This window comes from Podarcis muralis, chromosome 17, assembly GCF_964188315.1.
Source record: "Podarcis muralis chromosome 17, rPodMur119.hap1.1, whole genome shotgun sequence".
In the NCBI taxonomy this organism is placed as follows: Eukaryota; Metazoa; Chordata; class Lepidosauria; order Squamata; family Lacertidae; genus Podarcis; species Podarcis muralis.
This window is the reverse complement of record NC_135671.1, coordinates 36992087-37132519: the sequence shown is the minus strand read 5'-3', so window position 1 is coordinate 37132519 and position 140433 is coordinate 36992087. Positions and strand designations below refer to the sequence as shown.

The window sequence follows — 140433 nt, the reverse complement described above, 5'->3', positions numbered from 1 at the left end:
CAAGCACTGTGCTGGATTGTGACCACACCAGTTCTAGCCTGTTCTAAGCAGTCAATAATGGATGCCTGCTGTAATTCCCTTTTTTGCACAAATCTTGGAGCCCCTTGGCCTCTCATTGGAATCTACAAAACTTTAGGTTCTAGGGGTGTGCCAAAACGACCAGTTTGTGTGTGTTTTGACTCATTGGCTAATTGACAATTTCCTTCATATTTCTTCATCCTGTCTTCTGTATATTCCTAATTCATCTTGCCAGGTGTCTTCAAAGAGTCCATAAAAGTTATATTCCTACGCATCTGAAAGTCAGGCAAGCTTTGCCTTCTTTACCTCAGGGAATCCACTGAACTGCCTGCTTCCTTTCAGGTCATGCCATCCCCACCACAGGTGACATTTCCAGTTCTACCAACTTTGTTTTGCATTGCTCAGCCAGCCATTTCTTTCCAAACATGCAACTACGTTCCCCTTTGAAGACTGCAAGCTCAGGAAAAAGTGTTATGATCTGTGCCTACTTAAAACAAATAGCCGTTTATTCTGAGTGGAGATTCAGCTAGCATAGGCCTTGGGTTCCAGAATAAATCATGCATTTTCACGAGTAAATATTTTGTTCTAATTTAAATTATTGTGACTCTTAATGGGACTCACACCCCATTTTAGCATCAACAATGTCTCCAGCTCACTTGCTCAGCCCACCTCCCCAAATATCAAGGAAACAAAAGCTGGCCACCTTGAAGGCAGGGCCTGTGGTTCTCCTGGGCTCAAGTTTGGCTCACCATCTCCAATTACAAGACAACTGTTGAAGTGCTAACAGTGGAGGCATGGCAGATGCAGATGATGGACTTTTTGGAGCTAGCCGACCTGACCTGAAGAGTCCGCGACCAGAAGGAGGAGGAGTACCAGGAAGAATGGATGAAATTCAAAGACTATTTAGTTAAATATGCTAAGATAATTTAAATAGAAATACTTGCAAATACCAGATAGGCTTAGGATTTAAATATGTGATGTTATAGAATAATATGTTTAAAGTTAAAATGAAAAGAAAGAAAGACGTTAATTGATTAAGTAAATTTTATGAGAAAATTGTTTTGGAAAACTGTTACAATGATATACATTGAAATTCAGCCAGGGGGATTCGAGGAAGTCACATAACAATGTTATTAAGAGTAGAATAATTACAGTTAGGATTTATGTTTGTTTGTTTATAAATTTTGGAAAATCAATAATTTTTTGGGGGGGAAAGTAAAAATAAACGACAACTGTTAAGTTGTGGGTGAACATATCAGACGTCACAGCGATTCTTCAAACAGCTCTTGTTTATTCACAGGCCAGAACAGAACTGAGCTGAAGGGTTCAGCCAACCTGCTTATATAGAGCTCAGCTGCAACGCAACAGTAACAACTTTCTGTAACTATCCAATCACTGAATGTCACTTTCAATTCCTTATTTGCATATGTGGACCTGAGTGAAAACTATCTACAGTATCCCCCTGCTGGCCCAGGGTGAGAACTCCAGTTGTTGTTGTTGTTTAGTCGTTTAGTCGTGTCCGACTCTTCGTGACCCCATGGACCAGAGCACGCCAGGCACCTCTGTCCTCCACTACCTCCCGCAGTTTGGTCAAACTCATGCTGGTAACCTCAAAAACGCTATCCAACCATCTCGTCCTCTGTCGCCCCCTTCTCCTTGTGCCCTCCATCTTTCCCAGCATCAGTGTCTTCTCCAGGGAGTCTTCTCTTCTCATGAGGTGGCCAAAGTACTGGAGCCTCAGCTTCACGATCTGTCCTTCCAGTGAGCACTCAGGTCTGATTTCCTTAAGAATGGATGCATTTGATCTTCTTGCCGTCCATGGGACTCTCAAGAGTCTTCTCCAGCACCATAATTCAAAAGCATCAATTCTTCGGCGATCAGCCTTCTTTATGGTCCAGCTCTCACTTCCATACATCACTACTGGGAAGACCATGGCTTTAACTATACGGACCTTTGTTGGCAAGGTGACATCTCTACTTCTCAAGATGCTGTCTAGGCCTGTCATTGCCCTTCTCCCAAGAAGCAGGCGTCTTTTAATTTCGTGGCTGCTGTCACCATCTGCAGTGATCATGGCGCCCAAGAAAGTAAAATCTCTCACTGCCTCCATTTCTTCCCCTTCTATTTGCCAGGAGGTGATGGGACCAGTGGCCATGATCTTCGTTTTTTTGATGTTGAGCTTCAGACCATATTTTGCGCTCTCCTCTTTCACCCTCATTAAAAGGTTCTTTAATTCCTCCTCACTTTCTGCCATCAAGGTTGTGTCATCTGCATATCTGAGGTTGTTGATATTTCTTCCGGCAATCTTAATTCCAGCTTGGGATTCATCCAGCCCAGCCTTTCGCATGATGTATTCTGCATATAAATTAAATAAGCAGGGAGACAAAATACAGCCTTGTCGTACTCCTTTCCCAATTTTGAACCAATCAGTTGTTCCATATCCAGTTCTAACTGTAGCTTCTTGTCCCACATAGAGATTTCTCAGGAGACAGATGAGGTGATCAGGCACTCCCATTTCTTTAAGAACTTGCCATAGTTTGCTGTGGTCGACACAGTCAAAGGCTTTTGCATAGTCAATGAAGCAGAAGTAGATGTCTTTCTGGAACTCTCTAGCTTTCTCCATAATCCAGCGCATGTTTGCAATTTGGTCTCTGGTTCCTCTGCCTCTTCTAAATCCAGCTTGCACTTCTGGGAGTTCTCGATCCACATACTGCTTGAGCCTTCCTTGTAGAATTTTAAGCATAACCTTGCTAGCGTGTGAAATGAGTGCAATTGTGCGGTAGTTGGAGCATTCTTTGGCACTGCCCTTCTTTGGGATTGGGATGTAGACTGATCTTCTCCAATCTTCTGGCCACTGCTGAGTTTTCCAAATTTGCTGGCATATTGAGTGTAGCACCTTAACAGCATCATCTTTTAAAATTTTAAATAGTTCAGCTGGAATACCATCACTTCCACTGGCCTTGTTATTTGCAGTGCTTTCTAAGGCCCATTTGACTTCACTTTCCAGGATGTCTGGCTCAAGGTCAGCAACCACACTACCTAGGGTGTACGAGGCATCCATTTCTTTCTGGTATAATTCCTCTGTGTATTCTTGCCACCTCTTCTTGATGTCTTCTGCTTCTGTTAGGTCCTTTCCACTTTTGTCTTTTATTATGGTAATCTTTGTACGAAATGTTCCTTTCATATCTCCAATTTTCTTGAACAGATCTCTGGTTCTTCCCATTCTGTTGTTTTCCTCTATTTGTTTGCATTGCTCGTTTAAGAAGGCCTTCTTGTCTCTCCTTGCTGTTCTTTGGAAATCTGCATTCAATTTCCTGTATCTTTCACAATCTCCCTCGCATTTTGCTTGCCTTCTCTCCTCTGCTATTTGTAAGGCCTCGTTGGACAGCCACTTTGCTTTCTTGCATTTCCTTTTCATTGGGATGGTTTTCGTTGCTGCCTCCTGTACAATGTTACGAGCCTCCATCCATAGTTCTTCAGGCACTCTGTCCACCAAATCTAAATCCTTAAACCTGTTCGTCACTTCCACTGTGTATTCATAAGGGATTTGACTTAGATTGTATCTTACCGGCCCAGTGGTTTTTCCTACTTTCTTCAGTTTAAGCTTGAATTTTGCTATAAGAAGCTGATGATCTGAGCCACAGTCAGCTCCAGGTCTTGTTTTTGCTGACTGTATAGAGCTTCTCCATCTTTGGCTGCAGAGAATATAATCAATCTGATTTCGATGCTGCCCATCTGGTGATGTCCATGTGTAGAGTCGTCTCTTGTGTTGTTGGAAAAGCGTGTTTGTGATGACCAGCTTGTTCTCTTGACAGAACTCTATTAGCCTTTGCCCTGCTTCGTTTTGATCTCCAAGGCCAAACTTGCCAGTTGTTCCTTTTATCTCTTGATTCCCTACTTTAGCATTCCAGTCCCCTATAATGAGAAGAACATCCTTCTTTGGTGTCACTTCTATAAGGTGTTGTAAGTCTTCATAGAATTGGTCAATTTCAGATTCTTCAGCACCAGTAGTTGGTGCATAAACTTGGATTACTGTGATGTTAAAAGGTCTGCCTTGGATTCGTATCGAGATCATTCTATCATTTTTGAGATTGCATCCCAGTACAGCTTTCGCCACTCTTTTGTTGACTATGAGGGCCACTCCATTTCTTTTACGGGTTTCTTGCCCACAGTAGTAGATGTGATGGTCATCCGAACTGAATTCGCCCATTCCCGTCCATTTTAGTTCACTGATGCCCAGGATGTCAATATTTATTCTTGCCATCTCATTTTTGACCACCTCCAACTTACCCAGGTTCATGGTTCTTACATTCCAGGTTCCTATGCAATATTTTTCTTTACAGCATTGGACTTTCCTTTCGCTTCCAGGCATATCCGCAACTGAGCGTCCTTTCGGCTTTGGCCCAGCCGCTTCATCAGCTCTGGATCTACTTGTACTTGTCCTCCGCTCTTCCCCAGTAGCATGTTGGACGCCTTCCGACCTGAGGGGCTCATCTTCCAGCGTCATAACTTTTATATGCCTGTTGTCTTTGTCCATGGAGTTTTCTTGGCAAGGATACTGGAGTGGCTTGCCGGTTCCTCCTCCAGGTGGATCACGTTTGCTCAAAACTCTCCACTATGACCTGTTCATCTTGTGTGCCCTGCTCGGCGTAGTTCATAGCTTCTCTGAGTTCTTCAAGCCCCTTCGCCACGGCAAGGCAGTGATCCATGAAGGGGGAGAACTCCAGTACATAACAACAACCATGTAGCGCAGTTGGATAAAAGCTCAGCCAGGGGCCTTGAAGAGCTGCTGCTGAGAGTAGCTGAGATTGTAAGCCTGAAGGTAGGGACTGCTTTTCTCTTTGTTGACTTGTACGTAGTTCTGGGAATGTTTTCAGCTGAAGAGTGGGGCACAAATGCCTGAAGAGTGGGGCACAAATGCTTAAAATAACTTATCGATAGCCAATGTATTGTGACTATATTAAGCCATAAGCCATAATCCATGACGAGCAAACCCTCCAAGTATCTCGATTTTCCAGGCACAGTCCAGGAATTACAAAAGCCATCCTGGCTTCTGATTTGATCCTGGAATGTCCCTTTCCCCCCTGCCAGGGCTGCCACTGCCAAGCTCAGGGAGGAGGATGAGCCAGCGCTTGTCTCAAGCAGCGACAACCTCTCCATGGCCTCTCCATCGCTGCTGCTGCTGCTGCTGGCCTCCTCCCTTGGGCAGCTTGTGACAGCTGCTGGAGAATGGGCAAAGAGGAGGAGGGGCTGCCACCACCGAGGCCCCAATCCCACATGACATGCTGGCTAATGAGAATGGGAGGAGGAGGAAGAAGAAGAAGAAGAAGAAGAAGAAGAAGAAGAGGAGGAGTTTGGATTTGATATCCCGCTTTATCACTACCCTGCAAGAAGATCAAACCTATCCATTCTTAAGAAAATCAGCCCTGAGTGCTCACTGGAAGGACAGATCCTGAAGCTGAGGCTCCAATACTTTGGCCACCTCATGAGAAGAGAAGACTCCCTGGAAAAGACCCTGATGTTGAGAAAGAAGGAGGGCACAAGGGGAAGGGGACGACAGAGGACAAGATGGTTGGACAGTGTTCTCGAAGCTACCAGCATGAGTTTGACCAAACTGGGAGGCAGTGGAAGACAGGAGTGCCTGGTGTGCTCTGGTCCAGGGGGTCACGAAGAGGCGGACACGACTAAACGACAATAAAGGAGTCTCAAAGCAGCTAACATTCTCCTTTCCCTTCCTCCCCCACAAGAAACACTGTGAGGTGAGTGGGGCTGAGAGACTTCAAAGAAGTGTGAGTAGCCCAAGGTCACCGGGCAGCTGCATGTGGAGGAGCAGGGAAGCGAACCCAGTTCACCAGATTACAAGACTACCGCTCTTAACCACTACACCACACTGGCTCTCCACACTGGAAGGACATCAGGCAGGGATGAAACTCCTTAGTATTCTGATTTTTCATTTAGCTACAAATCAAGTTATTTTTTAAAAACATGGGGTGGGGGTATCATAAAATAAATTGAGACTTATTCACTAATCATAAATTATATTGACCTGATGTGTTTGTTTTGATGGAAACTTTATAGGTTGGTTATCTGTGTGAACATCCTGTCATCTGATTTTTTTAAAAACATTCAGCCACAGAGAAGATCTTCACAAGTTTCTTGTGCCAGAAATATTGTTTCCTGCTCTGTTTAGAACACAAAGCCTTTTCCATATCTTCCTTGATTTTATGAAATAGGGTAAATCGCATCATTCTAGGGCAGCACTGCCAAATCTACATTGATCTGAAATATATATATATATATTTAGTAACGTTTTATTTTTTCAAACAGTTTCTCTGTAGTTAGAAAGAGCTGAGGTGAGAAGCATTAAAATTAACGTTGGAGTCCAGTTAATCTAACCATGATTTTAAGAAGCAAAAAACAGCAGAAGATGTGAGATTAGAGGAGGCAACTTTCCCTAATTTGTTTCATTGCAGGCACTGCTTCACGTGGTAAAAAATGTTCTAGGACACTAACCACTTTTTAATGCTTGTTCTCAAATCTTGCCATTCATGGACTGCACCTGCTGTGGCTTTTGGTCTATCAAAGTTTGGATGGAAATAAGTCGCAGCTGCCATGGACTGGATTTGGACCAAGATATCGCACTGATGTTGACTGCCTGGAATTATGTAGCAAACAAGGACTCTGATTCCTCTCAGCTACAACAACGAAGGTCCAGTACTACAGGGCATGAGAAATACTTCAGCCAGCACGTAGCTTCCCCCTTCTACAGCTGGTCAGAGTTAATGAGTTAATTTCTTAGCCTGAATAAACTGAAAACTAATATTCCTGGGTGGGAGGAAGAGATGGAAAATCAAGGCATCTCTGTATTGATGTCAAGATGGTACCGTTTTTGGTCCCATTAGATAAGGAACACAAAATACCAGGGAGGGAATACCAGACTCTGTTGGAAGAAGAATATGCAAGGTTTTGAGTCATTCAGAACTCTTCACCTAGCAGAATGGAAATATGTGTTACCCAGCTTTGCAGTCTGTCTGTAGAGAAAGAGAGAGAGAGTGGACTCTTTATTCTGCCCAATAAGGAGTTCTGCGTAACCCTAATGTTTGCATCCTGCTTCACCTACTACTTCCAACACAGATACACCCACTTGTCTATTCTGCATTGCACAATCCTAGGCAATTTGATCCAAAAAGAGTACACTTCACTAGTGTTCCCTCCCCTCCCTTCTCCACCTTTTGGAAGCCATTGATTTTTCAAAGGCAGAAGAAGAACTCGGGAATATTTCTATTCAACCTTTCTGCTGCTCTTGAACTATTTGGCACTGCTGCCTCCAGCTGACCTGACCGTTCAGTAGTCCTCTTAAAACAAACAAACAAACAAAAAACAACAACAGCCAAGCATCATTTCACCTTTACATTTGTCTGTCTCCCAGCAGGACTTACCTCGTGAGAAGGTATGTGGATTTGAATAGGGTGCCCTGTGCTACATAAAGGTGACAGGATCAGGAAGAGACAGAAAGAATATCCCAGGAGCTGCTCCATGGTGGTGGTGACTGGCATGAAAGTTCTGCCTCGTCTTTGCGGAAGGCTTTGTGGATGAGAACGCCTCCTTGGCATCCCTTTCGTTCGTGCTTTTAAAACTTAGGTTTCTTTTTTCTTTCTTTTTTTCATAAAAAGGACCTATAAATGTAGCATTCATCCTGATACAAGCCTTGATTGTCCATGCATCCAAGACTGGAGGGTGGCCAGTTTCACTCGCTACTCCATAAGATGAAATGAAAACAAAATATTCTGAAGAGCCCGTGTCCTGTTTTCAGCACTTGATGAGGGCTCTGGAAAAAAAATAAACAGACCACAAATATGCTGCGTAAATAGACGATGGGTCCAGATCGCCAAGGGGACAGAAGAAGGTCACTGCAAAATGACTAGCATTGCTACTTGTACCTGCTGCAGTGTTCCTTGGCAGAGAAGAAACCAAAAATAGGTCAAAGCTTCCTAAACAGAGGAACAGAAAACTCCCCAGTTCATTGGATGTGTGGAAGGAAGGGAAATATTTCCTCAATGCATGATTCTTAGCGAATTTACACAGTTCCTTTTGGTCCTCATCTAATCCTCTGATTTTTGAAAGAAGCAAACCTCCCTCCTTGCAATGAAGCAAACAAACCCAAAATGCAAGAATGTCCCTTATTGCCTTTACCATTTATCTTAGTGTTGGAAGTCCTGGCACGAAATATACATGAAAATACAGAAATTAGAGGAATTTGAGTAAGACAACGGAATTATAAACTAAGAGCTTTTGCTGTTGATGTGGTCCTAACCTTAGAAAATCCACTGGGAGAGTGTACCCAAAGCCCTGGAAACTATAACAAATTTTGAAAGCTTGGCAGGTTTCTATATCAACAAAGGAAAAATGAAGATGTTGACGAAAAATTTAGATCCCCAAACCAAAGAAACAATAGAAGCCATATCGGAGATTTAAATAGTGAAGAAGGTAAAATACTTGGGAATATGGATTTCGACTACAAACTTAAATCTTTTTCAGGATAACCATACCAAAACCTGGAATGAAATTTAAAAAGATATGGAGAGATGGGGAATAATGAACTTATGAACTTATCATTGTCGGGAAGAATATCAACAATCAAAATGAATGTCCTAGCTAAAATGATGTTACTCTTTCAAACACTACCAGTGATTAGCAACTATGCTTGCTTTAAAAAATGAAAAACAAATATGCTGAAATTCATATGGCAAGGGAAAAGGCCACATATTAAATTCAAAATTTTAACAGATACAAGAGAAGGGGGCGGGGGATTCAGCCTTCCTGATCTAAAAATTTATTACGAGGCAGTATAACTAAGTTGGGTAAAAGACTGTATGGAATTTAAAAAATACTAGCTTACTGGACTTGGAGGGATTTGACCTACAGTACTGCTGGCATGTGTATCTATATTATGACAAGGCTAGAGTACACAGATGGTTCTTAAACCATATAATTAGAAGAAGTCTATCTTTGGTTTGGATTGGGTATAAGGACCAAACTGGCTATCACCCATGGAAGCAGTGTCAGTGAAAAAGATAAATATGAAAGGAAATTGAGGTACTTATAAAGATATTATAGAATTCAAAGAAGGCCAACCAATACCAAAAAAGAGAGAAGACATACAAGATTGGATCAATGACTGATTTCAGTACCATCAAAGAAATGAGATATTTAAAAAGGATAAAGAAAAAGGATTTTGTAAGAAAAGCTCAGATAAGAAACCAGGATGAATACACCATAAGAAAGGAGTGGGGAAACTTTGGAGAATATTTAAAGAATTAAATCTCCAAGTAGGACCAGAGTTATGAAGAGCAGCTAAATCAGTTAGAAGGTGTGGAAGGAGCACAACTAAGAGTAAGAAGGAATCCATGGAGAGACGTGTGGGGAAGTTGAACAATGTAGAAGGATAATGAAGAATATTGTGAAATGGATGTACTAATTTATTGTAAAAGCATAAATATATATTTTTTTTAAACAACAACACCAAAATGCCTAAATTTCTACTGCCCAATGTGTGGGATAAACAATCATGTTGACTTGTACTGGTTAGATTATGGAATGAGGGCAGGGAGAAATAGAGGGAAATCCAGAACCTCCCACTTCTCTTGGTTCTTCATGAGCACTTCTGATTTCATACAGGTAACTCCTATTTTATACTCATGTCCTAACATCCTTCTTTTGTTGGCACTTGCAAATTTCACATAATTTGCCCACAAATACCTCTCTCTGTCTATCTCACATGCACATTTGCTGGATCAGAAGACGGCTGTCACCTATTGTTTTTATTCAAAGATGCAGCACCCTATCATGGGGAGTAGTCATGGCCTCCATTATATTTATTTCCTTAATCCATTTAAAAAGCCACCTACGCACTGGTTGCAATCAGAATATCTGTGGCTGTTCTTGCAGAACTCTGGATATTTAAATGTCTCTGCACAGGCGAACATGATCTCTGCTGCTCTATCGCTAAGTTTGGAAAGAGCCGTCTTGCTCTGTGACCAGCTGAACATGAGGCAAGTTGTGTTGGTTGCTTTAAATGCAGAACATGTTGCCCTTTAAATATTGTTGGACTCCTGTTCCCATCAGCCCTGGCCAGAAGGCACAATGGTCCAAGATTATTTATGTTAGGAGTCAAATAACATCTGGAAAGCTGCAACTTCTCCATCCCTGCTTTAGATAGATTGTGTGGACACTTTTAAGAGTCACAGACAGCCAACCTGACTGGAAGAGTCCGAGACCAGAAGGAGGAGGTGTACCAGGAAGAATGGATGAAATTTAAAGACTGCTTAGCTAAATATGTTAAGATAACATAAGTGGAAAAGCTTGCAAATATTAGATAGGCTTAGGATTTAAATATGTAAGGGTATGATTTAAGATGTTTAAAGCTAAATTAGAAAGAACGAAAGATGTTAAGTGATTAAGTTAATTTTTTTTGGAGAAAATTGATTTTGGAAAACCGTTAAAATGATATATAATGAAATTCAACCAGGGGGATTCGAGGAAGTCACTTAACAATGTTATTAAGATTGTTTTAATTACAATTAGGATGTTTGTTTGTTTGTCTTAATTTTTTTTTGAAAATTAATAAAAAAATTTGGGGGGGGGGGAGAGTCGCAGACAGGCAGATCTGATGATTGATAATAATTTGCTAGGATGCTTTCCAGTTTGAGGGCCATTGATATGAATGGCAGCTGCACAAGAACACAGTAGAGCACTTGTTGGGAGGAACAACTATAGAAAGCTGCTTTAGACCAAGTCAGAGCACTGGCACTTCCAGATGAGTATTGTCTAAACTGACTGGCAAAGGCTCTCTGGGCTTTCAGATAGGGCTTTTCCCCAGCCCTGCTTGGAGATGCCAGGAACTGAATCTGGGACCTTCTGCATGCAAAACAGATGCTCTGCTACTGAGCTACAGCCATTCCTCAGTTTCAACAAGGCTTGCACAAGAGAAATCCCTGGTAGGTTGTTCATCATTTTAATTGGTGAGATGGGGTGCCATTTGCATTTTTCGGCTTAGGAATTGCAATACTTGGGCCACCCCTGGCCAAACTGCAAACAATTTAAGAGGTTCACAAGCAACATGAGAAGTGCCTTCGTCATATCAAAAGTCCCCAGGTAATTATCTATACTAAAGTTTACTAAGCATAAATGGATGGAAAAAGGTTCTACTAATATATTTCTGCTGCACTTCCTTCTTCAGGCAACCCAACAAAGTCATATTTTAAACAATGGACTCCATGAACAAGCTCAATTTAAATGAACGGAGATGGTGCAAAAGCATGAGGTGGTCTAGATGCCCTGTGGGTAACTTTTATCCAACTGCCCTGCATAAAAAATTATGACATGGAATAACTCGATAAAAATAGACCTGTAAAAAAGACTGACAGATCTCTTTGATCTTGCAAGGCTAAAGGGAAATATATTATTGCCATCATAATCAACAGAATAATCTTTAAGATTTGCAGTTCCAAAAGCAACAGTGTGGGCAAAGTACTGGAAAGGTACGTCCAAGTGGTTGTTTTTTTAATTAGAATATGCTGGCAAAGTGTTGGTGTTTGCTGCTTGGACGGAGGAGAATAAACCTGCACTGTGTCCACTGGGAACCCTGGCTTGATTCCATGGGCCAGCCTATTTCTATCCCATCACAGTTCCTAGAGGTGCTAACTACTGAACAGGAACAGCACAGAAGAAATGCTGTGTTTTGCAGAGCTGGTGTAGCATAACATTAGTGACTAAGGGCAGAACCAGATGTCATAAGAAACACTGCATGTCTCTTTGTCCCTGTCTTTCTCAGAACTGTTGCTTCCTTACTAGGGCAATTTAATGAATTTAGCGTTACTGATTTAGTGTTACCTGAAAGCAGAGTTTAAACGGTGATTCCACACAGAATATAGCATTGTATAATGGTCGGCCAATTGGTGCTAAAGAAGGATAGAACTTTCTTTATGTATGCCACAACAGCAGCAAGAATACTTATCGCAAAGTATTGGAAGACACAAGATCTACCCACCCTGGAAGAGTGGCAGATGAAGGTGATGGACTATATGGAACTGGCGGAAATGACCGGCAGAATCCAAGACCAGGGAGAAGAGTCGGTGGAAGAAGATTGGAAGAAATTTAAAGACTATTTACAGAAATACTGCAAAATTAATGAATGTTAGAATGATGTTGGATTGAAGTTAAGTGGTTTTCAGCAGTAATGTTATAAAGATGTGCAAAAATGGATTGTTAACAGGTGATAATTTAAAGTTATAATATATTAAGATTAAAGACTAGGATAAAAACAAAGAGGGAAAGGATTTGCTGAACCAACTAATTGAACTGGATACAAAAAAGGGAGGTGTGAGGAGGTCCGGGGAACAAGCAAATGAAAGATAAGATACGGAAAGATTGAATTGTTTTTAACTGTTTTTACTTTGTATTTTTTCTTTTTCTTTTTTCCTTTTGTAATATTTTGAAAACTTTAATAAAAATCTTTAAAAACAAAACAAAACAGAATATAGCATTGTATTAACTGGAAGTCCCCGTCCCCATTTTGAAAACTTGCTTTGAGGTGCAGGCTTAGTGATATCACATGAAGTAGCCAAACAGTTCTGTTCCATAGCAGGCATCTCCAAGAAAGTACCAGAACTAGTCTTATCAGGACCTTGACCCTGGTGCAGTTTCACAGCAGATTAACCTAGTGCTGCTTTGCTCCTCTCTAGTGATGTCATAGGCAATATTTTGTCTTGCAAAACGTTATCTATTTGCTCAACATGGTTGTTTTCCTGTTCATGAAATCGGTTGGATACCTGTTTCATTTCTGTGAGCTCTCTATTGACAGATCTCCCTAAAACAACAAGGTTAGGGAATAGAAGTGTTTTCGGAATAGACAAGAGCAACACTGTCTTTCTCACGATGCAGTCTAAAAGGATAGGCAGTGTGTTAATTTTGGAGGTGGGCAATCAAAGGGAAAATTCCAGATTCAGGGTTTGCTTGGTAGCCTGTGGGAAAGCATTATCTCTCAGTCTGAGATTTTAAAGAGATTGGAATTTTAGAGCACTTTGTTTGCTGGAAAGTGGAATGTAAATGATAAAGAACGGTTCGTTATACAAGTAACAGCATATCCAGATAAGACTGAGGAGTTTTGACTCCTGCAGATCCTGATCAACATTGGTGGCTGGTGTCCCTTGGGACTGGAAGGGAGGAAGGCAGGGAGCCTACCACTTAGTGGAAGCAGTGCCCATGACAGGCAGAACCAACTATGGTAATTCTAGTTTTTGCCCCCATCCTCATCTCCATTGAGTTTTATAAGGGCTACTTTTATTTATGATCCAGATAAAAGAAACCCACTTTGGAAATCAACTCTTTAACTCTGACAATCCTTTATTTATGTATGCTCCTTGCTTCATAGCACAATTGATCATTACCAGGTTGAAAACAAGAGTTTCTTAGTCCTATAGTTTTCTTGCCTCTGTCTTAATGACAAAGTGAGCTTGTTGACTTCAGTCTTCTGATTTAGGTGGTTATCTCTCAGCCCCCTGGCTGTTGTGCTGTGAGGTGCCACAAGATACCATCTTGTCCCCAGTGACATTTAACCTGTGTCTGAAACTATTGGGAGCAGTCATTAGGAAAACGGGGGCAAGGTATAATCAGTATACTGAGGATACCCAGGTCTATTTACAGTAAATGAATCAGGAAAGGCAATTCAAGCCTGGACTCACTGGTGATCTGCATGAGGGCCAATGAACTGAATCATGGCAAGATGGAGACAGCGGTTGAGAAATAGGAACTGGGGATAAATTCAGTTCAGTTCACATTTTAAAGAGAACCCAGTTAATTTACGCTTTCTGAACAACATGCAAACTAAAACAAAGCCAGTCTTAAAATTCCAAATTCTCTAAATTTTGCAATGTAATGTGTTAAAAATGCTTATGCTTAGGAAGTGTGCATATTATAGCTGCATACACACAGAGAGAAAATGCAAAAATGTGTACTTAGATAAAGTTGCCACAAAATGTGTATACTGGAAGAAGTTTGCACTAAAATTAGAGAAAGTGAAATTTTCAGATTAATTCAATGGTCTCAGAGTCTCAATAATTGGTCAGTTGCTTGCTTTGGATGGGGTTGTATACCCCTGAAGCTGTAAGTTCATAGTATGAGGTGGAGTGGAGGCTCTTGGGTTCTATTGCAGGTTCTGTGTTGGGATAACCTGACCTCTGTTTTCCATGTGCTAATAACCTAAAGCTTGCACTACTGCAGTGCGCTGCATGTGGGGCTGACTCTGAAGTTGGCCCAGAAGTTGCAGCTAGTGTAAAATGTAACAGCTAAACTGCTCACTGGGACAGATTATGCACTGCTGTTGAAAGAATTACAGTGGCTGCCCATTAATTACTTGGCTTAATTTAAGGTGTTGGTACGACAAAGCCCTATACAGCTTAGGACCAGAATCATTTCATCCTTCATGTATCTAACTGATCACTGCACTTTGCAGGAAAGGGTCTCTTGCAGATCATTAGGAGGTGTGTTCTGTACAATGTAGGAATCAAGCCGTTAGTGTGGCAGCAGCTGCCCTTTGGAACACCTTCCCATTACGTATCAGACAGGCATAATTTCTGTTCGGGGCTTTAAAGTGAACAAACAACTTGTCCATTGGTTTGCAAACTTGAAAGGGATAATCTTACTGTTTTATCCTTTTTGTTAACAACGTAGAAGTTTTCTATAATCAAGCATCATATGAATTTTAGGAAATAAATAATATTGAATGGTCCCACTTCAAATGAAAACACGGGGCTAATTTGCATGTAACGCTAATCCCTGGTTTAATGCACAAGGGCAAATGTGAGGGTTCCCAGAGTGATGGTGTGGTCTCCCAGTCTGACTGCCGTGCTACATGTTCAGATGGTTACATCTGAATCTGGGCTCGTGAGCAGTAAACATTAACAAAACTTGATTACGATTTGTGACTTGTTTGGAGCAAGATAAACCGTTAGTCTGGGTTCAGACACAATGCTAAGCCAAACTATGACAGCAGCAGGATCAGAGAAGTACAGTGGCCCGGATCTTTGCTTCTGCTCAATTGCACTAAGTCAGGGGTTGTCTTAGTGTTAATATGTGAACTGAGTCACTGTCTGCCACTTTTATGTACTGAGTTGAATAGGATTCAGAATGCAGCAGTATGATTGGTCCGTAGGAGCCACCCAATCCAGCTCCAGGTGGAAGTGAATCCGCAACCTGATTGGCCTACAGGAGAATCCCGGAATTAGCCAATCATGTGCGGCCCATTGTGTAAATAATGTACAGTGGTACCTCGGGTTAAGTACTTAATTTGTTCTGGAAGTCCCTACTTAACCTGAAACTGTTCTTAATCTGAAGCACCACTTTAGCTAATGGGGCCTCCTGCTGCCGCCAGAGCACAATTTCTGTTCTCATCCTGAAGCAAAGTTCTTAACCTGAAGCACTATTTCTGGGTTAGCGAAGTCTGTAACCTGAAGCGTATGTAACCTGAAGCGTATGTAACCCGAGGTACCACTGTATATAAAGCAGATATTGGGGGGGGGGGCTTTCATTCCTCACTAGTATGAGCTGAATAAAGAGCATGAAATCCACACTCGACTCTGGGTATATTTCAGCCACATTTGGCAAAAACTAAGCACTAATTTAAATTTGCTTAACGAGGTGCTATAAGACCTTATGCAGGGATTGCAATGCCTCAAGTTTTTTGTGGAGAGAGGTGCTAATTTGAAAGAGCCCCCACTCAAAAGGAGCCTCCATTGCCAACAATTTTATATCAGACAAGCTGATAAAAATGAGGAAAAAATATTGCAACTAATTATTTATTAAGTGAAAAAGTGACAAAATGTATAAAAGTAGTGGGACTGCGAATGAAAGAATATAATAAAGCAATGGATTTTGCCTTCTCTATATTGGGAATGAATGGCAGTGACCCTTCTGAAGTTGTGTTAAAGCACCGTTCTGCTACCCCAAAATGTATTTTGCTTTCCACATCTGGAACAGTGACTCCTTCTTCCAGAGCCACTACCTTCTGATCTTTCTGCCAAAGGCCATATCCTTCTCTGGCCTGAGCCTGTTGAAGCTGATGTGGCTGGAAAGGGAATAGGCTTCGGCTGCCAGTGACAGACCTAACACAGAAAGTCAAAACACAATTCCCTTGGGCTGACTCCAACCATTATTGTGTTTCTTTTAAAAAAACAACAACACCCTTACAAAAAAATTTAATTGTATCCTTTAGCAGTAATACTACCCTACTAGAATAAGTTGCACACGAATCCTACAGTTGTTCAGATCCAGTAGTGTCAGGAATAAATGATTTGTACCTCTGCTAAGGAATGCCAAAGCCTATTTAACTGGGAGGTTTCCACTTTGGTGTGTATAACCTGGATCCTGCCATAGAGAGACTGGGGAGGCAAATTACTCACTGGAAAAAGTTTTATATAGAATGGAAGAGTTTACATCTGTTTGAATTTTAGTAACCTTTTTAGTGCCAGTCAGGGTTCACTACCTATTTCATACAGAGACACTAAAAAAAACACGTTTTTTGTGGGGTTTTAAAAATAGATATAATCAATAACAACAAAGAGTCATGTGCATTTTAAAGATTGATAACACATTTATTATGGCCTAAGGTTTCATGGATTAACACAGCTACTTCTCTGGAAATTTTAATAGCTGTAGTCTGTAATGTATAACAGCATAATAATGAAAACTTCTCGAAAGAACCTACAAACAGCATACGTTTTCTTTTCTTTTTTTCCTTTTTTCAAAAAAAATTTTTATTGGTTTTCACAACATTATAGACAAACACATAAAACAAACAAACATAAATCATAACCTTATTAAAAATTACACTTATTAACATTGTTAAGTGACTTCCTTGCTTCCCCTTGGTTGAATTTCATTGCATGTCCTTTTAACGGTTTTCCAAATCATAGTTCTTAAAATAATTTAACTTAAACATTAACATCCTTAGATCTTCAAATTATGAAATTAAACATATTAATTCATCACTTAACTTAAATAAAATCCTAAGCCAATTAAGTATCTGCAAGCTGTTTTCAGCAAACAGCATACGTTTTCTGTTCTGCTGCACACAGGGCCAGCCCGAGACCTTTTGGCACCTGAGGCAAGACGTGCCACCCGACGCATCCCTCCAACGCCACAGATCTGGGCCCACAGCCCAGTGGGATGAGATGCCTCAGGTCTCCTCATTGGTGCACCAGCCATACTAGAGTAGCAAACTAGCTTAGGGGCTCAAATTTCTGTGGCACCAGTGGTGTGCAGTCAGTGGACTCGGCTAGCCCCTAAATGTTCCCCTGGTTCCCTCCTTCTCAAAGCCTGAGAAGCTTCTGCCTGGCTTAGGGAAGGAGGCATGATGCTCATGCGCACGCTCTCTGCTCCCTGCATCGCCCTCGCAAGCTGGTGCCTCTGGCCCTAAAGGTTTCCCTACAAAACATTTCACTGCACACTACCGAGTGGCGCCCTGTGTGACGCCAAAGTTTGGCGCCTCCCGCCTCCCATCCTACATCAGTTGTGGCGCCCCCAACTTTTCCATTTTCTAGCGAGGAATCCTATTCGGAATAAGGGAATTTCCTTTAAAAAAGGGAAATGTTGACAGCTATGCCCCAAGGGTCTGCGCCCAGTGCAACCAAACTGGCCATGCTCCCCTAAATCTGCAGAGCAGAGCACATGGCACACATTTCTAGCCACTTTCCACCCGTCAGAATTTGCCGCCTGAGGCAGCATGCTTACTCTGCCTCATGGTAGGGCTGGCCTTGGTTGCCTTTACAGAGGCTGTGTATAAATTCCTGTTTACTCTGCATCCAGTGCACTCCCACCGCTGGTTTGGGAAGTGGTGCACACGTCAGCCACAGTTCCTATGTATCCTGTATCTATGCTGCCATTTATTAAGAAATGTTGAGTTTTGATGAATCCCCGCCCTCCCAACCAGCTTTGATGCAAACTGAGGAAAAAATGACCTAGTTGCATTTTAAGCAGGGTGATTTGTATCCATCCGTAAAGAACTGCTGTGGGGACAGGAAAAAGAGTGCCCCTTTTCCCCACCTCCAAGCCAGTGCCGTCCTTTCAGATTATGAAGTTAAATGAAAGGAAATCTTCAGTTCCTTCCTATATTGTGATTGCGGCCTGACTGCCCCCCTCGCCCTGCTTCTCCCCCTTTACTTAAATGCAGTTCTTGGGACAATTTTGTTCAGGTAACAGTAGTGTGGAAAGAGAGAATGTTTAATGCACACAGCCCACCTGTTATGTACTGAGTTGAATAGGATCCAAAATGCAGCAGTCTGATTGGTCCTAGAACAATAGGATCCAAAATGCAGCAGTCTGATTGGTCCTAGAACAATAGGATTCAGAATGCAGCAGTCTGATTGGTCCTAGAACAATGCAGCAGTATGATTGGTCCGCAGGAGCCACCCAATCCAGGAAGTGAATCTGCAACCTGATTGGCCTACAGGAGAATCCCGGAATTAGCCAATCAGATGCAGGCCATTGTGTAAATAATGTATATAAAGCAGATATTGTGGGGAAACTTCCATTCCTCCTCACCACTATGAGCTGAATGAAGAGCATAAAATCCACTCTCTACTCCCAAGTATATTTCACCACCCAAGCTGCAGCTGGGAGAAATATGCACTTGCTGCATTTGAGTTAAATGGATGGGCTGGGGAAGAAGCAGTACGTGGTACACAAAGCATGGCACCAACAGCCCTCCTTACAGAAGAAAACTCAAGTTTATTTACTCCCAAGTATACAAGCACAGGCTCAAGCTGCTAACGTGCAAATTGTAGAGTTGGAAGGGACCCCGAGGGTCATCGAGTCTGACCCCATGCAATGCAGGAATCTCAGCTAAAGCAACCATGCCAGAGGGCCACCCAATCTCTTCAGCTGCAAAGAAGCGGCCCATTCACTCTTTCGCCAGCAAATACAAGTGAGTCTTGCGGCTGCTAACGAATTTATTATGGCAGACATTGTCGACTGAACCGGCCTCCCCCCCCCCCCCCCCAAGGCCGCCTTCGTGGCTCTTTTCCTCCCCGCCAGCCAGAGGCCCCGCTTCGACGCCTGCCTGCCTCAGAAACAAACTGAGGCGAAAATGGCGGGAAAGAATCGGCCGCCGAAACCGAGGCGACGACCAGGAGGCCAAGGCCGCGGAGGAGGGAAGCGTTGCTAAGCAACAGCCGACCGAACGCGGGAGTAGACGGAGGCGCCTGCGCACTGGGAAGCCGGGGGGGGGTCGGCAAGCGGCTCGGCGCGCGCATGCTCAGAAGTGCCGAGAGGGCGGGCCTCGCGCGGTGCCGCGCAGTTGCAGGCGAGCCGCGGAGGAGGTGAGTCGTGGTGGTTGGTGCTCCGGCGGCGTGAGGGGTTTCCTCAGCGAGAGGACCCGGCTTGGGCTCCGCCCCCCGCCCGTCTTCTACGCCGGCCTGAGTTGTACCTGTTGGGTTGCTGCCTGTTGGGTTGCTGACTCTTTTGCGGGGGGGGGGCGGAGGATGCTGGCAGTCTTAGATATGGCTTTCCAGAGCAGGCGGGTTGCTTTTCTTATTATTTCCAGAAATGTCATAGTCGCCGCTTTTCCTAAGAAGCCTAACCTGTTGAGCTTCTGCCTGTTGCATGATTTCTATTTTTTTTTTATAATATTTTTTATTGCGTTTCTTTTCATAGTTTTGTACATTCCAAACCATACAGAATAAATCAAATACAAGAAACAATTTTTTGATTTTTTTTACAAAAGAAAACATTGTACTTCCCCACACCTTCCAGATCTGCATTCTTTGTAATAACAATATCAGCAATTTGTTACCTTATTTCAAACCTTGGAAGAATGGCAGACGCAGTTGATGGACTACATGGAATTAGCTGAAATGACCGGCAGAATCCGAGATTTGGAGGAAGAATCGGTTGAGGTGGACTGGAAAAAATTTAAAGACTATTTGCAAAAATATTATAAGTTGTATGAATCCTAAGATAGTGCATGTTATTGGAAATGTTATGCTTTAGCAAATATGATTAAGTAAATGGCAAAATAAGTGATAAAAGAGAAAAGAAGACAAAGTGAATCAACCATATTATGTTTATTTTAAAGGTATCAAATTTGAGATATAATTTATTGAATAACGGTTACATAATAATTGAAACTGTTGCATGATTTCTAAAGGCTCAAGGAGCCCTGCTTTGCTCTGGGGAGTTGGCAGCGTGTGTTTTGGGGGAGTGGCAGTTTCTGAAGTGGGGAACTGGCAGATGTAGCCCTGGACCCCGAGTTTCCACAGGAGTCGGTAGGGGACATGTGCTGGCTTCGTTCTTGAGTGACAAAGGTAAGGGAGACAAGAATACACCTGCCATAGCTTTCTCTTCCTCTTTCCCACAAGCTCTTGTCGGAGAGATGTCCCACAGCAAACGTAGCAGCAAGGGAGCCGGCCCTTCTCAGGTACTGCACATGGACTGACTTCTGGATTTATTAATATGTTGTAATGTATAGCTTATACTGCCAAACAAAACTAGATGCAGCCCCCCCCCTTCCCTCAAACTAAACAGTAGCTTGTAAAAACACCAATCTCCATAAAAATTCAATCAAAAGGTCACAAAGATAAGAATGAAAAGAAGATAATTCACCAGCTGCAACCCATAAGTAGTAAAAGATAGCCCTAAGCCACCAACATCACCTGCATTTGGGTAGGTAGCAGAGTCCAGATTTCATACCTGGCTGGTAGCAAATCTCCATATGGTAGAGACAAGTGTCTAAGACATGTATACAGTAATATCTCCGTGAACGTCCGCCTTGTCTAGCGTCTTTTCTGGTGAACGTCCATGGCAAACCCGGAAGTACTGGAACGGGTTACTTCCGGGTTTGCTGCTTCACGCATGTACAGAAGCACAAGCCGCTCCACGCGTGTGCGGACGCGGCACTTTGCCCTGCATCCTTTTTGGCTAGCGGCTGGGGCTCCAGTACATTTATGCAGTTCAGATACGATGGGTGGCATTTGCATGTTGCACTTGAGTTTTACAGAACTTGCTGAAACCTTAAATGTTCAGCTATAATATATGAAAGGTTGTAGCTTTTCAACAGAGAAATGTAATCCAATTAATAGTACACTCCAAAGCACGTTTACTTAGAAATAAATTCCATTGGGTTCAGAGGGTCTTACAGTCAAATGTGCATAGGATTGTAGTCTTGGTAAGAAATTGCTCAGAAAATGTCAAGCATGTTTATCTCTACATGTGGCTAGCACGAGATCAGAGCTGACATCTCCAGAGATGACAGGCCTGTGTGAATCCCACAGCTGGATCCCAAAGCCTTTTTTTTAAAAAATGAATCCTCTTTCCTTACCCAGGCACAGCACACGGGTTCAGATGATGAAGGCGGCACACTGAGTCTAACGATGACACCCAGCCAGCTGCGGAATACCTTGGAGCGACGCCCACGGAGTCAAGTGGAACTCAAAGTAAAGGAGCCTCTGCTGCAATTGTTTATGCTTCTTTGGGGCCTCACAGTCATGATTGGCTATAGCCAGAGCTATGTCCATTCAGTTGAAAAAAAGTGCTAGTAAAAATAGAGTTTTGTGACTTGTGTAAACTATGTACAGATTGGCATGGTCTTCCTAGTTTTGTTAGCTGTCGCAGATGTAAGACACTGAAACCCTCCCTGGCAACCATTGAAAATCTTATTCAGCCACGGTTCTGGGTTCTGAGATTGTCTACACACTTTTCAACTAGATTTGCAGTCATAATTCTAGATTTTTTTTAAAAAATGAAGGCTGAAATTCTCAGGTAACTGAATTCTGTGCCCACAGCATTGCAGCATAGACATAGACCCACCAACTGCCTATGTTGTATTCTCCCTGCAGGCACAAGAGCTCGTGCAGTTTATTCTGTTCAAAGACCAAAAGAAGATCCCAGTTAAAAGGGCAGGTAAGAACAGGACCAAATTGCTTTTGTGCCAGAGATACCCAAATTCTGTTTTCAGGGTGAGATTAAGCAAATTTATATTGGCACTTCTGCGCTTCTAGAACTACCAGACGTCCTGCCTAGGTCTCCTTGGTTTCCAACCCCTTATGAGTTATTGTGCACATAATTCCAAGTTCTGAAAGCTTTGCTTCAGCCAAGTATATATCTTTCTAGTTGCTTTTCATATTTTTTTTTTTAGTTCAGATTTTTTTCCAATGGGATTTTGCTTTGTATGTTTGTGTGTGTTTTTTTAAATACAATGTAAGAAGACCTGGTCAACAAACCTATCTGTCTCCTTTATAGATGTTCTGAAACATGTTATCAAAGACTATAAAGATGTCTTTCCTGTGATCATCAGACGTGCCAGTGGGATCTTTCAGCTGGTGAGGGAGGAATCCATTATTGGTTTGGGCAGAAGTGTGCGACTCCATCCATTTTGCTTTATTTGTGGATTCTCATAAGGCCCAGCCTCTGAAAGCAGGACTGCAGAGAAGATTTCTGCAGTGTCTAGTGAGGCCAAAGCGGTGGCTCTGAAGCTGAAATCGTTTGATAGACCATTAAAAAGCTAGGAGCATAGCAGAGTTTTTTGTCCTTGAGGTCAGTTTGACTGATGTGCTATGGCTTGGCATGAATATAGGGAGAGAAAAAATGGCAATTTTTGCATAAATTGTAGAGATTGCTTGAATGTGTTTATCTACTCTTAGGCCTTTAGTATAGTGTGGAAAATCCAGACCCACAATGAAGGATGCTTCAAGTCAGATATCCTTACCTAGCGATTCAAATTCTGAGCAATACAATTTATGCCAGGGATAGAACTGATTCGTTTCTCAATATCTAGTTGTGATTTCTATCTTCTTTAAATGGGATTGTAATAGTGGAAAATTGGCCTTTTACACTCTGGTCTGAATGTATTTATCTTTTTCTGCTTTGTCAGGTATTTGGACTGGAGTTGGTGGAACTTGACTCCAGAAATCCCACATACATCTTGACCAATAGATTGCCACCACTGGAACAGAGCTTGGAAGAGTAAGCAGAAGAGGGAAGAGTGTGTGTTCTGGTTCTCTTTTGGCAGTCCCAGCTGGAACGGAAATGAAATGAAACCCTCTCTCTCTCTCTCTTTCCCCCGCTTTGGCCTTGGTGCTTATCATCCTGTTCTTTTATTATTCAGAGAGACGTTAAGGTTCTACCAGAAGGAAGCACAAGACCAACTCTACCAACTACCATATGATCCCTGACCTAGAATGTTAACTTCCTCTTCTTTTTTAAAAAGAGCTAGTTCAAGTTCACCCTGCCCAACAAGGAACTAATTCCAGTTAATGTTAGCCCCTTTGCAAACAATTTTTTTCAGCATTCAGAATGTTAAAGGCTGCTGTGCTGATGTGTAAAATATACCTAAGACTAAGAAAACATGAAAGCGCGCACGCACACACACACACAGAGAGAGAGAGAGAGAGAGAGAGAGAGAGAGAGAGAGAGAGAGTGGAATATGAAATGTTTATTTTTCCCAACTGTGACAATTAGGCTTACAGGTCCCCCAAAGTTTAAAGAGTAAGAAACACATGTAGGAGGATCAACTGTGAATATGACCTAGAAATTGTGTGAAGTTCTACCCCAAAATGAACTTAATTTACATTCAGTTCACCTGGCAATTAAGGTACTATGCTTTCAGATATAATTCAGATATTTTTTAAAAACAACTTATTCAGTGATCTTTGTTAAGCTATTACAAGCGCTGCATTTGACTAAGGCGAGATGAAGTGGTTCTGAACACACAAAAAGGAAGTGTTGGTGTGTGATTCTTTGATCCCAGGCCAGCACTATTTCTTCCTCGCAGCTTGCATTTTAGCCAAGGCATCAGAACTATCAATTCCTGAAGTTAAAAGCATTTGGTTGAGTTTGTTTGTTTCTTGCTTTACAACCCAAGCTTCAGTTAAAACCCCAAATCCCGTGTTGGGAGACTGAATCTCTTTCTCCTTTTTTTGCAGCGATGACATCATCTGCAAGATGGGGCTCCTCCTTGCCATTCTCAGCCTGATCTTCATGAAGGGCAATGTGGCTAAAGAATGTGAGTTGCGCTCCATTCGGTTCATCTGACTTCTTTGGTAGCCTCAGTTGCAAACTCTCATCTCTTGCTTTCTCTCCATCCAGCTGCGGTTTGGGAGCTGCTGAAGAGGCTGCGAATTGACAGCCTTAGGTATGATTGTCTAGGGGTAGCCATCTGAATCATAGACCCAACCCCTTCAGTGGGTGGAATTATGTTCGGGAATTGGGGAAGCAAATAACTCCTTGCTCCTCTGATACTATGTACCCTGACAAAATCCCACTCTCTAACCGTTCCAGGGGAAGGTGCAAGGCATTTGGTGATGTGAAGAAGCTCGTGACAGAGGAATTTGTCAAGCAAAAGTGAGTCAGGAATTGCAAATCTTTCTACATTTTTAGTAGAGAAGAGAAATGTGTTGTGCTGGTTTAAAAGTGTTAGGAGACTAGAATCCAGAACTCATTGTTTTGTTTCTAGTGCCTAAAATGGGGTGGGAGACCAAGACCAGATATGTCCTTTAGAGAAACAAAACACGATCTGTGCTCTGAAGTAGTGATGTACGGCTAAATTCCTTGAATCGGCACAGGGTTGTAACAGTGGTTCATTGCATTTGTTCCTTGTACGCAAATGTGTGGGATTGAAATCTTGTGTGCACAGAGCACATTCATGGCAGAAATTGTAGCTTGACTGTTTATAATGTCCAGCTGAGTTTACATGCCCTGGGAGACGTCAGACAACTCTCAACTGGAGTACAGATACTTCAGCTTTTAGCCTTTCTATTCTCCTGTGTCTTTGTCCATGGAGTTTTCTTGGCAGGGATACTGGAGTGGCTTGCCGGTTCCTGCTCCAGGTGGATCATGTTTGGTCAAAACTCTCCACTATGACCTGTCCATCTTGGGTGGCCCTGCACGGCATAGCTCATAGCTTCCCTGAGTTGTTCAAGCCCCTTTGCCACGGCAAGGCAGTGATCCATAAAGGGGTACAAACATGAGTCTGACCAAACTGAGGGAGGCAGTGGAAGACAGGAGTGCCTGGCGTGCTCTGGTCCATGGGGTCACGAAGAGTCGGACACGACTAAACGACTAAACAACAATTCTCCTGTGTGTGGGATGGCTTTTTCCTACAAAGGATTTTAGCAGTGATCATGCAATTCTCACTTTCTAGGTACCTGGAATATACTCGCCTCCCACACACTGATCCACCTGAGTTTGAGTTCAGATGGGGACCACGGGCTGTTAGAGAAACTTCCAAGAAGGAGGTGTTACAGTTTGTTGCTAAGGTACTAGTCACCTGCTATAAGGCATGACCAGTCGAATTTTTCCATTGAGAGACTCTGTGGCCTGCAGAGTTTGCCCATGTGGCTGTACCAAAAGATCTCAGCCAAATCTGTACTTGCAGTAAAAGTCTACCCAGCATTAAGAATAAATGGCCCAGACTCTGGGACTGGAATAAATGAAAGAAATGTTCCCCTGTTTGTACATCCTGCACGTTTTATCCTAGACCATCCTTTTCTGAATTTTTAAAATTTAAATATTTATGAAGCAGAGAAATGGAGAAAAGGGGGGGAAAGTAAAGGTTGTGAATACTATATGTGGATTATGAGGGTATAGGGGCAAACACTTAACTGCAGGGGACTGGCCATTGTTAGCTTTCCTCAGTTGATCACTCTCAACTTCTGAGCTTTTCCTAGACATCTTCCAAATGTATTCAGGATCTTCTCTGCAGCCATAGGGGAGAACAACTTGCTTGCAAAACATGATACTGGAATGTTAGCTGTTGTGCAGTTTCACAGATCCCATACTGTTTTTTTAAGAGGTGCAGCCCGATTCTGGTTTTTGTGCATAGAATTCCTCCTTTCTCTCCGCACCCCCAAATTGTGTTGGCAGCATCTGAGCAGGCAGCAAAGGTTCTGATTCCTTGTATAGCTTTCTATTCTGTTGTTAGAATGTGGCTTATATTGGTTATATGTAATTGAAAATTAATAAAAAATATTTGCAAAAAATAATAATTCTGTTTTTTCCTGACTGTGTCCATCTGATTCCCTCCCCCAATCAGATACAGAAAAGGGACCCAAAATCCTGGATGAGCCATTACCAGGAGGCTGAAATAGAGGCTAATGCTGCAAGAAGAAAATAGCTGTTACCGCGTTGGATTACAGGGAGTCATTGGAACCCCCAACTGGAAGTGGGTCTGCAGCCTTCTATGAGTACTTTGAGGGGAGAAGTGCTTTGAGGTTCATTTTATAGGGCTTGGCTCCATATAAAGCCCTCTGCAGCTTGGTAGGTTTCCTCCAAATGGAGGAAAGATTCCATAATACACTTGGGTCACTTAATCCTTCAGTCTGATAAGATTTATCCATAAAGAACATGTCTGATTGATGATTAAGTTCAACGTCTTTGTGATAATTTTTTTTAAATTTTTTTGTATGGTTTTATATTGGTCAGGAGAATATGGATCAGAGATAAAAGTTATACTCAGGTATAGAATGTTTCTTTATTTAACTGCCTCTGTAATATGAATAACACACATTGTAAAGAGTGTTTTTTTCATTAAAACAAAATAAAAATTTGGGCACATCCAGTCGGAGCAAATGTTTTTATATCCTATTGAAAATGTAAGCATGTGCTAAACTGTCTCAAAATGAAAACAACAAGGCTTAAAATCCAGGCCTGTTTGCATCCCCTCCCCACCCACCCCATTGTTTGTTTACAGCCTTTTTCTTTCTTAGTGAACGGTCTCTGCCAGGGCCTCACACATCCTGCGGCAGGCAATCCTAGACCACAAATTGCTATTCAAATTGCTCACTCATAAGGCAGTGTGCAGGCAAAATGGTCCAGAACTCCTGCACCCACCACTATTTCTCTGGGTGGCACTGTGCGGCCTGGATGAGTGCCAGCAGAATGGAAGGTAGGATTCTCTTAATAAGCAGCACGGTTAATAATGATCTGGCACTGTGTCTAGTGCTTCCTCAGGATTTCTTGCTACATCCACATTCTGCAGAAAGAAAAAGGAAAAGAAGTGCAAGATGGTTGAACGGAGGCTTAAATTAGAAAACAAACTTAGGGGGGAACTGAACACCCCATCCGCACCCAATTAAACTAGCGTGGTGAAATGGTTCCATTAGAATTGGAGCTGGAATGTCTGCACTGCACTCCTCTGTTCTGCCACCTCTATTTTATCATTTCTTCTAATGTGGACCAATATTTGGCAAGACCATTGCACCGCTCCACCTTGCAAATATGATTTTCTTGTGTAATGTGAATTGACCAGCACAATGCAGCCTTGTCTTTAAGGTATTGCCATAATAATCTGCTTCCATCTCCCAGTATAGGCTTGCCATACGTTGGGAAAATTCCTGACATGTCCTGGTTTTCGGGTGTAAATAGCCAGATGAGGGTAGGTAGTGGCAGAGCAAGCCGATGGGGCGGTGTGCGTGCCCTGTGCCCAGGGCCAGGGGCTTTGAGGAGTCTGCCTGCCTCCTCCCACTCAGCTGCCCTACAGCTGAGAGGGAGGCGGTGGACGGACCATTTGGGGCAGCGCAGAGCCTGCGGGCACCCAAGCCACCGTGTCACTCCCAAGAGAAACACATGGCTCGGGCGCACTGCAGGCCCCGTGGTGAGTGCCGCCCAGCGTTTTGTCACCCCCCTCAGTGGTGACACAAAGGGCAGCCCGCCCCCACCGCACCCCCCTTCCTCCGCCCCTGAGGGTAGGGGAGTCTTTACCTGAGGGCCAAACAGGCAAGGGGTAGGGGACCGCCCCAGATCACTCCAGCAGGGTTGTTTGGTTGGCTGAGGGCTGGCCATTGGCACATTGTGGTGGTGCCGGTACAAGGGGGCCTGGCTAGCTTTGTAGGAAAGACGCTGGGAGTGGGGGTGGGAAGATAAGAGGAAAATATTACAGAGGGACAAATATGAGTATGAACAAGGTGGTCTTTCCTGTTGGATGATCCCCATGGAGTGATGTCAGCAGGTAGGACCAAGTGGTGCAGCTGGCGAGCAAAGCCCTTGGTTCTCAACAGCATCACCTGGAGACAAGCTTTATAGCAAGCCACTGCTATCTGGAACTCATCACAGCTAAGGTCTTTCAACAGACCCTTTCCAGAAGATCCAACTAGATCCTGGTTAGGGATATTTCTCAACGTGGCATGGTTCCCGCTTACCTGTGGCCGTTCCCGGTGTGTATTCACAGCCTCAATGTTGAGGAAAATCGATTCCACCTCGCAACCTGTCCCAAATAACAACCCTACAATTACTGAACATTGATGGATGTACCCAACACTTACCAGGCCACCTGTGCCTTTTCTCAGCTCATGTGCATTTTGCAGTTAAAGGTTGGGCTGGGACAAGCTTCTTGTCTGAAGGAATAGTTAAATTGTCCTGGTTGGAAACTGGGAGACTGACTTAGGCAGGACTAAAGGGAAGACCTTGGCAGCTCAAAGAGCATTCTGAGCTGGCGAACAGCACGGCAGAGAAGCTGTCTTGGACTCCCATCATGGCAGTTGTTGGCGGAGCTCTTGATAGGTTTTTTTGTTTTACCCCTCTTTTTTTATCTGGCCTAGGCTGCTACCCTAGGAGAATATAGCTGGGAGAGGGTCATCTTAAAAAAAACCACCCCACTTCATTATTTTTAATAGTGCCTGCAAAACTAAGAAGCCTTTCCTGAAGATTTAGATTAAAGTAACAAGAGACAAATAGTGAAGGGGAGCAATAGGGCGTTCATGGTTTAAAGTTGGCTTGCAAATTCTGGCTTCTTTGTAAGGCCATTGGCCTCATCCAGCAGCCTCTTCTTAGGTTCTTATAAGAAATGTCAAGCTGTGGTTAACTGGCTTTATTGTCACATGGAGGGATGAGTTCAAGCAGCAGCAAAGGAGCTCATATGCATCTGGGCTTATTAGGCAAGAATTTGATTACTTGAAAACAGCCAGTATGTTTGCTTTTAATCTCCCATGGCCACAGCGAGAGAGGGAACATACTGGAAGTAAGGTAAAGGGACCCCGACCATTAGGTCCAGTCGTGACCGACTCTGGGGTTGCAGCACTCACCTCGCTTTATTGGCCAAGGGAGCCAGCGTTTGTCCGCAGACAGCTTCCAGGTCATGTGGCCAGCATGACTAAGCCGCTTCTGGCGAACCAGAGCAGCGCACGGAAACGCCGTTTACCTTCCCGCCGGAGCGGTACCTATTTATCTACTTGCACTTTGACGTGCTTTCGAACTGCTAGGTTGGCAGGAGCAGGGACCGAGCAACGGGAGCTCACCCCGTCACGGGGATTCGAACCACCGACCTTCTGATCGACAAGTCCTAGGCTCTGGTTTAACCCACAGCGCCACCCGCATCCCTATACTGGAAGTGGGGCTAAGTAAATTCTTGGCAGTTTTGGAATGACATGCTTTAAAGGGGATAGGGAGGAAGACTTCCAAAGCACAAAGGATTTTGACAGGTGGATGGGATTTGGCTTGCAACATAGATCCTAATAGGGATCTTGCCCATGGAGCCAAAAAAGTTCTTCAGCCCCAAATGTTTTTGGGGGTAAGGTATCTCCCAGCTCTTTCTTAAAGCAAATAACCAGGACTTCTGAAATCCACCAGCAGGCCTCCTGCTTGAGGAAGGGGGTGTTGAGTTCTCCTGGATTCAGACACTCACCATAGGCCACGGGTGTGAGCTTGAGAACGGTGTGCAGCGGGCACTTGAGGTAAGGCAGCTCTTCTGAGTGGAGAGAGAACAGCAAATGAGACAAAGAGGAGCACTGAGCAAGGATCCAGCCCCTTACTCAGTCTGTGGAGGGTGGTGTATTGGTGGGGAGAGGGAAACAACAGTCAGCCTCACTAGTGAATACTCCAGATATCAGATTGCAAGGGAGCAGCTCCATCATTTGCTGGCAGTGGGTGCTATGAGGAGGAAGGAGTGCTCTGATGGTGTTTCCTGCTTGGCAGGGGGTTGGACTCGATGGCCCTTGTGGTCTATTCCAACTCTATGATTCTATGATTCTAAATGCTATTTATGGGAGAATGCCCCCCCCCCCCTTGCAGGAGACCGTAGGGACTTGGGCTCAAATGGGGAGCCTGCAAATGCAGAACAGGGTACTCTGGTACCTGCACTCTTGTCCAAGAAGTAGGCAAGCAGGCAGCGCATGACCGCTTGATGGCAGATAACCAGCACATTCTCTTGTCTCTCCAACTCCATTATGACAGGCTCCAAGCGCTGCACCAGATCCTCGTAAGACTGGGTGGATGTAAGTATTAGGTTATCCAGAGATGCCCTTGGTCCTGGCTTTGGTCCTAAGGCCCTCCCTCCCTCGAGGAGTTTCGTAACTCTCTTCTCTAGTATGCTGCATGCTTCCTCTTCCCAACCAGCTCTTCCCATTGGGAGCCTGAGGTTCCACAGGTCAGTTCCCATGCGTGTGACGTGCTAAGTATGCTCAGCCCCCAGATGCCCCACTGGGCATTCCTTACCTCTCCCTTAGGATAGCGGTACCGATATTTGTCCTGGTCTCGTAGGGCAAACTCTTCTGGGAAGTGGTCCTGGATCTCTTCGTAGGTCATCTCCTCACAGACACCCTGGGGGGGAAATGAAGCTGGGATATCTGAATTCAGCCTACATTCTTGGCAAAAAACAGGAAGTAGCATATATGTTGAAGGAAGGAGCTGGGATGTCTAGACACCCTAGTTTTCTGGGGAGAAAGTGTGGTGTAGTGGTTAAGAGCAGTGGACTCGTAATCTGGTGAACTGGGTTCACTTCCCCGCTCCTCCACATGCAGCTGCTGGGTGACCTTGGGCTAGTCACACTTCTCTGAAGTCTCTTAGCCTCACTCACCTCACAGAGTGTTTGTTGTGGGGGAGGAAGGGAAAGGAGATTGTTGGCCGCTTTGAGACTCCTCAGGGTAGTGATAAAGCAGGATATCAAATCCGAACACTTCTTCTAATAAGGGATTTTGGAACAGGAAGCCATGCCTCCTAGTAGCAGGCAGGGCTGGTGGATTAGGAACAGAGAAGTGCAAGACCCTAGTTCCTAGTTCCCCCACTGTGGGAAGAAGGGATTGTGCTCATTTCCTGTTGGTCCTCACCGCGTCGATCTCGTTCAGGGCTTTCCACTGCTCGTAGGGCACATGCAGTGCTTCTGCCGTCTGGATTGTGCGCTTCATGTGGCTCGTCCATACTTTGAGGTCACGGATGCACTGGGAGCGGATGAAGCCAGCCAAGGCACAGGCATACTGGCAGGCAGAGAGACAGAACAAGACAGGAGGTGAGGAGAAGCACTGAGGGACAGAGGTTTGCTGGGAGGCAAGAGATTCTCAGACCTCTTTGGTGTGTGAATTTGCCCAAAGTTGAGGGCGTTTTTTGCGTTTTGATTGGCGGGTAGGGTTCTGCTGTACCTGTGTGCCGCGCTCAGACAGTCCAGAGTCGCCCCCAATGCGGCCCCGCAGGTTGAGCTCGCTCTCCCCATGCCGACTAAGGTAGATGGAGCGGGGCGTCACGTGGATATTCATCAGGTAATAGACTGTGCGGCTCTGTACATGGTCCTGAACCCGGTTCACCAGGTACCGACTGCCAACATTGAAGATTTTGATGTAGGACAGGGACCTGTGGATATTGAGTGGGAGAGGGTGAGATTAGAAGCCCTTGCAGTCCGTGTGAGAGCCTGCTCCTTGGGGAATTCTGCACTGCTCATTCATTGCATAATAAACTTATGGAATTTTATACTACAGAATAATACTGAGTAGCTTACACAACACAAATGGCTATTAGCCATGATAGTAATAATAGTAATAACAATAATAATAATAAAAATAATATTTAATTTATATCCTGTCCTCCCCAGCCAAAGCTGGGCTAAGAGTGGCTAACAACAATAAAAGTAACACAGCATTCTAAAATCAATTAATTCTAAAATCAATTCAGAATCAAATTAATGGCAACCATTGGGCTAGAGTTCTATGAGGATTACCAAAGGAGGGGGTCAGACTGTGCCTTGGCCAAAGGCCTGTCTTGCAGTCCCTGCGGAAAGAGGTCAAGTCCCGCAGGGCCCTAGTCTCTTGTGACAAAGCGTTCCACCAGATCGGAGCCAGTACTGAAAAGGCCCTGGCTCTGGTTGAGGCCAGCCTAACCTCCCTGTGCCCTGGGATCTCCAAGATGTTTTTATTTGAAGACCATAAGGTCCTCAGTGGGACAAACCAGGAGAGGCGGTCCCGTAGGTACGAGGGTCCTAGAGCCAAAGATCGGCTCTGTGTACAGCAGCAGATCTGTGAATACAAAGTGCTGGGAACAGCAAAAGGCAACTGATGCCATGCTCTGTCTATGAATTCCCTGAGGAATCTTGGGGAGCAAATACAGTACTAAACTTTGGTGTATGAGATAGTCAAGAACCAGTAAGAAAGCAGGGTGATGGTTGCACGCTTCCCTGCAGTCTGGTATGAGGAAAGGTAGTATAAACATGTTTTAAAACAGAGTAAATGGGTCCATAAATGGCTATAATCATGGCAGCTTAGTAGAGCCTCCATGGGCCAGGCAGTGCACTTCTTGAGAACCAAATGCTGTGAGGAAACAGGGGAAGTCCATCTGAACCCAGCAAGGCAGTTCTCATATTACATTTTTACTTTTAATGGAAGGCCCAGAGTTATTTTCAACCTTTTGTACACCCCCAGGAGTGGCTTGCTGCTGATGCTGTTTATAGATGGTTGAAATCCTCTTTGCTGCAGATTCAGACTCCCAGCAAATTTGGTACAGTGGTACCTCGGGTTAAGAACTTAATTCATTCTGGAGGTCCATTCTTAACCTGAAACTGTTCTTAACCTGAGGTACCACTTTAGCTAATGGGGCCTCCTGCTGCCTCTGAGCCGCTGCCACGCAATTTCTGGTGGCAAGAGCCAGTGTAGTGTAGTGGTTAAGAGCAGTAGATTTGTAATCTGGTGAACCGGGTTCGCGTCTCTGCTCCTCCACATGCAGCTGCTGGGTGACCTCGGTCCACTTCTCTGAAGTCTCTCAGCCCCACTCACCTCACAGAGTGTTTGTTGTGGGGGAGGAAGGGAAAGGAGAATGTTAGCCGCTTTGAGACTCCTTCGGGTAGTGATAAAGCGGGATATCAAATCCAAACTCTTCTTCTTCTTCTTTCTGTTCTTATCCTGAAGCAAAATTCTTAACCGAGGTACTATTTCTGGGTTAGTGGAGTCTGTAACCTGAAGCATATGTAACCTGAAGCATCTGTAACCCGAGGTACCAGTATATATGGAATACACACAGCGTTCCCACCCCTTTGCAAGGCAGGCCTTGCAAGCAGTGGCAGAACTGCCTTCTCACCTGTCCAAGTCGTCATCGAGTGGCTGGTAGGTTTTCTGGTAGCACTCAATCCGCTTGAGAAAATCCTCCACCACTTCATCTCGGTTGCAGTCCTTATAGTCAGGGCTGGTCAGCTTCACTTGCTGTGGGTGATGTGAGGAGGCAAAACAACAAGGCAAGGCAAGGGTGGAGAAAGGGACATGGACACACACACACACACACACACACACACAACCAGTCAGGCTGAATCCATATTGGTGTAAGCTTAAGAAAAATGATGGTGTTGATCCTCTCTTGCCAGCAGGATAGCTGGAAAAGGATGCTCGGTTTGGGATGCTATGCTTCATTGAAGGCAGGGCTCACAAGCACTTTCAGTGCCAGAGAAATTCATTTCAGCTCACATTTTCATGTGAACCTATCTAGTCACCATTCCACAGCCCATGCTTCCACTGGAACATAGGTGCCCTTGGGACATTCACACTTCTCTAAGCATTGCCACAAAGGCTGATCTGGTGCAAAAGAGGTCTTACCTTGATATTCTCCTGGATGATATCAGGGTCATCGCAGATAGATTCAATGAAGAAGACCTGTAGTGACAAGAGCGATATGTCATGGCAGGCAAGCAGCTGCCATCAGAACAGTTTTCTTTTGGTGGCTGGAGCCAGATGGTTGCTTCCCCCCTCCCCAGAGAATATGAAGGAGTACAAAGTGGCAGGGTTGCTACTGGTGAGCAAATTTTACAGGCTTTTGTGGTGCTTTTAAAAAGTCTTCAAAATCTATTTGACCAGAGATGACAGTGCAAAATAAGAAAGCACAAATATACCCAGGAAACAAAATCTCTATCGTATTTATTTCAAATATTGGGGGGTGGAGACCATGTCTCCCATTTTCATTAACACATGCTGAGATTTCAACACAAATGTTGGTTTGGGTGCAGAGTTGTATTTATAAGGATCTCGGGTTTTGACTTTTATGTTTGCAGATGTCTCATTGTGGTTGTAGCAATATGCTCTTCATTGTGCAAATAGCATCGTAATTTTGGGGGGATACCTGTTATCTCTTCCTTTTCCCCATACTGCTCTCTAACCAAGGGCATTGCTTGGTACTTAAGGGTACTTATGTTATGTTACTGGCATAACATAAATTCACATGTGCTAATTTATATGAATAGATGTCTCCAGGAAAGTAAGTGTGTGCCTGGGGTCTCACCAGAACCGCACTTTCTAATTTTCCCAGCTGCCGTGTGTGTGTGTGTGTGTGTGTGTGTGTGTGTGTGTGTGTGTGTAAAATGTGGCAGGAGATCTGGAGCCCACTGAAAAAGACCCCTGTCGTCCGCTAACAGGGAGTGAGCAAAGGTATGCCCATCAAGCAAACCCTTAGTTTTCATAATTCATTTTGTATAAATTCATTCTGATAAAAAATACAATTAAAAAAACATGTTTAGAACTGTTTAAAAACCTCTAAAACAATTAAAGCCCAATAAAACATCCAAAATAAATTTAAGAACAGATGTAACCAAATTATGTATCCAGATAGACCTGCTGAAACAGAAAAGCTTTCAGCAGGTGTCTGAAATGGAACAGCCATGGCGTCTGCCTGATATCAACAGGCAGGGAGTTCCAAAGTGCTGCTGCCACCACCTTAAAGCAGGGGTCAGCAAACTTTTTCAGCAGGGGGCCGGTCCACTGTCCCTCAGACCTTGTGGGGGCCGGACTATATTTTGGGGAAAAAATAAAAAAAATGAATGAATTCCTATGCCCCACAAATAACCAGAGATGCATTTTAAATAAAAGCACACATTCTACTCATGTATAATAATAATAATAATAATAATAATAATAATAATAATAATGTATTATTTGTACCCCGCCCATCTGGCTGGGTTTCCCCAGCCACTCTGGGCGGCTACCACAAAACCAAAAATAAACACCAGGCAGGCCCCACAAATAACCCAGATGTGCATTTTAAATAAAAGGACACATTCTACTCATGTAAGAACACGCTGATTCCTGGACCGTCCACGGGCCGGATTTAGAAGGCAATTGAGCCGGATCTGGCCCCCGGGCCTTAGTTTGCCTGCCCATGCCTTAAAGTAGGTATGTCCAACAGGTGGATCGTGATCTACTGGTAGATCACTGGATGTCTGTGGTAGATCACTGGTAGATCACTGTCTCCCCCCAAAGAAGCTTAACAAGTTTGGTTCCCCTTTTTTGCCCTGCACCCCCAAAAACGGGGCTTTCCTCGTCTCTAAAAAGAGCTCAACAACTTTGACCTGAACCCCCCAAAAGGGGGTAGATCACTGCCAGTCTTTAACTCTGTGAGTAGATTGCAGTCTCTTGGGAGCTGGCCACCCCGGCTTAAAGGAATACTCCTAAATGCAGAATTTAGAACCTGAGTTCCCTTCACACAAAACCTTTGGCACAGGGGACTCTGACTACATCCTCTGCCTGTGGGCTGCTCACTTGACTGCTTACTTTGTAGCCGTTCTCCTTGGCAAACTGCAGGATGAGGGTCCGCCGTTCCCGCGTGGTGTTGGTGGCATCAAAAACCTGTGCAAGGGAAGAGCGAGGCAGTGGAACAAGGGTGCAATCTAAGGAACTCTTAAGAGGGATACGGGCTTTTTGCCTCCTTACCGCAACTTGTCCCTCTTCCACACTCAGATAGGTTTGGACGTCCCGAAGGGCGGCTAATGCACACTGTCTGTTGGCGAATATGAGGAGAAGTGAAAACCCACCTACAGGGCTTGTGTAATCGTAACCAAACCTTTCGTTTTTATACGGCATTCAAAGCACTTCACAGTCCTCACAACACCCTTGCTAGGTGAGTCAGTATTATGGGGAGCAAAGGGTGGCCTGTTCAAGTGCAGAGCTGGGGAACCAACGGTCCTCCAAATGTACCGTATTTTTCCGTCTATAAGACACCCCCATTTATAAGATAAGATAAGATAAGATAAAACTTTATTTGCATTAGCCAATGGCCATAGCAACAGTAAAACATTACAGTATATGCAGAAAAGGGAATTTGATATAAAAGGTAAAGGTACCCCTGCCCGTACGGGCCAGTCTTGACAGACTCTAGGGTTGTGCGCCCATCTCACTTAAGAGGCCGGGGGCCAGCGCTGTCCGGAGACACTTCCGGGTCACGTGGCCAGCGTGACAAAGCTGCATCTGGCGAGCCAGCGCAGCACACGGAAACGCCGTTTACCTTCCCGCCAGTAAGCGGTCCCTATTTATCTACTTGCACCCGGGGGTGCTTTCGAACTGCTAGGTTGGCAGGCGCTGGGACCGAACGACGGGAGCGCACCCCGCCGCGGGGATTCGAACCACCGACCTTTCGATCGGCAAGTCCTAGGCACTGAGGCTTTTACCCACAGCGCCACCCGCGTCCCACAATTTGATATAAGAGTACAATTTAAAGTCCTGAATCAGCCGTCAGTTAGTGGCCCTTATTCTGATTGCCTATGAACCTAGCAACCTTTGCTGTTATCTGCTCATTTTGATCTGATAGAAGAAAGGACATTGTGGCAGTGGTTGAGCGCCCTGGGATGGTTAGTACGACGCCTCCTATTTTGGGGGACTCAGATTTAAGAAAATGGGGGGAAGATGTATATGTGTATAAGACGCCTCCTAATTTTTGACATTATTTTTTAGGGGGAAAACCTAGTCTTATACACGGAAAAATACGGTAACTGGACTACAACACCCATCATGCCTGACCATGTTGGCTGGAGCTGATGGGAGTTGGAATACAAACATCAGGGCCGCCACACGTTCCCCACCTCTGACCTAGCGTGTTCACAGTGAAAGCGAAACCTCGATATGGAGGGACTTCCTGTGTAAGAAGTTGCAACTTAGCCATTCCATTTCACTAGCTCTCTGCCATTATTTACATTTATACAATTGAATGCGTGTGTGGGGCCGATGGGAATTGTAGTGAAAGATGGCTGGATGAGCCCTGGTAGGAGAACGCTGTCCTGTACACAGCCCTCCAGCGGGTGCTCTGAACTGGCTCAGATGGTCCTTGCCTCCTCCTTGCTTTCATTTCACCTGGAGATTTGACACTGAGTCTTATCTTCAGCCAAGCCTTGTGGAATTTTTTAATTTTATTTTAACCTTGCCTCTTTCTATTGTTGATTCTTCTTACTAACATCTGCAGCATAGCTTTGGGCAACAGCTTCAAGGTTATGGGAGGAAGTTGGGCATGTTTCTCTCTGACATTGAAAAACACTGTTTGAAAGGATTATCTAGGAATGTGAGGGTATTAAAAAAAAAATAACACCAAAGTCTGCTGCTGGCGTTTGACACTGAAATGCTTCTAGCTTGTAACTTGGCAGCAGCGAGAAACCTTGCTGGCCAGGTTGAAAGGCAAATGTAAGCTCTGGGATCCTGTGGAGTCTGAGCTGTGGTGATCTGCTACATACAGCACCCTGGCCACTACATGAGGGGTGGGGAGCCTGTGGCCCTGCAGTAATCCCATGGGCATTGAACCAGGTGCCAAAGTCCTGCTGGAAAATGAAGTCAGCATCCCCATAAAGCTTGTCTGCAGAAGGAGCATGAACTGCTCCAAAATCTCCTGTCATCAGCTGGTGTTGGTCCACTGTGCTTCATTAAGCCCAGGGTCAACACAGCCGTCTACCAGGAGATTTTGGAGCACTTCATGCTTCCTTCTGCAGACGAGCTTTATGGGGATGCTGACTTCATTTTCCAGCAGGACTTGGCACCTGCCCACACTGCCAAAAGTACCAAAACCTGATTTAATGCCCATGGGACTACTGTGCTTGATTGGCCAGCAAACTCGCCTGGCCTGAACCCCATAGAGAATCTATGGGGCATTCCAAAGAGAACGATGAGAGACAGGAGACCGAGCAATGCAGAAGAGCTGAAGGCTGCTGTTGAAGCATCCTGGTCTTCCATAACACCTCAGCAGTGCCACAGGCTGATAGCATTCATGCCATGCCGCATTGAGGCAGTAATTGATGCAAAAGGGGCCCAAACCAAGTACTGAGTACATATGCATGCTTCTACTTCTCAGAGGTCCAGTACTGCTCTATTTGCAGTCCTTGTTTTGCTGATTTCATTTAATATTCTAATTTTCTGAGATTGTTAATTTGGGGTTTTCATCAGCTGTACACCATGATCATCACAATTATAACAAATAAAGGCTTGACATATCTCGCTTTGCATGTCATGAGCCTATCTCATATATTAGTTTCACCTTTTAAGTTGAATTACTGAAATAAATGAACTTTTCCGCGATATTCTAATTTTCCGAGTTTCACCTGTAGATGGGAGAATTCCTCACCTCCGGATCTGCATGGCCTCTTCATTGTCTGGTCTGAAAAACTCGTAATTCTTGTAGGTCTGGACGGCTTCACGGCGATACTGCCCAACGTTGAACACTGGGGAGATGAAGACTAGGATGGGCTGGGGCTCTTCAAGGAGTCCCCTTGCCCCAGCAGTGTGGCTTCCCCCTCCAATCTAAGCGTCCACCCACCCTGAACAAACCCCTTCCCCACCATTACCTTTAGTGGGGGTCCCGATCCAGTTGAGGTAGCGGGTGAGTTTTTTGGAGATGTAGGTTTTTCCTCGAGCGGGCAAACCCACCATGATCACCATGGTTGGTGAATTGGTGAACTGTGGCACGGAGGCTGTAGAGAGAGGCAGAAAGAGGAACTGATGTGCTATGTGATGAAGCCACAGAGCGCCCGCAAAACCTCGGGAGCTGCCGAAGCTTCAGTACCCTACCTTAAACTTTTGCATCTTTTTCTACACTACTGTAGTTATATAGTCCCTGAATTCTAGCATTCCTAGAACCACCAGCGACCTTGGAGCAAAAAAAGACGACAAGGGAAGCCTTATGCCATAGGCAGTTGTTTTATCCAAAGAATCTTGGGAACCATAGTTCACCCTGCACAGAGCTACAATTCTCAGCACCTTTAGCAAACTACAGTTCCCATGATTCAAGTCATGTGCTTTAAAGGTGTGGTGTGTACACAGCCAGGGTCTCTTCTTCACCAGAAGTTGGGCTGAGGTCAGCCCGTTCGTTAAATACAAATATTGCCCCGTCTACATTTCCCTCAAGTTAAAAGGCTGTTCCTCGATCAAGCTAATTCCTCCGGCCTGGTGCTGAATAAAATAGACCCTGGCCTTCTTTGGGGAGAAAGAACCCACATCGGAGCAGAACAGAGCCCAACTCACATCCCCTGCGTTGCTGAAGGCGTTTGCTGGTGCGGGGAATCCATACTTTCTGCAAAGGCGTCTGAGTGAGCTCGCCAAACGCTCCAGACATCCTGCTGATCGCCTACTTGTTCTCCAAAACTGGACTGTCTGGCTCTTGCCGGAGGCTCCAGATTACTGATTGTCATGTGTGTGTTTGTGTATGCAAGCGAAATAGGTTCAGTGTAGGACAGTTTGGCCATTGAACTCCCACCGCTGTGTACACTACAGATAACTTGGAGATAACGTCCGACCAAGCTCACTTTACTATTGGGGAGAAAGTTCCTTGCTGTTCTTAACATTTGCTAGTCGAGGGAGCGGGTGCCATCTAGAAATGGAAACCCCCTGCCTCCCCGCCCCCCAACAATGCCTTTCCCCTGCCTTCCTGATCCATTCTGTTCTTCTGAACTGACGCGATGTAAGAACTGACACCTCCCAAGGTCAGAGACCCCATATCCCAATTCCAGTTTTACAGAGTGGTTAGCTAATACCACTATGGAATTTTGTCCTTAGGGATGGACCCAGGGCACTATGCAACTAGGGCAGGCTTCCTCAACCTCGGCCCTCCAGAAGTTTTTGGCCTACAGCTCCCATGATCCTTAGCTAGCAGGACCAGTGGTCAGAGATGATGGGAATTGTAGTTGAGGAAGCCTGAACTAGGGTGTCCTGCTAATAGAAGCTTATGCAAGGACTTTTGCTAACATAACAGGGTTTCCCCCTTCTCTTCCTATGCCCCCAAAAGTGGTTCTGTGGGGGCTGGGAGAACCCCCAGAGCAGCCCAAGAGGGGGAATGGAGCTGGTTCTGTCTGGCAAGTTGAAATACTTGCGCTGAAGGAACAATTCCCATAGCGCTACCTTGAATTCCTCCCAGAATTCCCACAAATAGAATAACTTTTTTAAATGTGCGAGTTTGCATAATTTAGTGACAGTTTTCTTTTGTAAATTTTGAATTAAAATTCTGTTTAAATGACAAATTATGAAACAGGAAGAAACAAGAAACAGAGGACAATGAATAGTGGCCATTACATTAAATCCCAGCCTCCCTATCCAATAAATGAAATCTTTATCAGTTTCCTATGTTTTGAGGAAAACTTGCCAACCTATTTTCCTTTACAGCTGTATAGACTACAGCAGTGTTTGTCAAACTTGGGTCTCCAGCTGTTGTTGGACTACAACTTCCATCATTCATAGTTAGAAGGACCAGTGGTCAGGGATGATGGGAGTTGTAGTCCAACATCAGCTGGAGACCCAAGTTTGACAAACCTTGCATTAGAGGCTTGTTTTTCTAAATAAATAACTAAATAAAAGCAGAGAACTTCAGGCTTGTGCACAAGTGGTGGAATCAATTCTGTGTTGCCTGTTGGTGCGATCACAACCATGCAGATTTACAAAGACCCCACCACATCCAATTCCTCTTAAAGGACAAACCAGACCAACTAACTTGTTTTCTGGCTTTTTAAAGTGCAGGGCTTAAGTTCAGTGAGGGTGGGGAGAATGGATGACCTTGAATCAGTACTGGAGCCAGCGTCAGAGTCAGCTTGTATGCTCGACCCAGGAAGGTGTATGCCATGGACCCATGCCAAAGTGCCAGATTCTGGGGCAAAGTGGAAAGTTTTCAATTCCTGGTGAGGTTTACTGTGGACACCTTACTGGTTTATTGAACGGCAGGGGTACGTACTAGAGCTGGAGGCTTACACTAGGTGGCACTGTAGAGCAGCCTTTCTCAACCTTGGGTTCCCAGATGTTGTTGGACTACAACTCCCAGTCAGGGATGATGGGAGTGTTAAGTCCAGCAACATCTACCCAAGGTTGAGCAAGGTTGTTGTAGAGAATTCTAAGAAGTGGTTTTCAAATGGTACTTCTTGAGAAACAACTAGAAGCAGCCATAAATTCATAGGATGGGGGGGAGGGAGAAGCTGACCTTCTCTATTCTGTTGAGAGTTCTAAATTTGCTAAGCACCTGGGGATCAACTAAAAGCTATAATGTATGGGAAAGGTTCTTTTATTTTAAAAAGTGCAGCTGTAGATTTCCAAGGGCCCTCAGTGGATACAGGGCACCTGGACCCAAGCTACAAAGAATAACCTTATCTACCATTGTTTGCTTTTTTGCTCTAATTGGCTTCATCAAGTGTATATTGTTTCGCTAACATTTCCCAGGGACAATGAGAGATAAACAGAAGACGACTTCTAGAAGAGCTGACATGAGATCAAAGTGCAGCAAGATCTTATAAATAATTAACACAGCTGACATTTTGCAAAACATGAAAAACTCCTCCAAAAAAGAAAGTAAAATCCCCAGTAAAACAGCCCAGTGTTTAACCTTAAATAACGCATTAGTATGTTTTGTTGTTGTTTTGCTTCTGACTTCATTAAGAACGTCATCTGAAATAATTCAAGTTTTAAATGCATAGATTAAATTTTACTTAATCCCACCGTTGGCAGGGAAGGAAAGGAACGTGGGCAAAAAGTTACAGAGGAGACCCGTCAGGAACAGAGACCGCAGTCCAATGATGGTCACATTGACACCATACAATTCCCAGCATGTTCTACTGACTACGGTTCCCAGAATTCCCCACGACTGTTAAAGTAATGTAAGAGTTCTTTAACTGTATGGTATGGATACAACCAGGGCTTGTACAAGAATAATATCCCAGGGGATTGTGTACCCTAAATCGCTAACAACAAGCTGCAGATTCTCACAGAATATTTTCCACTAGATGGCCACATGGCAAAAGTAAAAATGGGCAAAGCGAAAGCAGACATTCACCAGAGTGAGCACAAGCTCTTTGGGGATGAAGCAGGCTGTGCATTCAGATAAATACATTGACAACACAGCATCCAGAGTTTATTGGACTCCTGTGTTCAACACGGGGATGATCATTTTGAGCATGCCCATTTCAACACAGGTTACGCATTGCATCACGCAGCTTAGCAAATTCTCTGCAGGCTTATAGCCTGTACTTGGGCAGCATTTCAGCAAGATGTGCAGACAACTATCTCCAGCCTGCTGTAGCTTGCATGTGTGCTAGGCCAGGAAATACAATATGCCTTATGCAACTCAAGGATAAACACTGTGGGCTTTGATGGGGGTTAACGGCAAGGACAGAAGAGAAAGGGAAGGGAACCAGGCAGTTTCCCAGGGCATTGGACAACTCCCACCAGGGTTAAGAACTCCCCATTTTCCCACACTAGAAATAAAGGATCACTGCAGGTTTGCCATGCTTGAGCCCCTAGGGAATGGACAGTTAGAGGACATCCTGGCTGTTCTTGAACTCCTTAGACACCCACCCAATGTCGTCTTAGAACCCTGTCATCTGTCATCCTGACTGCCGACTGGGACATGCCCTACCTGGGATTTTGGCAGGTTTTTCCTCCATTGCTGATCGGTCTCCCTTATCTTCTAGGAGCCGTGGCATTGGGGGATCTGCCGGGTCACTACAGCAAGGAGGATTTCCCTCGGGGTCAAGTTTCGTGCTGCTGGGGTGTCATTCATAGCAGCTGCTCAGCCAGAGGCAAAACAATCCGGGGAGTCTTTCCACAAGAAGCCATGTGGCCTTGACGGAAAGGTCAGCACTAATATTATCCCTGCAGCTGGAGGAAGGAGGAGGAGGAGGAGGAGACAAGGCTTGGGAGTATAAGACAAGACCATGGCCTGGCTCAGAGAAAAGCAGGAGTGTGTGTGCTGCAGGCAATCTTTTAGGACTGAGAGTTGATTAAAATAATTGCAGCTGTTTTATGTAGCTTAGGCAATCAGGGATCCTTCATCAGGACAAACATGCAGCCTCCTCCATATCTGGGGAATGTCCGGATTTCGATAAGAGCCTAGTGCTTGTTGTTAGGGCTGCCAGATGTTATTTATTTCAGAACTGAGTGTCAGGGCCAAACTACAGTTGATTGAATCTACTGATTTGGATTGTTACTGTTTTATAATCTTAAAGTAGCTGGGGGTAGGGGTGTTGGGAAGTATATAGAAGGGATCTAAGCATTTTCCCCAGCTGGAATTCCGTCCCAGCCATCCTGAAACAGAAATTAGCCCGACTAGAGAGGAAATATAGGTATGTATTGTAACAGCCTTTTTACCCAAGGAAAATTTAAAGCAGCTTGGGGAAGTGGGGTGATTTGTAACATTGGGGAAGTGGGGGGACAACTTTTAACGCTTCCTTCCTCAAGTATTGCTGCCCCCATCCAATTCAGTTCAAAACTAAGTTGCCAACCCTGATTAAAAAACACACACAGAGAGAGAAAACATGGATCTTGTGCAGTTTCTCATTTTAAAACTCGGTTAAATCATAGCCCTATCAAAACTACCCAAACAAAATGAAAGTTTGCTTCTACAGTCCTCATGCTAAGCACATTTACTCAGGAATAAGCATCATTTTGTTGTGGAAAAGGAAGTATTTTAAATGTCAAATAATACTAAAAACTAGAGCATTTGTAACTATGTTTGGTCAGCCAGCTAGCTCCTATGTTGTTGTTTTTTAAAATACTGTGTCAACCAGTGGCTGCACCAGTGCATCCTGGCATGCCCATACTGGCCATAGCTGTCAACTTTCGGATTTGAAAATAAGAGATCAGCAGCCTCACCTGTCCCAGAGACAGTCTATGGGATATCTAACAATCTGGGATAGCAGCAGGAAACGGCGCTGAAATAAGGGAATTTCCTGCAAAAGAAGGTTGACAGCTATGATACTGGCCCAGGTGCTGATTCTGCTGCCACTCTGTGTGCAGTCATTTGGGGACCCTAGAGCAGTGTTTCTCAACCTTTTTTCTGACCATGGCTCCCTTCCAGCCTTGTTTTCTTCATGTGGCCCCCTGTCCTACCGGTAGAAAGGTAGCTATTTTGTTTGTAAATAGAACATATTTTATTTATAATTTTTTATAATTATATAATTGCACCTGTGGCCCCCTTGAAATATCTTGGAGGCCTCAGGGGGGCTATATGGCCACCGGTTGAGAAACACTGCACTGGAGTGTGGTGTCAATGTTCAGTGCTAGCTGCACTACCCAATTAAACCATGTTCTTATGAGCATGTACAGAGTGCACTCCTTACAGAGTTTGGTAATGACAACCTGCTCCTGAATTTATCTGAAATTAGAAAGCCAGAGTCAAAACATGTGGCTTCCATGGAGCCTTAAAATTCTTCATTTTCATGGTGTTGGCCTCAGGGGCTGCGTAACAGAAGGATGAAGGATCCAGCCATCCTTGGTGTAAAGATGCAAGTTTCCCGACATAGCAAAATTCTCTGGACCGTCTGAATCACACCACCATGGTTACTTCTTTTGCAAATACTTTAGTGATTAATTAATAGCCTGATGATATCCCATTTAGGACAATAACTTCACAAATCAAATCATGCTTGTTACGGAAAAATCTGGGTGCGAGGCTGCTCTGCCACCCAGCTCATCGAACTAAGTCCGTGGGTCCCTGCGGAAGAAAATGAGCTCAGCCGGACGCAGGAGCAAACTGTAGAAGATCCAAGTTTATTGCGCAACAGGTTCAAGGCGAGATTGAACCCCGAGAATGGGGCGACATAGACTTTTAAAAGTTCCCTCCAAGTCCCAGAATACAGTGCACGAAACGTCATGAATACATTTTGGGAAGGTTGGGTTTCATGGATTACATCATGAATATATTACACACGTCATGAATATGTTTACAGAGAGGTGGGGTTACACTGATTAACATTTAAGACAAGGGAGGGGGGAATGTGCAGAGTGAGGGATATACATAAATAAACATTTCTTGAGTACCGGTGGTGGCAGGACAATGGGACAGTGATATGCATCGTCTGCCACCTGGTATTGCCCGGAGGAAGGGTTAGGCAGGACGATCTGACAGGATTAAGAAGTTCCTGTGTACGTGACTTGTCGTCTTGAAGATTATGGAGGTAGGGGTAGCAACATGGAGTCCAGAGGCAACTGAGTTGAATGTCACCAGGATGGAGAAAATCGGAGTTGTGGTTGATTTTATATCAATTTCTAAAGGTTTCAATGCTTTCCAGACTCACGTTAGGAATAGGGCGAGAGAAAGGCATAGGAAAGATGGGGCTTATTCCGCCCGCGTGAAGACAGGAAAGAGAGCCTTTTATTTACAAGGCAGGGGTACAGTGTGGTGCCTATGCAATGGTGCGGGGGCTGAGGGTTCGAGGCCGGCTGGGCACTGCAGGGGCCATCGCCTCGGACCCCTTCAGGGAGCGGTAGGGAAGGATGGGTACCCCCCCCCCTGTTCCTTCCGTATCAGTCCCCCATTCGGAGATAGATTTGCATTAAAGTTCTGCAAGAACTTGCAAATCTTTTCTCCGCACCCTAAATCTCGGTGAATGTAGGGGTGCCCTGTGAGTGGGAATAGGCTCTAATGGAAAAGGAGGTGGGTGGGCAGCAGAAGAGGGAACAACACAGGAACAACACGGACGAATAAAATTACTTGTGGCACCCTAGCTCTTTCAAACACTTTCAATAGTGGTGTATGCTTTACATTTAGCAGGAAGGTCCACTACTGACTGAAAAAATGCAGTTTGCTTTTTAGCCCCACCGTTTTTGTGTTTTCAGGTGTCAAGCTAGCTCTTCTATGGTCTCACACCGGCATAGTGGTACAGTAACACATCCTGCTGAATCCCCTCAGGGCTTTCATTTAACCATGTCGCCTGGCACCCACCATAGCTGGCACAGGCTCGGACACATCATGAGGGATATGTCTTCGCCTTGGTCTTTCTATGGGTTTTTTCATTATTGCAGGCTCTGGTCTCGCACTCCTGGAAAATTGTCCACTTGCTCTTAAAGGACCAAAAGCTAGTTGCAGCCTGGATACACGTGCCCAATTCCAGTAGAGTCCAATTTGAATTTATCTTGCCCCGTGGTTCTCAACTTTTCAAAACCAATATGTTAAAACCAAAGCCATTCTTAAGGGGCATTTGTCCAAATGAGTCAATTTAACTCTATAAGGGACCATTCTTGCTACATCAAGGCATATACAATTTTCTTGTTACCAATAATAATATTACGTATGGTAGTCGTGTCCTCAAATAAATAAATAAAATTTGGGACATGATCTACACCCAATTTCATCTGGCATCCTAATTAAAACATCTCAAATAATAATAAGGAGTGTTGCTTCAAATCTATCTGATAAATATGGTTCCGATAATAATACTTGGTTGGGGTAGATTAATTTCGCAGCTATAGATGAAAACCAAGATTAATAAGTAAATAAATGCAGAACAATTGCTACTTGAAGACAGTACTGAATCTGCAAGAGATGCAGGGAAATCATAGAAAAGATTTGAAATAGTTTTCTGGAACAGAAAGAAAGAAATAGTAAAATCTGGGAACTTCATGTATAGGAAAACATTAAATACATAAATAAATAGGTAGGGAAGGTTGGACTCTGCAGAGTGCCAGGTGGGACAAGGAAATATGATCATCAGTTGACTTAATCTAAATATAGTGTGCTCTATTGGAAAGCATTGTAATATATGGGAATCCTCCATGAAAACTTGGGTGTAAGCCATATCCTTCTGCTGTTCATAGTTATGTATCCTACATTATACAGAAACAATTACACACAGAAATTTTCTTTGTGGAGATAACACATTATCAGACACACTTCAGCATTCCTACATAATAACACATAATACCCAAAACGTACAAATTATTAATTCTACACTATATCTTGAGGCAATAATGTGATCTTGAGGCAATTCTTGCTGCTTTTACATGTATTTCCAAACTTGGCGCAAGGGCATTTCCTTCAAAATCTAATTAGTCAGTTTCTCAAGTCTTTTATGGGAAGAAATTGTTGTGGCCACTGTGATGCATTGGCAGGTTGCTTAGCTGGTGAGGAGATGGTCTTAGTATTTTGGTCTCCCGCAAAGCATCCTTTGGAAATAGGCCTGTAGGATCTGAAGACATAATTAGTTGTTGTTTTTTTCCTTCTTTTCTTTTTTTAAGGAGGAAGATAATAGTCAAGAAAGGAGAGAATATTCTGAAATTTTCTTCTTGGGATGCTGTAAATACAAACTCATAGTTAAGCATTTTATCTATTTGAATATTATGATCATTTACATTTAATTTCCTTCACTTAGTTTGGCTGTGGAAGAAACGAAGGGACAAAACCTTTGTTAATCTGAACACAATTGGCAAATTGTTAAACATTTTGCTTATGTGGGTCCGAATTCTCTTCACTATCCTGTTTGAAAGGGAAATTTTTATTTCCTGTGAAAATCTGTCAGGAATGCTGTTCCTATAATGCATAGGTATATAGTATTCACAAAACCAGACGAGATAAAAGACAAGCTCAGTGGGAAAACTGTGAAAAGAATTTTGCATGTTAGATTGGGAAACTGCTCAAGAGAGGAACTCACAGTGGGAGTGCTTTGATATTTACCTGTGAAAAGAATTTGGCATGTTAAGATTTGAAACTTGGCAACCTCTTGACTTTTGAGGGTTCAGTACCTACTCTTTTGTCTTACCTAGCTCCGGGAGGGTGATTTCCCTCAATGGTTTTTTACATAAGGAAATTTGGATAGGTTTTTTTTTTCTTGCAGTACTTGCTCTCCAAACCTCCTCTTCCCCCCCTTCTTTCCCTCCTCCTCTCTCTCTCTCTCTTCAAACTGATCTAGCCTCTGTGCATGTGCAGAGTTCATGTCTCAGCAAACCTGTTATACTATTGAAATGTTGCATCCTTTGGCTAAATTACCATTTGAATAAGGGAAGGGAAGGGTATGGAGTAGATTTAAAAAATAGGGTTAGATTTTAAAGCAAAAAAAGAGAAACTCAGCAATTCAAGTATTCACCAAAGCTAGCAATTTCAGCCCAAGCAAAGGGACTGCTTCCTTTATGTACAGGAAAGGGCTATCATTATTGGTCATTTTATCTGGTCATTCGCGGAACAATCAACCGCTCTCTTATTTATGAGTAAAAATGGCCAGTCAGAATGCATAGGATTTTAAACATTCTCAGTCAGTTCAGCCTTACCATTCGCAGACAAATTTTTCTCCTGCCCTTTATTTACAGGATTGGTCAAGGCTAATTCTACTTGATTATTCATTTGTATGTGCTTAAACTTTGAGTGGACTTTTAAGTCTGATTTTTGTAAATAATAGACAAAACGATAAACACTGTAATCACTTAAATGCCTGATATCACCAGTTCTGCTTCAAACATCATGGCTTCACCTCACACCTTTTAAAAAAACAAAGAGCAAATCTGGGCTGAATTTCAACTCATCAGCCACAAATTGGGAAAGTTGAAAGGGACCTGGGGTCATCTAGTCCAACCCTAAAATACAGGGTTCATAGCAAGATTTGTACTACCAGAAACACACACATACTTATGTACACAGACACAACTGGGGAAGAGATCACAAGCCATGCGCCTATCACAAACCATGTGCCTATTATGTACTAAGGAAGAGGAAAATAAAAGTACCCAACTAGTTTGAGTGAGAGTTTACTTCCTTAGACTAAAGAGTGAAAGTTCCTAGATAAATTATCTTTAAAGACTGAAGTGAACATTTTTCCTAAGATAGGGAGAGGATCTCTTATAAAGCATAGTTTAAACAGCCATAGATTTGATTTAAAGGAATACAAGAGTGAACAATTTTCCTGAACTTGCAGAGGAATAGTAAGCCTAATCTATGCCCCCCCACCTTTGCAGTTTCCTTTAAAGGAAGCTTACTCGGGAGTAAATTTACCTGGCACAGAATAAGAAGGAGAAGGGAAAAACCCTGAAAGAGACAGAATGAAACAAGGGGGGCATTTTCTAAGAAAAGAGGCCAGGACGTCTTATAGAGACTGATATCAGGAGCTTTACAATAACTCTTCTGTCCAACCAAATCAAAGTTAAAACTGGACTCACATAATTTTCTTAGAAGGAACACCATACCTTCATAGGCATATGCTTAATGAAGTACATACACTGCATTTTAGCTTGAGAGAGCAGTTGGCTCAACTAGGCTTTTGCAGCAGAAACATTTGGTTATCAGCACCTTCCAAAATAAGACGGTAGACTCACGATCTCAAAAGTTGGAGCAAAGCAAGAGGTGGGGTAAACATTTGCACACTTCATTCTCATCTTGTCTTATTTAGGACTGCTAAGATCCAGCATGGCTTCCTTAGATTTAACTTTTGAAGCAAGCTTGCAGTTTAAACTATGCACACTTAAGAAAGGCAGTCTGCCAGAGACAGAAGGAACAGACAACACACATAACAGACAACATGTAAACATACATATTCTCATATATGTATTAACAGACAGCACACATAACAGACAACATGTAAACATATATATTCTCATCCTTTAGTTGGTTATTGCAAGGAGTTGGGCCACTACCTTTGGCTTCATTAAGTGAAATTAGTAGGAAGGTCCCACATGGTTTTATGAGCCTCCTTGCCTCTTCAAACACACCACCAGTTAATCAAACTGGTAGGGCTCACAACGCTTGGTTGACGGGGTACCCCTTTATGTTTCACGCGTGTCTAGACAGAAAGAGGGAAAGAGAAGGGGTCGGTGAGGATTGGTAGGTCTAGGAGATTGGTATACTTAACATGAGGATTTATAGGAAAAGAGGGGTCATCAGTCGCTTGGCAACTTTCTGAGAGAGTTTTTAAAGAGCTCTAGCTATCCGGTATTTCATATTTCCTTCCGATTTCCTTAATCAATAACCTGGGGTCCCTTTCCACTCTGCCGATCCCGCCCAATTCCTCATGGGCTATCCCTCCTGGCAACCTCCTTATCTATCGTCACAATCTCAGGAAAAGGGGCCCTACTGGACGCCCGCGCCGTGCGGTGCCAGATCGGGTGATCCCTGGATAGAACTTCGAACTGAAAATCCCCCTTGCTTTTGGAAGCGGGCTCACGCACGATACACGTGTTACGTGGCTCCGACCAGTGCGGCTGGGATTGGGATAGAAAGCAAGACCACTTCCTGCCCCCTAGGAAGGACGCTCGGGAAGATCGGAAAAAGAGCTCCAACCCCTTGCTTTCAACTGGGATGCCCGTTGCGGAGAGTCGGCTATCTTTCAAGTCGGGTCTCTCCGTCTTACTTTCGGGCTCCCAATTGGTGCGGCTGGCTGGAGATTTAAGGAAAAGAGATAGAGCTCAGAACCCCCCTTTCGGGTTGAGCAGCGGTCCACGGTCTCTCTCACCACTTGGACCAAGAGACAGGCGAGAAGGAGCGATAGAGAGGAGGGCAGAGAATTCAGTTGCCAGGAGACTTCCACCCCCTTCCCACCAGTGCACTGGATTTTTCCTTTTCCTTATACTCACGCGTCTTCTATGATGATCCCGGGATCGATGAATAAGCCGGCTGGATCCCTCTTTTGCTCCCCGGCTGAACTCCTAGGGCTTTCGATTACCGCCCGGGAGATGGCTGGGGGTCCAAAAGGGTCTTCCCAGGCAAAATGGCCCGGAGCCGGCTGAAGATTTCGGGGCCCCCAGTCAGCAGCTCGGGAGAACCGCAAGCCCCACGTTGGGCGCCAACTGTTACGGAAAAATCTGGGTGCGAGGCTGCTCTGCCACCCAGCTCATCGAACTAAGTCCGTGGGTCCCTGCGGAAGAAAATGAGCTCAGCCGGACGCAGGAGCAAACTGTAGAAGATCCAAGTTTATTGCGCAACAGGTTCAAGGCGAGATTGAACCCCGAGAATGGGGCGACATAGACTTTTAAAAGTTCCCTCCAAGTCCCAGAATACAGTGCACGAAACGTCATGAATACATTTTGGGAAGGTTGGGTTTCATGGATTACATCATGAATATATTACACACGTCATGAATATGTTTACAGAGAGGTGGGGTTACACTGATTAACATTTAAGACAAGGGAGGGGGGAATGTGCAGAGTGAGGGATATACATAAATAAACATTTCTTGAGTACCGGTGGTGGCAGGACAATGGGACAGTGATATGCATCGTCTGCCACCTGGTATTGCCCGGAGGAAGGGTTAGGCAGGACGATCTGACAGGATTAAGAAGTTCCTGTGTACGTGACTTGTCGTCTTGAAGATTATGGAGGTAGGGGTAGCAACATGGAGTCCAGAGGCAACTGAGTTGAATGTCACCAGGATGGAGAAAATCGGAGTTGTGGTTGATTTTATATCAATTTCTAAAGGTTTCAATGCTTTCCAGACTCACGTTAGGAATAGGGCGAGAGAAAGGCATAGGAAAGATGGGGCTTATTCCGCCCGCGTGAAGACAGGAAAGAGAGCCTTTTATTTACAAGGCAGGGGTACAGTGTGGTGCCTATGCAATGGTGCGGGGGCTGAGGGTTCGAGGCCGGCTGGGCACTGCAGGGGCCATCGCCTCGGACCCCTTCAGGGAGCGGTAGGGAAGGATGGGTACCCCCCCCCCTGTTCCTTCCGTATCAATGCTAATCTGGTTTTTAGGCAATTATTTGGCTGGCTCTATTTCTCTCTTTCTTTTTTTACTGCAGAAGGGAGAGGCGGTTCTTTGTTTCCCAAAACTCCCTGCTAGCCAGAAAGGTAAAATAGCCTTTTATGTTTTCTCTGGTGAAACTTCAGCTTTGGGGCGACTCTTGGCACAACTCTCTTTACTTTGAAAAGGAGCACGCTGAAAATCAATTCCCTGGCCTCTTCCAACACCCGAGGAGGAGCAAAGCAACCCTCTTTTGCTGTCATTTCAAAGCACTGCGAAAAGGCGAGCAGTACAGCGACGTTTGCTGCGTTGTGATTTTTGTGAGCCGCTTTGGAGCTCAACATTTGGTTGTGAGCAGGATGCAAATATTAAACAATAATACTGTGCGGGAAGAGGGTTTTGTTATTAACGTGTTATTAAGCCGCCCTGTGAACCTCGGATGAAGGGCGGTAATTAAATTTAATAAACAACAACAACTTAAAAAGGAGGGGATATAATATAATAACACTAATGACGACAGCTTGTTTTTATTGGGACGCAGTTTCCTAATCCTCCGCCTCCCTGGCAACGGGCGTTTCCGTTCTAAACCGGAAGTGAGGGCCTGCTTGCTTTTTCAAACGCCTCGCCTTGGCGGCCGGAAGTGACGTTCCTCAGAGACTTCCGGTCGCTTTCCTCGCCCCTGAGGCGGGGATGAGGCTGGCGAGCTGGAACGTCAACGGGCTCCGGGCTGGGTTGGGACCCGCGGGGTTGAGGCCGCTCCTGGACTCCCTGGGGGCGGATGTCGTCTGCCTGCAAGAGACCAAGGTCACCCGTGAGTCGACGCGAGGAACACGCGTTCACACGTGCATAAGCAGTCCAGGGCAGGGGGCGAACGTCTAGGGCCCAGAGCCGGCTTAGCTGGCGCCGGCTGCCTTGTAAAGGTTTATGTCATGACATGGCGCGGGGGGGGGGGAATCCGCTGTCTGTTGTTGGACTACAGCTCCCATCATCCCTGACCACTGGTCCTGCTAGCTAGGGATGATGGGAGTTGTAGTCCAACGACATGTGGGCGGACCTCCCCCACGAGGTTAGGAAAGACTGCTCTATTTCAAAGTAAAAATAAAAATTTGCATTTTCAAAAACAGGAACAGAGAGCATATTTAACCCCTTCCCGTTCCCTCCCCTCCGCCTGTCTCACTTACAACCTGGTACCAAATACAGCATGTATGCATATGACTTCCCTTCCACACTTTTCCTGGTTCCTACTACTCTGCGTAATCCACATCTTTTAAATGATCCAATTTGTTATCTATTAAATACTCTCATCAATTTCAACTGCTGGATTTACTTGAGACCTGCTAAGCTATGTCTATACTGGTTCTTGAAGTAGTCAATAAACGTTATCCATTCCTCCTTATATTCCTTATCTTGGTTTTCTCTTATGCTGTTCATCAGACCAGCCAGTTCAGCATATTCAAACATTTTTCACTGCCATTCTTCCTTGTTCTCCACCTTTGTGCCAAAAATGTTCTAGCTGCAGTGGTAGCGTATAGTAATAAACTCTTGGGTTTTTGGACCTCCATTGTTAGCATCCTCAAAAAAAAAAAAAAAGCTTTCCCCAAAACACCCAAGATTTTTCTCTTAAGTATCTTTTTAAATTCATTATATATAGTTTCCAAGTATCCCTTAATTATTTTACAGGACCACCACACTTCCAGCATATACCTTTTTCTTTTTTAGACATTTTTACAAATCTGGTGGGTGCTAAATACCATCTGTGGGCCATTTTCATCATATTTTCTTTTATCGCATAACATGCCATAAAATTCATATTTATTTTCCACAACTTTCCCCATAATTCATAGTCAATATTGTGACCCACATCTTGTGCCCACCTAACCATGCTCGATTTCACAAATTCCTCTTTAGTTTCCCATTCCAACAGCAGTTGGTACATTTTTTATAATACTTTTATATTTGTATCTAATAAGTATTTGGTAAACTGAGGCTTTTGTTCTGCAAAGCCATTTTTCCTATCTATCTTAAACAATTCATTAATCTGATGTACCTGCTCTAGACGACGGTGTTGCTGTTGTTATTCAGTTGTAGGCGTGGGAGGAGGTATTGCTTTTAATTTTTCCTTTATTTATTTCATGAAATTGCTACACCACTTTACTGTAAAAAACCCTCATAGCAGTTTACAAAAAAAGATAAAACAGTAAAGACAAATTTACAACCCTACTTTAAAAGCTACAAAAGTTAAAATAGTAAAACAGGTAAAAATTACCTCATACGTAACGTGATCTGCTGTTACGTTATGTGTTATTTGTTAACTACCCTGAGATCTTCGGATGAAGGGTGGTATATAAGTTTAATAAATATTAATAAGAGCTACAACTGTTAGCCCCAGGTACGTAGCACAGCCAGAGGTCAGGGGTGATGGGACTTTGAAGTCCAGCAGCATCTACAGCAGTGCCACTGGATTCCCATCATTGACTTACAAGGAAGCAACTGGCATTGGTCCAGCAAACAAACAAAAAAACACAGGGTCTGTGGCAGATAAAGAGATGGGGTCCCTGCCCCAAGGACCTTACAAGTGCATAAGGTGAGATAAACTTCACAAGTAGAATTAGCCCCCATTAATTTTTTTCCTCCATCCATGAAGAGTAGAGAAATTGTATTAAAGGGTAAGGCAGAATCATGTGCCTTTTTTCACCTGTCCCCAGCTCACAAGGGGTCATGGTGGAGATTCCTAGTTTCATTATCAAAAGCAAGATTGCTCAAAGTTGGGCACCTGACCCTACTTTCCTCATAGAGTTGTGTTTTGGTAACCTGAAATTGGGTGTGAGACAGGTAGTAGAATGGGTTAAAAAGACGTGTCTGACACCCCTCCAACGTTTACAGGTGGGAAAGGCAGTGCCAACTACAGATGAGGCAAAGGGTCATGATGCAGGGCTGCAACATGGTGAGATATATTTTCCTCCTTGAGAGAAACATTTGGGAAAAGGGTACCCTTTGCCTAGGAATAGGATGAGGAACCTGTGGCTCTCCCATGTGGTTGGACTTGTTGTTGTTTAGTCGTTTAGTCGTGTCCGACTCTTTGTGACCCCATGGACCAGAGAACGCCAGGCACCTCTGTCCTCCACTACCTCCCGCAGTTTGGTCAAACTCATGCTGGTAACCTCGAAAACACTATCCAACCATCTCGTCCTCTGTCGCCCCCTTCTCCTTGTGCCCTCCATCTTTCCCAGCATCAGTGTCTTCTCCAGGGAGTCTTCTCTTCTCATGAGGTGGCCAAAGTATTGGAGCCTCAGCTTCACGATCTGTCCTTCCAGTGAGCACTCAGGGCTGATTTCCTTAAGAATGGATGCATTTGATCTTCTTGCAGTCCATGGGACTCTCAAGCGTCTTCTCCAGCACCATAATTCAAAAGCATCAAGTCTTTGGCGATCAGCCTTCTTTATGGTCCAGCTCTCACTTCCATACATCACTACTGGGAAAACCATAGCTTTAACTATATGGACCTTTGTTGGCAAGGTGACGTCTCTACTTCTCAAGATGCTGTCTAGGCCTGTCATTGCCCTTCTCCCAACAGTAGTGGTTGGGCTACAGTTCCATTAATCCCTGACCATTGATTTAGGCTGGCTGGGGCTGATGGGAGTTGCAGTCCAACAACACCTGGGTAGCTGCAGATTTCTCCACCTCTGCTCTGGGAGTAAAGCAATGGAGAGTGAGGAGTCAAAAGAGAGGAAGGGACAAATCTTTTACAGTGTTGGTGGAAGACATCCATTAAAAATCCTGCTCCCCTTGCAAAAAAAAAAATCTGGATAAGCTACATTGCTGAGTGAACCTGCATTGCTGTGACCACTTTGCTGGGGGAACCTGTAACCTTTTGCACGTTGGAAAAAAACCAACAACAGCAAAGAGAGTGAAATTTTTTTAAAATGGTTTTCTGGTGCCATGTCTCCAGCCTGATGGCTTTCCAAATTCTGTTTTGTTCTCAGGGGACCTGCTGGAGGAGCCACTGGCAATAGTGGAGGGCTATAACTCTTATTTCAGCTTCAGTCGCATCCGCAATGGCTATTCAGGTTAGTGGACAGTAGCAAAGGGGATCAGCCGCCTCTCAGGTTGCCAATGTCTCAACGTACTCCTGTAGCTGTGTCTTAAGTGGTGACTTCATCTGTCACTTTCAGATGGCATTGATTTGCCTCCCTGCCTGAAAAATATCCCCTGCTTTTTACCACCAATCAAACCACCATTATTTATTTTATTGCGTATAATTTGCATACCACTTGATTTTTTTATAAACCCCACAAAGTGATGTACAAAGTTGTGCCTTACCTCTGTACAGAGGTACAGAGGTTTCAATTTGTTTCTTTCTCTTGTATCTTGTATCAAATAGGTAGCTTTATAGCCCACTTTGAGAGCCCAGAACAAACTCTCTTTGTCTTCTAGGTGTTGCAACGTTCTGCAAGGTCAGTGCCACCCCAGAGGCAGCAGAAGAAGGCCTGTCTGGGCTGTTTGCTAAGCATGATGGCGCAGTTGGTTCTTATGGAGAGACAGAGGGCTTCACAACTGAGGAGCTACAGGCATTGGACAGTGAGGGCCGGGCTGTGATCACCCGTCACCGTATTCGGTAGGAACAGGAAGGAGTGGGGTGGGATGGGAGGGTCTGCAGAAAGGTCCTGTTATAGTCATTGGCAGAGCTGTGAGCCAATGACAATGCTTGGTAGCTGTTGTAGTCGAGAAAATTGCGGTCTTAAGAGTGTGAGCCAAGAAATGCCCAACTCAGATCTAACCCTCAAGGATAAATTTATTACAGGGCCTGTCACCTTGCTCTCAACTCTCCATTTGTAATCCTGGCTAATAATAACAATAATAATTATAACTACTTTACAGGGCTGTTTTCAAGGAGAGTTGAAAAGAATGTGTGTGTAAGAGAGAACAAGTTTCCAGGGTTTTTCAAATTTTCCTGGCCAGCTAAGAGGGCTAGATGCTTTCCTTTTAATTTGAAGCAAAATTGAGATTTTTTGCAATTTTGCATCACATGCTGGGTTACACATTGAGGTAGGTAAAGTTGAAGGACCCCTGGGCAGTTAAGTCCAGTCAAGCTTGACTGTGGGGTGCGGCGCTCATTTCACTTCAGGCTGAGGGAGCCAGCGTTTGTCTGCAGACAGCTTTCCGGGTCATGTGGCCAGCATGACTAAACAGCTTCTGGCGCAACAGGACACTGTGACAAGTGCCAGAGCACACGAAAACCCTGTTTACCTTCCTGCCGCAGTGGTACCTGTTTATCTACTCATGTTGGTGTGCTTTCAAACTGTTAAGTTGGCAGGAGCTGGGACAGAATGAATGCCACACTGACACCACTGCAGCCATAAATATTTTTAGAAGTATGCAAAATGTTTCCAGCCCTTTAGGAGCAGATTGCTGATTGCTGAGTGTTCTTTCCATTTTAACACACGCAATTTCCTGAGCATCCTCAGCCTTGATAGTGGAATTGCCTAAACCTGTTGCGAAGATGTTAATGGGTCTGTGTCTATAGCTGTCCTAGCCAGCCATGAATCAGGGAGCTTGAGCCATTAGTAACTGAAGTGTGACAGCATTGATGTGCTTTGTCCTTTCACTGCAGCACTTCAGAACAGCAGGAGACCACGCTGACAGTCATCAATGTGTACTGCCCTCGTGCAGACCCTGAAAAGCCAGAGCGTGGGGACTTCAAGCTGCGTTTCTATCACCTCTTGCAAGCTCGGGCCGAAGCACTTCTCAGAGCTGGAGGGTATGTGTCACTCCTCTCGTTGGCTCAGTGCAGTCCTAGACATGCTTATTCTGGGGCTTACTCCCTAGTCAAGCCTTTGGTGCTCCAGTCCCTTCCAGTGTTTTGGACTCCGACTCCCATCAGCCACAGCCAACACTGGTGGAATAGTTAGAGCAAAACAGCTGGAGGGAGCCACGTCAGTGAGCCCCACTGAGTTCAGTTCTACTTATTCCAGAGCAAGCATGCAAAGGATGCCCTAGTTAAGTTTGCATGAGATCACACTGTTGTAAAGGACCAAGCTGTGAAACTCCTGGTGAAGTTTGGGGCACACAGATGAGTGCCCCAAACTCAGTCGGCTATTCTCCAGAGGGGTAGCCAATGTGGTGTCCTCAAGAAGTCATTGAAACTCCATCTCCCTTCAGCTCCAGCCAGCCTGGCAAATGGTGAGGGATGATGGGAGTTGTAGTCCAGCAACAGCTGGAAGTCAGTAGATCAGCTACCCCTGGGGCTAGCCACTGTTGTCTCTGCCTCTATCCTTGTTCCAATGTGGGAAGAATACTGAGCTGTGCCATAATTCCTGCAAATACATGTGAGGAACCTTGAGAAAGTCAAAGAGCTCTATATGAATTATGCTGATGATATTTCATTGCCTCAGCTGTTATCCCTTCCCTGTCCAAGCCAGCTTCCAATCCACCGACCTTCTCCAATGGAGTCAGGACTGTTGGAATGAATGGGGTCTCGCTGTCTTGCCTCTTTGCCTTGCGACTCATGCACATTTCCTCTCTCCGTCTAGCCATGTGGTCATCCTGGGGGACATCAACACAGCACACAAGCCTATTGACCACTGTGACCCGGGAGATCTGGTGAGCAAGCTGCCCACTTTATGCAGCTGCCTTTACGCTCTACAGTACAGGGCCTGGCACTGCTGCTGCAGCGGCAGGAAATCTGTTTCTCACAGACATGCACAGAGTTGGGTGGGGAGTCCTGACACATAGGAAGCTGCCTTACTCTGAGTCAGATCCTTGGTCCATCTGGTTCAGCATTTTCATCACTGACTGGCTGCGGCTCTGGTTTCAGACTGAGGGCATTCAGAAGGAGACCTTCCCAGCCCAACCTTCCTTGAGATGTTGGGGGTTGAGCCTGGGATCCTTCTGCACACAAAGCAGAGGCTGCCACTGAGCCCAGCCCTTCGCAACGAGTTTGGGGACCATGAAGTCCGCAAGGTTCTGTTTAGAGGGTGAGGAACAGTGAGACAGATTCCCTCACCCACCCCAGGGAAGAAAGGCTGTGAAGGTGGGGAGTATGTGAGTGTGGGTGAATGTGTGCCGTGGTAGGGTGTTTTGAAGTACAGATGTGTTAATAGTTTGTTTATTTATTACTTTATTATTTACTTATTGCATTTATATGCCACCTTTTCTTCCAAGGAGCTCAAGGTGGTGTATGTGGTTCTCCCCCTCCCCATTCCATCCTCACAACAACCCTGTGAGGTAGGTTAGGCTAAGAGATGGTGACTGGCGCAAGGTCTCTCAGTGAGCTTCATGGCTGAGTGGGGATTCGAACCCTGGTCTCCCAGGTAATAGGCCAACACTCTAACCCACGGGTAGGCAAACTAAGGCCCGGGGGCCGGAGCCAGCCCAATCGCCTTCTAAATCCGGCCCGCAGACAGTCCGGGAATCAGTGTGTTTTTACATGAGTAGAATGTGTCTTTTTATTTAAAATGCATCTCTGGGTTATTTGTGGGTCATAGGAGTTCCTTCTTTTTTTTCCAAAATATAGTCTGGCCCTCCACAAGGTCTGAGGGACAGTGGACCGGCCCCCTGCTGAAAAAGTTTGCTGACCCCTGCTCTAACCATTACAGCACACTGGCTTAATAGTTGTGGATATTGGGCAAGTGGAGTTCTGTGTTGTGGAGCTGGATGCTTCATTTATCACAAAATAATAATAAAAATAAAAATTTTATTATTTATACCCCGTCCATCTGGCTGGGGGTGGAGACACTTCTTCGGGTACACTTTAATTTTTCTTTTACATAGTCTTACTTGTAAACCAATCTGCGATGTTTTCTAATGACAAACAGTATATAAATACTTTAAATAAATTAATAAATAGGCATGGCCAGAGTTGTGGGTGATGTGAGTCGTTGTCCAATGACATCTGCAGGGCTGCAGGTTAGTTGCCCCTGTGTTTCAGGATGATGCAAGGGTTACAAGAAGCCAGTGCATAGACAGCACTTGAAAGCACTATGGAAATCTTAATAATAATAGCACTTAACGCTTCCACCTCTGTCACCTGCAGGAATCATTTCAGGAGCATCCTGGGCGCCGCTGGCTGGACAGTTTCCTGTGGGAGCAAGACAAGGATTCCCAGGATGGGAAGTGCTTTGTCGACACGTTCCGTTTTGTGCACCCTGGTCAGAGTGACGCCTACACCTGCTGGTGCAACGTAACCGGGTCCCGGCAGCTCAACTACGGCACCCGCATTGACTATATCCTGGCTGATTGTGCGCTAGCATTGTCAGAGCTGCAGGATGCCCAGCTCATGCCAGACGTCTTTGGCTCCGACCACTGCCCTGTGCGGGTGGCGCTTAGGAGCATCTGCCTGGGGGCACCCCGCTGCCCACCTCTCTGCACCCGCTTCCTGCCTGAGTTTGCTGGCACCCAGCAGAAGCTCAACCGCTTCCTCGTGAAAGTGGAGCGGACCAGCCTGCCAGAGGAGAGGGGGCAAAAACGGGGTGGGAGGGAACCAAATGTAGCGGGGGGTTCCAAGAAGAGACGGGTGGGTCCACCACAGAAGGGGCAAGGAGATTTGCGAAGCTTCTTCACAGCTGGAAACGGCAGGCCTAGGGCCACCACCGACAGTGCCAACTACCAGTCGGTAATGAAAACGAGGACAGCAGAAGATTCTGGGGTGGAACCTCCTCTTGACACTTCTGGAAGGATCGCTGATGAGCATGGGGTGGAGGAAGTTGCTGGTGGGACCCAGCCATGTACTGGGAGTTTGAGAGAGGAGCCCACTCTGGGCATGGCCAACGGAGAAGCTCTGGATTGTGGGAAAGGCTTGGTTCCCTCTAGTTCAAACCAGTCCGCTGCCCTGTGGAAGTCACTGCTGCCAGGCCCTGCTCGCCCGCCTCACTGCAAGGCCCATGGAGAGCCCTGTGTCCTGCGGACAGTGAAGAAGCCGGGACCAAACTCTGGGCGGCGCTTTTACGTCTGCGCCCGGCCTCTGGGGAAGCCGTCAGATCCCCGCTCCCGCTGTGACTTCTTTCTGTGGGCCAGTCGGGGGAATCCTTGAATTGAGAGGAGAACTGAAATAAGAGGACGTTAGAGGCACGGTGACCCCTAAGTGGAAAAGAAGGGGTTGGTTTCTAATGGAAAGTATCCTGGATGTCTCGCTGCCTAAGAAGAGAGGGGAAGGCAGCCTCTGTGGCAGAGAGAGGCCTAGGCTTATTGCCAGCGGGTCAAAGAGGTCAGGCACCAAGTTTCCATGGGGTCATTTTGGGCTGTGCCGGTAGAAACTTACTTTTGTACCAAGCACTTTGGGAGCTTTGAGGTCTTTGATGCCAGACCCTGCAGACAGAAACATTGTTTGAAGAGGAATAAATAATTGGTTTTATTATTAAATTGACAGTTTTACGTGCTAGGACTAACACAAGCTCTGGGAATACGCACACAGACTGCCCTGACTTGTGATGAGCATTTTCTGGATTCATGCACACCAAACCTGCAGTTAGGCTCTCTTTAACACTGGGTGGAGAGGTGCTCTTGAACGGTGCTCTTGCAGCAAGTTGCTCTTTTCCCTTAACTGCCCTCCCCACAAACCCCTGTAATAACAATGATGCAGTTGCTGGGAGGTGATTAATCCTTATTTGGGGCAGGGGGGATCTTATTTTTTTTTTTACTTTTGATAAAATAAAGATGTTGAAAAAAATAATCCCTAAGCGTTTGCTCTGTGGGAACAGGGAAAGTTGGATTTCTTATGTTCTCTGAAAAGATTGGTGATGCTGAACAGGAGTTAATGGCGGTGCTGTTTTGGCACTCCTGATCATAGCTGTCAACTGTCCCTTTTTTTGGCGGGAAATTCCCTTATTCCAGCGCCGTTTCCTGCTGCTTCCCGGATTGTTAGATATCCCGTAGACTGTCCCTGGGACAGGTGAGGCTGCTGATCCCTTATTTTCAAATCTGAAAGTTGACAGCTATGCCCCTGATCCCTGTGGCATAAACTGCCCTGAGTGCTTCAGCTATTGTGGTGACAAAGGGATTAAGGCCAGGTTTTGCAGATTGGCACAACTGAGTTCATATTGCCTGTACAGGATTGCCTTGGGGCAAAAAGGTGCGTCTTGCTTCTCTATCTGGGAATAATGCATGAAAATTCCTGCTGGCTGTCATTTGGATTGCAAGACATGGAACTTTCCCCTTCCATGGGTTTCAGTGTGTGTGCTTAGGGAAAGTGGAGCCCTCTGCTGAGCATCCCTGGTACTACTAGCATTATGCCTTAAAGGGGGAAACCTGAATTGCCATTTGCTCCAATTCAGTGGTAAAAAATGGGTTTCTCAAGGAAAATGGCTAGGGGTTGGGGGAAACACTCAGACATGGGCTAGGAAAGTGCAAACCTGTGCCTAGAAAGCACAGGGCAAAAGGCAGGTGTGGACAAACCCTGTGTCAGGTATGGGCAGGAGGTAGATTAGGAGCTTATCTGGAGATTCCTGGAAATTTTGTAGTAAATCAGCAAAGATTTCTGACTCCCAATTTGGTAGCACCAACCAAAGGGCTCCCCCCCCCTCCCTGCCCCTCTTCTACATTAGGCTATTGAAATTCAAAGAAGAACAAAATCTTAGGAGGAACCCTGGAATGGAAAGAATTTTGAGCTCAGCTTTGGTGCTGAAAACGAATTTCTATTCCTCCATTCTTGGTGTAAGTCTGCAGATGAGCAAGAGACTTCAAGGACATGTTCCATTCAGTAAAAAAAAAAAATGCTCAAAGAAGGTGCAGAGCAGGGCTGGGGAGAGTCTGGGGAGCAGATAGGATCGGAGGGCCGCATTCGGCCCCTTGGCTTTCAGTTCCCCACCCGTGTGGCAAGCAGAGACCTGTGCCTTCCCCTGTTCTGCTTGCCACCTGGAGAAGCCCTGCCCATTTGGAGACTTGAATTCCATGAATGTGGGAGGCAGCGAAGGAGACACAGCAGACCAAGTGGCAGATTTTTATTACGCTCAGATACGCTCTTTCCATTTGGCAGCATCAGTGTTGACATCCTTATTGTAAGACTGTGTGTATGTATGTGTGCAGAGGCTGGCTCTTCAGGCGCAAAGAGTGATGTAGCGGGGCCCCATGTTCCCGAAGTAATCCCTTTCCCACTCGCTCATGAGGGCAAAATGGAGCGGGCGGTGGCAGAAGTTGCACTCGGGGGAGACTGCAGCCTGCAGAGGCAGCCCTACCTCCTGCCAGGCTGCCAGGAGCTTCTCTGGAGAGGGAATGGAAGAAGAAGGCGTTAAATGTAGCCAGGTCATGCTAATTTCAAATTTCATTAGTATAATTTTTTGCTGAGTTGAATAATGGGCAGCTGATTGGTGGTATCTGTGCTAAGCAGCAGCTGGGGCTGGTGGGCCAATGCCCCTGGAGCTGTTGAACTATTGTTTCTGAAGAGGAGTCTGTGGCCCTGTTAAAATCCAGAAGAACCTACGAATAGCCTGATGGATCAGGCCAAAGGCCAGTCTAGTCCAGCATCCCATTCTCACAGTTGCCAACCAGATGCCTGAAGGAGCATCTCCACCCCCATCGTTCTGCCCAGACACTGAGGTCCAGCGCCGAGGGCCTTCTGACGGTTTCCTCGCTGCGAGAAGCCAAGTTACAGGGAACCAGGCAGAGGGCCTTCTTGGTAGTGGCACCCGCCCTGTGGAGCGCCCTCCCACCAGATGTCAAAGAGAAAACAACTACCAGACTTTTAGAAGACATCTGAAGCTTTAGGGAAGCTTTTAATGTTTAATAGGTTATTGTATTTTAATATTCTGTTGGAAGCCGCCCAGAGTGGCTGGGGAAACCCAGCCAGATGGGTGGGGTATAAATAAATAAATAAATAAATAAATAAATAAATAAATAAATAAATAAATATTATTATTATTAATATTATTATTATTATTATTATTATTAGCCTGCAAGCAAAAGCCCTCTTCCCTCCTGCGGTTTCCAGCAATAGGTATTCAGAAGCATTGCTGCCTCCAGCTGCAGAGGTAGAGAGAGCATAGCCATCGTGGCTAGTGGCCACTGGTAGCCCTTTCCTCCTCCATAAATATGTCTAATCCTCTTTTAAGGCCATCCTAGTTGGTGGCCATCACTTCCTGGGAGACTTTGACTATGCATAGTGTAAAGAAGTACTTTTTTCTGTCCTAGATCTTCCAACATTCAGCTTCATTGAATGTCAACAAGCTCTAGTGTTACAAGAGGGATAACAGCTTTTCTCTCTCCACTTTCTCCTTGCCAGGCATAATTTTGTAAACTTCTATTATGTTGCCTCTTACTTGCCTTTTCCCAAAACTAAAAAGGTAAAGGATCCCTGACAGTTAAGTGCAGTCACAGACGACTCTCGGGTTGCGGCACTCATCTCGCTTTACTGGCCAAGGGAGCCGGCGTACAGCTTCCGGGTCATGTGGCCAGCGTGACTAAGCCGCTTCTGGCGAACCAGAGCAGCGCACAGAAGCGTCGTTTACCTTCCCACCGGAGCAGTACCTATTTACTTGCACTTTTTGGTGTGCTTTCAAACTGCTAGGTTGGCAGAAGCTGGGACCGAGCAAAGGGAGCTCACCCCGTTGCAGGGATTTGAACCGCCAACCTTCTGATCAGCAAGCCCCAAAGTCCCAAATGCTACAACCTTTCTTCAAAGGGGAGTCTTCACTGACCATTCCCTTGATCCAATGGGAGAAGAGGCAAATGCCAACCCGGCACAGGTGTAAAGCTCCTAAGAAGCCCAATATATAGACTGCCATCTGGAGGACAGCTGGTTTGGTGCTATGCAAAGGAGCCATAAAACTGATGTGCTCCCCTCTCCTGTAGCATGCAGGTGTGAAGAGGTGAAGATGCCTTTGCTTCTGTCTTCAACAAACCACAGTTTGTTGCTACATGCAAGTCAGGATAAACTTCAGTTAGTTTTAACTATGGTTTGTCCAAAGGAGCCACCTGTAAACTGGTTTATAATTCTGGCTTTTTGACCAAACCATCGTTATTTGAAAGCAGAAGCAAATGCTTCCCAGTTTATTCACAGCTGCAGGTCCTCAACTATGGCTTAGCATTATGTACGAATGAGGTAACAGCCTCCATTTCTATGTTAATGGCTTCATTTTCTTTTCTTTTTACAACTCCTAACTGCATGTTTGTAAGCCTACCATTATTAGAGTTTGCAACTCTAGAACCATGCAGTGGTCTTTATTACAGGGAAACACGGTCCCAACTAGATCATGTGGTCCTGGTGACTCACCCACAAAGTAGTTCATCATGGGTGGCGTGTGATGGGGCGAGGGGGCCAGCCGCAGCAGCTCCTCTCCCCGAGGCACAGTAGGGTAATTGATGGCTTGGACATAGATGTTGTATTCAGTCAGAAGCAGGTCACAGAGGTGAGAATTCAGGGCTGCGTCTCCAACCTGTGGAGGAGAGAACCATACATTGCTAAGAGAGTGAAGTCGGAGGTCTAGTTCCTTGGTCCTCCCATCCTGCCTTTTGTAGCTGTCAATGACCCAGCCAAAAGATCAGCACCATTAAGTCCCTTTGATTTAAATAGAACCTGAGGAAGTCCTTTTACACTTTTGTAAAGCGCTATGAATGTAGCATAAAAGTAATAATGAATATTAATATCAGGGTTTTCCCCAGCGAAACTGAGATTTCAGTGCTTCATATTAGCTGGATTGTGCCATACACCCTGTTGCTGTTCTTCAGAAGACAACTGGGGTCCTCTACCCATAACACCAGATAAACCCATGACTGCCCTGGGCTTTCCCCACCCTCCTCCTCCCCACTGGAAGGAGGCCATTTTGTATAATTTTCTTGGAGTGTTTCCTACCCTTTGTGTGTGAGAGAGACACATCATTCTCCACCACCACCACCACCAAAATACTCAGAATGGTGTTAGGTCCAGGACCCTGCGGAGGATGCAAGAACTTCCAACATATTTGCTTGCAGCAGCAATAAATAAATAATGTCAGGGGGAAACAATTACCCCATGCATTTAAAATACATTCATACCACTTTAACAGTCACAACTTCCTCCAAAGTATCATGGGAACCGTAGTTTATCCCTCACAGAACTATAATTCCCAAGATTATTTGGGTGGGGGGTGGGGGAAGCTGTGCTACTCCTGTTGAAGAGCCCTGCCTCTACAAAACTGCTTGATGGGGATGGGGAACTTTTACCCTCCAGGTATTGTAGGTCTCCCAATCATCATCATCCCCGACATAAGAACATAATGATATTTCCGTATAACAATAAGAAGAGCCTTAACACTAGTGAAGTTAGCAAAAATGTATCATACTCATGATAATAAATGCTGGAAATGTAAAGAAAAAGAAGGCACCTTTTACCACATGTGGTGGACGTGCCCCAAGGTAAAAAACTTCTGGGAAAGGATTTATAATGAATTGAAAAAAGTGTTGAAAAACACATTTATTAAAAAAAACCAGAAGCCTTTTTACTTGGTATAGTGGGGTGTGTGTGTGTGAAATCCCCCAAAAGGATGTTACTTTTTTTCTGTATGCCACAACAGCTGCGAGAATATTGCTAGCAAAGAATTGGAAGAAACAAGATTTACCAACTATCAAAAGAATGGCAGATGAAGATGATGGACTATATGGAACTTGCCAAAGTGACCGGGAGACTCTGAGACCAGAGAGAAGAGACGGTGGAAGAAGACTGGAAGAAGTTTAAGGAATATTTGAAAAAATATGTTAATATTTAAATCTTAGAATAGCTTTGGAAGTGGATATAGGTGGTAGGGTTAGAAGTAGAAGATAGTGTATTTTATAAGTGATAAAATGTTATGTTTTTTATGGTTAAAGTAAGTGTGGGAGGAAAAAAGATGGTTAGAAATTATGATACATGTAAACTGCTAAAGATGAAGTAAAATGAAAATCAAATAGGTAGGACTTGGGGAAGCCCACTTAACAATGTTTAGAAAAATAAGGATATGGCAAGAATATGTTTGTATTGTTTGTATTTTCTGTTTGTGTTTTTTATTTGTGTTATAAAATGAATAAAAATTTTTGGGGGGAAAACACAATAAGAAGAGCCTGTTGGAGCAGGCCATTTAACCGTTTTGTTCAGCAACCTGTTGTCACGATGGCCAACCAGAGGCCTCTGGAAAACCTGCAAACAGGACCCAAGCACTCTCTTCCTCTGGCGGTTTCCAGCAACTGAAATTTGGAAGCACTTCTGCCTTCAACTGGGGACCACGCTGCCTGGGTCTGGCTGGGTCCAGCCACACCTGAAAGGCTACAGGCTCCCTAATGCCACTGTTGGATAATTTCTCCTCCCCCCTGGAGAAACTTGGTGAAATGGCGCTCCCTATTTCACCCCTGGCGAACAGAGTGCGGAACTTAGAGAGGCCGTTTCTGCGTAGTTTTCGTCCCGGAGAGCCATACCCGTATGGGGATGATGTGACTGGGGCAGCTGACCACAGGGAGCCCGGCGTCCATCAGCAGCTGGCGCATGTGTTTGACGTTGCGCTGGTGGGAGCGGCGCAGAGCCTGCCCCTCGGGGCTCTTCAAGACCCGGACCGATTCCAGGGCCCCGGCCAGCACCATGGGGGGCAGGGAGGTGGTGAAGATGAATCCTGCCGCATAGGAGCGCACTGTGTCGATCAGAGACTTGGTGCTGGCCACATAGCCACCCACACAGCCGAAAGCCTTCCCTGCAAGGGGAGGGAAGAAAAGGCAGACATTAGTCCAGGCACTCTGGAAGTATACCTAGGCTCTGCACTGAAAATACAATGGTGAATGTTGCATGCAGACAATCCAAACTGAGTTGGGTTCTGCAACTTGCATAACTTTTGGCAAACTGAGGAACTTCATGTGTCTTATTTTGCATCCTTGTTTCAACTTGAGATGGAACTGCGGGCATCCGTCTGTCTCGAGAGGGTGCCTCTGGAGGTGAAGTGAAACCGCTGCGTTAGCAGCACTGAAGTGACCTCCCCGGGGCACAAGCCTGGGTGGTGTGTATGGAAGTCCTGGGCTGCCCAGATGACAAGATGTGGTCTCACTGAAGAAAGGAAAGTACAGTGGTACCTCTGGTTACGTACTTAATTCATTCCAGAGGTCCATTCTTAACCTGAAACTGTTCTTAACCTGAAGCACCACTTTAGCTAATAGGGCCTCCCGCTGCTGGAGCACAATTTCTGTTCTTATTCTGAAGCAAAGTTCTTAACCCGAGGTACTATTTCTGGGTTAGCAGAGTCTGTAACCTGAAGCGTATGTAACCTGAAGGGTATGTAACCCGAGGTACCACTGTAATACATTTGACACCAGCTTGGCTGCAAGAGTTGCCAGAAGGAGTTGTACAAGGTACTGTCCAACTGCCTTCAGGACTCCACCCCAGATTTGTGTAGGGCTTAAAGGTAAAGGGACCCCTGACTATTAGGTCCAGTCGTGGATGACTCTGGGGTTGTGGCTCTCATCTCACTTTATTGGCCGAGGGAGCCGGCGTACAGCTTCCGGGTCATGTGGTCAGCATGACTAAGCCACTTCTGGCGAACCAGAGCAACGCCAGGGCTTGCTCCTTAGCTTCTTCTTCTCTTGAAGATGCTTCCTTTCCAGGTGGATGAGCCTCATCTGCCCCTCGCTTCCCTCTACAGTATGTGCAGAAACCACCTTCTTGACCATTGGTCTCATCTGCTCAATCTGCCCAAGCCTGTCTTCACATGCAGGGGAAGTTCCTAACTCACTGAGGGTTTGAGACCTGTTGGCTACCCTCACCTGGTCTAGCCGGCAAGTAGAAGCTGTTCCAGGTGTGGCCACTGGAGAACCACTTGCCTCCAACATGGTTTCCTTCCTGACCAAGTCTATCCCATCATCTTAACTTGCTGCTTTGTGGCACCGAGGACCATAGAGTTTTAGGCCATCTTTTAGGCCACCTACTTCAACTTCCTGCTCAGTTCAGGAAATCCAGTGCTAGAACATCCCAGACCTTCACCGTAGTCCATCCCTTCCTGATGCCCTTTTCATTAGGGGCTGTGGCTCACCCTCAAACTCACCCAGGGTGCCAGAGACGATATCTATCTTGCCCATCACTCCGTCGCGTTCGCCAATGCCAGCCCCGTGGGCCCCGTAAAGTCCCACCGCGTGAACCTCATCCACGAAAGTGATGGCTCCATAGCGGTGTGCCACGTCACACATTTCCTCCAGTGGGCAGATGGCACCTGCAGACAGAGAAGACTTAATGCACGAAGGATGCTGACCCTTACTGGCGACTTTAGCCTGGATTGCAAAGGAGGTGCAGTAAGGAAAATGTGCAGAGTAATGTTTTGAAGATCAAATGTTTTGAAGATCTCAGCTTTGATCAAATCCAACACAGGATTTCTTTTTTTAGCTCTTCTATGTAAAATCAAGGATGAGGAACTTCTGGACCTCCAGGCTATGACTCTCAGCATCCCTGACTGCCCATGCTGAATGGGGCCGATGGGAGTTTGGGAGCATCTTGGAAGCCCACAGATTCCCAGCCTCTAGGACAAATGAATTTTCTGCTGGTAATTGTTTGAGAGCCAGTGTGGTGTAGTGGTTAAGAGCGGTAGTCTCGTAATCTGGTGAACCGGGTTCGCGTCCCCGCTCCTCCACATGCAGCTGCTGGGTGACCTTGGGCCAGTCACACTTCTTTGAAGTCTCCCAGCCTCACTCACCTTACAGAGTGTTTGTTTTGGGGGAGGAAGGGAAAGGAGATTGTTAGCCGCTTTGAGACTCCTTAGGGTAGTGATAAAGCGGGATATCAAATCCAAATCCAAACTCTTCTTTTATCATGCATGCTGACTTGGGATTTCAGTGTGGAATTTGATTGCCTTGTTATTGTTATTGTTATTGTCATTAACTTAACTTATTACCCATGCTTCACTATAAGGTCCAAAGGTGGCTCACCAACAATTCAAAATACAGTATTAAAAACAGTCACAAGTATAGGGTGGGTCCTAAAAGATTAATCTCTTAATATGCTTAATTTTTTGTTTTATATTGATTTTACGTTATCTGGAAAATTCATTATGAAACAAATAATAAATATTAACAACATACAAATGCATTACCCACCATCCATGGAATGGACAGTCTCAAAGGCAACAATCTTTGGGGTGTCGGCATTGGCTTTGCTCAGGAGCTCCTCCAGGTGTTGGGGGTCATTATGCCGGAAGACATACTTTGGTGCTCCACTGTTTCGGATGCCCTGAATCATGGAGGCATGGTTTCCTGCGTCTGAATAGATCTCACACCCTGCAGGAGGAAAAGGAGCCTCTGGGTCACCCACTGAGCCTCTGCTCTCCCCCTAACTGGAATAAGGACAAAGGAACCTGCCTTACACTGAGCCAGATCCTTGGTATGGGGGAGAAATTGGATCCAGTTCATGTTTAGCTGTGACTCCTGTATCACAGGGACGTGGACTAGATGGCTTCTGGGTCCCTTCCAAGTCTACAATTGCATGATTCTAAATGCTTTCAAGGTGGACCTATGTCATTTGCACTTCCCAAAGCAAATACACAAATCTAAACACAGCCATCTTTTGATATTCACCCTGTGTTGTATTTGCACTATGCTATATTTGCTACACAGGGACACGGGTAGGCTCCCACAGAGCCTAGGGCTTGCCGATCAGAAGGTCGTCGGTTCGAATCCCCGTGACGGGGTGAGCTCCCGTTGCTCGGTCCCTGTTCCTGCCAACCTAGCAGTTCGAAAGCACATCAAAGTGCAAGTAGATAAATAGGTGCCGCTCCGGCGGGAAGGTAAATGGCGTTTCCGTGCGCTGCTCTGGTTTGCCAGAAGCGGCTTAGTCATGCTGGCCACGTGACCTGGAAGCTGTACGCCGGCTCCCTCGCCCAGTAAAGCGATATGAGCGCCGCAACCCCAGAGTCGGCCACGACTGGACCTAATGGTCAGGGGTCCCTTTATCTTTACTTTTATCTATATTTGCTACACAGTTCTGCAGCAATGTGTGCAAAATTGCACACACTGGGGTACGTGCATAGTCAAAATATAGGAGAATTTTGCCTTAAAATGCTGGTAATTTTTCAGGAGGACTTTTAAAAGCTACTGTGGAAACACGGAAAAATGGATTTAAGACTGGAAAAAATGAGAGAGACCAGCACGGTCAAATTTACCCATCCCGAGTCAGACCCACTGGTCTATCTGACACAGTACAGTCTCCACAGGATTCCAGAGCGGGGCTTCTCCCAGCCCAACTTGGAGATGTTGGGGATTGAACCTGGGACCTTCTCCATGCAGAGCCCATGGTCCTTCCCCTATCTTGGCTCCCAGCCAGGCCCTAAAGGCCAACCCACTGCATTGCCCCGGTTACCTGGCATCATGCGGGCCAAAGTGAAGAGGGTGGAGTCATTGGCCACAAAGCAAGAAGAGAAGAGCAGGGCAGCGTCTTTGCTGTGCAGGCTGGCCAGTTCTTGCTCCAGCTCCACGTGGAACTTACTGGTGCCAGAAATGTTCCTGGTGCCTCCAGCCCCAGCTCCATAAAGATCCAGAGTATCCCTGGTGGGGATAGGGTGGAAGAAGAGGAGAATGAGATTCGCTCCAAAAAGGGCTGAACTCAGAAGGTGAATCACACCTGGATTGCCAAACCAGATAAGACCATGGAGACCCTTGATCAGATCTTGGGTCCCTTTTCCATTCTTTTGCAAAGCAACTGTGGGGAATCTGGTTCAGGCTGGGGCCACCCTCAGTGCTAGGAAGGGAGCATGTTCACCCTTTTCCTCCTTGCCACGATCCCATGAAAATTGCCTCCTAGGAACTGGAAGCTGTGGTTTGCCCCACCATTAGTGAAACCTACAGCTATGGGTAAGTGCTCAAAGATGGTTACATCTTAAAAAGGGGGTTGGGTTATGGGCCCAAAATTGGAAATTACAAGATGTACCAACAGTGGAGGAATGGCAGATGAAGATGATGGACTTTTGGGAGCTAGCCGACCTGACCTGAAGAGTCCGAGACCAGAAGGAGGAGGAGTACCAGGAGGAATGGAAGAAATTTAAAGACTATTTAGCTAAATATGCTAAGATAATCTAAACAGAATTACTTGCAAGTATCAGATTGGCCTAGGATTTAAATTTGGGATGTTATAGAATAATATGTTTAATGTTAAAATGAAAGTTAAAAAGAAAGATGTTAATTGACTAAGTAAATTTTATGTGAAAATAGTTTTGGAAAACTGCTACAATGGTATATATAGAAATTCAGCCAGGGGGATTCGAGGAGGTCACCTAACAATGTTAAGAAAAGAGGAATTATTATAGTCAGGATCTATGTTTGTTTGTTTGTTGTTGTTTTTTTTGATGTCTTCTTTTTATATTTATTGATATGTTTGTTATAAATTTGGAAAATTAATTTAAAAAATGGGGGGGGGGGGACTTTGGGTTCAGCTGCATCCAGGGTTAATTCAGATCTGACCCGTTGAAATCAAAGGACTTGTTTCCATCAATCCTAATGTGTCTGCTCTGAGTAAGATTCATGTTGGATACAATCCCTGCTAACCCATAACAGAAAGTTCCCCAGGCTGCCTACAGAGTAAGCTCAAATTAAAAGTCACATCACAATAAAATACAAAAACCACACCATGTGCTATCTTCATGGATCTGTTGAAAGAGGGTGGGCAGGCTTATTAGGATGGGGAGGGGGCTGACACTGACAGGACAGGGTCTTGCCTAAGCCCACCCATTTATGGCTGATGTAAGCTTTGAATCGGAGACTTTACTGCTCATTCTCTTACTCACTAAGCTGCCTAGAGTCGGAGACAGAAAACACTTTTAAAAGGGTTTAAAGAGGATTGGGAAAGGGCCCCAAGGCATACACACATTGATTTTCTCTCTGCCACCTTCACCTCTGTTTCAAACCAGCACATTTAAAGCTAATGGTTTCCCACAAAGAATTCTGGGAACTGTAGTTTACCCCTCACAGATTATGTGGGCGAAGCCATGCACTTAAAAAGTGCTTTGAATGTATGGGGTGGACTCTAGTTTACTCCTTCCCAGAGCTACAATTCCCATTATTGATTTCCTGCTATGACCCCTGACATAATGCCTCTGCAGGGCGTTGTGGGAAATTTAAATGGCAACTCCTGGACCCGGACACATTTTGATGGGAAGGCCAGGGTGGTCCTGGGTCCTGGGCAGTGGCCTCAGGATGCTGAGGCTGAGCATAGGTAAAAATTGGGGCAAGAGTTCACAGCACAAGCAGCCACCCTTTTTTCAAATCTCCTTCATCTCTCCAGAGAAAACAAAAGAGCTATTGTCTGTTTCCAACCTAGGGGCTAGACAGGGGTCAGCAAACTTTTTCAGCACGGGGCCGGTCCACCGTCCCTCAGACCTTGTGGGGGGCTGGACTATATTTTGGAAAAATAAATAAATGAACGAATTCCTATGCCCCACAAATAACCCAGAGATGCATTTTAAATAAAAACACAAGTTCTTCTCATGTAAAAACATGCTGATTCCCAGACCATCCGCGGGCCGGCTTTAGAAGGCGATTGGGCTGGATCCGGCCCCCAGGCCTTAGTTTGCCTACCCATGAGCTAGAACATCTTTTCCTGTTTGCCCGACCCCATGATCATCACACTGAATTTCAAAAGTGAACTAAGGCAGGTTGCAAGGGCAATGTGGAACAGATTGAAACAGACCATTCGAACTAGACGAGGTATGCGCTGGAGAGAGTTTGTACTGGAGACATTGCCGGGCAGCTGCCACTCACCGGATTGCCTGCATCACTCGAGGGTGGCGGCTCATTCCCAGGTAGTCATTACTGCACCAGACCGACACCTCACGGGCTTCCACCTGGGAGCCAGAATAGTCCTCAGCAAAGGGATAGGCGTCAGCCCTTCGATTCACGGTCTTGAAGACCCGGTAGGTGTGATCTTGCTTCTTCGCTTGGATCTTTGCCTCAAAGAAATGGTCGTACTCAAACACTTTGCCCCCTGCTAGGAAAAACACAGGGCTGGTTAACACAATCCATGGGAATCACTTGATTTCTCTATAATGGATGACTTAGCACCTGCAAGGCTAAGCTACTGAGAAGCAGCCTGTGAGAGAGGGCAGGAAGGTTCTGTTTACGTGGAGTCAGGGGCAAGTTCTGATGGATCATGGGCCATGCTGCCAGACAGAGTGGCACAGACTCTCCAGGGGCTGTCGGAGGCTGTCGGTTTCTTCTCTGCATGAGTTACTGCACTGCCCTTAGTAAACGGAAAGGTAAAGGTACCCCTGCCCGTACGGGCCAGTCTTGACAGACTCTAGGGTTGTGTGCTCATCTCACTCTAGAGGCCGAGAGCCAGCGCTGTCCGCAGACACTTCCGGGTCACGTGGCCAGCGTGACAAAGCTGCTCCGGCGAACTGGCACCAGAGCAGCACACGGAAACGCCGTTTACCTTCCCGCCAGTAAGCGGTCCCTATTTATCTACTTGCACCTGGGGGTGCTTTCGAACTGCTAGGTTGGCAGGCACTGGGACCGAGCAACGGGAGCACACCCCGCCGTGGGGATTCGAACCGCCGACCATGCGATCGGCAAGTCCTAGGCGCTGAGGTTTTACCCACAGCGCCACCCGCGTCCTGCCCTTACGTGCCCTTAAATTGGCCTCTCCTGGGAGGAAACTAATTTCACCCCATCTCTGCATAATAATAACAATAATAACAATAATAACAATAACAACAACAACATTATTGACAATTTTATTATTTATATGCCGCCCATTTGACTGGATTACCCCAGCCACATTGTTTGATTGGACATAATGGGTTGTATCCAAAGTACTACTATGTGAATGTCCCGTCAGTGCAAGGACTTCTGCTTGCACAATAGAACATTCTCCCCCTTTCCTCCCCTTGTACACACCCCCAAATCTTTTCTAGGGGTTCCCCCAACACTCTGGAACAGATTGGGAGAGGGTGTGGAACGGGGGAGGAGGGTGGGGAGTCCTGGTGCACAAGCAGAAGTCCTTGAGCTGACACGTTCGTTGGATACTGCTCTTCAATCACCCCCAGTTGAGAGTCCCAGTAAAAATAACCTGCTCTTAGAGGAGGCTGCCTGTTGTGTCTCTGTGTGACTAGCTGCTTTAAGTTTGCCTCTTTTCAATCAGACAGCATGTGTATAACATCAGGGACTGGGAGAAAAACAACAGCACAGGGTATGGCCTCCTCTAAAGGTGGGTATGCTTTATTTCTTACACAACTTAAAAGTAAACTTCTTTGGGTGGGAAAAAAGTGATAGCCAATTCAGACAAGGCTGGAATGCTTAATTGCTAGCTCTGCGTCTGACACACACATGGCAGGTGTGTGTGTGTTACTTCCGCTGTCTCCTCGTATGAGTAGTTTTGGGAGTCCTCCCATTCACTAACCTGGCATGTTGTCCCGAATGAGGTGTGACGCTTTGTCAGAATCGAGCAACTTCCTCTTGAGGCTGGACTGCACTTCCCTTACTAGGGAAGTCCACATGCCTAGAGGGAGAAGGACGAGTGGGTCACGGCTAGGGAAAAGTCGAGGATGGGAGCTCCCCCTTCCGCTTCACTTCCCCATAGGATGCAGGCTTCTTCATTCCCTACCTGACTTGAAAGGCCTGACATCTTCCTGGACCTCAGGTTTTGCCTCCTGCACAAAGGAATTCTGGCCGCTTTTGCGCTCTGACTCCATGAAAGGGCACTGCGTGGATGGGAGAAGCAGGGGTGCCCTCTGCGCGGCGGATCCTAGTGGGCAGAAGAAGGAGAGGAGAACCCAGCTGGTTCCATCTTTCAGATGGTGGCCCCCATAGGGACTGTACTCCACTTGGCCCCAGACTTTTTCAGAGCTGGATGTAGGAATCTGCCTTGTCAGGCTATAAGTAAAGGTAAAGGACCCCTGGACGGTTAAGTCAAGTCAAAGACGACTATGGGGTTGCGGCGCTCATCTGCGTTTCAGGCCGAGAGAGCCGGTGTTTGTCCACAGACAGCTTTTCAGGTCAGGTGGCCATCATGACTAAACCGCTTCTGGTGCAACACAACACCGTGACAGAAACCTGAGCGCACGGAAACACCGTTTACTTTCCTGCCACACCAGTACCTACTTATCTACTTGCACTGGCATGCTTTCGAACTGCTAGGTTGGCAGGAGCTGGGACAGAGCAACGGGAGCTCACTTCGTTGCAGGGATTCGAATCGCCAACCTTCCAATCAGCAAGCCGAAGAAGCTCAGTGCTTTAGACCACAGTGCCACCCACGTCCCTTGTCAGGCTAGGGGTGCGTCCAACTCTTTCACATCCGCACCACAAATTTAAAGCACTCTCATAACACTTTGATGGTCATAGAGAATTCTGGGAATTGTAGCTTGTTAAGGGCACTGACCTCACAGAGCAAAAGGCCCAGTGCCTTTCACAAACCACAGTTCCCAGAATTCTCCATGAGTTGTATGGTATGAGTTGTACGGTGAAGGTCTCAGACCGATCTCTTTCCTATCGCTTGTTCCTTAAACCATTTCTAACTGGAGATGAAGACGACTGGACCAAAACATGTTCTGAGCCACTGAGCTGTGCTCTGGTCCCGCCTCACATAAAATCGAAATACCTTATCTTTTGGACAGAGCTATTTTTCCTAGAAAAAGAGGTGCTGGGAATCACTTGTTCTCTCATAATGGCAATGGCATCAACCTGAGAGGAGCCAGAACTGAGTTCTGGCTGAAAGAAAGTCCTGATTTTGGATCTTTCTTTCCCTTCTCCTTCCTCTCGTGTCAAGATTGCTTAGCTTTTGAGCCAGGTCTCAGACACAGAACCGTTTTTAAATGACCAGACTCCCTCCTGGGGTAGGAATCCTGTGTCTGGACTGCACCATGCCGGATGGCAGAAGTGGTATTCCTGTGATGGAATTCTTCCTCCATTTGGCAAATCTTTTCCCAGCTGAGCCTTTTTAGAGAATTACTAAGTCCCAAAGTTAAAAAAAAAAGGAAAAGGTCCTCTCTACTCTCCCCCACAACAGGCATCAGCGGGCAAGAGGGAATGGGGAAGTAAGAGATCACTGGCAAGAATTGTGATCCTGGAGACAGAGTCTCCATACCTTGGATCTTTCATATTTTTAGGGAGGTGGGGGTATGGAGAATGGAGGAACATTACGTGATAGGGCCCCTATAACTGACTGCGCCTTCCTACAAAAATTAAAAATTTCCCTGCACACAGAAAACGATCCTGTCAGGGAGAACTCTGGGCTAGAATCTTCTTCCTAGATTTCCGTACGCTGCAGTCTGAAATGCTACAGTCCAGACAGGCAATTTTACCACCTGCCATGGTAGGCCATATTTATTAAAATAAATCATGTAGTATGAAGTTGCTGGCGTTGTACCATTTTCAAACTGCCTTAGATGAAAAATGTTACCCCACATCTAGGGGTGGGGAACAAAAAACTATCCTGTAAGGGAAAAGGATTTGAACCTAGCCTTCATCCTGACAGGATAGTTTTCTATAAGCAAGGATTTAATTATTTTTTTTTTTAATGGAGGAGCTTTCAAGCACTGTTTATTTATCAAATACTGTTTTGCAGCCCAAAGGCCCCCAAAGCAGCATATTCAAACTACAATAAAGTAGAATAAAATGGGATGAATCCATCGTCAGTTTCCCCTTGCCATAATATCTGGAATAATATAGCCCAAAAACACATAGTTTATCTGAATAGGTAGATCCATTCATTTCCCACTGGACTTTCATACTGCCATATTGGATTCTTCCAGGTCTAATAACTGTACAAACAACCCCCCCTCTGTGTTGAAAGAGCGTATACTGTGTTTTGGGGGAGTGTTATGAGTACATCCACACCATACATTCAAAGTGCATTGAAAGCACATGGCTTTCCCCAAAGCATCCTGCGGATGTTTTTTTAAAAAATGTTTTTAATGTTTAAAATTTTTATTTTTTCACCAACAACCAAAACACAAACAGTGAACCCCCCCAGGCGATTATTGATACATAATCAATAATAACATATTCAAATCAACCATATGTTCAATTTTATATACGTTAACACTCCTCCATCCACAAGGTTTATTTAACTTTTAACATTTTAATTGCCCCAAATTGTTCAAACCTACCCAAATAATTCAATATCTTCTCAAACCAATCCTCCTCTTTCTCACTGACCTTAAACCCTTTCATTCTGTGTATCTTCACAGTTCGGTATTCTAAAATTATAATATTATTCAGTTTTTTCCTCCATTGGTTCACCTCTAACTCTTCTGCATTTTTCCAATCACTCCCTATAACCTGTCTGGCTGCAGTTACCATCAATTTTACCCATTTACATTCCTCTTTTGTTTTTAACTCGGTGCTACTCAGACTAATAAGAACCATTAATTTAGATATTCCCATCCACAATTCCCGATACCTGGGAACGGTATTTTGCCCCTCAGAGAGCTACAATTCCCAGCACGTGTAACAAACTGCATTTCCCAGGATTTCCTTGAGGGTGTGCTTTCAGTGTGTGGACAAAACCCCTCTCCCCTCAGCTGGACGTTTTACCCAGGGCTCTTGCCTGTGAGCCCACCCACTGCCTCACCAGTATCTCCATGGGTCTCTTTTCCCTGCTGCTGGTCAGCATGAGAACGAGAGAAGGCTCGGGCCACCATCACAGGGCAGCGCTGGGCACTGCTGACCAGCAGGGGCCGACATCGGCGCAGGAAGGTGGTCGGGTCCCGGGTCAGGAAAGGGCAGCACTGGAGGATTGAGGCCATTGTGGCGTGCCAAGGTCTGGTGCTACACAAAGAAAGAGAGAAGTCAAGGGAGGTGCTGGGAGAGCCCCTTTGGCTGAGGCTATACCACAGCTCCTTAGCCACAGAATGGGATCAGTATCAAAGAAGGAGCCAGGGCATTACTCACCAATGTCCAAGCAATAACCATCAGGTAAAGGTAAAGGGACCCCTGACCATTAGGTCCAGTCAAGGACAACTCTGGGGTTGCGGCGCTCATCTCGCTTTATTGGCCATGGGAGCCGGCATACAGCTTCCGGGTCATGTGGCCAACATGACTAAGCCACTTCTGGCGAACCAGAGCAGCGCACGGAAACGCCATTTACCTTCCCGCCTATTTATCTACTTGCACTTTGATGTGCTTTTGAACTGCTAGGTTGGCAGGAGCTGGACTGAGCAACGGGAGCTTACCCCGTTGCCGGGATTCGAACCGCCGACCTTCTGATCAGCAAGCCCTAGACTCTGTGGTTTAACCCAAAGCGCCACCCACGTCCCCTAACCATCATATACTCGCTGGTTTAAAAAGAGCTGTCACCTGGCTGGATTTGGACTGCCCAAAAATGGAAAGAAGAAGGAGTCCCAGGAAAAGAGGAATGGATACAAAAACTTATGGACTATGCAGAAATGGCAAAACTTACCGGAAAAATAAGAAATCAAGATAACAAACTTTTATTTATAAAAGAATGGAAATGGTTTTTGGAATATTTACAAAGGAATTGTAAACAGATAAGAACATGGGCAGGATTATTGCAACAACCTTCAGTTTCATAACAGTATATTTTAAAGTAGATGAATAAATGAGCAAATTAAGTTATTTGGGATATGCAGAAAATATTAAAAATAAATTTAAGGAATGAGGGGGAAGGAAGTCAAGTTTTGAAATGTTAAAATGACTGTAAAATTATTGAAATGTATAAACTTGAAAATCATAAATTACGCATACACACACAAACACACACACACACACAGAGAGAGAGAGAGAGAGAGAGAGAGAGAGAGAGAGAGAGAGAGAGATTTGGACTGTCTGCCCCGACCCCAAGCTGACAGTCTCACCAACACAAACATTTTGAGTGGAGAATATCTGATATGTGGCCATAAGAGCTATACCTTTGAAGCACATTCAAAGAAGAGCCTCTCAAAGAATTTTGGGCACTGTAGTTTGTTAAGGATTGCAGGTAATTGTAACTGTTTGAGGGGGTAAACTGCAGTGCCCATAATTCTTTTGAGGGAAAGAATGCCCTTTGAATTCGCTTTATAGTCTGTGCACATCCATGGCCAAACCAAACATCCATCCCAGCGCTTAGGCAAATGCAGGTGATTTAAGAGTACTTTGTGAGGAAAGGGAACTCCATTCCCCCCTTTTCTCTCGCCTCATTCTCTTTTCTTCTTTCCGCCTTCCTCCTGCACTGTTGGAATATTGTCTGAAAGCTCCTTGCATATGGGGTCCTGAATTCTTTTTCTCCTTTTGCTTTCATTGCTCTGATGACTCTCACAGTAGTTTTTTTTTAAAATTAATGCTAATAGAACAATTTCAATAATAGTGCCTAGAGAGAGGGTTTTCTCAATCGTGGCCACTTGTATTTAGAATGGTCTCCCCAGAAAAGCTTGCTTGGCACCAACTCTGAAGACATGTCAGCACAAGGCAAAGACGTTTTCATTTGCCATGGGCAGATGTGGGAAACCACTGGCTGTCCAGATGTAGCTGAACTACAACTCCCATTAATCCTGGCCATTGGACGTGCATTCTGGAGCTGATGGAAGTTCAGTAACATCTGGAGGGCCAAGGTTTCCCCACACCTAGCCTAGGGCCTTCCAGCATGCTGAGATGAGCTGGATTTTGCATTTTCACGCCTTCTATTGAACTTGATTACTTTGTTTTTGCTGGTTTTGCAATTTTATTGTTTTAAGTTTGCACTTTTCTCTGTGTGGTTTTTAAGTGAATGTTGCCCTGAGAGCCTACATCTATCAAACAAACAAAATCAACTATTATTCTCACAAGAAGGCCTTCTCACTCACTCAGAAAAAAATTGTATGCTTGTTGCATGCACCTTTTTTTCAAGTAACCTTAGGGCTCCAGCTTCCTTTTAGACCACATGGGATCAGCATTATCTCTCCAGAGCAGGGAGTGCCCTTTAATTAACCTTCAACCAGCTCCCTTCCTAGCACCCCTAAGGCCACCAAGTTGAGCACTGAAACATGTCATTGAGAGCTATCTTTTCAAGGTAGCAATGATTTTTTTAATGATAATTAAAAATAACCAGCTGCCTGAGTGGCACACAAGCAGATACACACCCACAGTGTAATATAAAAAGTGACAAGGTAAATCCACTTCTGCAAATGAGGGTGAAGCATGCCTTTTAGTTGCTAGTGCATCTACAAAAATAGAGGAAATATACATTTGTGCAGCATATAATTCAGGAAGGCTGCCATTTTTAATCTGAATGATGTGTTGTTAGAAAAACAGTCATGTAACGTGAACAATCTGGTCGGCAGGCTTTTTTGTTCCTGTGAAGAGGTGTGGTCCTGCCTTAGGGCAGATCTACCCTGTCCAACAAACCCAGCTGCTGTGTGTATACTGGTGTCACACCACTGATTCAGTGCTCAGTGTGGACGCCATGCACATCTCGACACATGTCTGGGAACCCCGGCCATGTCAGAGTTCCCAGACATATGTATATAAGTGGATGCCTTCCTAGCTTCCCTTGCCTTAAGTCCGGGATGGGGATCCTGTGGCCCTCCAGATGTTCTTGGGCTCCCAGCCCCATCACCCCTGACCATTAGCCATGCTGACTGGGTCTTGCCCAGACTGGGTCTTGTGGAGTCCAACACATCTGGGAAGCCACAGACATACCAATTGTAATAGCTGTGCAAAGCATGTCCTTAATTTTCACGATCTTTTACTTACCCTTGAATACAAACTTAATTCATTCCGGAAGTCCGTTCTTAAACCAAAGCGTTCTTAAACTGAGGCACGTTTTCCCTACTGAGGCCTCCCACCGCCAGTGCCCTTCCACCGTTCGGCTTCTGTTCATCTTCCAAGGCAAAGTTCGCTAGCCGGAACACCTACTTCCGGTTTTGCAGAGTTCGTTGCCCAAATAGTTCGTTAACAGGACTGTTTGTAGACTGAGGTACCACTGTATTGCTAAATCTTTGTATTAGTTTTTTGTATTAGAGGTTATATTATTGGACTTCCCTGGGAAGAGGGGATGATTGTTAAACCACTCTGATAACTGTAGCTCTGGGAGGGGAGTAAGGGTCACCTAAGAACTCTCAACACCCTTAAGAAACTACAGTTTCCAGGATCCTTTGGGGATATCATGACTGTTTCAGGTGGGGTCTATAACTAGCTTCACTGTGGTTCCACGAAGGGAGATGACACTGGCAGCAGGACTGAGAAAAACCCACGGTGTGTCTACAAATGTACCACCTGAACCTCTTTGCAAGTTTACTCAGAAGTAAATTGTAGGGTGTAGCTGAATTAACTCCTCTGCCTTAAGGAGCCCTTGTGAATGGTCGTTCTGGGAGTAGCAGAGAGACCAGCTGCTGCAATACATGACAAGCTTCCTGTCCCTTGGATAATTGCACAGCAGAGGCAGTTTTCGGCAGGTGCAGACTTTTCTACCCCTGCAGCACTCACTGCAACAGGACAATCACGACATGCAAGGCAGGGCATCCTGCAGAGCAGGTCTGATTTAAGAGGCATTTTCTGCTTCAAAGAGAACAATCTTCCAGATTCCCAAGGGGTCAGAAGGAAGCAGGGGAGAAACCCACAGGGAAAGAGAGAAAAGAGAGCACCACGGATGTGGGGCCCAGGAAATTAGGGGCTGAAACTCAGACAATATGTGGCTCCATCTTGGGAAGGAAACGTACTCCTAAAAGAGACCACAGGAGATGCAGGTGGTTCGTGAAAGAACTTGCCTATTTTGTCACTTTTTCTTCCCTCACTTTGTCTTTGAGAGCTAGGTGACAGGCAGAAATTCTGTGGTTCTATAAATTCAGCTTCCTCCAGCATGGAGAATCTACTGAATTTCTGTCTGCAGTAACGAAACATGTCTCTCCCATATCGGTCTCTACCGCCAGAGCAGGTGCTGTAACTCTCCTGTAACCCCCAAATGCACACTATTTCATTGTCTCCCAGGACAGATGGATGCCAGTGATATAAATGATAAGGACAGAGGGTCTGTGTTAGGAGAAAGAAAGCGAGGAGGCAATGGCATTAATGTGAATGCAGAGTTAGATGGGGTCGTCAACAAGTGGGGGTGGATGTATTCGTCCACTTGAGATCTCTAGGCTGGGCATACACTGTACCTTTGAAAGAATCTGCTTTGAATGTGCTTTAGAGTCACAGCCTTTAACATGTGTTCATTCATAAGTCTGTTCCTTTCCCTTTCTGTGTCATGCTGCTGAAAATTACAAACCACATTAAAATGTGCATTGTTTCTACAAGTTATCCTAAACTCTGTCCCCGCCCCCCTTGTATGCATTTTCTTTTTGTTTTGTGGTGGTGGTGGTTTGGAGCAGAGAACTGTATCACAAAATTTGGAGAAGTGTCAATACGAAAAGGATAACCGTGTTTTGACCCTGGAAGTGCAACTCAGGTCTGTCAGCTTTAAAATGTGGAGCAATCAGAATCCTTGAGTGTCCCTATTGTCCAGTAGCACTTTAGAGACCAACTAAGTTTGTTCTTGGTATAAGCTTTCGTGTGCATGCACACTTTTTCAGATACACTGAAAAAGAAGTCACCAGACCCTTATATATAGTGGGAGGGTGGGGTGGTTTTTTCTCAAGAGGGTAGTAGGAGATGGGTGATTGACTCAATGGGTATGGGCATGTACATGAAAGCTTATACCAAGAACAAACTTAGTTGGTCTCTAAGGTGCTACTGGACTTTTGAAGAAAAAATATATATATTTCGACTGCGTCAGACCAACACTACCTGAATCTAGAACCTATGGAGGCAGTACAGTGGTACCTCGTGTTACAGACGCTTTAGGTTACAGACTCTGCTAACTCAGAAATAGTACCTTGGGTTAAGAACTTTGCTTCAGGGTGAGAACAGAAATTGTGCTCCAGCGGCATGGCAGCAGCGGGAGGCCCCATTAGCTAAAGTGGTGCTTCAGGTTAAGAACAGTTTCAGGTTAAGAACGGACCTCCGGAATGAATTAAGTACTTAACCTGAGGTACCACTGTATCGGTTTGCTCCCACTTATTCCCTGCTTCTATTTCCAATGGGAACAAATATTGCCAAAGCACCCATTTTGCCAGTGTGCTCTCATCTAAAGGGACACGGGTAGCTCTGTGGTCTAAACCACTGAGCCTAAGGCTTGCCGATCAGAAGGTCGGCAGTTTGAATCCCTGCGACGAGGTGAGCTCCCGTTGCTCAGTCCCTGCTCCTGCCAACTTAGCAGTTCAAAAGCACGGCAAAGTGTAAGTAGATAAATAGGTACCGCTCCAGCATGAAGGTAAACAGAGTTTCTGTGTGCTGCTCTGGTTTTGCCAGAAGCAGCTTAGTCATGCTGGCCACATGACCTGGAAAAACTGCCTGCAGACAAACGTCGGCTCCCTTGGCAAAAAAAGCGAGATGAGCGCTGCAATCCCAGAGTCGTTTTCAACTGGACTTAACAGTTCAGGGGTCCTTTACCTTTACTTCTCATCTAAAGGTAGCACTGCCAGTGGAACCTCTTACCACTCGGGGAAGTGGGGAGGGCGCAACAGTCATTGTGTGAAACTGTGACTGCAAGTGGTGTTAAGTTAGCGTAACATTAGGGAGTGTGGGCAGTTATCCTGGATTAATTAATACGGCATAAAACGGCACCTGCGTTTTGTACGTGTGTCACCAGAGAAATGAAAAACTAAAGCAATGGCCCATCTGACATGGGGCTCAGGCATGGGAAGGGTGTGCAAGTATGTTGGGAGTTGATAACTCCTTCTTGAGTTTAATCTGACTTGTAAAAGATACACCCTAGGCCAGCTCGGATGATTAAAACTAAAGAACTCAAGATGCAGAGCTGCATATTGGTCCTTAAGGGTGCATGCAAAAGATAAGGCTTGGTTCCTGGAAAATAGAGAAAACTGCCCATCAGCTGCTCCAGTCCTCCCTGATGTGGAGCCAGATTGAAAATTTGCCCCCCCCCCCCGAATATTTCCCCCAGGTTCCAGTGCTGCTTCAAATTATATGCCCCAGTAACACTTTTTAAAAATACAGTATATTAGAACCAAACCACTGAACCACAATCTTTCTCTTGTATTCTCTTGTTTTGAAAACTTTGGGTCTCTGGAATACAGAGTCAACAAAGGTCCGTATAGTTAAAGCTATGGTTTTCCCAGTAGTGATGTATGGAAGTGAGAGCTGGACCATAAAGAAGGCTGATTGCCGAAGAATTGATGCTTTTGAATTATGGTGCTGGAGGAGACTCTTGAGAGTCCCATGGACTGCAAGAAGATCAAACCTATCCATTCTTAAGGAAATCAGCCCTGAGTGCTCACTGGAAGGACAGATCGTGAAGCTCAGGCTCCAATACTTTGGCCACCTCATGAGAAGAGAAGATTCCCTGGAAAAGACCTTGATGTTGGGAAAGATGGAGGGCACAAGGAGAAGGGGACGACAGAGGATGAGATGGTTGGACAGTGTTATTGAAGCTACCAGCATGAGTTTGACTAAACTGCGGGAGGCAGTGGAAGACAGGAGTGCCTGGCGTGCTCTGGTCCATGGGGTCACGAAGAGTTGGACACAACTAAACGACTAAACAACAACAACAAATATAGCGTCTATATCACTGTCCTCCAACTTGGTGCCCCCCCTCCAGATGGCTGTAGATCAAGGACGAGGCATATGTAGCTCCCCAAATATTGTTGGACTACAACTCCCATCATCTGTGTCCATCGGGCCATGCTGGCTGGGACTGAGGGGAGCTGGAGTCCAACAGCATCTGGAGGGCACCAAGTTGGGGAAGGCTGGTCTGTATCCACAGCAGGATACAGACCACTGAAAAGAGCAGTCCAATATGTTAACTGGACATCCACAATCCATCACAGACGCAATCAGTTTTGTTGTGTGTAGCAGCTTTTGTTGAGTTGCACTAGTGGGAATTGTATGTTTGAATTCCTCACCTCATTATAAGAAATCTCCTCAAACATCAGGGTCTCCCCCACCAACAAAACAAAACAAAACAAAACAAAACAAAACAAAACAAGGAGGCAAAATAGAGCTTTCCCACTGGCTACAGTCGCAGCAAATTTCACAGCAGCTCGAAGTGCAGATGTTAGCAAAAGATAATGTTTGTGTCCATGCTGCAAAAACGTCACCTGCTAAGTTCTGCACATGGAGCTTCTCTTAAAGGCAGAAGAGCATGACAGAATGTTGCTGCCATTTTTCTGGTCACTGGGCAATGCTTGGGAGAATTCCGACATGATTCCCTGAATTAGTAAAGTGCAGCCAAAGCAGTCCACTGTTGCAAAGTGAGCTATACAAAGCTACAGAAGACTTTCAACTGAGTGTAAATATCACTGGCTACACATCAGAGGTAGAACATGAGGAGAAGGAAGTAAGTAAGCAAATGCACAGATGCACTCTCTATTCTGCAAAACTCTCCAAAATCATGCAGCGCAATCTGCAAGTACCTTTGAAAACAAAACAGGAAGCCAGATGGGAACGATGCTTGCTTTTTATCTAGCCATTGTACTTTGTGCCAAGGGGAAAAGGAGTGAAGAGAGTAGGAGTTAAAGACAAGGAATAGTCCAAGGACAGGCCAGTTCATGGAATGGAGGGTAGGTGGGAGAGGAAGAAGAAGATACAAATTTATTGCATCAAAATTCACTTTAAATGCCAGTTTAAAACATGTTCCGCTATTGAGAGTTGCCTTTTCTGATACTATTCCCTGCTAGGGTTGCCTCCTTTGAAAAAGAGAAGAGAAGAGAAGAGAAGAGAAGAAAGAGAAAAAAACAAGAGAAGAGAAGAGAAGAGAAGAGAAGAGAAGAGAAGAGAAGAGAAGAGAAGAGCTGTTTGACAGTGGAACCGACTCCCTTGGGAGATGGTGGACTCTCCTTCCTTGGAGGTTTCTAAGCAGAGGTGGGATGGCCACCTGTCAGGGATGCTTTAGCTGAGATTCCTGTATTGCAGGGGGCTGGACTAGATGACCTGGGGGGTCCCTTGCAACTCAAGAATTCTATGATTCTATGACAGGGTCCATTGCAGAATGTTTTCTGACTCTTATGCAGCCCTTAAAGATACAGGACCTTGGCCCTTAAAAAGGTGGAGACCCTATTCTCTGCACAAGTCTTGCAGCACACAAACCCCAAACATAAAATGCAGTGTTCATAACACAGACTAGACAGTAGGAAAGAGTACAGAGCATGATGGGGTGTGTTAAAGCACTAGAAGATAGGTTACCAAAGACATTTTCACAAATACACACATTATTATTATTATTATTATTATTATTATTATTATTACTACTACCCACCTTTTACCCTAAGGTCCCAGGCCAGGTTAGGACATTAAAACACAACACTGCAATATTAAAAACAACTTACAACAGCTTATGATTACAGAAATAAAGTAGCTCCTAAAAATTTACACCCCAATTGTCAAAACTCTGGGCAAAGAGTCAATAAAAATGCCTGTGTTTAAAGGTTTGCCAACCTTTAAACTGGCCATTGTAGCCATGCCTTTAATAGAGGCCTGATTAGCAGTTAATAAGGCTTATGTGCACCTCACAAGAATTTCTGCACACTGATTCCCAAAGATTCGGCTGCAGTTAAAAGCGTCAGGATTTTTTCCTGGTCAGATGGCAAGTCTCCCCATTTACACTATTTGTTGCACATGTGAATGTTTGTAGTTGATGGCGACAACCACAACATCAGTAGCAACAACTCAATTGAAAAACCTGAATGTACATTTTTACAGTCAGGATTTTATATTTGCATGGCAATGTTATTTATTTATTAAGTAATTTTTACTTGTCCCCCCACTTTCTACTGAAAAGGCCCTCACGGCACCAATCAGTAATAAGAGCAACACAAAAATACAATGCAGCGTATCATAGAGACGATCATAAAATGGCAGCACGTGACGAACACAGCAATTGGCCAGTATTTTCCCTGCAGGCCAGGTGAGCATCAATGGAGCCTGGGAAGCCATTTCATAGCAGTGATGCCTCAGTCCCAAAGACCCTCTCCTATGTCCTCACATGTCTCCCTTCAGCCAGTGGGGAGACATGCAGTAAGGCCTCCACTCTTGCTCCAGATGGCCAGGTTGTGACATTTTGGAAAAGGTGGTCCATAACAGTCTGGGGCCGAGGCATGTTCATTGGGGATCACCTTTCCCCAATATGTGGCTTCAGGGCTTTAAAAATCAGAATTTGTGCTTTGACTTGGGCTTGGAGACAAATTGCTAGCTTATGAAGTAGCAATGAGCCTGGAATAATAATAAGATGCCAAAAATGCATATATATATATATATGCATTTATATTGCATATATATATATATGCAATATATATTGGCATCATGTGTGAAAACGAACTATTAGAAAGAGACAGGGATATTTCATAATATACAGTGATACCTCAGGTTACAGACACTTCAGGTTACAGACTCCGCTAACCCAGAAATAGTACCTTGGGTTAAGAACTTTGCTTCAGGATGAGAACAGAAATCGCGCAGCGGCAGCAGCAGCAGTGGGAGGCCCCATTAGCTAAAGTGGTACCTCAGGTTAAGAACAGTTTCAGGTTAAGAATGGACCTCCGGAACGAATTTAGTTCTTAACCCGAGGTACCACTGTAAATGGTTTGGGAGGGGAATGAAGGTTAACTTCATAAGGTGAAATAGTGCGCCAATGGGCTGCTTTTGATGCTTTTAAGATGCACTGAGACTAGGAGCCAAGCTGTGCATTGCATATCAGATATATGTACCAATCTCCCGACATTTTTGTTTTAATAATAATAATAATAATAATAATAATAATAATAATAATAATATTTCCCCAGCCACTCTGGGCGGCTCCCAATCAAATGTTAAAAACAGTACAACATTAAATATTAAAAACTTCCCTGAACAGGGCTGCCTTCAGATGTCTTTTAAAGATAGGATAGCTGCTTATTTCCTTCACAACTGAAGGGCAGGCGTTCCACAGGGTGGGCGCCCCTACCGAGAAGGCCCTCTGTCTGGTTCCCTGTAACCTCACTTCTTGCAATGAGGGAACCACCAGAAGGCCCTCGGCGCTGGACCTCAGTGTCTGGGCTGAACAGTGGGGGTGGAGACGCTCCTTCAGGTATACAGGACCGAGGCCGTTTAGGGCTTTAAAGGTCAGCACCAACACTTTGAATTGTGCTCGGAATTGTGCTTAGTTTTAATTAAAACTAAGTGCTGGGAGCTGTGATCCCAAGAGGAATGGCAGGGGCAAAATATTCCTTACCCCTCCCCCTACCATTTATTTCCTGATCAAAACTGCCTCCACCCAGCTGTTTTTCTATTTGCACAGGAAAAGATACCCACATAGTACCCATATCTTTGCAGTGGGACATCAGCATAGAAACCAAGTCCTAAGGGCTGAGGTCCCTTTGCCCCCTGCCAATAAAATATTTGAGGGGGCCGCCTCCCCAAAAGTTAATGGACATTATCATTCAAATGGTGTGCAATTATACCTGCCCCCGCCAATATTTTATTTAAATTGGCACATCTGGGCATGAGAAAGCAGCTGTGAAGCAACTTAGGGTGGGAAAATAGCTAGTTTTTTATAGTTAGCAGCATCCTTGTAGCTGTTTTTCAGAGACCATTACATGCCTCTGCTATATAATGTCTGGTTTCTCCCTAAAGGAGAAACAGTTTAGTTATGCCGTATAATATAAAAATAAAATGAAATAGGAAAAGATCAACCACTCTTACCTCCTGGGTGGCAACTACCGTTTTTCAGGACAGCTCTTCGAGAAAGGTTTGAAGACTGCTGGGCCAATGAAGATTACCAACTTTTGAAGCCACCGTTCTAGTTGTCCCTTTGATAGCACTGATCTAAGCGAGGATAGGGGACGTGGTACCCTCCAGATCAATGTTGAACTCCAACTCCCATTAACCTTAGCCAGCATGGCCCATGTTCAGTAATGATGGGAGTTGTAGTCCAACAAAATAACGGATGGTTACAGGCTCCTCATCCCTAATTTACAGCCATAAACAGATTACAGTGTTGAGCTCCGTACCTTGCAAAGCTTTGCCTGTTGATTCCTGGAAATCAAGTCTCAAAAGCAAGGTAGACTGCTTGTTTCCCAGCTAGTTGGTAGCCTTGAGGCCAATGCAGTACACACGCCCCCCCCCCCCAATTCCCTTCTTCATTTTTGGATATTTAGTGGAGAAGGGAGACAGCCAACACTCCTCTGAGAGCCTGCATGGACCTTAGGGGCTTCCAGTCACTGGTCCTTAATTTAGGTGATGGGGTGGAGAGAAAAGAAATGAACACAGACAGGTAACAGCAGAAACGCTGTGTGCACACTAAAAAGCACATTCAATGGACATTCTTTCGCTCAAAGAATTCTGTGAAATGTAGTTTACCCCCTCACGGAATTACAATTTGCAGCAGTCCTTAACAAACTACGGTGCCCAGAATTCTTTGAGAGAAAAAGGTGCTTCGAATGTCCTTTCGCAGTTTAATATGCTCACAGCCAAAGAGCCACCTCCATTTTTATCTGTTTTCATATTCAATGAGAGGTAGAAGAGAGAGAAAATAAAATCCCAAAGCGTCCCGTTTCCCCCCAGCGCTTTCCTCCTACCTGTTGACCTGCACTGAAGTCGAACAACTTCTGCGCAGTCTAGTTTGAGAGCTGAGAAGTCCCCTTGGATCTGCCTCTCCGCACCCACCAGCTGAAGGCAGAGATAAGGCAAGTTCATGGCTGAGGAGGAGATACGGGGAGAGAGAGGGGGGTGTCAGCCATGTCACAGGGCCAGGGCGGACTTCTATAGGGAAACTTCAGCAGGGCAGAAAAATATAGCAGCTGTGGCCTGCCTCCTACACCTTTTAGCGGAGATTTAATACCCAGGAACCAGTAAGCGACATTTTTCATGTCACCGGGCAAAACACTATCATGTGCTAGGAGAAAAGCAGTTGGCAGGAAAAGTGGAATGGCAGAGGAAAACAGAAGCGGAGTTTAGTTCCTCTTGCCTCCTTTCCGCGAAGCAGTTAGGTCGCTTTTGACTCTGGATGTAAGTCATCTGGTGTGGTGCCTCCTTCTTCAGATGGTAATATATATTTACTTCCAGAACTTCAGCATGCCAGCCCTGCTGCATTTGGGAGCGCTCCTGCTCATTCTGCATGTTCAAGGGGTGGAGATGTCCTGTGTGCAAGAGAAATTGGGCCAATGCAATGAGGAACTGAGCAGGATGAGCAAACAATCTCTTGAGCATTGTGGACTTTTGAGACCTTTTGTGGGCACCATAGGAGGCCCTGGTGGGCACACTGGTGCCCATGGGCACCACATTGGCGATCCCTAACCTAAGCAAATCCATAGCTGAGATGATATTTGAATGGAGGACTTTATAGTTCATACATTCCACTGCTAATGTCTACATCTTCCACCATCAGTCTGAGTAGCTTACATCTTTTCCTCATTTAAAAAGTTATTGAAAATTCATGCTTAGTTTTCACTCTTGCTTTTTTCTCCATGATCCTTCTTCTTTTTTCTTGATGGCCATTTGTCCTGTTATTCCTCTAGCTGCCTAATTCCTTTTTCCTTTTGTGTTTTATTTGATTGTAAACCTGAGGGCAAAACCACGTCTGTTTTAATATTTGTATGATGCCTGATAAGCACAGTATAAATAACGGGTGAGAATTTGATGCATCTCTCTCCTCCAGAACACACTTTTCAGGTGCTTCAGAAAGCGATCTTTCTTTCCATTATATTTTGGAAACCATGAAGTTGGAACTATAAATGAAGAAGGGCCGCCCACAAACACTTTGGTGGCACGCCCTGTGAAATGTGTTTGCTGTGATAGGTGATGACGACAACGGCACCATCTTCAGGAAAAATTGGAGACACGATGCCTTGAAGCAGGGCTTCCTCACCCGAGTCTGCTTTTCCCATCAGTGTTAGCAATGAGATGTTGTGCGCACACTTCTGTGTTCTTCCACATAACGTAAGCCACAGTACATAAATATATCCTGCTTCCACCGTGTTGCTTCTTATGAAAAGTTATGTGTGCGTTAGTGGCTTAAAACAGCAAAGTTGTTTCAAGCTGCATTTGTACAGAGGTACCTCGGGTTACATACACTTCAGGTTACATACGCTTCAGGTTACAGACTCTGCTAACCCAGAAATAGTACCTCGGGTTAAGAACTTTGCTTCAGGATGAGAACAGAAATCGTGCTCCGGCGGTGCGGCAGCAGCAGGAGGCCCCATTAGCTAAAGTGGTGCTTCAGGTTAAGAACAGTTTCAGGTTAAGTACGGACCTCCAGAACGAATTAAGTTCTTAACCCGAGGTACCACTGTACATTGTTGGGAATGAAGATGCATCCTCCTAATGCGCTTTACCTGTTGAATTTCCCTCTGCCTGCAACTCCCCCCCCCCCGAACTTCTGTTCAATAAGCTGTCATCTGCACACATCACTTGGGAAGACAGGTGAACTAATACCAGTGTACCAGAAGAAGCAAAGATTACCAGTCTTGAAGCAATGATTCTTCAACATCAACTTCGTTGGACTGGTCATGTTGTGCGGATGCCTGATTATTGTCTTCCAAAGCAACTACTCTATTCTGAACTTAAAAATGGAAAGCGTAATGCTGGTGGTCAACAAAAGAGGTTTAAAGACTGTCTCAAGGCAAATCTTAAAAAATGTAGTATGAACACTGACAACTGGGAAACACGGGCCTGCGAGTGCTCCAGTTGCAGAACAGCCTTTACCAAAGGTGTCATGGACTTTGAAGAAACCCGAACTCAGGACACAAGGGAGAAACGTGCTAAGAGGAAGGCACACTTGGCAAATCCACACTGTGATCAACTCCCGCCCAGAAACCAATGTCCCCACTGCGGAAGGACATGTGGATCCAGAATTGGCCTCCACAGTCACTTACGGACTCATTCTTAAAACCGTGTTTGTGGAAGACAAACTTACTCGTCTACGGGTGATCATCATAGAAGAATAAGACACACTGCTCCAAAGAGTCTGGGGAACAGTAGTTTACTCCACACAGAGCTACAATTCTGAGCACCCATAACAAACCACAATTCCCAGGGTTCTTGGGTGGAGGAAAGATATGCTTTAAAGGTATTGTGTGTATGCAGCCTTAGAAAATGCCTACAAGAAGAAGAAGAGTTTGGATTTGATACCACGCCTTTCACTCCCTTTAAGGAGTCTCAAAGCGGCTGACATTCTCCTTTCCCTTTCTCCCCCACAACAAACACTCTGTGAGGTGAGTGAAGCTGAGAGACTTCAGAGAAGTGTGACTGGCCCGAGGTCACCCAGCAGCTGCATGTGGAGGAGCGGAGACGCGAACCCGGTTCCCCAGATTACGAGACTACCGCTCTTAACCACTACACCACACTGGCTCTATAATACATTATTGCATGTTAAAAGATGTATATTGTATTAAAAGATGGGGCAGTCTCTCTGCCTGCAGGCTCAATGGAGTTTAATGTGGAGTTTAATAATAATAATAATAATAATAATAATAATAATAATTCAAAGCATTCAAAGTTGTGGATCTCATCCTCCTGCAGTCAGCCCATTCCAGCACCTGCTGTAAATGTGGAAACAGCGTTTTGTGTTTGCATCAGGTGACAAGCAAGTTCTATCTGTGATTATTAATATGTTATCCTGGCTAATTTGTCACTTTATACGGTCCAAAGGGGTGATGAACTTGCAGGTGTGAACCAGACCCTGGTGGGCTGCCATACTAATATGCTTGCAGTTCCACTTTCCAACACATGGTGGAAGTAGGTTATCAGAGAAGCTCCCCCTCTCAGGCAGGGCCTCCCCAAACGATTATTCAGCTGACATATATTTTATTATTACCTGTGATGATTTAATCTATGGCGGTGACTCATTTGCTCTTGAAAGTTGCTGCTTGAAGTTGCTGCAGTTATCCAATTAGCAATGGTGCATGCCTGAAAAGGGCCTCCTCTGCTCCCCACCCCCATTCAGAACTAGGCAATCCCACTGGGGCAATTTCCTCTTCCAAAGGCTGTCGGTTGGATTGGTGGAGCTTCCCGTGATGCCTGGGCTGCTCCCCAAGTGCTTGGCGGCAGAGCCATAGCTACAGGAGGGCTAGCCAGGTGTTTTTACCCTGGGCGAAGCCTCCCGAGGGCAGCCATTGAGGCTCCCAGCCTGCGGGAGGGTGTGCGTGTGCAAATGTGAGTTGTGGGGTGCCAAAACAAAATCTAGTTTTGCCCCTGCTTGGGGGTTCCCAAGGGATGAAGGCATACATTGTGTGATTCCCTGTTTAGGGAAGTTTTTAATATTTAATGCTGTATTGTTTTTGATTGGAAGCCACCCAGAGTGGCTGGGGAAACTCAGCCAGATGGGCGGGGTATTAATAATAATAATAATAATAATAATAATAATATGGAGAAGTTCACTCGGAAATGCATCAATTTCCTGAGACAGTGGCCCCACTCTGCATAATAGTGGAGCCAGGCCTGATGCCACCGTCCTGCTGTGCCCCCTCTAGCCGCTCCAGACTCCCCTCCCCAGCCCTAGACTTCCTTGGCACTGGATTTTTCTTCTTCTAAATTTGCTTGTATTTGCAGATGCAGTTATTGATCTATTTATTTGCTGCTTACTGCAAACAAAAGCCAGCCATGCCCTTTTCCAGAATACACCATTCTGGGGGTGGCCGCCGAGACCACATAACACCGGCCTTGAAAGACCTACATTGGCTCCCAGTACGTTTCCGAGCACAATTCAAAGTGTTGGTGTTGACCTTTAAAGCCCTAAACGGCCTCGGCCCAGTATACCTGAAGGAGCGTCTCCACCCCCATCATTCTGCCTGGACACTGAGGTCCAGTGCTGAGGGCCTTCTGGTGGTTCCCTCACTGCGAGAAGCAAAGCTACAGGGAACCAGGCAGAGGGCCTTTGTGGAACACCCTCCCATCAGATGTTAAAGAGATAAACTACTACATGACATTTAGAAGACATCTGAAGGCAGCCCTGTTCAGGGCCATTGAGCATGCTCAGTCCCTACTGGACTTTTTGGGATGGCTCCCACTCCACTTAGAGCTTTTTTTCCTGAAGGGTTTTTTTTTTGTACTTCTGCAGACTTCTGGGTTTATCCAAGCCTAGGGATGCCTCCCTCTAATAAGTGGATGGTGCCATGACAGATACACAATGATCCACAGATGGAGGACTGAGTTTGCTACGAGAACATAGGATGTACGTGAACTACTATAGACAGTACTTCCAACTGCCATGTAAATAAAGTGCTGAATAAAAGTGAGGTATTAGGAGTACGCAAATATAACTACCATTACTCTCTTGTGGATTAGCATCCCTGCCTTCAAGCTCTGGAAAATGTGTGATTTGTGCATTAGAAGGGAAGGGAGAAGTGGGAAGGAGCTAGAACATCTATACAGGGTCAGTTCGTTTTGTGAACTGACATCGCACATATAAGCATTGGTCCCTTATAGTGTTTTACACTCTTAATTGGCTGCTAGTCTGAAACAGCATGCTTAATTCTGTGTTAGACTGAGTCCACCAGTTTGTTGTATGTATGTATGTATGTATGTATGTATGTTTGTATGTACATAGGGACGCGGGTGGCGCTGTGGGTAAAAGCCTCAGCGCCTAGGGCTTGCCGATCAAAAGGTCGGCGGTTCGAATCCCCGCGGCAGGGTGCGCTCCCGTTGCTCGGTCCCAGCGCCTGCCAACCTAGCAGTTCGAAAGCACTCCTGGGTGCAAGTAGATAAATAGGAACCTCTTACTGGCGGGAAGGTAAACGGCGTTTCCGTGTGCGGCTCTGGCTCGCCAGAGCAGCGATGTCACGCTGGCCACATGACCCGGAAGTGTCTCCGGACAGCGCTGGCCCCCGGCCTCTTGAGTGAGATGGGCGCACAACCCCAGAGTCTGTCAAGACTGGCCTGTACGGGCAGGGGTACCTTTACCTTTATGTATGTACATATTTTTACATGCAGTACATTTAAAGCCCATTTAAGGCACATCTCCCCCAAAAGAATTCTGGGCACTGCAGTTTACCCCTAACAGAGAAACAATTCCCAGCACCCTTAACAAACTACAGCTCCAGGATTCTTGTTTGAGAGGTGTTTTAATTGTATGGTGTGCGTACAATTCCTCCTGGAGTTCAGGGTTTTTCTCACAACAGCTCTGCAAGGTAGAGCCCAGCTTTCACAGAGTAATGGGCTGAGCTCACCGGGCCAAGTTCACCCAGTGGAGATTTGGACCCAGCTCTCCCTTCGTCCATCCAAGTCCAATGTTCCACCTATTATACTGCCCAACGAATCTGCTAGTGATGACAGTAGTAGGTGATACCAAAATATGAATTATCTCCTGCAGAGGAAAGGATTTTCCATCTTCTCCAGTGTAACCTACAGGCTGCAAAGATGGAATTTAAAATTATACTCCCAAGATGTTTTTATTCACAATTATAATGGCATCCATTAGCAAATCTAGGCTTGCTCGCTCCCTTGTTTTAATATGCTCAAGTACAAATATGGGCTAGAAGTATATACTTAAACATTGCTTCAGGAGAGAGTTTACACTGGCAAGTCTCCAAATGATGCCATCTTTGGTAACAGCCCAGACTTGGTAGGATTCCATAAAAGTCTCACTTGTGCTACTGTGATAGTAATTGTCTTAGATCTTCCTCGCTCTTTGTTTATTAGAGTCCACAGTCACAGAGCTGGAGAAGAAGTTCTCTCCCAGGTACACTAAAAATCAATTACTGGTCTATATATTGAAATTTGCTAGGATATCTTCTAAAGTACCTTTATCTGTTTTTGTGTGTGTGTGTTTTATAGCAAAAATTGACTCTGAATTTGTTTACCATCATGTTGCAAATTAAGCAGGAGAAAAGCAAGTCACAGAGCTGGAGAAGAAGTTCTCTCCCAGGTACACTAAAAATCAATTACTGGACTATATATTGAAATTTGCTAGGTAAACAGTGAGATATCTTCTAAAGTGCCTTTATCTGTTTTTGTGTGTGTGTTTTATAGCAAAATTTGACTCTGAATTTGTTTACCATCTTAAGCAGGAGAAAAGCAGCGTTTTAAATAAGCGATTAGCTATTCGTTCGTGCCGCGTGGCACGTTGTTAGGGGCCAGTGGCTAAAGCAAGCAAACTGAACGAAACATCTTAATATTCTGTAGGTAAGAGCCGAGGAGGCCCGTAAAAACGCAAGGATGGAAGAGGGCAGGTGCCTTGTTCTTAGGTGGCGGTGAAGGAGTGGCTGGGGGTCTGGGTAGGAAGAATGTGGCAGCGAGGCCAGAGGAAGGGAAAGCGGATCGCGCTGATAGGAAGTGACAGCAGCGGGCACAGAAAGGATGCGGGGAAGGGGTCGAAGGAGGGTGATGGATGGGAGGTGACAGCGGGAGAGGACCGGCGAGGACGGGGCTGGAGGGACTGGAGGAGCCCCGGCCAGCTTGGAGGCGCAATGCAAAGCCACCTGCTACTCGGGGGTTCAATCCTGCCTGGCGGGTGGTCCCTGACCTCTTCCCGGGAGGCCGCCCCACCGCGCGCGCAGAGGATCGCTCGCCGGATCCTTTGGCGCTCTTGTCCGGCTGCAGAGCCTCGCCATTGCGCGCCTCCAGCAGCAAACTGGAGAAGCCGGTAGGAGGAGAGCGGCGCGCGGAGAGGGCGATCCTGCGGGGAGGAGGGACGGGAGCCTTGCGCGTCGCAGGGCAGGCGAAGGGGCGGGCCCGGGTGTCGGGCGGCGGGGAGGGATCGGCACGCAGCACCTCCTCCCCTGGGGAGGGAAGAGCAGCAACGCCGCCGCCGCCGTCGCCGCAGCGCCCGGGCGCAAAGCGGGAGCCTGGAGGTGGGCGCGTCGCCCGGGCGCTGGAGACGGCGGGATCGGGGCCATGTTTCAGCGCGGGTCGCGGCGGCGCCGATCCACCCGAGCCGTGAGTCTTTCTCCCAGCGGAGGCGGCGGGGAAGGCGAGGCGGGGAGCCAGCCTGTCGGGACGCCGACGAGGCCCGCGCCGGTGCAGCGCTGGCTGGCCAGGAAGGGGCGGGCGGGCCAAAGGCACCCCGGGATCGGGGGAAGGGGTTTTCGGAGGGCGGAGAGGGGGGTCCCTAAGGGGCGTTGCTACCCCCATTTCCTCTCCCCAAGGGCTAATGGTCTCCGAGGGAATCGGGACCTCTGTGCAGGATCAGACCCGAGGCCTGTCTCGCCCGGCATCCTGTTCCTTACAGGAGGCGACCCCCGAGTCGGACCGGAGCGCAGCCGGCCTCTCCAGCGCCTGCTGTTCCCCGGCGGGCTGCTTCTGATCTCCGTCGTGGCCAGGGGCCGTGGGTCGATTTATTCTCCATGCATTTGTCTGATCCTTTTTTAAAAGCCACCTAGGTGGTCTCTACCACGTGTTGTGGTAGTGCATTCCAGGGTGGGAAGCAGAATTTCCTCCCTTCATTTTATAATAGAGGGAGAAAAGCTTGTTTCTATACACTGACTCGATGCTAGGTGTAATTTTATATACCTGTGTTATATCCCCACCCCTTACTCACCCTTTTTCCAACCCCCAAATACTGCCCTCCAGTCCTCTGATCATTTGGATTGCACCTTTCTGCATCCTTTCTGGCCCCACAATATCCTTTTGAGTTTTTGCAACCTGAATTATACACCGTATTCCCAGTGTAGTTCTACCTTGTATAGGCTTGTATAAGGGCATTTCAGTATTGACAGTTTTATTTTCAATTTCTTTCCTTACAATTCCCTAAGGTGGAATTCACCCTTTTCACAGCTGCCACATGTCAAGACAGCATTTTCACTGACCTATCCTTCACAACCTTACAGCCTCTTTTGTGGTCTGGCATCACTAGTTCAGACCCCGATAAGGTTTAAGTGCAATTAGGATTTTGTGAGAAACGTTGTGAAAACTGTATAAAAACCCAAGGACACGGCTTCTACAAAGATTTGTTGGCACCTTTGAAGAACTCTAGGAGGATAATGAGACAGGACTTGCCTTTGCAGAAGCCATGCTGATTCTTCTTCAGAAAGGCTTGTTCTTCTATATGCTTGATAATCTTATCTTTAATAATTTCAGCAAATTTACCCAGAACAGATGTTAGGCTAATCTGCTTGTAATTTCCTAGATTCCCCCAATTATTATTATTTAAATAGTTTTATATTTGACACCTTCCAGTCCTCAGGTACAGAGGTCAATTCTAGGGAGAAGTTGCATGTTTTTGTTAAAGACCAGCAATTTCATATTTGAGTTCTTCAAGAACTTTTAGGTGGATACCACCTGGGCTCAGCATTGTGCTAATTTTTAATTTGTTAATAAAGTTCACCTCTGTCACCACAGCCTTGCTAAAGAAGCCACTTCAGGCATAGGCATCTTTTGCACTGACATATTGCGAGAGTTAAGGACTGTTGTACCATAAATAAGGCTTTCTATGGAGCTACTTGGGGACGCGGGTGGCGCTGAGGTGTAAACCACTGAGCTTAGGGCCTGCCAATCGGAAGGTCGGTGGTTCGAATCCCTGCGATGGGGTGAACTCTCGTTGTTCAGTCCCAGCTCCTTCCAACCTAGCAGTTCGAAAGCATGTCAAAGTCGGCTTCCTCGGCCAGTAAAGCGAGATGAGTGCTGCAACCCCAGAGTCGTCCGCGACTGGACTTAACTGTCAGGGGTCGTTTACCTTTACCTTTTTTTATGGAGCTACTATGTGTTGCAAGGGCTTCCCTTTCTTGTGCTCAGAAGAAGCTATGGGGAACTGAGTTACAGGAGATGGTTGTGAAAGCAATATAGGTTAGATGTGTCTAAGTGTTTAGTGGGACCCTGAGGTATGGGGAGTATGTGTTGTAAGAGTTCATTAAAGGGTTGCTACAGATGTCAGGACTCTGGGCAATATAGGATTCAGTGGGCCCCTGTGTTGTGCCATTGCACTGGGATCCCAAGGCATTTCAGAGGAGTTACCGTATTTTTCGCTCCATTGGACGCACCGGACCATAGGACGCACCAGACCATAGGAGGGGGAGAACAGGGGAAAAAATTTTTTTCTTGTTCTTCCCCTCTAAAACAAGGTGCGTTCAAGGTACATTCACCAGAGCTTGTGGGTCTGGCGGTGGGGGGGAAGCGCTGCTTTCCCCCACCGCCAGCCTCAAAGATCTCTGAAGCCTTTGGAGCGCAGCGCCCCGCTGCCCTGCAGAGGTTTGCGCGCAGCCGTCCCCAAGCTAGAGCACCGAGACGGAGCCCTCCGTCTCGCTGTTCTGGCTTGGGAACAGCCTTGCTAGCCTCTGCAGGACAGCGGGGTGCCTTCACCCCGCTGCCCTGCAGAGGTTTGCGCGCAGCCGTCCCCAAGCTAGAGCAGCGAGACGGAGCACTCCGTCTCGCTGTTCTGGCTTGGGAACAGCCTTGCTAGCCTCTGCAGGACAGCGGGGTGCCTTCACCCCGCTGCCCTGCAGAGGTTTGCGTGCAGCCGTCCCCAAGCTAGAGCAGCGAGACGGAGCCCTCCGTCTCGCTGTTCTGGCTTTGGAACAGCCTTGCTAGCCTCTGCAGGACAGCGGGGTGAAGGCACCCCGCTGCCCTGGAGAGGTTTGCACGCAGCCGTCCCCAAGCTAGAGCAGCGAGACGGAGCACTCCGTCTCGCTTTTCTGGCTTGGGAACAGCCTTGCTAGCTTCTGCAGGACAGCGGGGTGAAGGCACCCACTGCCCTGGAGAGGTTTGCGCGCAGCCGTCCCCAAGCTAGAGCAGTGAGACGGAGCACTCCGCAGTGCTCCGTCTTCCTGTTCTGCCTTTGGGCTTAGCGGCGCAGCCTGCATTCGCTCTATAGGACGCACACACATTTCCCCTTAATTTTTGGAGGGGAAAATGTGCGTCCTATAGAACGAAAAATACGGTATATGGCACCAGGATCTCTTCCTGCTCCGTTCTGAGGACCAGAGAAGATGCTGAGAAAGGTTGAGGCCTAGAAACATTGTAAGATGATCTCTAGAGCAGTGTGGAGCCTTATGAGATAATGTGTTGCCCAGCTCATGGAAGGACTGCTGCTGCAGAAAACACTGTCGGTTCCTGTGTTCCTTGGTTTGGTGGTGTGTGTGACCTTGCACACCCTATAGAAACTAAGCTGTGGTTGGTGACTTGAGGGAATTCTGATCAGAATTGTTGTAGCTGTTACCCAAGGTGATTATAATGGCTTACTCTGGGGTGCCAGGGCCCTCTAAGGCCCTAATGAGGTGCTATGGGGTACTGTGTTGCAGAGTCCTCAAAAAGTGTTCATGAGGTACTTGGACAGTGCTTGCTAGATACTGGGATACTGGGATTCTTGCAAAGAATGTTATAGAGAGGCTTTGGTTTCATCCAGGAAGACAGTTCTTAAACAAAAGCATATTTTAAGGACCAGACTAGCTATTCCTGATCTCCGGAGATGTTGCTGGACAACAGTGCGCATCAGCCCTGCCCATCATGACCAGTGGTCAAGGATTATGGAAGTTGTAGTTCAACAACTTCTGTAGGGTACCATGTTGCCTACCGCTGCCTTTACCGTTAAGAGGTCCTGGGTGTGCATTCTTATGGCTTTAAAAGAAATTTCTGGAGTGGGCCATGCAAGAGTAACGTCAGCTTACTTGAGGACTGCAGCAAATTTACTTCAGTATAAATGGTTTGGTCCCTGCATACCTCTAAAGCACAACCTCCACACCTATGTTCCATCATGGCCAATAACCAAGAGCGTCCGCTTGCACATACCACCCCTATCCCAAATTTGTGCAGCAACAGCATGTCGATACATTATTGCATGGGGCCACTTCCTTCTTGAGACAATGCTAACCTTTGTTTTTGTGGGCAGGTGGGGAAGCAGTTGGTGGCTGGGAATATGAAAGTGTTTATTTTAATACATTTAAATATGCTGCATATTCCTATGAAATACTGCCTTTAGTTGTTTTATATCTAGCATATAACCATAGTCTTGATATATCAGTGCTCCGAAATCTGAGACGTTATAGGCAAGGTACATAGGAACTTTCCTTCTACTGGATCAGGCCATTAGCCCATCTAGGCCCATCTAGGCCCATCTAGGCCCGTATTGTCTGCACTGATTGACGGTGGCTCTCCAAGGCCTGAACAGAAAAATGTAATTGTGTGTATGTGCTGGTAGCTGTGGAGCATCACATTGCCAAGAGATCCAAAATGCTTTGGGGTCTTTTCCAGGGCTCACGAGGGATTCTGTGGGTCTCTGAGCTGCTGGAGCTTCTACAAAAATTATAGGATTTCGTCTCTTCAATTCCTATTTTGCAGAGGATATACATCAGTCTCTAAATCTTGCCGCTGTGGCTGACACTGGGTTTTCCCCAATGTATGGATTGTGTTGTTCTTATAGCATTTTGTATCCCCTTAGTCAAGTGCCAAGACGCTCTTGACACTAAATGAGTTAACAGGCAAAGTAACGTTTAAAATTGTCTCTGTGTGCAATTCATTACAGACATCCGACCCTGCCCTGTTCTCGGGGTCTGCAGCACAGGAAGAGGCGATTTAATCTCTTCCTGCTCCAGCTGCAAACTCCCTATCCCCACCCCAATGACTGCAAAGCTTGTGGGGGGAGTGAAATTCCCACTGGTGCCATTAACTTCTCTTCAGCTGGAGTCTGGAGATGAGGACTAAGGAGTTAAGCCAAAGGCTTAATGGAAGAGGTGGGGTTTGCCAGAAGAGGTAGAAAGGTGGCGAGTTGTGTTGTGAGAGGGAGGGCGTTCTCCAACCAAGGCCTAAGGGGCAAAGAGAGAATGGGCGGAGGTGTTTAAGAGAGCAGGTAACTTTTCGGCAGCTAACCCCAAAGTCGTGGAGTTGAAGGAGTGAAGATCGCAGCTGGCAGAGATCTCTCCGGACGCAAAGGCAGGGGAATAAGGTGGGAAATGAGAAATCAAGCCTGTGAAGGCTGGGTTTGGGGTGATGGGGACCCTGTGCTACTCCTGAAGAAGACAACCGAGGCAGTTATATAGCAAAGGTTCCTATGCTGGAGCTGCCCAGAAGGAGATGATGCACCAACAGTAAGAAATATGAAGGTTGTGTTGGACAAGAGAAGGCTCCCCTGTAGCCATGGCAACAGATGCGGAGATGCTGTCATCTCAGGGCCTTCTTCAGGTGGACTTATTGTAGACCCTTAGCAGGAGAGCTAGGGCAGTATTCAGCAATTAATGTGTCTAACTTAATTTCAGTGGGTCTACACTAATTAAGACTTAGTTGAATGCTCACCTGTAGCCCTTAATTTGTTGTGCTCATGTCCCAGTGTTGGGGTGTCCATGGGAGTGGAGGTTTCTGTTGTTTTCCTGCCTTGCCTCTGCCTTGGGGTGGATGGGGACCAGGTTGTTAACTCTCTGACTGGCCTCTCGGCTGACCTGGTTTCCCTGTTCAAGAGCAATCCAGGTTAGGTCCACACCTCTTGTTTGGTTCTGAGGGCTTGGGGCTGACAGGTGCAGTTCGGCAGCTGCAATGGGCACCTTTTGTGGGTACATAAAACTCAACCCCGCTCCTCTTCTCTGTTTTCCCTCTGCTTTTCTTGGCACGTAGATGTGGGTTTTGGAGCAAGATATTGGCAGCGGGCGGAGATCCAAATCTGACGGTGAAATTGGGCCCAGAGACTCACAAAATTGTGTGTGTAGGTGTCGAATGGGGCTGGTGGGCGGGTTGAGATTGAGCAAGAGAACAGGATAGCGAGATTGTGTAGGAGCAGGAGTTCAATAAGGTTCTCTGTCTATACAATTCGTAATTCGGTGCGACGCTGCAGCTGGGAACGCCACAGACCCAAATCCTGCCGTAACGGATCAGGAGATATATTTCCCTTTCAGTTAACGTTGGGATTATTTAAGGCATTCTGGGGTCATGCTGGGCCGTGGGGTGGGTGGAGGGCTGGTGGGGGTGGCGGGGTTCTTGAACAGGGAGCAACTGTGGTGTGGGAGAAAGCATAGGGGGTCCTATATGATGTATCCCAAATCTGGGATTTGGGGGGTGGGGTGGGGGGAGATTGCTTATTACGTCAGCCCTGGCAGATTTGATTTCCCAAAGCTGCATCTGATGAAATAGATCTCCTCCGCCTTCCTTGAAATCCCTTCTAAGCTGCAGGAGGATGGGTAGCGGCAGCAGTTGGCAGATGTGAGGGGGAAAGAATCATCTCGCTTGTGGATACTGTGCAATCTCTCCAGCACCACGTAATAAGTTTTGGTTACAGTTTTGCTTCTTCCTGGTGGTGGCTGTCACCTTTTCGTTTCAAAAACCTTACCTCTGTGGGCATGGGTAAGGGGGCCTTTCCCTGAGCATATATATATATATATATATATATATATATATATATATACATACATACATACATACACACATACAGTATATATACACAGTATACACACACACACACACACACACACACTGTGTGTGTGTGTGTGTGTGTGTGTATATATATATATACTGTATATATATATATGTGTGTGTGTGTGTGTGTGTGTGAATCAAAGGGTCACATTCGTTTCTCTATGAACAGACAGTTCCCTTCCAATGGCAAGCTCGTTTTTAAAGTTTCTGCAGCGGCAGAGCCTCTGAGCATATGCAGAGTGCTTCCCAAAACTGAAGGGCACACTCTTCCGTTGAGAACAGGTTCATAACAACACATGCGTTTAACACACAAACGATCATTTGCTTTATATCTTTATGCTGTGGCAAGAGACTTGAAGACTGAAATTCTGGTAGATGGGTAAATATCCTGGCCAGGTAGAAATCATGGTTCCCTAGTTTGCTTTTCCTTATTTTTAAAAGTTTCGTGCTGCCTTTCCACAGCTTGAGATGGGTCACGTCCCCCCCCCCCCCCGATAAAAATGAGAACAATATATAGAGTTGACAGCAGGTAGTTAAAAGTGAAACTTCAGACTTGGGGGGGTGGGGGGGTGCCAGGGGTGCCAGGAATGTTTCACTGAGGCGCCAGAGCTAGCCTTTTCTACTGCCTCCATCTTGATTCTGTTGTGCTCAGTTCGCCCTTTTTTCCAAAGGGATTTTTTTCCTGCCCAGTTTCCAGGCACTGCTTCAGCGATTCTTGCCTTGGGGGAAGTGGGAGCGGCTCCTGGCACCTTCTCTCTCTCCCCCCCTTCCCTGGTGTGTCATCTTAGCTGTTCATTGGCGCAAGGAAACCCGCACCAAAGAGGCAAGACGGATGAAAAGTGGCAGGAAGGGAGAGTTAGGAGTTATTGTTCCCCATCAAGGCCTTTCCACTTTTACCCTGTTTCGCCCCCCAATTATTATTTTTTGAGGCACTTTGCTGCCCACTTTCTCAGCCACCTGCGGTGGCAGGAAGCCAACATCTGGCCTGTTTATGTCTTGCTGAACTGAGCTGAGGCAGGTCCTGGCCTGTGGATGGCTTCCGGCACCCAAATGAAGTTCCCACAGTGCCTTGCTGCTCTCAGACAGGAATTAGCTTCCTTACAAATCCTTCTTTAGGCCAAAGTGCAGACAGGATTTCACCCACGAGTCTCCAGCTGCTGCGGTTAACAGTCAGGAGTAATAATAATAATAATAATAATAATAATAATAATAATAATAATAAATTTATACCCCGCCCATCTAGCTGTGTTTCCCCAGCCACTCTGGGCAGCTTCCAACAAAATATTAAAATACAATAGTCTGTTAAACATTCAAAGCCTCCCTAAACAGGGCTGCCTTCAGATGTCTTCTAAATGTCAGGCAGTTGTTTTTCTCTTTGACATCTGGTGGGAGGGCGTTCCACAGGGCAGGTGCCACTACCGAGAAGGCCCTCTGCCTGGTTCCCTGTAATTTGGCTTCTCACAGCAAGGGAACCGCCAGAAGGCCCTTGGCGCTGGACCTCAGTGTCCGGGTAGAATGATGGGGGGTGCTCCTTCAGGTGTACTGGACTGAGACTGTTTAGGGCTTTAAAGGTCAACACCAACACTTTGAACTGTGCTTGGGAGCCAATGTAGGTCTTTCAAGACCTGTGTTATGTGGTCTCGGCGACCACTCCCAGTCACCAGTCTAGCTGTTGCATTCTGGATTAGTTGTAGTTTCCGGGTCACCTTCAAAGGTAGCCCCACATAGAGCTCATTGCAGTAGTCCTAGCGAGAGATAACTAGAGCATGCACCACTCTAGCAAGATAGTCTGCGGGCAGATAGGGTGTCAGCCTGTGTACCAGATGGAGCTGGTAAACAGCTGCCCTGGATACAAAATTGACCTGCGCCTCTATGGACAGCTGTGAGTCCAAAATGACTCCCAGGCTGCGCACCTGGTCCTTCAGGGGCACAGTTACCCCATTCCGGACCAGGGAGTCCTCCACACCTGCCCGCCTCCTGTCCCCCCAAAACAGTACTTCTGTCTTGTCAATCTTTTAGCCTCCATCCATCCATCCATCCTCCAGCTGCCTCCAGGCACTCACACAGGACTTTCACTGCCTTCACTGGTTCTGATTTGAAAGAGAGGTAGAGCTGGGTATCATCCGCATTCTGATGAACATCCAGGCCAAACCCCCTAATGATGTCTCCGAGCGGCTTCATGTAGATGTTGAAAAGCATGGAGGAGAGGACAGAACCCTGAGGCACCTGACAAGTGAGAGCCCAGGGGCCTGAACACTCATCCCCCCCCACCACTTTCTGAACAGGGCCGGTGTGAGGGAATATATTGCCATTAACAAATCTGTGCGGGCATCCTGATTTTGGAAGCACCTGCCCGTGTTGGTACAGTCCCCTGCCACTGGGGCCGCAGTCAAGGGTCCTTGTAGAAATGTCTCTAAGCTTAAGATGCTGCTGCCTGAAGGTTTGAGGGGCAGGCTTCATGCAGTCTGCTTTGCAACGGCAGACCCTTGTTCCAAGAGACAGCGTAGCAGCCCCAGAGTGGGCTCTGCCATGAAGCTCACTGGGTTACCTGGGGCCAGTCAGTGTCTCTTAGCCTAACCCAGCTCACAGGGTTGTTGTGAGAATAAAATGAGGAGGCGCAAGGCCATGTGCACCAACCTTTGCTCCATGGAGAAATGATGCTGATATAAACACAGTAATTAACAAATTAATGCTAAATATCTTCTCCTAGCTGCCTTGTACCCGGCATTGCCTGGGAATTCTAAGAAACCCCCTTCCCCCCAAAAAAAATCAGTGCAGTTTTGAAATCTGTGTTTTAAACCAGATTTCCTTGATCTCAGGAACCATCATGTAAAATTTAGTTAACGCTTCCTTAGCCGCTCTCCGTCCAAATGCATAGCAAGCTACCAAAATATACAGTTGAAGATGGGAACAGTCACAAAGGTGTGGACAGTTGGTGTCGAAAGGGAACCGGTGTGTGGTTGCCTATTCCTGGTTATTCAGGATTCCTGACCAATGAGAGCAGATGGACAGAGCTGGTGTCAATACTGGTGGAAATGGGGGTTGCATATTGATCGCAATCAACGGGTGCAAACCATAGTGATGAGGGTGTGCTGGCGAGATTGGCAGAGCTGGTGACACACCTGGTGAATGGGTAGCGGCCTTGGTGATGGGTAGATGCTGAACCAAAAACAAACCCCTGTGTTGCAATAAGAACCAATCACAACAATACAAACACAACACGTAGGCTAATAGTCAAGTCAAGTCAAGTAACCTTTATTGGCATCACATAAGAACATTCAGAATACATTTAAAATAGCTAGGCCAGTGCAATCTCGTCACCACCCCAACGGCACAGTCACCCGCCAAAGGGCAGAAGAGGCGAGCAATCCGCCTCATCTCTGTGGGTTTCCAACAAGGGCAGGATCCTGTAGCATACTGCGGCGGCAAAAAAAATCAAATAGAGGAACTTAGCTACTATCTAGGTGAGCTCCATGTCTCTCCCCTGTAATAAGAAGCGCATGACCTCCGTCTCTGGTTTCCATGTTGCAATACATAGATGGTCTAGAAATAGTTGGCAGAGATCATCATACATTTTACAGTTAAGGGCCATGTGAGCTAGAGTTTCCACCAGGTGGGCATTGCATGGGCAGATCCTATCTCCTTCTGCCAAACTCACAAACCTGCCCCAAAGGAGATTAGAAGGATTAGAATTGAACATGGCCAGTGAAAAGGCCCTTCTTTCTTGCGGATTAAACAAAAATTGTAAATAATTAAGATTAAATTCCTGCGCCCAAAAGAGTTGAAAATAAAGAGGGGAGCATGTTTTTTCTGCAGCTGAGATTAGTTCCTGGTGATCTATGTCCCACAGCCTAGTTTTTAACATGGTCTTGGCGACTGGGAAAGCCACAGCTCCCGGGAGATCCTCTGAAAGCCTGAGTTGTAGGCTAATAGTTAGTAGAGAATATATAATAGAATAATGATATCATTCAAATTATAGGAATAATCCAATACTACTGAAATAGCTCAGTTTTGTTATCATTCATCAGTTGTATGATGAAGACTATTACAAAACAGTAGTATCATTCTGGAGACACTGTCCTTTTGAGACGTCTTCCGTTGAAACTTTTGTGACTGTTGTGAGACTGTCCTTAGACATCTGTTTTGAACACAGGGTTTGACCGTCCTCGCTACCACTCTGTTATATTGTACATAAGAACTTTGATTGGCTTATTCCTATAATTTGAATGATATCATTATTCTATATTCTCTACTAACTAGTGTTGTGTTTGTATTGTAGTGATGGGTAGATGCTGGCTTCCGGGTGGGAGTGTGCACTGTCATAATAATGCTAATAATTTTATTATTTATGCCCCTCCTATCTGGTTGGGTTCCCCCAGCCACTCTGGGCGGCTTACAACATCTATAAAAACATAGTAAAATATTGGGCATTAAAAACTTCCCGATACAGGGCTGTATAGGGTATTATCTGGTGATACTGGTGGATGTTGGTGCTACTGATGTTTCTGCTGCTGACTTCTTGCCCCTCTGTCCCACAACAGCTGCCTGAGGTGGAGGACCCTGACCGGGGCCAACCGTGTCAGAGGTGCGGAGAGCAGTGCCCAGGCTTCCTAGTGCATGGATGGAGGTAGGAGAATGTGCTGCCCCTCCCTCCCTCCATCAAATCTCCCTCCATCCTCTGTGAGATCTCCCCCTCCCCAACTGTCTCCCTGTGTGTTGGACCTCTACTGATTATTTGTGCTGTGTTGCCCTCTTTTACCATGGGTTGTATCTAACTGGGTCCCTTCTATCACTTGACACCTCCCATGCTGCTTCGAAGGCTCCCCAACCCCCTGGAGCACATTTGGGGAGGTGGGCTACAGAAGGAAAGGGGGGAATAAGCAAAAAATGGCCTCTCCCCCAGCTGTCCATGGAAGCCTCCGCTGGATCCAAGAGCCTTCTATGGGGCAGAGAAGCACAGTTGGATCCAAACCCCTGTGGATCCAGATCCTTTCGGGCTGCCATCCCCTTCCTAGGGAGTAAGTCCCATTGAAGACGGCAGGATGGATTTCTGAGCAAGAAGAGAAACTGCAGGGTGTGCATCTCTTTCCTTCTTTTCTACCTCGCTGATTTGATTCGCTCTGTCTTGCCCGCCTTTCATCCCTCCCGTCTTGTACTTAGCGCCCGGCCTGCTGCCCCTCAAGCCTTTCTGAACAGAAATCTAGATAAGCAAGTTGAAACCTTTCCCCCTTTCCTCCTGTCACTATGGATTGTCCTTATTCCACATCCTTATTCGTAGCTCTAATTTGTCCCTTGCCTCTCTCTTCGCATTCATGTCTTCCTCTTGCAGACACATCACTCCAGACTCATTTTTCTCTCTCTTTCACATCCAGCCTCCCCCCCCCCCAAAAAAAAAAATTGAATTGCAGCAGGAAAGCAGTGGAGTGGAAGAGCCTTTCCTTTCTGTCTCTTTCCATCACTCACTTCATTTCCGCCCACCCCCTGCCCCCGCCCTGGTGTAGCCCCCATCCTGCATCTTTCATTGTCCTCGTTCATTTCAAGGCACTTGTCACGCTGTTGCCTCGCTGTGGTCTCGCTGCCCGCAGAGACTGTAAGACACTCTCTTCCCTTCCTCTCTCTTTAATGAGCTGATGGCCCCGTTTTGCAGGAATAGCACAGCCTGCCGTTGGGGCCCTTTCGCCCCACTCCTGCATTCCCGTTTTGTGGGGCTGGAATAATTCTCATGATGAACTCGATTGGGGGTGGGCGATGGGTGGGAAGTAAGGGTGGTCTGTGTCATTTGCCTTGCAGGGTCCGTGGTAAAACGCAAACGTGGGAACTTGCACTGGAAGCCGTCCTTGGGGGATTTGCATGAAGGAGTGGGCAGAAATGCCTATAATAAATAACCAAAAAATGAACTTGGCATGCACTGTGGGTTTAACTGCAGAGCCTAGGGCCTGCTGATCAGGTCGACAGTTCGAATCCCTGCAACGGTGTGAGGTCCCGTTGCTCGGTCCCAGCTCCTGCCAACCTAGCAGTTTGAAAGCACATCAAAGTGCAAGTAGATCAATAGGTACCGCTCTGGTGGGAAGGTAAACGGCGTTTCCATGTGCTGCTCTGGTTTGCCAGAAGCGGCTTAGTCATGCTGGCCACATGACCAGGAAGCTGTACTCCGGCTCCCTCGGCCAATAAAGCGAGACGAGTGCCGCAACCCCAGAGTTGTTTGCGACTGGACTTAACAGTCAGGGGTCCCTTTACCTTTAAGGATGAATTAGCAGAGTGGTCCCCCCCCCAATCACCCTGCTTTCTTCACACCATCAAGTTTGAACCTATCCTGTTATTCAGCTACTTAAAATCCTGCTTTCCCCTTATAACTGGTGGTTACAGAGACTTTTGAGGTCTCTACCCCCGTGTAGACTTGGTGCGCCTTTTAGATTTGTCAGGCTTGTGTCTCTTAGGGCTCAACAGGCGGGCGAGTTATGGCAAAGCGTTGAGGAGCAGCACCTGCCTGTTGTGCTAAGAGGATCTTGAGGCAGCAGTAGAGCTGGGCTGGGCTGCTCAGTTGTCTCAGGGTCAAGTTGGTGTTCGGGGACTGTATCCCTGGAGACATTACGTTTCCCTTCCTCTGCAGGAAGATCTGCCAACACTGCAAGTGCCCAAGGGAGGAGCATGCGGTGCGCATGGTGCCTGTCGACCTGGAGAGGATGATGTGCCGCCTCATCTCTGACTTCCAGCGCCACTCAATCTCAGACGACGACTCTGGCTGCGCCTCTGAGGAATACGCCTGGGTGCCCCCAGGACTCAAGCCTGAGCAGGTAACGCTAGAGCATCCTCTGCACCAGGGTCTGTTGGGGATCCAGGACTGGAACTTCTGTACAGTGGACGCTCGGGTTGCGAACGTGATCCATGCGGGATGCACGTTCAGAACCCGCAGCGTCCGCAACTCGCATGCGCAAAGCGCGATTTAGCACTTCTGTGCATGTGCGACCGCCGAAACCCGGAAGTAACCCGTTCCAGTACTTCCGGGTTTCGGCGGTCCGTAACCTGAAAAAACGCAACCTGATGCATCTGTAACCCGAGGTCAGACTGTATCTTTAAAATTATTTTCAAACAAATAATAGGCTTATTATTGAATCACTGTACTTTTCTGTGTATAAGACTACAGTTTTTTCTTTAAAAATCATGCTAAAAAGTGGGGGTAATCTTACACATTGGTAGTGCATAGGGTGGACGTTTGATTGGTTGATGCTGCAGCTGTCAGTGGCTACTGTGTGTGTTATGGGTTGCTGCGTCAAAGGTGTTGTTGATTGGCTGACGCTCCAGCAGTTGGGTGTGTGATTGGCAGCTTCTGCCGGTGATGGGACAGACGGGAGGTGGATTTTGCAACGCGTGCAGGTGATCCCCCTAAAAGAAGCTCAACAACCCTGGGCAATCCTCCGCAAAAAAAAGCTGAACAACTCTGTGCCATCTCCCCCCATTTTCTTAAATTTGAGTCCCCCAAAATAGGAGGCATGTTATATATGGGAGCGTCTTATAGACGAAAAGTATGGTAATTTTTTTGCAATGTTTATACCTTGGGGTTTTGTGTCCTCAAATGCAAAACTCTCTACTTTGGTCTCAGTTTTGTCCCAGTGTAACTGTCATGGCTGCCCCAACACACACACAATATCCCCAGGCGGGGGGCCATAGTTTGGTGAGTGTCCTGAGCAACAGATGTCCCTGCCTTCCCATCCAATTTGGAACTACAGTTCCCAGAGTTCCCTGGAAGAGGGAATGACTCCCAAAGCTAGTTTAAGCCTGTAGCGTAAATTGGAGGCCCTCAAAGCTGCAGTTTCATGTCACGTAGCTTTTCTCTTTGAAGGAGGTCACGGAGATAAGTGAGGAAGTAATTGGTAAATTTCAGAAGGAGAAAAATATATGCTCTGTGCTGCTGGAGCCCTGCTAAGTCGAGAGGAGGCAGTTCTGATGAACCCCTCTGGGCCTTTCTGACCCAGAAGCCTTGCTACACCCTTGGCCACGTCATGATAATCTAAGATTATAATAATACCCTTTAAACTACAAGCTGTTCTCTTTGTGTTATTAAGGCTGGCTGTTAGAAGGGGGAGGGAAAAGCAGAGGCTGGTGACTATAGTAAATAACCACACCGAGACACAAACGCTGGCCTTTGGGATCCAGGATTCCCGTTCTCCTGAAGGAGTTAAATTAGATCCACAGCCAGACTGGAGCCAATTCGACCTGGTAGGGAGTGCAGGCAGCTGCCCTGGAGGGTAGAATTCCACAGGCTCCAGGTTAACCAGGAAAATCTTCTAGGGAGAGCCCAGCAGTGGCGTAGCGTGGGTTGTCAGCACCCGGGGCAAGGCAAGTAATTTGCGCCCCCTAACCCGTGGATTTGCGCCCCCTAACCTGTGGATTTGCCCTAACCCCAGATATTGCGCCCAGTGCGGCCGGCCCCCCCTGCACCCCCCACGCTACGCCACTGGAGCCCAGTCCTCTGCCCACCTGCTCAAGACATTTTAGGGCCATTTGGTCTGGAGAGGGAGGGGAAATCGCCCTACCCCTTTGCCCTCATTTCATACAACTGAACGGAGGGAGAGCCCCTTCCCTTAGGAACAGGTGAAAAGGAAAGTGCAGTCAGGAAAGCACTTGGGAAGGACATTCGCTATATATTCATCGCCTACCTTCGGCAGCATAAATCCTTACCCTCAAGTTCACCCTCAAAATAACCCTGTGAGGTACGCTAGGCTGAGAGATGATGACTGGCCCAAAGTCACCCAAAGAACTTTTCCCCTCAAAAGCTATTTTTTATTAAAGCTCGAAAAGCAAAGAAAAAGCAATATACAGAAATAACATCAAATATCAAGCATTTTTTAACAGAAAAAGTAAAAGAAAGAAAAAGAACAGACTTCCCATTCTCCATCTATCAGCTTAAAAAACTTACTTAAAACTCTTACAGTCATACCTCGGGATAAATGTGCTTCAAGTTAAGTATTTTTGGGTTGCGCTCCGCAACGACCTGGAAGTAACAGAGCGCGTTACTTCCAGGTTGTGCTGCGCGCGCATGCGCAGACGGTCAAAATGACATCATGCGCATGTGCGGAAGCGGCGAAACGCAACCCACAGACGTGCGGACATGGGTTGCGTTCGCTTCAGGATGTGAACGGGACTCCAGAATGGATCCCATTCTCATCCCAAGGTACCACTGTACTCTGTAGTAACATCCAACTTGTCTACTCTCCTTAAAGTCACCCAGTGCATTTTTTTGACCGGGTGGGGAATGGAACCGAGGAAGTTCTGCTCAGCGTAGACCCACTGAAATGAACAGACATTAGTAAGTTAGGGCCCTTAATAACTAGCAAATACTAATCATTATGAACATGTTCACACGTCATGGTAAATCAGTGAACGGTTTACTGTAATGCACCTACCTGGACTGTTTATCTCTTCTTTGCTCGCATCCAGAGAAAACAATTAAGCCAAACCAAGGATTATGGTCTGTTTCATATCAACAAACGACAATCAATAAACTGGAGCAGATCTTCAGTACAGATCATAGTTCGTTGGGACAAAGCAAACCACAATTTCTAGTTCAGATGTAATGCTAAGCCAGGGATCATGGTTTGTTTCCTTCCATCACAAGCAGTAAGGAGAAAGCCAGGTGCAATTCACTTAGACAATAAGCCGTGGTATATTCCTGGCTTACTATGACGTGCGAACTATGATGGGCTGTGTGTGGTATCAAAATCCCTTGACCTGTCAGTGCAAGGATTCCCACTAGTGCAACGGGACTTTCCCCTCCTTTTCTCCCACCACACACACCCTGGACCCTCCTCAAATCTGCTCGGGGGGGTTGGAGGGGAACCCCCAGAAGAGATTTAGGGGGCTCACAGTGGGGGTGAAGTCCTGTTGCACTGGAAAGATGGCTACATTGGATACAAGCCTCTATCTTGCAAAGGGTAAGAATTTTTCACTGAGAGCTCATTGCTGAAAAGCAGTATATAAATGTTCCAAATAAACGTATAAAGGGTTGTTTTTTCCTTTTGTCACAAGTGTTTTCCTTCTCTGACTAACCCATAATAGTGAATGGCAGCAATTTTTGTGTACTGAGAAGAGGGACTAATAGAATGCATTCAGGGACACATTTCAAGTGAGGAGAAAAACTACCTCTGTAAGATGCAAATTCAGTCCCTCCACTCATCCCCAGAGCAAAGATGACATTGGGTTGGATCCAGACTAGCAGTGCAACACCATAGGAGTGTATTCAGAAGGGTGCCCCATTGAATTCAATGGGATATACTCTCAGACAGAATTGCAGATTCAATCAGTTGTACTTAGGTCCCATTGAAATCAGTGGATCAACTGATATTCTAAATTTCAGAAGCAATTTATTGGGTCAGGCTAGGATAATCATAATCGGTGCACTTTTTATTTTAAAGGAAGTCATTTGGTCTGATCTTTACCTTAATAAAGTTGAGGATTGTTCAGAACAAAATGGTAGGAAGTTTTTAAAAAGAGGCGGTGTCAATTTAATTACAAACCAGTTGCTGCCTTTTTTGTAGGGGTGTGTTGTGAAATCTGATCACTTCAGCAAGGCCAGGCTGTAATCTGATTAGCACAGCTCTTGTTTTAAGCTGATTACTGAGAAACATTTCTTTAAGACTTTCCATTGCTTTCATTGTATAAGGTGTTTACCCTGCTTATCTTGTTGATAATCAGGAGAACCCATGGGGCATGTTGACCAAGAGAGAGTGCTTTTTCTGAGGCCATGCGCTGAGCTTATGAGCTCAGAGTGGTCTCTATCCGGTGCACCTGAGTAGCTCTCCCTGCGCACTGTTTGGAGAGTTGCTAGGAGTCCCGTTCTCCTTATAGAGCTACAACTCTCAGAGTTCCCTGTGAAGAAGGACTGATAGTTACTACTCCTGGAACTGTGCACTACACTTCCCAGGATCCTTTGGGGGGAAGCCATGGCTGTTTAAAAGGGCATCATTTTGCTTTAAACATGTGGTATGAATGTACGCGGGTGGCGCTGTGGGTAAAACCTCAGCGACTAGGACTTGCTGATCGTCAGGTTGGCGGTTCGAATCCCCACGGCAGGGTGCGCTCCCGTTGCTCAGTCCCAGCGCCTGCCAACCTAGCAGTTCGAAAGCACCCCCGGGTGCAAGTAGATAAATAGGGACCGCTTTATAGCGGGAAGGTAAACGGCGTTTCCGTGTGCGGCTCTGGCTCGCCAGATGCAGCTTGTCACGCTGGCCACGTGACCCGGAAGTGTCTTCGGACAGCGCTGGCCCCCGGCCTCTTAAGTGAGATGGGCGCACAACCCTAGAGTCGGACACGACTGGCCCGTACGGGCAGGGGTACCTATACCTATACCTATGAATGTAGCCCAGGCATGGCCAAACCTGGCCCTCCAGCTGTTTTGGGACTACAGTTCCCACAATCCCTGACCACTGGTCCTATTAGCTAGGGATGATGGGAGTTGTAGTCCCAAAACAGCTGGAGGGCCAAGTTTGGCCATGCCTGTTGTAGCCTGAAGGAGATCACCGCGTCAATCCAAATTTGCTTCCACATTTTGAACATTCCTATAAAGAACTTGCCTTCTTTGGACTCCTGGAAAACTTGGAGACGGAGCAGAAGGCCTCTGCTTGGGCTGCTGGGCAGCAGGACTCTAGTCCTTGTGAGCCTCACTTCTGGTCTCCCCTGTTTGACCCACTAATGGCTCTCTTTACCTCCAGGTCTATCAGTTCTTCAGCTGCCTCCCAGAGGACAAAGTTCCCTACGTCAACAGCCCTGGGGAAAGGTACCGCATTCGCCAGCTGCTCCACCAGCTTCCCCCCCATGACAGCGAGGTGAGAAGGGCATTTTATTATTTCACACTGAGAAGGAACAGGATGATTTAAGAGGGAACAGGTGTGCTTGCGAGCTCAGAGGGGTCGTGTTGGCAGTACAGTGGTACCTCGGGTTAAGAACTTAATTCGTTCTGGAGGTCTGTTCTTAACCTGAAACTGTTCTTAACCTGAAGCACCACTTTAGCTAATGGGGCCTCCTGCTGCCGCTGTGCCACCGCCACACAATTTCTGTTCTCATCCTGAAGCAAAGTTCTTAACCTGAGGTGCTATTTCTGGGTTAGCAGAGTCTGTAACCTAAAGCGCCTGTAATCTGAGGTACCACTGTACAGATTTTGCAGCAGAATTCAAAAGGATGCTGTAAACTGGGGTCAAACTACGACTCTCATCAGTCCCATCCAGTGCTGGCTGGGGATAATGGGCATTGTAGTCAAACAACATCTGGAGGCCACCAGGTTGATTACAGGTAACCCTGTGGGTGGTGACCAGATGTACGTTTTGCAAGCTCCGTCACTGAAGGCTGCAATTGAGGCCCTGCTGTTTAGTCCACTACCTTTAGAAATACAGCTGGCAGGCGCTAGGGACCGGGCCTTTTTGGTGATGTTGCCTCACATTTATGGAATTCCCTCCCTGGGGAGATCCAAAAGACTCCCTTTCTTTCTGCTTGTGAGATGGGTTTTGGAAAGTTTTCTTCAGACACGTATTTGTTGCAGATTTTCTCTCTGTGTCTGCTGTTTCCTTACTGCTGGTTTAGTGTGTTTATTAATTGCTTTGAGTGCATTGATAATAATATATTTTTGAATAATCATTTTATTATTTGTACTCCACCCACCTGACTGGGTTGCCCCAGCCACTCTGGGCGGCTTCCAGCATATACAAAAACACAATAGAATATTAAAAGCTTCCCCATACAGTAGAAAAGCAGGGTAGACTTTTTTGTTTTAAATTAGCATTCATTTTCTTTGACTAGGAGCTGGCAACTCTCATTCATTCCTTTGTTCATTCATTCATTCATTCATTCATTCAAAGGCGGCAATGCCCTCCTATGTGGGGCTGCCCTTGATGACTGCCTGGAGGTCTCCGTGCAAAGTCCTGGCAGGGGCAAATTGCTGGGAGCACATCAGTCAGGGCTCAACGTCTGCATCGGCTTCACATGACTTTCAGGACTCAATTCTGTATGCGACTTTTGATTTATAAAGCCCTTATGGCCTTCGGGCCTGCATTGCTTTCTCTCCTTTTCATCTTTGCCTTTTCAGATCTACTGAGAGCACCTTTGTGACTGTCACAATCCAGGCACTGTGTTTGAACAGCAAGGGCGTGTACAGAGGCGCCCTTGGTGGCTGCCCCACGGCTGTATAAAATCCCCCTAGGGGCTGGTCCAAATCCAAAATTTAAAACCTTATAGAGCAAGTTTGCAAAAGGCTTCTATTAGCAGTCCAGGGTTCTTAATCACAAGGAAGAGGCTTCTATGTGTACCGTCCTTTATTATTAATGTTGTATGTGGGACTGCTGGATAGCTGGGGGCTGCAGGCTGGTCTGGTCTAGCGGTTCGGCACACTTCTCCCTCACATGTTAGGGAATGCATGTGGGGGTGCTTGTCTCCCCACACCCATTGCTTTTGAACTTCTTATCCTACAGGTGCCACATTAATGCCACATTAATGCCCATTCCGTATTCGCGAGTATTTGATCTTTTTAGTGTGGCAGCACCTGCTAAAAAATCCTCATTTAGGCAAGCCTACGCGGGTGGTGCTGTGGCTACCACTGAGCCTAGGGTTTGCCAATCAGAAGATCGGCGGTTCGAATCCCTGCGACAGGGTGAGCTCCTATTGCTCGGTCCCTGCTCCTGCCAACCTAGCAGTTTCTGTGCGCTGCTCTGGTTTGCCAGAAGCGGCTTAGTCATGCTGGCCACATGACCCGGAAGCTGTCTGCGGACAAATGCCGGCTCCCTCGGCCAGTAAAGCGAGATGAGCGCCGCAACCCCAGAGTTGTTCGTGACTTGCCTTAACTGTCAGGGGTCCTTTACCTTTTTACCAGCTGCTTTGAAATGCTGGTGTGAATTTTAACATATTTTAGAATTTTAACCTTTGGTTTGTTTTTAAAGTATTGTTGTAATTTTTTCTTGCTTTTCTTGCTTTTATCTTTTTATAAAATGCTTTGGGGGTGGTGTGTTGATTTTTTACAGTCAAATGGTATATAAATTTCATGAAATAAATGATGATGATAATAATAATAAACAGTCCTACTTCCCTTTCCAAACTTCATTTTTCGAGATCTCCCCCCCTTTCCCTTTCCCCAACTTGGGCTTGCCATCCGTTTGGCAGGGGGGGAGTTTATAGATCCTTTCATGCAAACCAAAGGCCCACAGTGGTGGGAAACTAGTGACCTTCTGTATGTTGCTAGACTACCAACTCCCATCATCCCTGGACCACTGGCTATACTGGCCGGGACTGATAGGAATTGGAGTCCAGCAAGATATCTGGAGGGCAGCAGTTTAACCATTGCCAGCTATAGAATTGGAAAGGAATTTCCCCAGGGTGGTTGTGTTTGTTTTGCTTCCTTGCTTGAGGTGGGGATTTTTGTTTTTTATATATTTTTTGCCTTCTCACTTTCTGTGTGTGGCTTTTGTCCTCCTGCCTTCAGTCATCAGCAGGTATCTGCTCTGCAGGCAATGTGTTCCCTCTCACTCTCTGTTTGCGATCTGCACTACTGGGATTAATCTCTCTGTGTGTGTGACAGGCTGATAATCAGGGTGGAAAAAAGCAGGCATTCTTCTCCAAACGGGTCCTGTGTGTTCTGCTAATTAACGCACAGCACTTCATATACTCTGTTTCCCCACCGCTTTCCTTTTTAAAAATTATTCACCAAGGTAATCCAGATCTTTCATCGAGGGGAATTTGAACTTTTCAGAATGTAAAAACCGTGCAAGTCACACAGATGTGTTCCCTCCCCAGCCCTTGCCCCCTCACTTTGGACCCTTTTCACGAAGCGTGGTTCACATACTATGTCTCAATAAGGGCTAGAAATGTTTAATGAAAAGTAGAGGTCTTCAGGGGTCAGCAAACATTTTCAGCAGGGGGCTGGCCCACTGACCCTCAGACCTTGTGGGGGGCCAGACTATATTTTGAAAAATATATATAAACAAATTCCTATGCCCCTCAAATAACCCAGAGATGCATTTAAAATAAAAGCACACATTCTACTCATGTAAAAACACGCTGATTCCTGGACTGTCCGCCGGCCGGCTTTAGAAGGCGATTGGGCCGGATCCGGCCCCCGGGCCTTAGTTTGCCTACCCATGTCTTAGGGGAAACAGTTTCCACACTTGAACAGGTCTGCTGAGCATTCCCAGCGCTGATTATATGTATGCGGTGAAAGAGTGAAGGGGGGGGGGGAGATCTGTGGCCTGGGGGGTCTCCTCCACTTCAGATTGTAATCGGATGAAGGTTGCTGTGCTAAATACCTTTGCCCTTCCCATTCACAGCGCTCTTGTCTGTTGCTCCCAGGGGGCTGGATTAATGATTAGGCTAAGTGCTCTCCAAAGGAGAGGCCCAGCACAATGCCATTTCCCAGCCTCGCTGCTCGGAATTGCTAGGCCAGTTCTGCACAATGCACGGCCAAGGATGTCGCCAGCAAAACACTTTCCCCATAGGCGTGGGGAAGGGCTGGCTTATGATGGGGACAGATGGTGTGTAGTGACCATTAACTGACAGGAAATGTAAAATGCTGTTTGCGCAGGCTTTCGTTTTTATTTTATTTGTATCCTCTCTTTTCGCTTGCCAGGAGCCTGGGGTCTGAACCTGGCTGTTTTTGTGATATTATGGGCACACGTGTGTTGGGTTGCTTGGGCGAATTGTAGAGTGGCAAGGGACCCCCAAAGGTCATCTAGTCCAACCCCCTGCAATACAGGAATCTCAGCTAAAACATCCATGACAGGTGGCCATCCAACCTCTGCTTAAAAATCTCCAAGGAAGGAGAGCCTGCCACCTTTCGTGGGAGTCCGTTCCACTGTCAAACAACTCTTACCGTCAGAAAGTTTATCCTGATTTTTAGCCAGAATCTCTTTTCTTGTAACTTGAAGCCATGAGTTCGAGTCCTGACTTCCAGAGAAGCAGAAAACAAGCTTGCTGCATCTTCCATGTGGTAAGGTAAAGGTACCCCTGCCCGTACGGGCCAGTCGTGCCCGACTCTAGGGTTGTGTGCCCATCTCACTTAAGAGGCCGGGGGCCAGCGCTGTCCGGAGACACTTCCGGGTCACGTGGCCAGCGTGACATCGCTGCTCTGGCTCGCCAGAGCCGCACACGGAAACGCCGTTTACCTTCCCGCTAGTAAGCGGTCCCTATTTATCTACTTGCACCCGGGGGTGCTTTCGAACTGCTAGGTTGGCAGGCGCTGGGACCGAGCAACGGGAGCGCACCCCGCCGTGGGGATTCGAACCGCCGACCTTTCGATCGGCAAGTCCTAGGCACTGAGGCTTTCACCCACAGCGCCACCCGCGTCCCCTTGCATGTGGTAGCCCTTGAGATATTGGAAGATGGTCTTCTTTTCTCCATTGTGCTTGTATTCAAACTACCAGGCATGGGCAGGCTTGGGCTCTCTTTATACTTGCTTGTTATCAGGAACTGGTGCTCTGTCCGTTAGTTGTCTGGATTTGATAGGCTGCCGGGTGGTGTTGACCTGGCTTCACCTTGTGAGTGGATGGTTCTCCGTTTACATCGGTGGTGAGGAATCTGTGGTGCCCTCCATCAACCCCAACCAGCATCACCGATAGCCAGGGATGATGGGGGTCGTAATCCAGGGGTCTGCAACCTCAGGCCCATGGGCCACAAGCGGCCCACGGAGGTCGTTTAACCGGCCCACGAGCTGCCTGCTTGGTAAGTCCCCGCGCGCTACGCTAAACCAGTGTAGCACAGGGACTCGCTGCTGTGGTGCCAGTAATCTCGTCTACACATGCCCAGATGCTGGAAATTGCGTCTGCGCAGATGCAGACGTCAGAAATCGCGGGTGCACGCTCACACACACACAATCTGGCCCACAGAGGGATCTCCACTGGAGTGAACCTGCCCAGGTGAGGTACACCTCGCTGACCCCTGTTGTAATCCAACAACATCTGGAGGGTTGCAGGTTCCCCATCCCTGGTGTAGACACACAAAACGCAGAAACACCTTAAACTTTAGGACTCTATGAGATTTGTAGAGGTAGGAGGGAAAAGTTGGCACCTGAACTTCTGGTAAGAAAGCTGCCGCTGGCCATGATTCCTACAGGCGTGGAGTAGCATTGCTATCCCTTGGCGACTCTGAGGTGAAAATCCTCTGTATTTAGTGTTACGGTAGAAAACCACTTCTCATTCATATTGGAAGTTCTAATAAGGGTGGCGCTGGGATTATTTCCCAGGAAAGAGACACCTGATTCCTACAATTTGGAAATGGCATCTTTGGAGGCATGTGCCCTCCCCACCCTGTATAGACCTCACTTTTGCTTTCTCCCAAACGCTTTGTGGGTCCTTTCTCTGGAACCAAAGGAACAAGGCCAGAAAACACAGGGAGATGAGGGAACTGGAAGAGTTTCTGCACACGGAGAGATTGAAAAAGATTAGGGCTCTCGAACCTTCCCAAGATGAGGACGGTGGGGAGGGGGGAAAGGATCAGATAAAGATCCTGATTAGTATTAGGGAAACCAGCTGTGGGGACTGCGGTTTATCCTTCCTTGTAATGAGAGGGTTGGAAGACGCCCGATGATGCCATTCATCACGATGGAAACAAGAGTACAGTAGTGATTTCCTCATTCAGGGTGCTATAAAACAACATGGCCCTTTACCAAGGGATTTTGGGAAGGCCGGCTAGTACCAGGCAAGGACTGCAGTCCTCATCCGACAGGTGCCAGGTTAACAAAACTGGGCTGCCATTCCAAGGGTGCGCCTTGTCCTGGGGCAATGGTTGGCTGGAGCCGAAGGCTGAGTATCCGGTGGGTTCCCCCAGGTGGGGCAGGAGGGTGGGACAAGGACGAGACAGGTAGGCCAGCATTTGATGTGAACTGCAGCGCTGTGCAACCCAAGAGGTTTCTATAGGCGCTGTCCCACGTCCGTCCATCGGTAGCCAATCAGGATGGAAGGGATGGAGGGAGGGTTAAGGTGGCCTCTGTAGTTTATTTACCTCCAGGACCTGGCCTGGAGTTCCCAGTTTGAATCTCACCACATTTTTAAACGTGGACTAAAAACCAAGTTTGGGTTTCAAAAAGTAAGACACAACCTGTGATTGAGGCGATGGCTGTTAGGGGGACACAAGCTAAGAGTCAAGTTCAGAATCTCCACCCCCCCTCAAAAAAGCCAGCCCCCTCCCTGTCATTGTCAAAAGCTGAAGGTGAACTCTATCACAATCTGTACTTGCATGGAATGGGAAAGAAGACAGACATTTCAAAATGGCGCTAAGAGAGTAGGGATTGACTGTTGTGTCACAGACACCATTAGATGCTGTACAGTAGTTAAGATGGTTAGCCCATTGGGGCAGAGCCCTGCCTTGCTTCTTAATGTTAACTCTGTAAATCGCCGTGTTACGTCGGTGGTGCTTTGTAAATAATAACAACATCATTCCAAAAGGGGCCAATTGTGTTTTCTTAGCAATTTGCAGCTTCAGTGCAGGAAAAATACGATTTTCCAGGGACAGTTTTGATGGTGGAGGCAGCACTATCTGAATCCCACCCACCTCTATTTGCAGATTGTATGGGTAACCACTGTGAATTCTGTGCGTTAAGACATAGTCTGGAAAAAGACCTTCAGATATGCACTGACATCTCTTTTGACGTGCTGTGCGGTTTCATCCTTGCAGGGCAAACATTTTATTTATTTTCCTTCTTATAAAGTTTCACCTTCCCTCCAGTCACTGCCTGGCTGCAGGGCTGTGTGGCTCTACTTGTTGCCGCTGCCTTTGATCTTTGTGCCCCAGGCCTGGAACCAGAGTGAGAGCTAAGCAGCTGAGTCCTCTTTTTTTGGTCTTGGTTTTAATTACAACATGTCGTTTTCTTTGGGGGCTGCCTTTGGGGACATAGGCAAAGCGCCTCTGGAACAGCAGCAGACACCCTGCCCCAAAGACGAGAAGACATCTTGACAGTGTTGCTTTGGGCCCTCATTGACTAACTCTTCTCTCCCCTCTCCCCCCAAAATCTCTGCCCAGGCTCAGTACTGCAGCTCTCTGGAAGAGGAAGAAGCGAAAGAACTGAAGTTATTCTCACAGCAACGAAAGCGAGAGAACCTGGGACGTGGGACTGTCCGCCTCTTCCCCGTCACCATAACCGGAGCCATTTGCGAGCAGGTATTGGGCCTCACTCTGGCACTGCCAGTGTCAACAGTTTGAGAAGCAGGGCAGGGTTGAAGAATGGTTGGGAGACTGAACACAGAGAAGTCTTCAGAGCCAAGCTAGATATCTGGTAGAAGACCAGTGGGGCTGGCAGCCCAGTCCACTGCTGAACATTGAGAAAGCAGCAGCAGCAGCAGCAGAGAGGGTCTGGGATTTTGAAGAGGAGAAGTGGCAGGTGGGAGAAACTTGCTTAGCCCTTTTTCCGCTTGCCACTTCTCACCATGCATTCCACACTCTCTGGGTCAACTTTGTCCAGCTGGCGTCTCCAGACATGGCGTGCTCAGGCCGAGAGGAGGAGAGCAGGGAGAAGCGGTCACCCTTGCTCATCAAATTGTGGCCTCCTCCTCTGCCCCTTACTGGTTTTTAGAGGGAGACGTGTTAACTAAACAAAAATATTTCATCCAACGTCTAGTTTAGCACTCGCAACAGCAGATTCTCGGGGTTCAGCTCAATGTGTAGAAGCCATTACAAACCTCTGGTGGCTTGTTAAATCCACTGGGCTGAACCTGAATTCAAAAGTTCAGGTCTTATCAGTTGGGCTTCATAATTAGATCCAAAAAGGTAAAGGACCCCTGACAGTTAAGTCCAGTTGCGAACAACTCTGGGGTTGCGGCGCTCATCTTGCTTTACTGGCCGAGGGAGCAGACATTTGTCCGCAGACAGTTTTTCCAGGTCATGTGGCCAGCATGACTAAGCCGCTTCTAGTGAACCAGAGCAGTGCACGGAAACGCCATTTACCTTCCTACTGGAGTGGTACCTATTTATCTACTTGCACTTTGACATGCTTTCAAACTGCTAGGTGGGCGGGGAGCAGGGACTGAGCAACGGGAGCTCACCCCGTCGTGGCATTTGAACCACCGACCTTCCGATCGGCAAGCCCAAGGCTCAGTGGTTTACACCACAGCACCACCTGTGTCCACACTTAGGCCCAATTTGTGTGGTGTGAATGGTCTTTCCTGGTGTTCAGGACCAGCATCTCCGTGGTCATGTGTGCAAGCGCTACTTAGGCTGGTCTCTAGATTCATGCTGTTCCTTCCCATGCTGGTGCTGGTGCTCTAGGGAATTCTACGCGAGTGGGGCTTGCATAAGTTGCTCTTTCGATGCTGAGGTTGCTTCACTGGAAGTTGAATCAGGTTTGTGATCTGTTGGCAAGGGCAGCAAATTCCAGGGTGATCCCAGAACACACCCTTGCTTCTATTCCGGGTCATTCCTGGGCCATTGTGTGTTGGTAAAGAGCTCCATTCTCCACCCATCTCTGCATGTCGGAGATAAGAATTGTTGGCATGGCTCTGATTCACTCCTTGTTGTGAACCTGGGCAATTGTAGCAGTTGGCATTTCTGACAGCTACTGCAGTCCCCTGGCGAGAGCCTCCTTCCAGCCTTAGTGTTGCTGCCACATGCCTCCTTCCTCGCCCTCTCATGTTGGTGGACGACAGTCGGTCCCAGCGAGCATGTTGCGGGGGGAGTTGCAGCCCCCCAAGCAACTGGAGGGCACTACGCTGGCAGATGCTGCAGTAGGCAGTGTGTTATGGCTCCTGGATTCTTGTGTGTGTGCGTACACACACACACACACACACAGACACACACACACACATGGCAATTCCCCAAGAAAGTTATGAAGGTAGCTCTGTTCCACTGTATTTGCATTCTGTGATACACAGGAAGGGTTGGTCTCTAAAAAATTTGGAAGAGGAAATATGTGGGCCAGGAGTTGCACCTCCCACATGGAAATTTTGAATTTTGGCTCCTGGTACAAGAGGAGAGTTAAAATACATTGGAGGAGCAACAGCAACATCTAGTGTTCAGATGAGGTACTTGGCTATTTTAATGCACACAAAAATCCCAACCCTCAGCTCTGTTCTTCTCTTTTTTATTTAAGTTATATTGATTGCCTTTCAGCGAAAATTCTCAAATGAAACAAGAAATGTTTAGAAATACAAACTGTGCACAAAAGCAATAGAGCACCAACAAGGTCATTTCAGAGCACGCTCACCCTCATAAAGCTTACAATACGATAGGTAAAGGTAAAGGTACCCCTGCCCGTACGGGCCAGTCTTGCCAGACTCTAGGGTTGTGCGCTCATCTCACTCTATAGGCCGGAAGCCAGTGCTGTCCGCAGACACTTCCGGGTCACGTGGCCAGCGTGACATCGCTGCTCTGGCAAGCCAGCGCAGCACACGGAACACCGTTTACCTTCCCGCTAGTAAGCGGTCCCTATTTATCTACTTGCACCCGAAGGTGCTTTCGAACTGCTAGGTTGGCAGGCGCTGGGACCGAACGACAGGAGCGCACCCCGCCGCAGGAATTCGAACGGCCGACCTTTCGATCGGCAAGTCCTAGGTGCTGAGGCTTTAACCCACAGCGCCACCTGCGTCCCTTACAATACGATACAATATCTTTATTGTCATTGTCCCATACAGAACAATGAAATTGAAAAATCTACATAAGACATTCAAAAACCCCTAAAAACTCTTCTTGTGTAAACCAAACTGTTTTTGTGAGCAGCCCCAGAAGAAGTGTGGCTTCCTAATGGAGGGTGACAGTTGTGGTGCCACCCCTGAGGAGGCCCTGCCGTGAGCCTTGGAGAGTCTTATTTCTGAAGAGGAAATATCCTTCCCTGAAGGCCTGTAGTCTCACAGGGTTATATGGGAGAAAACAGTAGCATGGTTAAGGCCTGGTCTGATTTATGGCACTCTGGCGAATAAGCAGCACCTTGAATTAAAAGTCTCGAAAGGTGATCACTGCCTTGGAAAGTTTGGGTTTAAAGCAGAGATGGAGAGCCTGTGGCTTCTGTAACGTTTGTGTGGTGCTTTGGACCCTTTGCAAAGTGCTATGTAAGTCTTAAGTGCTCTTGGTTTCTCTTCCCTTGGCAGTGCGGGAAGCAGATATGTGGTGGGGACATTGCGGTCTTTGCCAGCCGGGCTGGGCATGGCGCCTGCTGGCACCCACAGTGCTTTGTCTGCACCACCTGCCGGGAGCTCCTCGTTGACCTCATCTACTTCTACCAGGGCGGCAAGATCTACTGTGGGCGTCACCACGCCGAGCGCCTCAAACCGCGATGTGAGGCCTGCGATGAGGTGAGGGTTTGTGGCAGACACTCTGAAGGCCACAGGGTGGGGATATTGGATGGATGGATGGATGGATGGATGGATACTAGGGTTGCCATAAATCTGGAATTTCCTAGAGAAACCCAGAATACTGCAGTCAGAAGCAGTGTCTGGGCAGAAATCAGCAAAAAACAAAAAAGTGTTGGTGCTGACCTTTAAATCCCTAAACGGCCTCGGTCCAGTATACCTGAAGGAGCGTCTCCACCCCCATCGTTCTGCCCGGACACTGAGGTCCAGCGCCGAGGGCCTTCTGGTGGTTCCCTTGCTGTGAGAAGCCAAGCTACAGGGAACCAGGCAGAGGGCCTTCTCGGGAGTGGCACCCACCCTGTGGAACGCCCTCCCACCAGATGTCAAAGAGAAGAACAACTACCAGACTTTTAGAAGACACCTGAAGGCAGCCCTGTTTAGGGAGGCTTTGAATGTTTAACAGACCACTGTATTTTATTACTCTGTTGGAAGCCGCCCAGAGTGGCTTGGGAAACCCAGCCAGATGGGCGGGGTATAAATAAATTATGTTCTATTCTATTCTATTCTAAAATGCCTGGGAAAGTCCATATGTATGGCAACCCATGTCAGTCCAGATTTTCACTTTTTGAATTTTGGCAGCCCTGATACACATGCACATGCTCACTCACGTTTTGAGATTTCTTCTCCAAATTGTGCACCAGGTCGCATGCTTTTATGCCAGACGTTGATCAGACCTAGTTTTGCTGAGTCAAGAAGCAAATTTCTATTTCAATTTTAAATGATGTAACACTACACAGAATGTCAGGAGATATGACTGTGGGATGGGGGGGGTGACTAGTTTTTAGGTTTAAAAGCAAAAATTGGGCACTGGTTCACCACCCATGGCTGCCATTAGTTATTATGATGGAAGGGAAAGCTGAGAAAGGGCAAAGAGGAACAAGTGTCTTCCTGGCAATTTTTGTAAGGCAGCCTTTTAAAAAAACATTTGGGTCCATATATATATAGGTCCACACACACACATATATATATATAGGTCCACACACACACACACACTTACTTTTTTACTTACTTACGGCATTTGTATGCCGCTCCACAACATTTCTGGGTGGCTTACAATGAAAACCAATGTAAATATAAAGCACAAAAGCATGAAATCGGAACTACATCTCCCTAGAAAGTGTAGTGATGGCCTTTTACAGTGTTGGCTGCAAAAGGGGTTTTGACCAATTCATGGAGGATAAATCCACAGGTGTTCCACCTCCATTATCAGAGGAAGTCAGCCTCTGAATACTATTAGCTGAGAGTTACAGGTCGGGAGAGCTCCGCTGAGCTCAGGTTCTGCTAGGATGGGCCTTTGGCCTGATCCACCAGGACTCTTCTTACTCTTAAAGTAAGGGAAACCTTTTTGGCTTAACTCAGCTAGTATCTACACCTGCCATCCCATTTCTGCAACCTTGTGTTTTGGGAAAGCCTTAAAGACTCAAGTCATTTTTGCCCTTGTTTCCTTGATGGATCATAATTATGTCATTGGAATTTGGAGTCTATTTTTATTTCTATGACTGTTTCTTTCTTGGTTTTAGTAATGCTGATTTTTTAAAAAAATACCTGTCGTTTTTATTATTGTAAACCACTTCCAGCGAGGAACCAAAGGGAAAGACCTCCCTGGCAGAGCAGATTTCTACGTGTTCAGAAAGGGCACTTGGTATAGCTCTCCTGGGACGTTACTTCATGAATAGGCGACAACTGTTTGCTGTTCCTTGAGTTCCAGAAGGGATTTTCTGGTTGGCTTAATGCCGTTGGGCTCCCCTCCTCCACATTTTCCTCTTTGCCCCTTGGCTCACTTGTCTGAGTTGCTCAAAGTTGTTGTGTTGACTGGGATTCCCCACAAAGGGCTGCAGGCGCCTGCCTTCTGTTTACTCTCCTCCCCTCTGACTTGTGGCTCCCTTTCTTGCCCTGCCCAACAGATTATCTTTGCAGACGAATGCACAGAGGCCGAAGGCCGCCACTGGCACATGCGCCATTTCTGCTGCTTCGAGTGCGAGGAGGCGCTGGGCGGGCAGCGGTACATCATGCGCCAGAGCCGCCCCTACTGCTGCCGCTGCTATGAGAGCCTCTACGCAGAGTACTGTGACGCCTGTGGCGAGCACATTGGTATGGACGCCCAGAGCTGTTTTGAATAGGCGGGTGCTTTCTGCACAGTTTATTTGGCTTCCAGAAATAAGGTTTCCAGGTGGACTTTTTGTAAGAAATGGGGCAGTAGATGAGGTGGGCACTGGGCAAGGGGGGAGTTTGGGAAGAGTGTTCTCCTGGCAATTCTCATGGGGGGGCCATTTGCGGGTTCCTATTTATGAATTCTCAGATAATTGGATCAGGCTATGCTTCACGTGGGACGCGAGTGGCGCTGTGGGTTAAACCACAGAGCCTAGGGCTTGCCGATCAGAAGGTCGGTGGTTCGAATCCCCGCGACGGGGTGAGCTCCTGTTGCTTGGTCCCTGCTCCTGCCAACCTAGCAGTTCGAAAGCATGAAGTGCAAGTAGATAAATAGGTACCGCTCCGGCGGGAAGGTAAACGGCGTTTCCGTGCGCTGCTCTGGTTCGCCAAAAGCAGCTTAGTCATGCTGGCCACGTGACCCGGAAGCTATACGCCGGCTCCCTCGGCCAATAAAGCGAGATGAGTGCCGCAACCCCAGAGTCGGCCACAACTGGACCTAATGGCCAGGGGTCCCTTTACCTTTATGCTTTATGGGGAAGGAAGACAAGGTTTGTCTCCAGAACATGGTTTCCACGCCAGGGCTCAGTCAACTTGAACGCTGTGTTTGCAGAGTGTTTCTTTAGCATTGGGAAAACTCAGTTCCGGCTGCGGTGGAGCCACAGACAGCTGCAATGGGGAAAACTCCCAGCAGTGGCAGACTTGGGGTTTAGAATTTCAGCATCGCCCTGTGAGATGCCAAAATTTGGCGCCTCTCGCCTTGCGATGTTTGTCATTGTTGTGGCGGCCTCTCGGTGCCCAGTGCAGGCAAAAACCCGTCGCACTCCCCCGAACCCCACTTTTGCTCCCAGCCCATGACATGATCCCCAGATAGGGCGGGTTTGATTTAAATCAAATCAATTTAAATCACGTTTTAAATCACAATTTAAATCACTAGTCAGTAAGACTTGATTTAAAATTTTTTTTTACAGAAAGATTCATTCTTTCTGGTATAATCTTAATATTTACAAGCAGATGAAGGTTTGATTTTTGGAATAATAAATTTTCAGAGTAGTTTTTACAGTTATATCCAAAATTACTGATTTGGTTATACTATTAGAAATACATAGACAGATAATTATGAAATTATTGTGAGGTTTAATAAGTTAACTGTTTATATTTGGACAACCTTTCTGCTGTACTTTATTGGAAGGAGAAGAATAATCATTTCCTTAATAACAATTTATTTAACTAAAACAATAACATTATAGCGTATGTATCCTTGTTTGTTAACTGATGTGGTTAAACGTGTTTTTTTTTAAAAACCCAAAACCTTAGACTGAGTTTCAGCACACATGAAAAACTTAAAACAAATCCTTATTTCCTAATGAATAGCCTTTGGACTATAATGTATCTTAAATGGAAAACTTCCTTTAGAAAGATTTTTCATCCAAAAGCATTTTATTTTAAAAATCCATTTTAAATTTTAAAAAATCTGATTATTTTTTTTTTAAAAAACTGATGTAAATAAAAAAAATACGATTTTGTTTTTATTTTTTTTTAATCATTGATTTGTAGCCACCCTGTCCCCAGATCTTCATTGTGTGCTTGTGTAGTAATGAAGCACTGACCTGTCCCCTGGTCTGGCCTTTTCCTTTCCCCGCAGGCATTGACCAGGGCCAGATGACCTACGAGGGCCAGCACTGGCATGCCACAGATGCTTGCTTCAGCTGCTCCCGCTGCCACCAGCCCCTGCTGGGGAAGCCCTTCCTGCCCAAGCAGGGCCAGATCTTCTGCTCTCGGGCCTGTAGCCTGGGCGAGGACCCCAACGGCTCGGACTCCTGCGACTCGGCCTTCCAGAGCGCCCGCTCCCAAGACTCCCGGCGAGCCAGCTGGCAGCAACGGCGGGTTCAGGCCCAGCGCTCGCCCTCCTCCTCCCACGTCGCCCGCTCCATTTCCTTTGGAGGGCAGCCGGCACCCGCTAATTCGGCCCCGAGGATCCGAAGGAGCTGGAGTGGCTTATCTGGAGCCGGGGAGGAGGTGCCGACGGAAACAGAGGAGCTCTCGGATCCAGACAGCAACGGCTCGGGCTGCAGCCAGAGTTGCGAGGAGCCAGTCAAATGTACATCTCGGGGTACTTCCACTTGCCCCCCACCAGCCATGGACCAGGAGCCAGGAATAGGTGAGGCAGAACCAAGTGTGTTGGTGGATTTTTCAGGAGGGAATGTGGCATCTTATCACCACCACAAACTTCTGGATGTTATTTGGGAAGGCCTTCCCTTGAGGCTGACCCAGAAACTCCAGCGGGTGCAGAATGCCGCGGCAAGACTCCTTATGGGGTCCTCGCTGTGGGATCACATTCACCTGGTGCTATACCAGTTGCACTGGCTCCCAGTGGAGTACAGGGTCAGGTTTAAGGTGCTGGTTTTAACCTTTAAAGCCCTATACGACCTAGGACCCTCGTACCTACGGGACCGCCTCTCCTGGTATGTCCCATGGAGGACCTTACGGTCTTCAAATAAAAACATTTTGGAGATTCTGGGCCACAGGGAGGTTAGGCTGGCCTCAACCAGAACCAGGGCTTTTTCAGCCGTGGCCCCGATCTGCGGGACTTGACATCTTTCCGCAGGGCCTGCAAGACAGAGCTGTTCCACCAGGCCTTTGGCCAAGGCACAGTCTGACCCCCTCCTTTGGTAGTCCTCATAGAACTCTAGCCCAATGGTTGCCATTAATTTGACTCTGAATTGATTTTAGAATGTATTTCAATTAAATGATTATGATTTTATGTAAACTGTGTTATTTTTACTGTTGTTAGCTGCTCTGAGCCCGGCTTCAGCTGGGGAGGGTGGGATTTAAATAAAATTTATTATTATTATTATTATTATTATTATTTGCCGCTTGCGCATGCACAGACGCTCAAAATGACGTCACACACATTTGCGGAAGCGGCGAATTGCGACACGCGCAGGCACAGAGATGCGGGTTGCATTCGCTTCAGGATGCGAACGGGGCTCCGGAACGGATCCTGTTCACATCCAGAGGTACTATTGTATTATTATTATTATTATTATTATTATTATTATTATTATTATTATTATTATCATTTGGAGTCCGGCCCTCTTTCTCTAACAGTCTTGTTTCTCCCCTCCCCCAGGGACTGAGAAGCGACCGTGTTTCCAACGCACATCCCCCTTACGCCATTCTATGCCAGAACTGGGCATCCACCCCTCCAAGATCCCAGACTGGAGCAGCAGCTCAGCTTCCAAACTCCAAGCATCTGCCCAGCTGCGACCCATCGAGGGGCCTGAGCTGGGGATGGCGAGCTTTGCCCGGGGAGGGGCACCCCGAGTTAGCTTCCGGGAGCCCCTGGTCTCGGGGGAGCCCAGTGCTCCTGGTCTTGAGCAGACCTCCGTCGACGCCCAGCTGCTTCAGAACGGAAGTGTTAGCCGGGGACACCCTCGCTCCACCTCGGACAACTCTCTCAACCTGGGGAGCCAGGGCTGGCGGCCGCCAAGGAAAGGCGCAGCGGAGGGCAGAGGAGGGAGCCTCTCCTACTCCGCTTCCGAGGGGGCTTTTCCTGCCTGGCACCGGCGTTACCCGCCCCGGGGATGGGACTTCAGCTCTTCCGATTCCTCTGATTCCTCCTCGGAGGAGGAAGGGTATTTTCTGGGGGAGCCGATACCCCTGCCCCCCCATTTACGAGGCGGGGCTAGCCCCACAGAGTCCACGCCACCCACTGACTCGATACGTAAGCGGCAGCGCCGAAGGCTGCGAGTGGTCCGGGACAAGAATTGCGTCGTTGCCTAGACCTGACTTCCACCTTCTGGACTTTGGCCACAAGAATCCAAGTATGAAATCGGGATTTAGGCTTGGAACCAGGGACCTTTGCTCCGTCCGCCATGACTGCTTTGACTCGCGACCCCTCGCCAGGGATCCTCTTCAAGTGACCTCTCCATCGCAACCGTTGAAATCCCCTCACCTTTCCTCAGGGACCCTTGAGCGCTCTCTTTTCCATGGTGACCTTTGATCTTTAGATGTGACCCTTCTGTGAAGAACCTTAACTCCTTTCTCTGGTGGTCTTTGAACTTTGGTTGTGTTTCTTTTCCATTGTGGCCTTTTGACCTCTCAACTGTGACCTTTTGAACATGAATTAACCCTTCTGTCTTGAACCTTTGGAGTGATGGTCTTTTGAACCTCTGCACTGTGCCCTAGGAACTTCCAACTGCAGTCTCTTACCTGGGAACCCTTGAACTTTGGTTTTGACCTTTCCACTGTGACCTCTGAACTTATCTCACCTCTCCTGGGTTGACCCTTGTTGATCATTGACTTTCAAGTTGCCATTATTAATTGCCTGCTTTCAAGCTCTGGGTGCTTTTTTCTCTATAGATCAGGTGTTTGGTGTGTGTGTATATGTTGTGGGGGGTGAACTCCTTTCTACATCTGGTACAGGTTTGCACCCAATCAAGATGGACACCAGGTGTCCTCTTTAGGGCAAAGCCTGCAACAGATCTTCTCGATCCACCTCAAACTACTCTTCTCTGTCCTGTCTCCTTGCACTTTGTGCAACTCTTGAGTTTGCAATTTTTAAAAATTGGGTGGGGTTTTTTTTCTAATTGAGGATTTAATTTAATTGAAATTTAAATAAAAATATATGAAAACACTTGTGTGCTGCAGTGGATCGTCTCAGGGTGTTGGGCCTTAACAAGAAAAGCAGGATGCTGTGCAGCGAACATGCAGACTGGTCCTCTGTGCAGGAGGGATGTGGTGACTTCTTGCATCCCCGTCTTGAACCAAGGAGGAACAGACAAAACACTTCAGTACACTCTTCACTAGTTTCATAACGAAGCCCCTGGAAGCTAACCTAAACATGCAGTCATACCTCCGGCTGAAGTCGCTTCAGGTTAAGCCTTTTCGGGTTGCGCTCCGTGGCGACCCAGAAGCAACGGAACGCGTTACTTCCGGGTTTTGCTGCTCGCGCATGCGCAGACGCTCAAAATGACGTCATGCGCATGCGCGGAAGCGGTGACTCACAACCTGCGCACGCACAGACACGGGTTGCGTTCGCTTCAGGATGCGAACAGGACTCCGCAACGTACAAGGCAATTTTCTCTGCCCCCCAAAACTGTATGGCAGGCTACTGCGGAGTAAATCCTTAGTTCCTTTGTAGGCACCTCTTCTGTTTTACATTCAGCTTTAATTACCGTAGACCAGGCATGTCCAAAGTCCGTTTCAGGGACCTAATCTGGCCCACCGGTCAATTTAAACGGGCCCCCGTGGCAGTATATGTTGTGAGGTAAAATTCCCAAAAAAACCTCAGCAACTTCAATCCTAAAAAAAGCTCACGGCCCTCACACATGTTCACTTCATCAAATCTGGCCCTCTTTGAAAAAAGTTTGGACACCCCTGCCGTAGACTAAGGACACTAAGTAATGAGAAAGTTTCAAACAACTCAATGGAGGCTTGTACCCATTTATTTAGTGGAGATTTTGTGTACACAGCACTTGGGTGTGTGAGCTGGCCCTCAAGGCATTCGCGTTTAAGGATAAAAATAAAGCACAGTCATTCACGCAGCAGAGTTAAGCTCAATATAGCCACAGTGTGCTGCTAAGTTAGGCTTAGTCCTCCAGGGAGAATTTCCCTCTTTCCAGGGGGGCAGCCCCATGTTTATTATTTATGCTCCTGTGCCAGATTCATGGCTGCAGCTATAAACCCACAACATCCCTGGCATATTAGGGCTGAATTTGCAGCCAGGTTGTTGCCATTCTGGAGTTCCCTCTGCCCCACATCCTATTTGAGCACATTTTATCATCTTCATTTGTCTCCTGTTTGCTAAAGGAGCACGCATGAGGATATTACACCAATTTAGTCTTCCTGTAAACAACCCAAAGAATGACCAAGGCTATTCTGCCAACTTCATGGTGGAACACGGATCCGGCCCAAAAACCAGTGCTGTAGCTGCTGTTTCCCGCACCCCGTGAGTTGCCTTCTTTTTTATGATTCTCTGCATGTAAAGTGGTACCTCGGGTTAAGAACTTAATTTGTTCTGGAGGTCTGTTCTTAATCTGAAGCACCACTTTAGCTAATGGGGCCTCCTGCTGCTGCTGCGCCGCCGGAGCACAATTTCTGTTCTCATCCTGAAGCAAAGTTCTTAACCTGAGGTACTATATCTGGGTTAGCGGAGTCTGTAACCCGAGGTACCACTGTACCGTGTCATCAAAGAACATGGAGCTTGACGATAGCCCCTGTGTAGGCAGCTTGGGGGTTGGAGAGCTGGCCTGGCCTTCGTTAATGCTTTCACTTCCTACTTTTCCTTTGGGGTGCTCTGGGCAGCATGTACAGTGGTACCTCGGGTTACATATGCTTCAGGTTACAGACTCCGCTAACCCAGAAATAGTACTGTCAGAGACTGCCTCCCGGTCTCAGCTCACAGAAGACCAACGCTAGCCATTAGAACTGTACAGAAGTCTTTATTGGCATTTAGTTTCCATTTTCAAACACTAGCGTGCGTCTCTACGTCTAAACCCTAGACCAGCGAAGCCTCGTCTGAGTCTCCGCCCCCTGTACACCAGCTTAAGACTCTAGCCTTACTCCACCTTCTACGTTTCTCCTTCCTCCTCTGGGTCCTACTACCCCCCTGGGTGCCTTCCTTCCTGGATGCCTCGGAAGCGGACCCTTCGGACTCCTCCCCTTCTCTCCGGCGGGCTTTGGGACCCGGCTCTCTCTCCGGACTGCCCATTGCGCCCCCCTCTTGTACATTTGAACTTGGCGCGCGCGCGCTGCCCCTGACCTTCCTTTTGACCGTTACCTCGCTCTCTGATGCAGGCGTGGCTAACCCTGACTCATGTCCTTCCGCTGACGGAAGGCTGCCTGCTGCCGATGTTTGGGACTCCTCCCCCTTACTGCTCTCCGGTGGGGAAGCTGGTCCCGATTTCCAGCTGCTGCTCTCTGAGTCCCCTCTGGCCCCTCCTTCCTGGGGTGTTCCCTCTGGCAACCCCCTGGCTCTGACCACTGGGGCCCCTTTCTGTGAATCCTCTGATTCACTGGAGAGACTTAGAGACCTCGGATGGCTACCCTCGCTGACTTCTCCCTCAGATTCCTCTCCCTCGGTCTCTACTTCCTCCCTTTCCTGTCCCTCTGCTCCTGAACCCCTGACATCCATCCCCCCCTCGAAGCCCCCCCTTCCCCCTCCCCTCCTTCCGGTGCGGGTACTGGGTGCTCCGTCGTAGCGGGGTGCTTGCAGGATACAGTTCGTCCCCCATGTACTCGTCAACGTCGCTCTCCTCTGCTTCCATCTCTCTGTCTTCGTGCTCGAACCCCACGTTGTCCCCCAACACGTCCATGTCCGTCTCGCCCCTCTCCCCCTCTTCGGGTGGTCCCATCCAAGGACCCCTCAGCCACTTCCTGCGCCACTGCTCCTCTGGTTGATCGTCCCACCAATACGAGTGGTCTGAGGCAGACCCCGGTGGCGAACCCACCTGGGAGCTGGGGACTGGTGCCTGTTCCTCGTCCGAGTCGAACCCCAGGAATGTGCTGGCTGAAAGAGTGGGTGTGAAAAGCCAGTCGTCGAAATACTCTGCTGGCATGGGCCTGTGCGGGAAGAGGGCATGAAACTCCTCTTTGAGCAGCGGTTCCTCCAAGGCATAGTCCGGTACCCAGCTGTTGGCACTGGCCGGGGTACCCTCTCTGGCTAGGAAATATTCTACTCCCTCTTCCCCCCATCTGGAGTCCAAAATCTCTGTGACCTCATTGATGTGTCCCCTCCTAGGCGACCCCCTCACTCTGGGCCCTTCACTGCTCTGGTCTGGTGCTGTGTCTGGCTCCTGAAACCTATGAGGTGCTTTGTAGGGCGTGAGCACCGATCTATGGAACACCGGATGCATTCTGGAACCCTCCGGAAGAGCCAACCGGAAGGCCACTGGATTGACCTGCGCCTGGACTTGGTAAGGTCCTAGCTGCTTATGTCCCAGCTTCTTCTTAGCTAATGATCTGGTCGGCACTGCTTGCGCTGCTAACCAGACCCAGTCACCCACCTGTATGTCTTCCCCAACTCTTCTGTGTCTGTCGGCCTGCACCTTGTATGCGTGCTTTGCTAGTTCTAACTGCCTCCTGAGCTGTTCGTGGACTTCCTGCAACTCCGACGCTAAGGCTTCCGCTGCCTGTGGCTCCCCCTCCCCCACTCTCTCTAAACCCGGGAAGGTTCTGGGATGCCTCCCGTTGTTGGCGAAGAACGGCGTCACCCCCGTCGACACGTGCTTCGTATTGTTGTAAGCGAACTCGGCGAGCGGCAGGTAGTCCACCCATGTCGTGGGCTGCTGGTTGGCGTAGCATCTTAGGTACTGCTGCATGACGGCGTTGACCCTCTCCGCTTGTCCGTTGGTCTGTGGGTGTCTCGCCAACGCCAAATTGACTTTGACGTTCAGAATGCCCATCAGCTTCTGCCAGAAGTTCGAGATGAACTGTCGCCCCCGGTCGGAGAGAATAGACCGTGGCAGACCGTGGACTTTGAACACGTGGTCTATGAACAGCTTGGCGGTCTGCTCTGCCGTGGCTACCTTCGCACACGGAATGAAGTGTGCCATCTTAGTAAACATGTCCACCACCACTAGCACTGCTGTCTTTCCCCTCGAGCTGGGCAGATCCGTGACGAAGTCCAGGGCCACCCTCTCCCACGGTTCAGACGGTGTCTGCAGCGGTTCCAGCAGTCCCGCCGGCGGTCTGTGAACTGACTTGGCCCTTTGGCAGGTGTCACATCTCGAGACGTAATCCGCTACTTCCCCCCGCATCTTGGGCCACCAAAAGTCTCTGGCTACGAGTTCGACAGTCTTTTCTTTGCCAAAGTGCCCGGCGGTGGGAGCGTCGTGTAGCTGCTGCAGGACCCTTGCGCGGAGGTCGTCTCCCGGCACGTAGAGTGCTCCCTTGTGGAGGAGCAACCCATCGCGAATCTGGAACTCGTCGGCCCTCGCTGTGCCCCTGTGCACCTCCTCCATCTTGGCCCTTGCGAAGGGGTCGTCCCGCAGCGCGCGACGTACGGCGTCCAGGTCCACGGTTGCCGACGCGCATGCCCACGCTTCCGGTGCGAAAATGTGCTTGGCCGCCGACGGTGCCGCCTCCTCCAGGTATTGCGGCTTTCTGGACAATGCATCCGCCATCACGTTGTTGTCGCCTGGGATGTACTCTATCTTGAAGTCGAAGTCCGCGAAGAACTCTGCCCATCTAATGTGTCTCTGGTTGAGGAACCTAGCCGTGCGCCAATACTCCAGATTCTTGTGGTCCGTGTGGACCTGCACTGTATGTCTGGCTCCGATGAGGAAGTGCCTCCATGCCTTGAATGCTGCATGTATGGCTAGCAACTCCCTGTCCCAGATAGTGTAATTCTGCTCCGACTTGCTGAGCTTCCTCGAGTAGAAGGCGCACGGCCTCCAGTCCCCCTGCTGGTCTTGTTGCAACAGGACAGCTCCCACGGCTCTGTCTGAGGCGTCTGTCTCCACCCTCATGGGTCTGCTGGGATTCACATGCAGCAGCTGCTCTTCGGACGCGAAGAGACGCTTGAGTTTCTGAAAGGACTGCTCCGCTTGCTCCGTCCAGATGAATTTCTTCTTCTTGGAGCTGAGCGTGTCGGTGATGGCCGCTGTCTGCATGGCAAATCCCTTGATGAACTTGCGGTAAAAGTTGGCAAAGCCGACAAACCGCTGGACTTCCTTCCGATTGCGTGGGCTTTTCCAGTCCAAAACTGCGCGAACCTTGGCGCTGTCCATGGCGAGCCCCTTGTCCGACAACTTGTAGCCCAGGAAATCCACCTCCGTCACGTTGAACTGGCACTTCTCCAGCTTGGCGTACAGCCTGTGCTCCTTCAGTCTCTGCAGAACTTCCCTGACATCCCTCTCGTGCGCCTCTCGCGATTCTGAAAAAATCAGGATGTCGTCCAGGAAGCATACGCACTTCTTGTAAAGGAGCCCCGCCAGCACGTGATGCATAAAGGCTTGGAAAGTGTGAGAGCCATTTTGTAATCCGAAAGGCATAACTCTGTATTCGTAGGTGCCCAGTGGCGTAAACATGGCCGTCTTCCACTCGTCGCCGTCGCGCATGCGAATCAGGTTGTACGCCCCACGTAGATCCAGCTTGGTGAAAACGCGTCCTTTTCGCACCGTCGCGAGCAGGTCGTCTATCTTGGGCATGGGGAAAGCTGAGGGCTTGGTTTTCGAATTTAAGATTCTGAAGTCCACCACCAGCCTCCGTTGGGGCGTGTCCCGCTTCTTCACAAAGAATACGGGACTGCCTCCCACCGCTTTCGACTCCCGGATGAACCCACGCTTCAAATTGTGATCTATGAACTCCCTGAGTTCTTGCAGTTCATCCTCAGACATGGAGTACAGTTTCCCAGTTGGCAGCGTCGCCCCCGGCAGGAGGTCAATCTTGCAATCATAGGGTCTGTGAGGGGGTAGCTTGTCCGCCTCCTTCTCGCAGAATACCTCCAAAAACTCCGCATACTTGTGGGGTACTGCTTGCAGCGTGCCCAACCGTAACTGCGGGTCCTCCTCTTCCCCTTCCGGGCTGGGTATAATGCAGTGTTCTGCACAGTAGGAGGAGCCAAAAGTCAGTTGGCGCTGGTACCAAGCCAATGTTGGGCTGTGTCTGTGCAGCCAACTCATGCCTAATACTATAGGCATGTCGGACAGTTGGGTGACATTGAAACTGATGACTTCCCGGTGATTCCCAATCTGCATCACCATAGGCGGCGTCTGCTGCACCACCTGCCCCCCTAGCAGTTCCCTGCCATCCACCGTGACAACCTTCAGGGGCAGTGTGGCTGGCAGTAATGCTACGTTGTGTTGTTGAATGAACTCCAATCCTATAAAGTCTGCGTTACTGCCAGAGTCAATTGTAATAGGCACTTCTAAGGTGAGTCCATTGGGCAGCTGAAGCGATGCAGTTAGCTGCACCACTGGCTTGGGCGGGAGGGGGTCTGTGGGCTGCAAAATCTCTGGGGACTTCCTCACTGACTCGTCTGGCTGGGCCCCAGTGCCTCCTCTTCCAGCCAGACTTGGTCGTTTCCCTGCTGTGGTGCTCTCTGCTGAGTTGTTTCCAATACTGTCACTGAAGCTGCAGTGTGCTCGAGAATCCTCTGGGGACACTCTTTCGCCATGTGCTCTGCACTCTCACATATATAACACTTCCTGTTCCTTCTAGGCAGCTTCGATTTTACTGCTCCCGGTGTTAAGGCTCTGGTAGCTGAGTGAGCCCTAGCACCGCCAATCTCCATCTGCTCCTCGCCCCCTCCCTGTGGAGGCGTGGACTGCGCACGCGCTGCCTCTCTGGGCAAGAGGGAGGGCACTCTCGCTGGTGAGCGTCCCCAACGCCCTTCTTCTTTGCTCCACGGGCGTTCTTCCTGCCTCACCCCAATAGACAACGCTCTTTCAACCACTTGTTGAGTGGTTGTGGGTCTCTCTCCCCTTGCCATCTCATCCTTGATCTGTGCATTCAGACCCTCCCAAAAAAGGTCTCTAACCGGCGGAGAATCCTTATCCCAATTCAGCGCGTTGACCAATGCAAAAAACCGGGAATGATACTGCCTTACGCTGGCTTTCCCTTGTCTTAGCCCAAATATGTCCCTCCGGGCAATGTCAAGGTCTATTTTGGATAAGAAACAGGAGTCCATCGCCTTAATGAACGCATCTGCGCTTTGGAGCGCTGGATCCTTATCCCTCCACAGGTTGCGCAGCCATGCTTTCGCGTCCCCATGCAAATGAGACAAAATAAACCCCACTTTCTCCCGCTCATCTCTAAAGTCTCTTTCCAGCAGCTGCAGCGCAAACAGCACATCTGCTCGGAAATTGGGGTACTGCTGCAAATTCCCATCAAAATGAGATACAATGCTGCCTCCTCTCTTCCCCAAACCGATCCCCTCGGATCTGGGTACTGGGATCCCCTGCTTTACAAGCCCTTCCAACCTGGCTTGAAGATCTTTGCAGGCAGCTGCCGCTTCTTCCTCTCTCTTCCTGGAAGCGATTATTTCA

At 46.7% G+C, this 140433-nt stretch overlaps 6 protein-coding genes across 17 annotated transcripts in view; 3 read left to right on the top strand and 3 right to left on the bottom strand.

Moving 5' to 3' along the window:
• The window catches only part of ITIH6 (inter-alpha-trypsin inhibitor heavy chain family member 6), a 33120-nt gene extending 25419 nt beyond the window's left edge, over positions 1-7701 (bottom strand). The window contains exon 1 of the mRNA XM_028711363.2: positions 7455-7701. Within this exon, the coding sequence (XP_028567196.2) occupies positions 7455-7628 (174 nt within the window). The 5' untranslated portion in view covers positions 7629-7701. The remainder of the gene's footprint in view (positions 1-7454) is intronic.
• An 11181-nt stretch (positions 7702-18882) lies between these two features.
• Positions 18883-26620, top strand: LOC114588164 (non-structural maintenance of chromosomes element 3 homolog). Of its 4 annotated transcripts, none has more exons than XM_028713135.2 (11): positions 18883-18994; positions 20427-20485; positions 21390-21500; positions 21903-21966; positions 22306-22385; positions 22937-23028; positions 23988-24067; positions 24151-24196; positions 24343-24405; positions 25205-25319; positions 26096-26620. In XM_028713135.2, the coding sequence occupies exons 1-11, from the start codon at positions 18898-18900 to the stop codon at positions 26174-26176; spliced, it is 888 nt and encodes a 295-aa protein (XP_028568968.2). In that variant the 5' UTR covers positions 18883-18897; the 3' UTR covers positions 26177-26620. The 4 variants fall into 4 exon arrangements, with proteins under 4 accessions (XP_028568968.2, XP_028568972.2, XP_028568971.2 ...); XM_028713136.2 differs by lacking the exon at positions 18883-18994 and adding an exon at positions 19323-19388; XM_028713139.2 differs by lacking the exon at positions 25205-25319.
• On the bottom strand, positions 26515-43076 carry PFKFB1 (6-phosphofructo-2-kinase/fructose-2,6-biphosphatase 1). 4 transcript variants are annotated; one of them, XM_028713131.2, is made up of 15 exons: positions 42874-43076; positions 38831-38956; positions 38611-38707; positions 35943-36009; positions 35784-35858; positions 33840-33896; positions 33331-33452; positions 31410-31617; positions 31101-31247; positions 30490-30594; positions 30130-30259; positions 29681-29743; positions 28200-28264; positions 27763-27900; positions 26515-27034 (listed from the first exon to the last, which is right to left on the bottom strand). In XM_028713131.2, exons 1-15 carry the CDS (start codon positions 42938-42940, stop codon positions 26975-26977), a joined length of 1527 nt encoding a protein of 508 aa, XP_028568964.2. In that variant the 5' UTR covers positions 42941-43076; the 3' UTR covers positions 26515-26974. The 4 variants fall into 4 exon arrangements, with proteins under 4 accessions (XP_028568964.2, XP_028568963.2, XP_028568967.2 ...); XM_028713130.2 differs by lacking the exon at positions 42874-43076 and adding an exon at positions 39507-39666; XM_028713134.2 differs by lacking the exon at positions 27763-27900 and having other exon boundaries at positions 42874-43075.
• A 9452-nt stretch (positions 43077-52528) lies between these two features.
• APEX2 (apurinic/apyrimidinic endodeoxyribonuclease 2) lies at positions 52529-61560 on the top strand. Its single transcript, XM_028713129.2, has 6 exons — positions 52529-52704; positions 55877-55960; positions 56328-56508; positions 57505-57651; positions 58424-58493; positions 59926-61560. The coding sequence occupies exons 1-6, from the start codon at positions 52584-52586 to the stop codon at positions 60919-60921; spliced, it is 1599 nt and encodes a 532-aa protein (XP_028568962.2). The 5' UTR covers positions 52529-52583; the 3' UTR covers positions 60922-61560.
• A 1252-nt stretch (positions 61561-62812) lies between these two features.
• ALAS2 (5'-aminolevulinate synthase 2) lies at positions 62813-90447 on the bottom strand. Of its 3 annotated transcripts, none has more exons than XM_028713125.2 (11): positions 90302-90447; positions 78355-78551; positions 75388-75528; positions 75184-75282; positions 73548-73773; positions 71155-71339; positions 69897-70076; positions 68855-69019; positions 67248-67516; positions 65095-65257; positions 62813-63087 (listed from the first exon to the last, which is right to left on the bottom strand). In XM_028713125.2, exons 2-11 carry the CDS (start codon positions 78527-78529, stop codon positions 62924-62926), a joined length of 1767 nt encoding a protein of 588 aa, XP_028568958.2. In that variant the 5' UTR covers positions 78530-78551; positions 90302-90447; the 3' UTR covers positions 62813-62923. The 3 variants fall into 3 exon arrangements, with proteins under 3 accessions (XP_028568958.2, XP_028568961.2, XP_028568959.2); XM_028713128.2 differs by having other exon boundaries at positions 73548-73770; XM_028713126.2 differs by lacking the exon at positions 90302-90447 and adding an exon at positions 89427-89672.
• A 6630-nt stretch (positions 90448-97077) lies between these two features.
• Positions 97078-133079, top strand: PRICKLE3 (prickle planar cell polarity protein 3). 4 transcript variants are annotated; one of them, XM_028712105.2, is made up of 9 exons: positions 97078-97302; positions 108530-108615; positions 110599-110782; positions 115697-115810; positions 122976-123113; positions 126032-126235; positions 128197-128383; positions 130086-130616; positions 131574-133079. In XM_028712105.2, the coding sequence occupies exons 3-9, from the start codon at positions 110648-110650 to the stop codon at positions 132224-132226; spliced, it is 1962 nt and encodes a 653-aa protein (XP_028567938.2). In that variant the 5' UTR covers positions 97078-97302; positions 108530-108615; positions 110599-110647; the 3' UTR covers positions 132227-133079. The 4 variants fall into 4 exon arrangements, with proteins under 4 accessions (XP_028567938.2, XP_028567939.2, XP_028567940.2 ...); XM_028712106.2 differs by having other exon boundaries at positions 97083-97302; positions 130086-130601; XM_028712107.2 differs by lacking the exon at positions 97078-97302 and adding an exon at positions 97426-97595.
• The last annotated feature ends 7354 nt before the right edge of the window (positions 133080-140433 follow it).

Excerpts from the sequence above, each read along its gene's own strand:
- LOC114588164 (XM_028713135.2), top strand. The coding sequence starts at position 18,898 with ATGCAGGAATCTCAGCTAAAGCAACCATGCCAGAGGGCCACCCAATCT. Across the intron at positions 20,486-21,389 it reads AGGGAGCCGGCCCTTCTCAG|GCACAGCACACGGGTTCAGA; the intron begins GTACTGCACATG and ends TTCCTTACCCAG. Across the intron at positions 25,320-26,095 it reads TGTTACAGTTTGTTGCTAAG|ATACAGAAAAGGGACCCAAA; the intron begins GTACTAGTCACC and ends TCCCCCAATCAG.
- PFKFB1 (XM_028713130.2), bottom strand. The coding sequence starts at position 39,597 with ATGTCTGGAGCGTTTGGCGAGCTCACTCAGACGCCTTTGCAGAAAGTA. Across the intron at positions 36,010-38,610 it reads GAGGCCATGCAGATCCGGAG|ACAGTGTGCATTAGCCGCCC; the intron begins GTGAGGAATTCT and ends ATTCGCCAACAG. Across the intron at positions 31,248-31,409 it reads TGTCTGAGCGCGGCACACAG|TATGCCTGTGCCTTGGCTGG; the intron begins GTACAGCAGAAC and ends TCTGCCTGCCAG.
- APEX2 (XM_028713129.2), top strand. The coding sequence starts at position 52,584 with ATGAGGCTGGCGAGCTGGAACGTCAACGGGCTCCGGGCTGGGTTGGGA. Across the intron at positions 52,705-55,876 it reads GCAAGAGACCAAGGTCACCC|GGGACCTGCTGGAGGAGCCA; the intron begins GTGAGTCGACGC and ends TTTTGTTCTCAG. Across the intron at positions 57,652-58,423 it reads GCACTTCTCAGAGCTGGAGG|CCATGTGGTCATCCTGGGGG; the intron begins GTATGTGTCACT and ends CTCTCCGTCTAG.
- ALAS2 (XM_028713125.2), bottom strand. The coding sequence starts at position 78,529 with ATGGCCTCAATCCTCCAGTGCTGCCCTTTCCTGACCCGGGACCCGACC. Across the intron at positions 69,020-69,896 it reads GACTGTCCATTCCATGGATG|GTGCCATCTGCCCACTGGAG; the intron begins GTGGGTAATGCA and ends CTCTGTCTGCAG. Across the intron at positions 63,088-65,094 it reads CATGATGAACTACTTTGTGG|AGAAGCTCCTGGCAGCCTGG; the intron begins GTGAGTCACCAG and ends TTCCCTCTCCAG.
- PRICKLE3 (XM_028712107.2), top strand. The coding sequence starts at position 97,554 with ATGTTTCAGCGCGGGTCGCGGCGGCGCCGATCCACCCGAGCC. Across the intron at positions 97,596-108,529 it reads GGCGCCGATCCACCCGAGCC|CTGCCTGAGGTGGAGGACCC; the intron begins GTGAGTCTTTCT and ends GTCCCACAACAG. Across the intron at positions 123,114-126,031 it reads CCGGAGCCATTTGCGAGCAG|TGCGGGAAGCAGATATGTGG; the intron begins GTATTGGGCCTC and ends TTCCCTTGGCAG.